The sequence below is a fragment of the Arvicanthis niloticus genome, chromosome 21, assembly GCF_011762505.2.
Source record: "Arvicanthis niloticus isolate mArvNil1 chromosome 21, mArvNil1.pat.X, whole genome shotgun sequence".
NCBI classification, from domain to species: Eukaryota; Metazoa; Chordata; class Mammalia; order Rodentia; family Muridae; genus Arvicanthis; species Arvicanthis niloticus.
In genome coordinates, this window is record NC_047678.1 from 27,410,529 (window position 1) to 27,532,424 (window position 121,896).

General features: G+C 47.7%; 5 protein-coding genes and 1 pseudogene across 17 annotated transcripts in view; 2 read left to right on the plus strand and 4 right to left on the minus strand.

The window, feature by feature from the left end:
• Window positions 1-6,648, minus strand: part of Dock3 (dedicator of cytokinesis 3) — a 322,288-nt gene extending 315,640 nt beyond the window's left edge. For 4 of the 5 annotated variants that reach the window (XM_076917346.1, XM_076917345.1, XM_034484017.2 and 1 more), the window contains exon 1: window positions 6,256-6,647. In XM_076917346.1, coding sequence (XP_076773461.1) covers window positions 6,256-6,292 — 37 coding nt within the window. In that variant the 5' untranslated portion in view covers window positions 6,293-6,647. Of the gene's footprint in view, window positions 1-6,255 lie in introns of all 5 variants that reach the window. The other variant, XM_076917344.1, reaches the window with a different exon arrangement.
• A 23,285-nt stretch (window positions 6,649-29,933) lies between these two features.
• Mapkapk3 (MAPK activated protein kinase 3) lies at window positions 29,934-64,154 on the minus strand. 3 transcript variants are annotated; one of them, XM_034484413.2, is made up of 11 exons: window positions 63,989-64,154; window positions 63,466-63,742; window positions 38,367-38,506; window positions 37,208-37,272; window positions 36,672-36,751; window positions 34,916-35,039; window positions 33,709-33,784; window positions 33,234-33,358; window positions 32,193-32,278; window positions 31,997-32,077; window positions 29,934-31,298 (listed from the first exon to the last, which is right to left on the minus strand). In XM_034484413.2, exons 2-11 carry the CDS (start codon window positions 63,688-63,690, stop codon window positions 31,149-31,151), a joined length of 1,152 nt encoding a protein of 383 aa, XP_034340304.1. In that variant the 5' UTR covers window positions 63,691-63,742; window positions 63,989-64,154; the 3' UTR covers window positions 29,934-31,148. The 3 variants fall into 3 exon arrangements, with proteins under 3 accessions (XP_034340304.1, XP_034340305.1, XP_076774096.1); XM_034484414.2 differs by having other exon boundaries at window positions 31,004-31,298; window positions 63,871-64,009; XM_076917981.1 differs by lacking the exon at window positions 63,989-64,154 and adding an exon at window positions 63,867-63,982 and having other exon boundaries at window positions 31,004-31,298.
• A 2,109-nt stretch (window positions 64,155-66,263) lies between these two features.
• On the minus strand, window positions 66,264-71,435 carry LOC117693676 (small ribosomal subunit protein uS2 pseudogene; annotated as a pseudogene).
• On the plus strand, window positions 71,298-76,509 carry Cish (cytokine inducible SH2 containing protein). 2 transcript variants are annotated; one of them, XM_034524991.2, is made up of 3 exons: window positions 71,298-71,497; window positions 74,478-74,698; window positions 74,923-76,509. In XM_034524991.2, exons 1-3 carry the CDS (start codon window positions 71,478-71,480, stop codon window positions 75,453-75,455), a joined length of 774 nt encoding a protein of 257 aa, XP_034380882.1. In that variant the 5' UTR covers window positions 71,298-71,477; the 3' UTR covers window positions 75,456-76,509. The 2 variants fall into 2 exon arrangements, with proteins under 2 accessions (XP_034380882.1, XP_076774159.1); XM_076918044.1 differs by lacking the exon at window positions 71,298-71,497 and adding an exon at window positions 71,784-72,769 and having other exon boundaries at window positions 74,483-74,698.
• An 11,048-nt stretch (window positions 76,510-87,557) lies between these two features.
• Window positions 87,558-110,486, minus strand: Hemk1 (HemK methyltransferase 1, mitochondrial release factors N(5)-glutamine). 4 transcript variants are annotated; one of them, XM_076917735.1, is made up of 12 exons: window positions 110,381-110,486; window positions 109,108-109,488; window positions 108,668-108,759; window positions 108,287-108,380; window positions 103,615-103,749; window positions 103,270-103,334; window positions 102,951-103,000; window positions 101,564-101,672; window positions 100,664-100,759; window positions 100,399-100,512; window positions 99,593-100,294; window positions 87,558-88,686 (listed from the first exon to the last, which is right to left on the minus strand). In XM_076917735.1, the coding sequence occupies exons 2-11, from the start codon at window positions 109,336-109,338 to the stop codon at window positions 100,243-100,245; spliced, it is 1,038 nt and encodes a 345-aa protein (XP_076773850.1). In that variant the 5' UTR covers window positions 109,339-109,488; window positions 110,381-110,486; the 3' UTR covers window positions 87,558-88,686; window positions 99,593-100,242. The 4 variants fall into 4 exon arrangements, with proteins under 4 accessions (XP_076773850.1, XP_034339987.1, XP_076773852.1 ...); XM_034484096.2 differs by lacking the exons at window positions 87,558-88,686; window positions 100,399-100,512 and having other exon boundaries at window positions 96,934-99,880; XM_076917737.1 differs by lacking the exons at window positions 87,558-88,686; window positions 100,399-100,512 and having other exon boundaries at window positions 99,934-100,294.
• A 28-nt stretch (window positions 110,487-110,514) lies between these two features.
• C21H3orf18 (chromosome 21 C3orf18 homolog) lies at window positions 110,515-121,546 on the plus strand. 3 transcript variants are annotated; one of them, XM_076917740.1, is made up of 5 exons: window positions 110,515-110,612; window positions 114,374-114,776; window positions 117,929-117,954; window positions 118,572-118,719; window positions 119,699-121,546. In XM_076917740.1, exons 2-5 carry the CDS (start codon window positions 114,517-114,519, stop codon window positions 119,757-119,759), a joined length of 495 nt encoding a protein of 164 aa, XP_076773855.1. In that variant the 5' UTR covers window positions 110,515-110,612; window positions 114,374-114,516; the 3' UTR covers window positions 119,760-121,546. The 3 variants fall into 3 exon arrangements, with proteins under 3 accessions (XP_076773855.1, XP_076773854.1, XP_034339990.1); XM_076917739.1 differs by lacking the exon at window positions 110,515-110,612 and adding an exon at window positions 112,575-112,942; XM_034484099.2 differs by lacking the exon at window positions 110,515-110,612 and adding an exon at window positions 112,657-112,942 and having other exon boundaries at window positions 114,374-114,750.
• The last annotated feature ends 350 nt before the right edge of the window (window positions 121,547-121,896 follow it).

The window sequence follows — 121,896 nt, forward strand, 5'->3', positions numbered from 1 at the left end:
TAACATTTCTTTGACATGCCCTGTACCCACATCTTTCTTCCACAGACCACAATCTAGAACCTGCCCTAATCCCAGGCACCATCAAGTTCACAATGATGGTATAGCTGACATTGTCACAAAATGTTCATCCAAATAACCTGCATTCAAAATATAGCACAGCAAAAATACAATTTTATATACTAAATACCTCCCTCTGGTGTTTACTGAAAATTAAATATTGTCTTTTTAATACTTTTATTAGCTATCTGAAAAAAAGACAAGCCACTTGCATAACAAAATCGTATTTCTTGTATAGATAAATGATCAAGGAAAGATGTGTAAAATCATAAACTTAAGCTTCAAAAATATTTGAGAAGTTGAACTGATAAGCCAAATACAGTAACTTAAATGTGATAAAAATAAATATTTTAAAAGAACATTTAATATCTTTGCTTGAATTATGTATAAACTCAGAATTTAGTTTGATTTTGGTTCAAATGAAGTGAGTCCTAGAGTTAAGTTGGTTGTAAGTTCAATATGAGCAATATGGAATAGTGTCTCAAAAGTCACCAAAAATCAAATATAATGCCATACCAACAAAGCATTCAATGTAATTCTCAAGTACATGTATGAGCCATTCTATATCCTGACACTGAGCTCTACCTTTCAAGAACACTGAGGCATCTAGTAAACATGCAGTATTACATCTATGTCTATCATGCTGTAATTTTACCACAAATGTCAGCTCTCATTAGCAAGAGCACATAAATGAGTACTGGAGGAGGGGGAAGTATGTGGAAGCAGGAGGCTGAGATCTTGTAGCACTGTAGACAAACAGGAAAATGGGAAGTTTCCGAAAGACATTTCCCAACAAAGTCATTATCTTCACTAAAGTATCCTAATGTGTAATATAATAAGTACCTGGATAACAGCTAAAATAAGTGGTGATATATTTACATATGTTTTTAAAAATTAAAAATGTCGGGGCTGGAGAGATGGCTCAGTGGTTAGGAGCACTGACTGCACTTTCAGAGGTCCTGAGTTCAAATCCCAGCAACCACATGGTGGCTCACAACCATCTATAATGAGATCTGATGTTCTCTTCTGGTGTGTCTGAAGACAGTGTACCCATATATAATAAATAAATCTTTAAAAAAAAATTTAAAATGTCTTCAGAGACTATGTGCAAAAACTTTACAAAATATTGCTTCTCTATACATAATTTGTCTGGAGGGAGGTATATAAGAGACTTGAGAACACAATCATAAATAGTCTTGTTCACTACAGTAAAAACATTGGAAATAAATCCCTAATATAGCAGACCAAATGCTGTTTACATAGTAGAAATAATTTTAAACATTGTTACTATCAAAAATAAAGATACAAAATTCAGAAGATTCAAAAGCTATTAAAAGTTAATATTCAGCACCAATGTAAACACAAAGTATGAGTATAAGGTACTTCCTATCCCAATGGCTGTTCTTTTCAGACTATCACACTTTAGGATGTGTCTAAAAATACTACATCTGGACCTGGAGTTCTGATTTCTATACCCATGTCTGGCACTTGACAATGCCTAAATTCCAGCTGTCGAGGTTCTGATACCTTCTTCTGCCCTCTGTGAACACTGGAACACACTTGGCAGATGCAAAAATATGGACATATAAATAAAAACTTTAAATGTTACATTAAAAACATTACCATGGCCAGGCAGTGGTGGTGCACATCTTCAATCCCAGCACTTGGGAGGCAGAGGCAGGTGGATTTCTGAGTTCGAGCCCAGCCTGGTCTACAGAGTGAGTTCCAGGACAGCCAGGGCTACACAGAGAAACCCTGTCTCGAAAAACCAAAAAAACAAAAAACAAAAAAAAAAAAAACAAAACATTACCATGTTTACAATGTACTTTAATGCTTCTAATGTACTGTCTAATTCTGTATGATTAAATGATCTGTAAATATGAAGTCTACTGAATATTGTTATTGTTGTATGTTAAATTTTCTATTAAAATATGAAGCTAACTATGGTAGCTCATGCACATTTGTTGCCCAACTACAGAGGAGACTGAAGTGGGAGCCCAGAAATTGGAGACTAACCTGAACAATACAGCAAGACACCCATCTGAATAAAGGGGGGGAAACAATCAATAAAATGTTTGTTTCACAAGCCTGGGAACATGAATTCAGATCCTTAGCACCCACGTAGAAGCCAGACACAGTGGCACACATCTGTAACACCAGTGCTGGGGATAGGGATGGAGACAGAGATCTCTGAGACTCTCTGGCCAGTTAGCCAATCTAATTAAATCCTTGAGTTCCAAGCTCAACAAAAGAGGCTATCTCAAAAAAATAAGATAGAGAGCAACTGAGATAGACTCCTAAGGGTTAACCTCCATTTACACATATGTACAGGTATCACATATACCACACATAAGCACAAACTTTTAATTGATAATTCCATGCAGATTAGTTTCTGTTTGCTTTACAGAATAAGAGGTCAAGACAACTTTTTTTTGGCTTAAAAAGGCCACTTAATAAATGTTTGCTAAATTCAATTTCTTTCCTCTATCCTAAGTGTCTTTTCTAAAAAAGAACAATAGGCTGGACATGGTAGCACACAACTTTAATCCCAGCAAGACAGGCAGATCTCTTTGAGTTTGAGGCCAGCCTGGTCTACATAGTGAGCTCTAGCCCAGCTAAGAAGTGAGACCCTGTCGTCGTCGTCGTTGTCGTCACCGTCACCATCATAGCAATAATAATAGCACCTAATATAGTTTTCAAGGCATTATTAAAATCTTGCTTTCTGAACTTGTGGCCTGTACCCATTATCAAAATAAATCATTATATTCATAAATGCAACAGTAATATCATGTAGCCTTATACAATATCCAAGGTGGAAAAAAATTCCTTAAATATATTTCCCTAGTTTAAAATGAAGACTCTAGAGCAGTGGTTCTCAGCCTATGGGTCATGACCCCTTTGGGAGTGGAACAACCCTTTCACAGTGGTCTCCAAAGACCATCAGAAAACACAGGTATTTGCAGTATGATTCATAACAGTAGCAAAATTACAGTTACGAAGTTTCAACAAAAAAATAATTTTATAGCTGAAATCATCAAGAACTAACCGTATTAAAGGGTCGCAGCATTAGGAAGGTTGAGGACCACTGTTCTAGACTATGTCTCAACTTTCAAGTTGGACATGTGTCACTGACAATTCCATTCAAAGGCAAAGTGTGTAAAAGAAGAATCTGTAGAGATGGCAAGGTATCCAAGCCTAACAACCTGAGTTTGGAATCCATGGTGGAAAGAAAGAACCAACTCGGAAAAGTTGTTTCCTATCACCATGGGACCTTACCTGTTAACACTCCGACACATATATAATACACACACACACAGCAATAATAAAATTTTTGTGAAACAGAAGAATCTGTAGCTTAAGACTTCTGAAATCTTGGATTCAAATTTCAGTTCAGCACTTACTAGCCAAATACCTTAGATCTGTCACTTTACTCCTGTCTTAATGCTCAAGTAACATTTTAAATGTTAACATTCTCTACAAATATTAAGCCTATGATTATAAAGTATAGATTATATCCTGTCTTTTGGAACAAAATAAATTTCTGGATTTTCCTCAAAAAGAGGTATTGGTTCTCTTTCAGAGGCTTCAAAAACTGGGCTTCCTTCTTGGGACTGATGGGTCATAAAATAACTAATGAAGTCACTATCTTCAGACTATTCTAGTGACCAGTGAATTTACTCAAATATTGTGGACAGTGGATCTTTCCCACATGGTTCCTGCTCCACCTCAGACTCCTCTGTACTACAGCTCTTTTTTACCTTTCCTTCCTTCTTTCAGCCTTTCTTTCTGTCTTCCCTCCTTCTGATGCCTCCTCAAAATCCTGATCCTTGGATCTCCTAAATTCAAGGAGATATGAACCACACCAGGCTCTACCACAGACCTTTACAAGTTAAATCTCTGTCAAATTCAGTGAAATGGCTCAGCGGGTGGCACCTGCCACCAAGTCTGATGCCCTGAGTTTAATCCCCAAAACACACATGGTAAAGGAAAAAAAAAAACCAGACTCCCCAAGGTGTCTTATGACCTCCACATGCATGTCATTGCATGGGTACACCCATTCTCCACACAAACAAATGAATGAATGTTTAATTTTAAAAGGCTAAACTCAAAAACATTTTCTTATAGAAACAGAGGTAATAGTTAAACTTTCAAGTTAGTCCTTAGCTTGAAATCAAACAAATGGAATTAATAGAAAAATCACTTTAATTGATATTTTTATCATTATTAAGTACAATATTAAAGATATCTTACAGATTGAATTAGATTTTTAAGAAAACACCTAGAGGTGTGACCCCTAAGTTTATGGAAGGGAGGAAGTCAGGAGTTTTGAGCAATTTAAACAAAAACTTTTAGACCATAATAGGAAGAGACAGTTGAAAAAAAAAATGTAAGAGAAACATCCAGTAGTTGCTTTTGAAAAGAAAAGAGCATCAAAATTCTAACAGACCACAACTACAAAGAAACTGTCTTCAGAATAACAACAGGCACTTAAGATCTACCCTGTACTCAATGCTCTGCTCCGCTCCTCTCCTCTACAGGGAATAACAATTTTTCTAAAGCTAATCTCATTCCATCTGATTGGCTTGAATTACCAGTCTCAGAACTAACACACCTCCTGTTATATGGTGTCATCACTCTCTAAATCCTAATGGAGAGATTAACATTTACAAACTACTTAGTGTGCACTTGTTTGGTTTTCACAGCCCTGTAAGATATGTTAACACGAGCCCTCATTTACACATTAAGAAATTATTTACATAATTTTCCCAAAGCACCAGTAAAAAGAAGCCAGCACTCAGAACCCTACTATCAGCATTACTTGAGAGTTCCTCCCCAGAAGAGAAAAATTTATCAAGTACCCCTGGACAGCTGACCACTTTCACACTGATGGCTTGTTGTTCTAATTAAGTAGTTCTAATAGCAAGTTATGCAGAAGAACCATCAACTCCTCATTTCACAGTAGCAACTTAGTATTCAAGGAATGCTTTAAATAGAAGAGGTAAAAGAGTCCCTAGGGGTGAATCCAGGCCTTGCACCATTTCCTAATTCTTTTCCAAAAGACTCTAGAACTTGGGGTCTTTTTTTTTAACCAGGTTCATTGTAGCATAGCTAATTACAAACTTTAGAATGTTACTTTTCTGAAGGAATTTTATGTACTTTGCCTGATGGTATTACAAAACGACTGCACTTTACAAAACCTCTGCAGTTTACAAAGTTACTTCATAATGAATTATAAATGAAATACTGATAGAATTGTTGCATTAATTGAAATAATAATTTACCTTTAAGCAATATATTTCTTATAAATTTTCTAAATTTTTCCATTACAAGCTAAGAAAGAAAGAAAAACCCTGACTCCACATTTTAAATATTTGTAACTAAATCCAAGAGGTTATTTACAATAATGTAAAGTGGCTGACCACGAAATACTAACATTGTAAAAGTAAAAGACTCAGTCCCTTAAAAAAACTGAATATTCTTTTTAAAGAAATGGGATTTTAAAAGAAATCGTCAACCTTCGGGAGTTTCACCTAACAGTTTAAGAAGAAACTAAGGAGTAACATTATCATTTGGAAACAGATTGGTTTTCTTTTTTTTTTTAAACAAAACCATGTCAACAAAATACACTAAACTTTAACAATGATGTAAGTCCAAAACACTTCCGACAGTAGCAGGGTAACTATTTCTAATACTTAAAGCAAAACAAAGATCTGCATCATTTTGGACTGAGAAAATGATGTCAACGTTTTGCATCTTTTTTTTTTTTTTTTTTTTTTTTTTTTTTTTTTTTTTTTTTTTTTTTTTTTGGTAAGATCCCAAGCGGAAAATAAACAACCATCGGGCTCATCAACTTGGGTGCAGAAATTCATTAAAATCAAGGTTTTGACTGCTGGAAAAAGCAGATTCTCAAGATGCATCTTCCTGGCGCCTCACACCACAAACCTCCCGCAACTGCCCCGGCCTTGCGGCCCCTCCCGCCCGCCGCACCTGCTGAGGCCGCACCGCCAGCGCCCCCTGCCGCCCTCCCGCACCCAGAGGCCCGGGCCCATCCCCGCGCTTGTACCGCACCCGCCCCGCGCCGAGGCCGCACAGTCTGCGGGCAGGGGCCGAGGAGCCAGGGTAGCAATCGAGGCGGGGCCCCGGACTCGGGCACGTGCCCCTGAACCCCCGCCGCTGGCAGGCCCCAGCCTCACCTACCTACGCCGTATTTCTCCTCCTCCGTGGGGGTCCACATGGCCGGGCCGGGCGCAGCCCCGCGGGCGCGGCGGCTGGGTGACAGCGCGCAGGGGACGGCCGCAGGGACGGCCGCGGGCCCGGCTGTGGCGCACGGCGAGGCAAGGCGGGGGCGGTCAGGCGGCGCGGGGCAGTAGGCGGCGCATCCCTCACAGGCCGTCCGGGATGCCACCGCCACCGCCGGATGCCACGTCCTGAACGACCGCAAGACTCCACGGGCGGCCGAAGAGCCCCTGGCGACGCGGACGAGGGCTCACCACCGGTCGGTCGCCACCGTCCCTGCGCCGCCGTTCGGTCCCTCACAGCTCCGTCGCTGGCTTCCCGGCGCCGCCGCGGCTCGGATCGCCTCAGCGGGCTCGCGGGACGCCCGCGCATGCGCCGTTCCCTGGCGCGCGGGGGCTCGCAATACCCGGGCTCGCGCCGCCCGCCCGAGCCCGCGCGCGAATCCACGAGACGCCGCTGTGGGCCAGCGGAGGGAAATCTGCGAGAGGCGATTGGATAGCCCGGCCCGAGAGGCCAGGGCCCTCCGCCCACCCGGAGCCTTTGGCTGCAGCTACCGCAGAACGGGGTCGCGGTCCTGCGTGTAGAAGGCCACAGTGCCTCCTGCCAGGCTTACGGAGATGGCCGCTCTCTCTCTCTGGTCAGAGAGAAGAGAACCAGTAAAAATGGGGGGCATCGTCATTAAACTCATCTCGTTGTCACAGTGCTGTCACAGCCACATCCTCCAAAAGGTCCTCTTCTGCCATCCCGGGGTCTGGGGTTAGCGTTGGGGGACCGGGGGTGGGGGGTGAGAAGCTGGCAAAATATGGTTGCCTCAAAGGAACTAAGTGCAGGGGTTCTTGGGCTTCTAGGGTGTAGCATATAGGCCAAGGCCTCTAACACCTCCTGAGTTCTTTTGTTGAGTTGGCTGCTGTGATATGTGTGTGACCTGGACAAGCTTAGAGGCCTTCCTAGTAAAGAAGTCTTTCCTCTCCCAGTTCTATCTAGTTGTGTACCCTATGCCACAGCCTCTGCAGGACATAGGTCTCCCCCTCCAGCCATCCTGAGGGCTGGCTTCCTCCTAGAACTTTCTTCCCCCCATCTCCTCCTAAGAATCCATTCTCTCTGATGGCTACCAACATTACCTTATGACTCCCTACTGTCAACTGCTGAACAAAGACCGGGAACTTCTGGACTCTATATTTGGACCCAACATATATCTAATCATCTCTTGTCACCAGCACTGTAAGTTCAAAACCTTGGCGCTGTGCCTCGCGATCACTCTTAGATGCGCTAGTCCTCAAAGCCCATCTCAGCGTCTCTTCCAGGAAGCCTAAACTAGTACTGCAGTCAACACAGTGACACTTTTCCTCTGTTTTGTTTTAAATTGTGTTTTATTTTAAAGTGTGTGTGTGTGTGTGTGTGTGTGTGTGTGTGTGTAGAGGGGGGAGAGAGGGAGAGGGAGAATGAGAATATAAGGTCCCCTGGAAGAGCAGTAATCAAAGCCATTTTCTCCAGCCTCCTCTTTTGTCTGCGATTTCAGGTATTCATTTGTATCCAAGAACGCTAATCTTTCTCCCATAGGACTGTCAGCATATAGGCCCATAGACAAGCTCTGGGCTTAAGTCATCCTTCTGGCCTCTCGGCCTCCACCCAACTCAACAGTTAGTTCATGGCCATTAATTGAAAAGCAAGTCTAGAAAAAGAATATTCTGGTGCAACTGGCATGGTGACACTCGCCTGTAATTATCCCACTCTGAAAGGTGAGGCAAAGAATCCTACATCTGAGGCCAGCCTGGGCTACATATAGAAATCTTTTTTTTTTTTTTAATTTAAAAACAAGTATCCTAATAATTACCAGACCTTGTGGATTCCTTCTTCAGAGTATCCTGACTGTCCTCACCCTCACCTGGATGATTGCCACCAACTCGTGGTCTATGGACTCTTTTATCTACCAATGAAGCTGCCACTCCTGCTCAGAAAACATGTGTTCTGTGAACAATCGAATTTCTCAGTAATCAGATACCCTGTGAGAGTAGAAGGGAGATCAGGAACCAAAAGCAAAACAACAGAGATGCCCTTATTTATTTAGCTAGTTCTTCCAGGAACATGGACCTCAGTACAATGGCAGTCATGAAGGACATACCACAGAATGGAGCCACATTCCCAGAAAGCTCTGACCAACAAGCACAGCCAAGCTACACAGGTCTTCTGAACACCCATGAAGCTCTCATCTCATCCACTACTTCCATCCCTTGGCTGGTGTACATAATGACGGTTACAAAAGCCTAGGGTCCAGTTTTCCCAACATTTACTACCATTTCTGAACAGAGACAATCCACTCTACTGCTGCCCATCTCAGCTCTGAGGTCAGAGAATACTAATTCCAACAGGTGAGAAGGGAAGAAAGGGGGCCAAGGAGAATAAAGGGGACATTTGGTTAAGGTCTGAAATTGTTTACTTTAGCCGTTTGCACTAAATTTAGGTTATTTTCTTGAAATAACACAAAAGGGCACAGCATATAATGTGGAGAATCAGACCTCAGCAGGACTGTGCACCTGCTCCTCTGTCCCTATAGCATCTGGTCTGAGCCTTCCCTTCCTCAGGATCTTAGTCCACTTGACAACCCCCAACATACCACCCTTCCAGGCATGAGCTGATTTCCAGCTTGCATCTGAAAAATCAGAATCCTCACTGACCTCTTCCTCCTCTTTATCCAGTTTTCTTATATCCCTGCCAGTGCCCAGCCAGGCTTTTGTTCTTGCTTTGGAAGCCTCTGTCTCCCATTTCCACCCTGCCCTGCTCCACAGGCTCCTACCACCCCGGGAAGACCCACTTGTCAGTAGCCTCACCAACTCCTCTTCTGCCTCTCTCTGTCTGACCTCAGAAGAGAACTGTGTACCCCAGGTGCTTTGATATCAGTGTAATTTAATTGATTCTCAGCCCTTCAAGATCTGATTTCTAAGCTTATCATCTAAAAACTGCTCTCCCAGAATTCTCCAGGGCTATCCGAATTCCAAACATCAGCATCACCCATGTCTTGATCTGATGGGGCTTTTGTGGACAATATCCATAACCCACAAAACCTCTTTTGCTTGAAACTTGTGAATCATTCTCACCCTCCAAGGATTGCCTCAGGACCACTTTCTCCAGGAAGACTCCCCAGCTGCCCTTCCACGAAAGGAAGTTTTTCTCTACCATCAGGGCCTCTCTTCCCTGCACCATTTACTCCTCCACCTTACTCTAAAAGATGGAGTGTGTCTGCTTGGCACATTGACAGCAATGCATTTTATTCTTCAGTGGCAAGGATTTCATTTAGTTTATCCACACACAGAGGCTAACATGGCACCTGACACCTAATGAAAATTTCAGATATGCTCTCCAGTGAATACTCTACCTATACGTCTACTGAAACCATAATAAAATTAAGCTGAAAAAGAGAACCTGCAATCACAAAGCTCACGTTGAACAGAAGAAATATCCCCATCATAAGAAAATCAGTTTTAATTGAGAGATATCTTACTGAACAGCTTTATAAAAGATAAACATGGTAGAACAATTTAAGAAACAAGAAAGTCTGCAAACAGTTTTTGACCCATCATGCCACCCTTCCTTTTGGTGTTACCTCATTAAGTGATAAATTGCAAGTTGATGACTGAGGAAGAAATCAGATTTTCAGCAGGAAATCCCTTAATACTAGTGGCTGTTAACAGTAGCTATAATGAAACAGATTTCCTAAGTAATGTATAAGAAATGCAGAAAAGCATCATATTTCCTCTGTTGATCAATAATCCTTTCATCATGAGCAAACTCTATAATGGAAAATCCGTCATCACCTTTGGCAAATGAGACTGACCCTCTATAAAGTTCTGTCAGCTTGGACTCCAAGCATTCTCGTTTCCTTCTGCCTGAAGATTCAGACAGCAGCATTTAAGAAGCCAGCCAACCTGATGACTCAGCTCATAAAACAATGTGTGGCCACAAAGATGATGTTTATCCAGGAGCATTCTGGAGGCTCTCCCTACTGAAGTCGGCAAGCTGTGGGTATGTGGTACACGATGCTCATTCTCCCAAGAGTTTCTGGTAGCAGTGAGAAGCAGCACTCATTTCTTCCCTCCCAGCAGTTGATCTCATATGCTGCTCTGTCTGAACAGAGTGGTGAGAAAACTTCAGAGAAATGCATTTGGCAGAGTGTCAAACCCAAATAGTATGCAGGTAACAGAAGCATCGCCCCTCCTTCCCTTGACCAAGAGGAACCTGTCAGAGCTTCTACCTACACAAAGCCCTGGAGCAAAAAACTAGATAGACACAATTAACCTCTGCTCTGCTGGTACCCTCAGGGTGCGAACCTCCCTCTGGTTGTTAAACTACATGCAGAGCTAGTTTTCCTAATGGAGAGAAACACCTAAGGTAGCCATTTTCCCACCCAAACAGACACCTTGTAAGAAGCTTCCTCTGAAGCGGCCCAGGAACAAAAGGCTAACCCAGCCACACAGAGATAGCCACCCAAATCGGGGTCCTTTTGGGTAAGAAGACCTAAAGTGACTAAAAAAAAAGCATCATTAGCGTTTTGCCTTGAGTTTTTTGCAATGAATATCTATGCGGTGGGGAGGGAATAGGGAAGAGTGTGAAAGAGAAACAGAATAAGCAGTGCAATATTTCATTATTTTTCCTAAAATGACAAACTTTAACCATCTGTTCCTATTTAATCAACCCATTCAAAATATTATTAAAATGCAGCTTCTTTGCAGTTAGCCAGTGTCTTCAAATGAGGAAGAGCCAAGGTTCTTCTGATTTCATCCCTGGACGATGGATAGGGCATTTCAGGGTGGGCTGTAATTATCTAGTCCCACCATGAGGAACACCTCCAAGACGAGTCCAAATGTGCCTGGCAGTCTAGAGTACTTCCTGCCTCACCCAACACTGAGCTACTTGGAGAAAGTAACATGATGTCCTTATCTGTTTCACCCTCACTGCCTGACACAGAGGATGCCATACATAGTAGACCCTCAGTAAATACAAATATCCTTTGGATGGATACGTTAGTAAATGAAAGCTCTCGTTTTATCTCAGAAATGTGCATCTTCATTTCAATAAAGCTTTCATTTGCTTATTATTTTGTGGGTAAGGAAATGAGCAGAAACAGAATACAAAGTGAGTTACCCCCAGAAGGAAGGGCAAACAGATAGAAACTTGGCATGCTTAGTTCTCCTTCCTCTTGGGGGAAATAACTTTGCCCTTGAATTTCTATACTAAGTCACCAAGGAGGGATTGAAATTAAAAACCTTGGAGAGTAATTAGCAACAAAACGTTCTAATGTCAAGCAGTGAATTTTATGGGACCATATTTGTAATATTAATTGAGCCTCTGTGTAGCCAAATGGTGAAATTATTGCTCTAATACAAATAGGCCCAAAAGAGAAAAACAGCCCAAAATAGCACAGATATTGCAAATCAGGACAGAGGTAATTTCTCTATACATAAAGAGCAACCAATTGCAATGCATTCACCAACTCACCGAAGTGCAAAACAAAGCCTGAGAGCCCTATCTTCCCAGTATCTGAATTGCTATGGAACTGTGACTAAGAAGGGAACTTCGTTTCCTTGGCTTTTTCACATTGGATGTGAAATTTTTGCAATATTCCTTCACCAGAAATGTATTGAGAACCTATTATGAGCGAGGGTTGTGACAGAAGATGTTCATGGTCTTTTTCATCATACCGTTTATGATCTTTCATGCTAAAGAGAAATTAAACCAGTTATCACTAAGCAAATCTCTAATCAGAGACATAAGACTAGTGTAGGAAGGGAGCATCAGTCACGGGGCCTGATGAACTTTGCAAGTCAGGGAAGACTTCATGGAGGAATGGTATTTGAATTGGAACCTGATGAGGCACATGAATTAGCCAAATAAAGGAGAAACCATTCTTTACAGAAGGAGCACCAGGGAGGTGGGTCTAATAGAAAACCTAGGATGTGATCTGAAAGCAGTCAAGTAGAAAGGGGGAACAAGAAGTGGAGCCAGATCTTAGGGCCTTAGTGGGTCTTGTGACGTTGTATTTTGCCATTGACAGGCCCTGACAAGCCATCCTGAGACATGTGAGTAAAATAGGGCCCTAAGACAAAACTCTTAGGAGAAGTCCTGAGTATATTTAGGAAGCATCTAGGGAAAGGCCCATCCACGTGAATACTGAGCACAGAGCGCATTTCTTAATTTTCTGAGCACCCAATAAGACTAACTATATAAAATCATCTAGGGCTGCTCTTCACCCAGGCTTCTTCGTGAGCCAACCCCTCCTTTATTCTGGAGATAGCCTGCCTGTACAGACTCCAGCCCTCATTTCCCAGGCTCAGAAGGAAAAGGCAGTATACCTTCCTATGCAGCCTAATCTACAGAGCTGCAGAAGAGTTCAGGGACTCACTGTTTTAGGTGCAGACTTAGCAATTTGTTTGTCTTCCTACAACTCTGCACATGCTAAGGGTCTGTGGAAAGAATAGCTGAGCATGCTGGGAAATAACTGGACCTGAAAATCAGGGACTATTGCTAATTCTTTCCTTGAGAAGCATTCTTTAGAGAGTGAAAAAACAAAAACAAAACAAAGTCGAAGGGCTCTTTCATGATAATAGAACTTGAATATATGCTTAGAAAATGCAAAGTCCTGACCCAGAGAGCAACAGAAACAGTATTCACCCTTTTGCCACTGAAGAAGAGAAACTTGAAGAAATAGAGACTATTCTTCAATTAGCATCGAGGATGATGGATCAGAATTTATTATGCACAGTCATGAATTATAAAACAATCAGAGCTAGGCAGTGGTGGTGCACGCCTTTAATCCCAGCACTTAGGAGGCAGAGGCAGGCAGATTTCTGAGTTAGAGGCCAGCCTGGTCTACAGAGTGAGTTCCAGGACAGCCAGGGCTATACAGAGAAACCCTGTCTCAAAAAAACCGAAATAAATAAATAAATAAATAAATAAATAAATAAATAAATAAAATAAAATAAAACAATCAGAGAAGTAATATTGGTCTACCAACCTGCTGTGCTAGGATCCTCTGAGAACTCATCATTGAATGGCCTTGCTAAAACCACTCAGCCTCGTGCCCCTGGCACCAGTCACTGTAGCCCACTTCTAACCTTGCTTTATATTTTATGTAACTTTGCAATAAAGAATAGAGCTAAGGCCGGGCAGTGGTGGTGCACGCCTTTAATCCCAGCACTTGGGAGGCAGAGGCAGGCAGATTTCTGAGTTCAAGGTCAGTCTGGTCTACAGAGTGAGTTCCAGGACAGCCAGGGCTACACAGAGAAACCCTGTCTCAAAAAAACCAAAAAAAAAAAAAAAAAAAAAAAAAAAAAAAAAAAACCTCCAAACAAGGTTCACATTCAGTTCTGGACACTTTCAGGATGTGTGACTCTAGGCAAGCAATTGAACCTCTCTGATCCCAGTTACCTCTAGCAAGTGAAAATTATAATGCCTTCAATACCAGAGATGCTTATAAAGATAATGTCAATAAAATTTTCACCACAGAGCATGGCACAGGGTAAAAGTTCATTCAACATTGGAATCTTGTCCCTCTCCTCTTTGCTAGATCCAGAAACACTGGGTCTCCTCGAATTTATAGCACCTGCCTTCCTACCAAGCCAGGTTGGGAGAACCGGTTTGGGCCCTCCTGCTCAGCTGGGTTACCCACATCTACCAGCACTTAGCTGAGCGCTAGCCTCCTCTCTCTATTTAACACCAAAAGTATTGATTTCCCCATTCTATTTCCATGATACAACACCCTCGAGATCTATAAATGTCCTCCGTTCCCCTCCGTGACCATCAAATCCCCTGCTCATTGTCACTCTACCTACAGCCACAGGGTCCTCAGCTGCTGAGACATAGATATGTTTCATTTTGCACTTGCTTAAAGGTCAAACATGAATTTCTCCCCATTATTGTACTGTGTCTTGTCACACAGACTCTCTGTTTCATGGATTAGTCACAGTCTTGCTATCAAATTAAATATTCCTCAGTGGTTATTTTTAGAGAGATCTTTTTCTAACTCTACATGGTGCAATGATGTGTGTGCACCCACAGCTCTGGAATCCAGGCATTAGCAGGTGGGCTCCAAACCCTGTGAGGGCTCAGATTCCTCTAGAAAGCAGCAGCCAGTGGAGCAGCAGAATCTGTAATCTGGCTTTGTCCATGAATCCCTGACAAGTGAAAACTATGTCATTCCCCTGTGCCTTGTGTGACTATCATCCAATAAAGTCTAATAAAGGTTTGGGAAGCTCTTGACACAATTGTGAGTTAGGCCACCTCTCATTTGGGTGCCCCCCATTCTAGTGCAAGGACAACAGTGTCCTCATTTCCTGCACCCTTGTGGAAGCTTCCTAACCTATTCCCATGAGTTCTGCTTGCATAACTAGGCTGTCATCAATAGAGAAATGAGGCCCTCAAAACAGAGCAGAATCTCAGATTTGGCTGGAGTGGGTGTGCTTGCTAAGTGAGTCTTTTTCACCTGCCTAAAAAGTATGGGGTAGATAAGAAGTCCTACATACTTTGGGCAGTAAGGTGATCAATGCATAGCTCAGACAACAAAATCCACAAAGTGACAAAATCATAATTGCAGACAAGATTTAGCATTTCTTCTTGGAAGATCCTCTGAGAAGAGGGCAGCATCCCCCCCCCCATCCCAATGTCCCCTCCCATACATGTGCTTCCAGAGACTGTGGTATATGAGACCCCCTCAGAGCACTTGAGACTGGGGAGAGATAGGAAAAATAATTTCAAGTTCAGTTCATGGTTCTATTTGTCTTCACACTAAGCTACTTCCTCCGCAAAACCTGTACCATCAAAATGATGATGATAATGAGGAGGAGGAGGAGGAAGAGGAGGAGAAGGAGGAAAAGGAAGAAGAGGGGAGGGAGAAGAGGAGGAAGAGGAGGAGAAGGAAGAAGGGGGGGAGGAAGAAGAGGAGGAGAAGGAAGAAGAGGGGGAGGAAAAAGAGGAGGAAGAGGAGAAAGAAGAAGAGGAAGAGGAGGAGGAAAAGGAGGAGAAAGAAGAAAGAAGAGGAGGAAGAGGAGGAGAAAGAAGAGGAGGAGGAAAAGAAAGAAGAAGAGGAGGAAGAGGAAGAAAAAAGAGATGCTTTGACCTCTATCTAGACTTCCTTTCACAACTTATTTAGAAGTTGAATGGAAGGAGGGAAAAACTACTTTTTGGAGTCCTGGTAGCTTTTTAAGAGATCCCTACATACTGCAAATTCTTCAGACACTCAGAGGCATGCTGGAGGCTAGGTAGACTGGAAAAAAATCCAGGAAAGCTTGGCTGAGGAACCTATGTCTCAGATAATATTTGACATGACATAGGCCATGGATACATAGAGGCACCCTAGGAAGAGGGTCTCACAAAGCAAGTTTTGGAGGAAAAAAAATAGAGGTCTATAGAGGGGAAACAAAACAAGTCAAACTAAAGCTTGGATTTCATTTGAGGAACTAGCAGTAGTTAAGACAGACTAAAGAATTCTGGGAAGTCAGTTGTAGAGACTAGACTAATAAATTGGTTAAGAAACATTTCTTGACATTTCTCTGAGATCCATGGAAAATAGCTACAGAGAAAGCCAATAGTGATCTAGCAGAGAGTCCATGAAAGGCTGTTAAGAGGCCTTCACCAGGAAGAATATGACTATGGAGAGTGGCTGGAGGTGGGGAGTAAGCAGAAGGGCACAATCATTTGACTTGGTTTACTTCAGTCAGTGAGAATACTCCAGGCAGGGGTCAGGGAGCCGTTCAGAGACCTCAAGGAGAAAGATACCAATGTGAATCACTCCTTGGGAGCTCCTAGCTCCTGTAGAGAGAAATAGAATCAGTAAGTGAACAGATGGGGAAATGCATATCTTTTTTTAACCACCAAAAAAAGACAAATTGAAGCTATGATGAGACCCTTCTTTGGTGCATCAATCTTTTAAAGAATTAAATGACAAATGTGTAGACAGTTGGTAATGTTGAACTGGGTATTCCAAGAGGGGTGGGTCCAGTTGATCTTCCATCAACAATATGGCTAGAAAATACCAAAAAAACCTACAATTATTAGTTTTATGGAAATGGATCAAGAGTAAGTTCTATTTCTATAGATATTCAATGTGATGCTGTTTATAAATATTAGATATGTCCCAAATTATCATCCATAGAATTGCTTGAACAAGAGGCATTACACCATGCAATTTTACTATGAAAGTCACATATAAACATGAAAAATATGTTATACAACATTCAATGACAAATAATAAAGCTTATGCAAAAACAAATGTATATGGATACCAACTAGATTAAATATGTAAAATATGTCAAAAGATAATCCTTCACTTTTCTGTAGTTTCCCAATGAGTATGCATAGTTTCCATCTTAAAGTCGACTATATAAAGCATTGTAACTTTCTCAGGATAATAACACACATAGGCAGAGTGTGGCATTGAACAACACCAGAGCCCACCCTTCAACATTCCTTTGAGCTCACTTCTACTGGAAACAAACAGGACTGACTGTCACAATGAGGGTCTTGTGATAGAGACACAGTACAACACAGAGAAGGGATTCCTACACTTGCTTTATCCTCTCTAGTGTGGTTGATCTATACTGGCTGCCAGCCCCGAGTCCTGCCTTAAAGGACACTGGGCCTATTTATTTCTTTGTGATAAGTGAGGTCTTTGATCATCAAGAGCTCCTCAATGCTTCTTCAGAAGATAAGGGAGAAAGGTTTCCTCTACCACTACCACCATCAACACCACCATCATCACCATCACCACCACCACCATGACCAACAACAACACCAGCACCACCACCAGCAGCAGCAGCAGCACCACCACCACCACCTCCACCATCACCAGCAACAACACTACCACCACCATCACTACCACCATCACTACCACCTCCACCACCACTACCATCACCACCATCACCACCACTACCACCATCACCACCATCACCACCATCACCACCACCACCACCACCACTACCACCATCACCACCACCACTATCACCACCCGTGCTGTACTCCTAGCTCTACCTCCTCATCAGTAGCTCTCACATCACCCAGAGAGGCCTCTAGCTCTATTGCTCCACAGAAATGCCCTCCTTGACTCTAAAGAGAATGTTTGTAATGCTAGCTCTCACGATTGCTTCTCTGTCTTTGCACTACTTTTTCTACTCGGCAACATCTTACACATTAACCAGCCCTTTCTGGGAACACTTGCATTTTAGAGTCTTATAGTAAACTATATAGTCAAGCCTTCAGATGTGTGGATTTCACATCAGTAGCTTAAACCAACATTGAAAAATAGATTTTTAAAAATTACATCTGTACCAGACACAAAATTTTTCTCCTCATTATTCCCTAAACAAAATAGTCTAACGGCCATTAGCACAGCAGTTACTGAATTGTACTGAATTGTACTACATTGTATTAAAACTGATCTAGAGATGATTTGAAGTACTCATGAGAGTGTGCATAGGTTATATGCAAATACTATGTCATATTATGCAAGAGACTGGAGCATCTACAGATTTTAGTACATGCACAGATCTCAGAATCAATCCTCCATTGATATCAAAAGACCGTTGTTCTCGCTGGGTTTCCTTCTACCTGGCTGCTCCCCGTTCATTTGCTTTTCTATACCTTCCCATCTCCTGTGATGGTTAATTTGAGTGTCAACTTGAGTGAATTAAGAGACACATCTAGAGCATTAGTGGAACACAACTTTTGTGTCTGTGAGAGTGCTAGCTGAGACAGTCTTCCCTCTTCTGTGCTTGCTGATCCTCCGTGGTATGAAAGAAAAGCCTTCCGCTACCCCTACCATGGTGGGCCATGAACTGTGAACCCAAATAAACCTTTCCTCTCTGAAGTTGAATTTTTGTCAGTTGTCACAAAAAGGCAGTGAATATATCTCCCTTCGATCTGTATTTCAGAACTGGGGCTCTGGCTTAGTTACTTTTATGTTACTGTAGTAACACACCCTGATTTTAGTCAACTTATAGAAGGAAGAGTTTATTAGGAGCTTACAGTTTCAGAAGGTGAGAGGCAATGACTGTCATGGTGGGAAACACGGCAGCAGGCAAGCGAGCATGGCACTGGAGCAGAAGCTGAGCGCCTACATCTTGATCTACAAACATGAAGCAAAGAGAAAGCTAACTGGGAATGGCACGGACTTTTGAAACTTCGGGGCCTGGCCCCAGTGACACATCTCTTCCAACAAGGTCACATCACACTTCCTAATCTGTCCCAAACAGTTTTACCAACTGGGGATCAAGCATTGAAATACATAAGCCTACTGAAGCCATTCTCATTAAAACCACCATAGTCTCTTTTCATCGCTTTACTCCTCTCTGCTTCTCTCCTCTCCTGTCTGCTTCCAGAGCTTTGAACCACATCTGAGTCATTCTGTCTCCCAGTGTCTTAAACTTGATTATTACAGCTCCCTTCCAAAGACCAAGAGTGTCTAATAGGGTCTGTTAAGAAAAGAAAGTTGCAAAGCTGCCATCCCAGCCTCCACTTCAAGAGGAAGCATTTCCACCTCTCCCAATGACTTCAGTGGTTATCTGTGGTACCCACCCTCTTCACACTCATCCACAGTGAGGTCTAGGACTCCAGCTCCAAATTCATCCAATTCTTTCACTCCCTCAAGCCAAACCATCTCTCTCTTTCTCTTAGAATCCTCAGCCTCCTTGCTCTTCTCTGCTTTCTTCTTTTTGTCCCCTAAGATTCTTCCCAGGCAGCCAGAGGAATTAAGTGTGAACCACTGCATAAAATAATGATGTCTCAAAACTTAAGTCCCAGCCTGCATATTATGTTGAATTAAAGTCATCACCAAGTCAACAAAGCAAGGAAAAAACAGAACCATACAGACTGGAAAGGAAATTCCAAGAATGGTAGTACATACCTCTAATACCAGCACACAGGTGGACGCATGAAGACTGTGAGTTCAAGGTCAGCCTGGGCTACCAGGCCCTACTGCACAAGAGAGAAAAGGAATGCAAAGGAAAAAAAGATTGGAAAGGAAGGCATAAAGCTGTCATCAGTCACAGATAGCATAGTTATGTGTGGAGAATAGAAGAGCAAATAAATACATTTAGTAATATCATAGAATGCAAGGTCAATGTAAGAAAAACAATTATACCAACCTCCATAAACCAGCAATAAACTACTGGGGAATTAAAACATTCTTAAATTTGACTTACAATAACATCCAAAAACTAAAAATACTAAGAACAATGCAAGGAAAAGAGCTGCTAATGTGGTGAGGATAAATCTCCACAAGAAGCCAAATACAAAGGGCTATGTATGTACATGCTGTAACATTCCCTTCCTATGAACTTCTAAAATAGGCAAATCCTTTCTATAACAGTCGAAATCAGACCCTATTCGCTGGGTGTAGGAAATGAAGTTACTAGAAACTGATATGACGAAAATGTTCTAGATCCTGGTTGGTAAACTGGTTACATGGTCATATGAGTTAGGTCAAAATTATCTATGTTTTCACTTGAAATTTCATTTTATGTTCTTTGTTTGCTCATTTGGGGGAGGTGGTTTGGGTTAGATTCGGTTGTGTTGTGTTGTGTTGTGTTTTTCAAGACAAGGGTGCTTTGTGTAACCCTAGCTGTACTGAAACTCACTCTGTAGACCAGCCTGGCCTTGAACTCAAGAGATCTACCTGTCTCTGCCTCCAAGTGCCTCCCAAGGATTAAAGGCATGCACCACTATGCCCAGCCATTCTATATAAATTTTATCTCAAACCACAAACTCCAGAAGCTTCCTACTTAAACAAAACATACCCAAACAGTGAAATGCCTCCATGAGAACCAGGGCATGCACATCTTGTAGCTCCTTCTTAGATGTGATTTTAAGGGATAGGAAAAATGAGGCCTGGAAATATACCGTGTGTGTTTGATCTTCACTTGATGAGTTGACCCAGGGCTGCCAGAGCATGAGGGGACAGGCAGCGGCAGACCTGGGGATGGAAACTTTTGGAACTTGTCTTTTACTTGAAAGGCTTCATCACCCTGTCTGCCAGTCCATCTTGTGGGCAGGGATGAGAGTCTGACCCGACTCCTGATACAAAAGGTGATTCAAGTTCATGAGCCCAGGTGTGCCAGGACTCCATCTACCTATGGATCAGGAGGCCTACTGGCCTCACTACCATGTGTGCCTAAAGAAAACTGGACCACTTCAGTGTCTTTACAATAGAGTCCTCTGCAGAACTTAGGACCTTCAGACTCTTAAATGCCCCGTCCTCTTTTCTTATCAGTTGTTACTTTCATCTAATCTTTTTTTCCCCTCCACCCTTTAGAGCTGTCTCCTAACTATGCCCCACCAGGAGTGACCTCCTTGGTTAGACTTTCAATTGAAATCAAAACTGTGGTTTTTTTTTTTTTTTTTTTTCCTCATGTGTTTTCATGTTGAATTCTCCCAAGAACCCTGGGAGCATCATTGTGCCATTTACAGGCAATAAAAAAAGAGAACCCAAAGAAAAGAGGCTTGTCTAAGAGTACTCATAACTGCCAGGTGGTGGCAGCACACTCCTTTAATCCCAGCACTCAGTGGGCAGAGGCAGGTTGATCTCTGAATTTGAGGCTAGCCTGGTCTACAGATGAAGTTCCAGAACAACCAGGGCTATCAGAGAAACTCTGGCTTGAAAAAAACAAAACAAAACAAATAAACAAACAAATGGAGTGCATGTAACAGCTGGTCCCAGAGTTCCAGCATTTCCTGGGAAGGGCCAGTCTTCAAGGAGCTGGACTTGGAAATTCTGCAGCACCTTGAGTGGAAATTGCCCCATCTAGGACTGTGACACTGAGTGAGAAAAAAATCTGAAAGCTGTGGAACATACTTTGGGAGGAGAAGTTTTCTCTGTCCCCTTACCAGTGCAGGAACGCAGCCTATACCTTTTAACTCATGTCTAGATGCAGAGAATCTCAGGAGCTTCTTGAATGGTGAGGAAAGCAAAGGTGGCTCGAGTCATTGACAACCACTAGCCAGACAGACCATTAGGGTTGGCTATGGGCCTAAGGTCCTCAGACCCAGCAGTGGAATAGCATCACCCATTGCATTTGTTACTTTCCTCAGTGCTGTGACAAAACGCCTGACAAGGGTTGATGTCACCTCACAGCTGGGGGCTGCCTTCCATCATGGCTGGAAGGCATGGTAGCAAGACTGGCCACAACCATGAATCAGAAGTGATTAATACTGGTGGTCAGCTCACTTTCTCCCTTTTATTTAGTATAGCAACACAACCCATGGAGCATTTATAGTGTGTCTTCCCACCCCAATTAACTAATCTAGAAACTCCCAACAGGCATGCCCATGTTTCCATGGTGATACTAAATCCCATAGCGCTCATAACCAAGACAAACCATCACACCCATAAAACCTCCTAAATTCCTTTGAATTCACTGAGGCCCTTACCTCCTCCAGGCAATGTCAGGCAGGAAGGTTTACTCCTTGAAGCTGGCTCTCTGGAGGTAAGCCACCTGACTGCCAGAGCCACAGGACAATAACCTTCTAAAATCAGGCTCTGGAAGGCAGGTGTAGGCAGAGTGGCTGTTCTGTGGCAACATTTTGTGATCCTTGACAACACTCCTAACCTCTTATAGTCAGGTTCAGAAGCCCCTACCCAGAGTTAGGACCTTTGCCAAGTCCCCTCTTTCTTCTAAACCTACCTCAAACCCTGAGATCAAGCAAAGCTACCATTCTCTTCCCAGAATCTCCATGATCCATGATCCATGATCCAGATACCAGGAACACATTTTAGGATATCCTGTAGGGGCTGGCCAGATCTTCATCCAGAGAAGGAGGCTCCATTATAGACATTTTTATTGAAGCTATACAGTCAGGGAGTCCTGATCACAGGCTAGGGAAAAGGAGGCACTTGACTCTGGCTGGTTGAGATTTTGATGTATGACTATTACTGAGAACTTGCGTATTCCAATCTGAGCATCTCCCTACCAAACATCCATATATCTCCAGTGAAATGAAATGCCATTTTGAGAGTTCGCCAGGAGGAACCTGCCCCTCTTCCCCTGACCTACTAGATACAGTACACTCTTTCTTTCTTTCTTTCTTTCTTTCTTTCTTTCTTTCTTTCTTTCTTTGTTTCTTTCTTTCTTTCTATGAGTACCCTGTAACTGTCTTCAGACACACCAGAAGAGGGCATCGGATCTCATTACAAATGGTTGTGAGCCACCATGTGGTTGCTGGGAATTGAACTCAGGACCTCTGGAAGAGCAGTCAGTGCTCTTAACCACTGAGCGCCCAGCACACTCTATCTTTACAGACTTTATCTCCAGGGCTGGAGAGATGACTCACTATGCGAACTGTTCTCTGTGCAAGTATGAAGGCCCAAGTTGGATCCCCAGAACCCATGTAAAAGCCAGGCGTGGTTATGCACATCTATAATCCCAGGTTGGGAGGCAGACAAAAAGAATCCCGAGTCTCGTTGGCCAACCAGACTAAGTGAGTTCTCAAGCTTGGGTTTAGTGAGAGACTCCCTCAAAAAATAAGTTGGAGAAGCAATCAAGGAATGATACCCAATGTTGATTTGACCTCCAACCACCACACACATGTAGACAAACCTACACACCTATGCACATGAACAAAACACACACTCAAATCTGTATCCAGATGTCAGTTATATCTTTTTAAGATTTATTTTTATTATTTTTAATTATATGTATGGGGGAGGGGGGAATTGAGTGCAGATGGCCTCAGAGTCCAGAGACATCAGATTCCCACTGAAACTGCAGTTACAGGCTGTTGTGAGCAACCCAACTTGGGATCTGGGGACCAAATTTAGGTCTTCTGGGACTGGAGAGATCTCAGCAGTTAAGAGCACTGGTTGCTCTTCCAGAGGTCCTAACTTCAATTCCCAGCAACTACATGGTGACGCACAACCATCTACAATAGAATCTGATGCCCTCTTCTGGCCTACAGATATACATGCAGAGCACTCATACATAAAATATAAAGTTTAAAAAAAAAAAAATGTAAGGAGCTGGAGAGATGGCTCAGTGGTTAAGAGCACTGGCTGTTCTTCCAGAGGACCTGGGTTCAATTCCCAGCACCTATGTGGCAGTTTGCTCACAACTGTAACTCCACTTCCAGGGAATCTGACACCCTCACAAAGACAGACATGCAAGCCAAACACCAATGCACATAATATAGAAATAAATAAATTTTAAAAATTAAGGTCCTCTGAAAGAGCAGTTCATGCTCTTAACTGCTAAGCCATCTCTCCCTTCACCCCTCTTATATTTTTTTACATCTTGGTATAAAAAGACATGGCCATTGGGTTTGCTGATACTAACAGTCCCAGAAAACTGTGTATCCACAGGTTACTGAGTTCAATTCATTACCAGCAATAAGATTGTAAAACCACCTCAGAAGCCAATGGCTCTTCTGTAGAGTCTAAGGCTAGAAGAGACCCGATATTCATTTAGCCAGGGTATTCTAAGTCCTGGGCCTGATCTGTCCTGTGCCATCATTGCAGAACCTAGTGAAAGCCACCTCCAAAAAGCTGTTTCCATCTGGGTACAGTGGTCCATATCTTTAATCTCAGCACTTGGGGGAAGGGGAGCCAGAAGCAGACAGATCTCTTTAAATTCATGACCAGCCTGGTCTAACAAAGCAAGTCCCAGGCTAGCCAGAATTACATGAGGAAACCCTGTCTCAACCCCATTCCATCCCCTCTAATGCCCCCCCTCAAAAGAAGAAAAGCTGTTTCCTGAAGCCCCATTAGGCTGCCACATGCTCGCTCCCGTTTAGGAGTGGCTAGATGGAGACAGCCCTCTCCAGGAGCAGCATACATGCTCTTCCCCTGTTACCTCAAGAGCTTTTGAGCCTTAGCACTTGCCCTTCTTTCTGTAATGTTCTTCTTCCTCTTCTCATATTCAACTTTTGGTCATTTGTCCCTAGCTGAATGTTCCCTATCCAGCCTTCTCTGACCTTTCTGCCCCTATCTGTGACCTGACTCCTCAGCTGTGAGCTCCAAGTTTGGACATGGAGTCCTCTCTGATTACCTGCTCCATCCAGAGTACAGGAAGCCTGCCCATTGCAGCCATCCAGAGCCAGTCCATTCTATTAGCCAGCCAATGCAATGTGCAGGCCTGGACCTTGCAGACTTTTCCTCACACTCTTTACAACTATGTAAATAGAGGGTCTCTGGACCTGCCTAGCATAGCCTCCTCTGCCTTTCTTGTCTCCCTAGCAGCCTTGGCAGCCTCATTACACAGCCTACTAGGCCTGGAAAGGAGCCTTCAGAGAGTCCCAAAAGATGTGGGCAGCTCCATCAGACAGGAGCTCTGATGCAGCCCCTCCCTCTGGAAGACTGCCTCTGTTCAGAGGCTCTAACCCGTGACTCAACGTTTCTGAATGCCATCAGGCCCCACACAGATGCATGTGTGAGATAAATTTTTTCTGGTCCTATGAAAAGCTGAGAGTTCTACAGAATGCCATGCTTTACCTGTTCTAGTCTCTCATAGTATAAGAGATAAGCATTGGTACCCATATAACCTAGTGAGAAATGGACCAGAGTGACTAGAGAGAGCATCAGTCTTGAAGCACAGCCAAAAAGGAACCCCAGGTTGTATGACTAGGGTTTACAGATAAAGACCTTGACCTTAAACATTCATCCATGCACAGGGTAAAGCCAGAGCCACAGAAGACCAGCTTTTTCTGGTAATCAGAAGTAACAAAGATCAGGGGAGGGGAAGGACAAATGAATGACACCTCAGCTAGGACAGATCTGAGAAGGGAACAGAGCATCAGGCCTCTTTGATTTAGAGACAGGCTTCTTTGGGAGGAGACAATGAAGATCTGTGCCCCTGGTCACGGCAAAGCTGTTCAAGTTTCAGGGACTTTGCCTGCAATATGGACATAACTTCTGCTTTGGAAGCTATTGGAAGAGCAGAAACATAAGGGAAGCCACGTGAGATATATCTGGCATGCAAAACTTGAGCTGAAAACTCTGTTTGCAATGGGCCAAGCCCCTCAACAGATTGGCCTTCTTCAGTGGTCCAAGACCCTTATCCTGCTCTTATACTAGCTATGGGGGGCTGGGGGGACTAGCCTATAAGCCAAAGTCCTGCCACCGGAAAGGGAGGCTGGACTGGGATATGTATGTACACTGGGATGAAAGGCTGCTTTGTGAGGGAGCTGAGAAGCATGCCTCATTCTTACACAAAGAATCTCTCTGCCAGACGTGAGAGTCAACTGCCCCTGGTTTGCTGTGGACACTTTAGAGTCCCTGAAGCAGACACTACCTTTGTTGAATAAAGCAGACTCGCCAGTACCTTCCCTGCTTTCTCCTTATGCCCATTACCCCTCTTCACCCCAACTATCTCTTCCCAGAGTGAAACCCTTCCACAAGATGACCATGGTCACCTAGCCATCGCTGGTCTCTGTCAGAGAAGGCAGGCAACTGTTCTTTTCTTATCCCTGCAGAAATCTGGACCCTCTAAGGGTTGGCACCATAGGAAAAAGGATAACCTGGAGGTCATTTTGCCCTATCAGAGCCTCTCCTCCTCTGTGGCTATAGACCTTAGCAAAGCCACTGAACTACTATGAGTCTTTGTTTTTCCATATGGAAATGAGGGACTGTAGTACTTGCCTTGAAGGATTTGAAGATGTATTTTGATAACGTCTAGTTCAGTGGTCCATAAACTTTTTTTAGAGCACATAAATTCACGCTCGATTTAAATCTCAAGAGAAATCCCAGTATATAAAATAGCTCTGTTGGCAGCAGAGGTGTGAGGCAAGGAGCTGGGACTCCTCCACCAAATGCTGGGAGTTCAGGGAGTCCAACATAGACGAGACCTGGTTCCAACTCTGACAGCAGCTCTGGAGGGAACTGGAAATGCCACAGCAGCAAGAGGAGGTGGATGGTTTGTTTGACAAACCGGCATCAAAGATGGGTGTATCTCTGGGAGAGACAGAGGTGAGGAGTAGGGGGTGGGAAATGTGGCAGACACAAGAGTGCCCTTCAACCTTCCTACAGGCAGATGAAGAAATGAGAGGCTCCTTGCCAGGGCTGCCTCTCAGCTGTTCAATGGACGTGTTCTCTGTTCTCACAGAAAGCCTTGTCACACCCTGCACCTGCTAGCTGCAGTGCCCTTTGCCTATTTTCTCCATCTAAGTCTGGCTTACCCTTTGAGTTCCCAATGTTACTACATCTCAGAGGCCTTCCATGGTTGTCTACAACCGAGACCAGGAATAGCATTTCCCTCCTCTGCCTCCTGCAGCATGGAGGGAGGTGGAGAGAGTGTACAGACGCTAAGAGCACGGGACTCAGTTTCTCCATCTATTAAGTAGGAATATGAGAACTAAATTAAGTGACCCAGGTAAAGCCCATCACACAGTAGGAATTCAGCAAGCAGAAACTTCTCATCTTGATGTGGTTGTACCCTCTTACAAGTTCTGACACATAGCAAGTATCAACAAAATGCTTACCTAGGCCCCACACCTCTTGCGTTCACTAGCATCCTGAGCCCCAAGAAACTGGCCCCCTCGAGTTAGCAGCTATATTTGGGGAGGGGGTGGGAGAGGCAGAGGAAATACAGAGCAAGAATTAGCAGAATGCCAGGGAGTTGGACTCAGCTAGCAACCAATACTGGTGACCAAGTCTTTTGGGGTTTCAACTACCAATAGTTCTCCTCCACTCTTGTGAGGAGGGGCTCTCCCATTTAACAGATAAGAAAACTAAGACCTAGCAGCAAAGCTCATGGCATGCCTGTGACCACAAAACATTCTTCCCAGCCTATCAACTTGTGGCAACATATCTGCCAGGCGGCTGGAATAATCTGGTCCTGCTTCATCGACATCTTATTTTACTGATGGGAAACCTCAAAAATGAGTTCAGTCTTGACCAAGGCCTAAGTTCAGGTCTGGTTAAGTGGACTCCATCCTACATACTGGGTATGAGGTGGGCTTCCTGCCTGTTGATTTTGGTTCCAAAGTGTAAGCAGGCCAGCTACTCAATGGGACAAAAGGAGGAATTTCACACTTCCGGGCTGGAAGGCAGCTAAGAGAAACCCTGAGAGCTACAGAGGTTCAACCCAAGACAACCATGTCTAGAAACAGCTACACAGTTCCCACTGCACCCTCAGGCCTTCCAGAGGCAGTTTTTCGAGGCCGGAAAACATTAAGACCCCTGCAGAGACTGTAGCAAGCTTCATTTGGAGCCTCAATTCTGACTCTGCAGTGGAGGGGGGGGGTGCTGAATCGAGGTCGAGGGAAGAGAGGGGCTGGTAAAGAATAGCAATGAGCTGGACCTGCTAGAAGCCAGCCAGCCTCAGGTTCTGAGGACAGAATCAAGGCTCCCCCACCCAGCTCCTGCACACACACACACACACACACACACACACACACACACACACAGAGAGAGAGAGAGAGAGAGAGAGAGAGAGAGAGAGATCTCACATACACATGCACCTCTCTCACACACATACACATGCATACCTCTCTGTCTCTCTCTCACACACACACACACACACACACACACACACACACACATACACACATGCACCTCATCACTAAAAGCTCCTAAAGAAGCTACCAAAGTAACTATGTATAATAAATGCCTGTGTTGAGATTAGCTCATGTGAGTGTGTGGCTGGTTCATTTCTTAGCTCATCTAAGACCGACCATCTGGTTGCCATTTTCTATGGTCCATTTCACAGATAGCCACACTGAGGCCTTGGTTTTCAACCTCCCAGTCCTGGTTTGTGGAAACTCCTTCTACTACCAGAAGTCAGGAGGCCAAGCACTGAGTTGGGTTTATCACTGAGTCAGATGTTCTCATGGGATCGTGGGTGTGGCCAAGGAGACAAAGATAGAGGAATAAGGCTTCCACCTCTTCTTTAACTTAACTGGCCCTATAACACTTCCTCCCTAAGAGCCACACGAGAGGGCAAGCTCCATCCCTTGCAACAAGTGAGGCCAAGTATGACTGACTAAACAATCCTCCCTCGGGGCCAACAGGAAGACACTAGTTCTATACATTCCAAAACTACCATAGAAATGGCCTTACCTGTGGAAAAGATGGGTACAGCAGAGAACCAAGGCCAGTCCCAAGGAGAAACAGACTGGAAAAGCAGAGGCCCAGATGGGGCTGGAGGGCAGTATCTGGTCCCAGCTATTTACTCTTAAACACCAAACCTATCAGCTACCCTTCCTGTCCCCTAAACTCTCTTTGATTTAAACTGCCCATGAATTTTCCTCCTGGACCACATGAAAGCCACGATTCAATTACATACATCTGTGTAATGTAGTGCTTAAGGGGAGTTCCCTGTATGCAGCGGATGTCCAGTCCCTTTAGCCACCTCTCCCATGAATGTAAACTCCTTGAGGTGAGAACCCCACCTGCAGCTGTTACTGACACCTACTCTGTACCTAACACAAGTCTCAGGCGTAGTGGGGACTCAGCAGCCAAAGTGAAAGAACCCAGTCTATACCTTATGTGCCATTTGTATCTCCCTGCATGCCCTGCATCTCATCAGCCTTAGAGAGCGCACTAGGAATATTGACCTGAACCATATGCGTTTAGGAACCCTCAAAGTTACTCACTAGTTGCCCTCCTTTGAAATCCAGGGCTGCAATAAAGGCCCCCAAAGCCCACGTGTTTCTACACTGAAGAGCAAGTCCTTGGAAGTAAAATCTCACAGTATGGAAGATCTGATTTTCCAAACGCACAGTCCCACAGGTAGAAGTGAGCCTGGATTGGGCTTCCCTCCTCCTCAGACCAAGTTAGGTTCTCCCCACCTAAATGGATTGGACTACCAAAGCAGCTAAAGTGGGCTAGGCTTGTACCTTGTGCCAAGGCACTCTCTTAAAAGTATTGCACAAATGACACCTATCCCGATCCTCTGGCTGACACTACAAGGTGGGCACCCTCATCTGTAGTATTCAATTGAGAAACATAAGTCAAGAAAGCTGAGGGACTTGTCCAAGGTCACCAAGCTAGGAAGCAGCAGAATATCTCTGGAGTGCTTGCCTTCGAATATCCCTGCGCCCTGCCCCCTCTTTCCCCCCCAACCCCCGTGCCTTGAGAGAAGAGGGGCAGCTGAGGAGGAGTGAGCCCTGTCTGAGCCAGATGAGCTCTTGGAAAACTGGGAGGTTTCAAGATTGAAGCTAGGAGGAGAAATGGCACAGTGAGGGCCCCTTGAGGCTGCCCTCAGGGCTCCCAAGGGGTGAGGGTGCTCTCTTGCTGGAGTAATGAAAAGACAGTCTTCCAGCATACCACCCCTCCCCTTCCCAATATTCTCACTGCCAAATGAAACCTGGCAGCTTCTGAAAATAGCTCCGTGCTGCAGCAGGCACTCTGCCCGCCCTTCAGCAGGCTGGCACGCAGCTGGGGGTGGCCACTGTGGGCAGACGCTGGCACACACAGGGCCGGGGGTGGGTGTCACACATACAGTGCACAGGGGCGGCACAGAGCTGGAGGCATGTGGCAGCTGCCATCTCTCGGTCCTTCTGACCTTTCTACAATGAATGAGACAGAGTTGCTGGAGTCCGCCTGCCGTGTTTACCAGGCCAGAGGCACCCTCTCCAGCCAGGCAGAAGTCACCAATAGGGGTGTGGAGCTGCCCTTTGAGCACTTTTATCCCACTAGGTAGACAAAAAGAAACCCAGGAATCAATGAAAAATGTTAAAAATGTGTTTATTAATATCTGAATATAAAACCCAGCAGCATTGTTGTAATTGGTAAGATCTAAGGTTTCCCAGCCAGTGAGAAGGGCCAGGATCAAGGATCTAGGAAGTAGACTGGGTGTCAGGCACTTGTCAGGTCACCAATCAACCACTCAGCACCTGGATGCTACCCTGGGCAGGACAAGGCAGAGCTGGCTAAGTCTGCAGTCAGCCAAGGAAAACCATCTCTGCTCCGACTCAGGATAAAGCCAGGATCAGACCTTGCAAGCATGGCTCAGCAGCCCTTTACCACCCAGGTCTGATTCAGAGTACAGGAAAAGGTCCTGGGTAACAGGGAGCCAAGCACTCTCTTTCACAAAAGTAAACCCAAAGGTAGCCCATGCTATCAGCAAGGATGGGCTTTCCTACCTGAGATCTGGTGAGCAGGAAGGGATAGAAGCTTTTGTCACAGTGACATTTTCCAAAATGGAAAAAGGTTAAGGATACCCACCCCCAACATACATATCCACACCTTCAGTTGAGATGAGAAGTTACCTTTTAGATCAGGGGGGTAATGACTGGATGCTTGACCCCAGGGACTCTAGTGGCTCTCTGAGTGTTACTCAGGCTCATGTTACAGTAAGGCAGGGCTGGACCACCCAGGAAAGTAAGCAAGCAGGACTCTGCAGCCTCTGGAAGACCAAAGAGGAGTGAGCCTGGGGAGGGACAGCTAGTGTGAGAGAGACAAACCGCCCCAAGAAGGTAGACCCTTGATTGTCTCTCCTCCCTCCTTTGTTCAGTATTCTCAGACAGCAACATGGCCTCTGGTCACCATAGCAACCGATGGCCCAATACCTTCTTCAAGGCCAGACCCATCTGCCCACACAGCAGGATACATCCTTTATAGAAAAAGGGTAGATCAGCCACAACTCCCAGTGGCCTAGAAGTAAGGCTATGTCCTAAGGCAGAACAGAGCTGTGGCGTCTGTCAAGACAGCCTGCAAAGTTGCTTCAACTGTAGCAGGGACATCCCATCTCTGAGGACCCACAGCTTTCTAGAGCCTGAGACTTAGGCTGGGCCTCTTGGGCCAAGCTCTTTATCCTTAAGTTTAATGTGACACGTAAGACAACAAAAATTATCCTTTTGTTATAAGAATGCCTCCAGCCCCTCTTGGCCAGAGCCTCAGGACATTACAGTCTGTCAGTCTGGCTCCTCCAAGGCACCACGAGTTACTGGTTGTTGCATCCTTGTGAGGCTGAGCCGCCCGCCTGCTTTTTCCTCCGCTTGTTGAGGAGCCGGTTGTTAGAGGTCTTCAGGTCCTTGATCTTCACCTGGTCATAGTCTACCCGCATAGTGGCCAGGGCACTGGTCATCTCTTCCTGCATACCATTAGCGTGAGATAAAGAAGAGGTGGGTATAGACTGACCTTGAAAACCATCACTTCCATGCCTGAGAAGCCCCTCAATAATAACACTAACAGGAGTAACAGCATGCACAACTCCAGAACCCACTATGTGCTTGGTCCTGGGCACATAATTCTCTCTACAATGTTTATGTGTGTGTGTGTGTGTGTGTGTGTGTGTGTGTGTGTGTGTGTGTGTTGGACACTGAGTTTATTCACAAAGGCAAAAGAAAGGGATGAGTCCCTGGACCACATCAAGGCTACCTGGACAGAGAACTGAGAACTGAACCAGTGGCATTTGTATAGAACCTCCAGGCCTAAAGACAATGACATTTCCCTGGATCTCCAAGGCTCTGAAGCTTAAAACCCTCGCACTCTATGATGCTATCTCATTAGAGACCCACCTGACCCTTACTGTGTCTAGAACAACACTGGTTCCTATCTCAGATGCTATTGGTCATAAGAGAGTTTATGACCAATGCTTGGGCCCCAAATCCTTTCATTGAGTCCCTGGCCTAAAGTCCCCTCACTAAAGATGGACCCTCGTGCATCATCCTAAATGGGAAAGTGCAGCAGCCCAGTGCTCAGTGGTATTCCCTGGCTGGATCACCAGGGCAGTCACTGACATCCTCCAGGCAGAGGGAATGTATAGAGACTGAGTCAGAATCTACTCACCTTGACATCATCCCAGTGGTCTTTGTCTTCTTGTAGCACTCGGGCTGTGTGGAGTGGGGTCTGTGGGACCTCCATTGATTGCTAGAAGGAACCGCAAATCCATGGATTACTGCCTAGAACTGTGTACTACACCAAGGCCTCCAAGGCTATCCCCTTCCATCCTGCCAACCCTACTCCAGGCCAAGACCATGCTCACATTGATCCAAGGATGGTTCATAAACTGCATGATGGTGAGCCTCTCTGTGGGATCTGTCTTCAGGAGCAGGCGGATTAGCTGCTTGGCTAGGGGACCCAGAAAAGAGGGATCAGTGAGTTGCAGTCTCTCAACTCCCCCCACCTGAGTCACAAGCTCTCTCAGACAGAGCTGCACATGCACCTACATTTTTCATGATCAGAAATGGTGAGCTGACAACTGCTTCCCGTTCAAGGTCACTAAGTGTTCAGAATAATTTATTAAGCAACAATAGATAATACAAGGTGGAATTGTTTGTGCTACCTGGGAGGGAAAATATGGACAAAACCACAAGGAAGGGGTCCTGGGAAGGCAATATTTATGGGTTTCTATGTTGTTGTTTTTGTTTGCTTGTTTTTCAAGACATAATTTCTTTGTGTGCTCTTAGCTGTTCTAGAACTAGCTCTGTGGAACAGGAAGACCTTGAACTCACAGAGATCCTCCTGTCTCTGCCTCCTGGCTGGGGGAGACAAATGTTGAACCCACTTGACAGATAGAGAAACTGAGACCTTGAAAAGTTCAGATGACTTGTCTAGGTTCTCATAGCTAAGATTTGAACACAAGTCAGTTTGACAGCCAAACGTGTTAGTATTTCCTCTAGGCTTCACCTAACATTTACCTAGCAATAGCTACCTACCAGGTAGAAGCCTCACTCTGTTCAACTGGCTTCTCTCTCTCTTCGTTTTTCCTCTCTCTCTCTCTCTCTCTCTCTCTCTCTCTCTCTCTCTCTCTCTCTCCCTTTCTCTCTTCTCTGACCTTCCCCACGTGTCCCCAGCTGGCCTCTTCCCCTCTTTCTCTCTTTTTGTCCATCTCTGTCCCCTTTCTCTGCCTCTATCCCTTTCTCCAAGTCCCAAATAAACTCCCTTTTATACTAGGCTTGTCACGTGGCTTGGTAGGGTCCACCAAGGTACCCCCTCATGCCACCATTTTATAAAACACAACAAAAAGGGATATCTCCCAAAATGGAGGTTGAAGGGGCCAGGTTGGGTAGAGAAGCTTACTCACCATCCTCAGAGACATCTGACCATTCAGGTTTAGGGAAACCATACTGGCCCAAGCGAATCCTTCTCTTCATTCCTGGAGAGATGGCCTGGCCAGTGTTGGAGTAGAAGGGTGGGAAGCCACACAAACTGAGAAAGAGAAGAAGTCATTTGATACAGGGTTGGGCACACAAGGGTCAGACAGACCCATTCTCTTCTTTTTACTAGGGAGACAGGCAGCCAGACACCACAGCAATAATATCAGCCTTGTGGACTCTTGAAAACATCCCAGGAATGCCATCAGCCTTGACACAAGGAAACCCGCAGGCAGTTTCAAGGATTGTGTCTCACAACAGAAGAAACAAAAGACAACCTGGCCAAAGGATGACACGTAAAAAAATCCCTCCCTAGGGACACAGGGAGTGAGAAGCTAAAATAGCTCATGGAAAGGTAGAGGCAGAGGGTTGAGGCAGGGGTCGGGGTGAGGGAGTGGTACTCACAGGATGTACATGATGACACCCAGGGACCACATATCGCACGACTTGTCATACTTCTCTGGACCCAGGACCTCAGGAGCTGCCAGAGCAGAGGGCACAAGAGATCTCTCAGCCCCAAGGGTCTTGGTGACTAGGAAGGAGCTTTAAGCCTGGGTAAGGTGAGGACCAGGTACCCAGGCTGGGAGGTAGAGATGAGCAGACTAGTGTCTGGCACCTTCTGGGAAGGCAGCATGTGTGTGAAGTGGGGGGAGGAGAGACAGCCACCAGAAAAAACAAAACAAAACAAAAAAAAAAAACTACTTTTAGACAGCCCTCTAGCTACTTTCAGCCCCTTTGCCAGTCTCAACTTGGTAAGAAAGAGGAAGGGAGAGGGCCAGCCGCAAGTTTGGAGAGGCCTCGACATTGAAGAGGATCTCAGTCTGCCAGCCGTGTTCTGTTGTGTCTCTTATCTTTCTGAACGCACAGCCTAGATCGCAGGCTTCTATGTTCCACTGTCAGCTTAGATACCCACCCATGGGCCTCAGTCTTCCAATCAGTGCAATGAGATCAGCCGGCCAGACTTATCATGAAAGTACTGCAGAATGCACTCAGAAAAACAGGGGGCCATTTCTGGAGCTTAATATCCCTTAGCCACTCTCCCAATGGGGGAAAAAGCTTCAGTCATGGCCCAACTCTCAGCAAAGGGGCACTTGTTACTGGGGGCCTTAGGTAATATTGGGGTCTGCCTGGAGCTTTCCCAGGAATCAGTATGTGGCTGCCCCCTAGCCCCACCTAATTCCTGGCTCAAGTGACCCTTTCCCACAAGGCAGTTTACTAGCTAGTACCCTATATCCCTCTAATGTAGGAGAAAAGTCCTGCCCACTTTCTGAATATGAAGATGAAAACCGGAGAAAAACAACCACGGTTGGGCTCTGTCCCGAGCTGATGGCAGCCTTTTATCACGTATATATTTAGAGCTGCTGTGACGTCATTTAGCTCACAGGCCATAGCCAGAATTTTCCTGGATCTATTTTCAAAAGCAGAAGCTGAAGTTTGGAAGAATATTTTTGCAGCCTCCGGCCCCCCACGTCACCCGCCTCCATGCAGACAAGAGTGCTCCCTCCTCCCTCATCACCAGGCTTTAACTCTTTGGTTGCCACAGCCCACTGGCTACCCCATTCTTTAGCAGTATTCAGAGATGGGGGATACAAGCCACATGCATAAGACTCACCCACATAATAGGGAGTGTAACAGGGTGTCTGGAGAGCATTTTGGGTGGTTTCCTTAGCAAAGCCAAAATCGGTGAGTTTAAGTACAGCATCCTTCTCCTTGGATGTATAGAGTAGATTTTCGGGCTACATCCAGAAGAGAAAGAAAGCATTGGTATAGAGGAAGATACCAGAAGAGGACAGAGCCCCCTCCTCCAGATTCCCTGCCTCCATCCCACTATATGATGAGCCAGCTCCGTTTGTGAAAAGCTCTGGACCTCGACCACTAACAACACAGAACTAATACCTTAATTCACAGAGAGAAAAGTGAGGCAGGTGCTTGGCCAAGACCATGAATGACCAGGTGCCACAGAAAGGCCCTAGGCAGAAACTTCTGCCCCTGAGTTGGTGTGAATACCATGAAATGCCAGAAAGATGCTGGGGTAGAAAGAAGACAGCTCATGAGCCAATATTACCAAGCCCAGAAGGAAGCTCCCAAAGCCAGCAGGCCAGGCCCACTTAAGTAAGGTTGCTCTGGGAAGCACGTGCCCCCAACTCAGACCCCAGGAGCTACACATAAGAAATCTTCCTAGCTGCAAAGCACAGATGGGGTTGGCAGATGGGGCCAGTCAGCAGGGTTCCAGGGAGAAGGCAGCCCTGAAAGCTGGCTTTCAGTGAACAGGTAGGATCTAGATCCATGCCAAAGAGCAGAAAGGATGATGCCCAAGCAAAACTTGGGTGGAAGAATAGTGTTCCAGTTTGGATGCAGTGGAAGCTGTTTTGTAGGTTCTATTTGAGACGATCTGACCTTGGAGTGGAATAAACAGAGAATCGGTTTAGCATACTCTGCTTGAAGACAGCTTCTTTTCCCGTAGGAAGAAGAGAACTCGGGCTAAAGTCAAGCACGGATTTAGAAGGTGGGTCTGCTTTGGCTGCCTGTGTAGCCTGAATCAAAGGGTAACTGCATGGGCTGGCACCTCTCAACCAGAGAGGCATGTCAGCTAGTCTCTTCGCTCTCCTAGGTCTTTGCTTAAGAGGAAACAAGCCTCGTGCATAAAGATGAGGAGGAACAAACAGATTCTGTGCTAATAGTGACACACACACACAAATGCTTTTCCCAGGAAAGAAATTTTGGAGCAGTACGCTTCCTGTCTTTTAAATTCATCCACTGGGAAGGCAAGCAAGCCCAGCCCTGGGACCGCCTGGGTTCGTTCCTTCCTCAAATAGGCAGCAAATGGCTTTGTTCTAGTTAAGTGCTGTTGTTTGGTGGCCAAATTTGTTTAAATTATATCTCTAACTTCACAGAAGACCTGATGCTACAAGGCAGTCCCTCTCTAAGGTCTGGCCCGTAGATAGATGGTCATAAAACTTCTTGCTGAGCAAGTGAACAAATGAATGAAACACAATGCAGCAGCTTCACAGCCTAAGGCAAGACAGTTAATTTCTCCAAGAGCCTCAGTTCGATTGTCTATGAAATGGGTAAATGGCCCCTATCCCACAGAGCCAGGTGAGGATTAAGAGATGCTTGTTGGGGCCCACTGGCTGGAAGTAGGCAGTTACTCTCATTACTATTGGGATTGCCCAGTGTTTGAAGAAAACAAGGACGTCCATCTGGCGAGAGCAGAATGAGCGTGTTGTGCCATGGGAGGAGAGAACAGCAATCTGAGCTGAGAAGCTGAGGCAGGGAATTTAGCCTCAATTCAGTGAGTGCCAGGGGGCAGCTGGGGCTGTGACCGAGTAGCCCTTCCTTGTCCCCCAGGCTGAGTTTGGGCAGCTCACCTTGACATCTCGGTGGGCAATGTTCCGGCTGTGCAAGAACTGGATGGCAGTGCCAATGTCGCGCATTACCTCTGCAGCCTCTGCAGACACAGAGAGGAAGGGAGACACAATGTCAGTTACAAGTCATGTGACCTGAGAGGGACCCAGCCTACAATCTCTCTTGAGCATGGTCTAGCAGGCCAGCACTAGATGGCAGTCCTGCAACCCAGGTCTTCCATCCTAGATACCCCTCCAGACATTCTAGTTTCTTCCAAGGAGGTCCTGTGGGCTCTTTCCTCAGGCCTTATATCAGTTCCACGGTGGGTCGGCATCAAGAGCCTTGAGTTCCCTGCCTCAAGACCACAGATAGTCCATCTTCAATGTCACAGATTAAAAACCTAGACCCCCTTGAGGGGATGAGACATTCCATCTCCCTCTTTTTAGTTCTCAAGTGAATCTTGAGGTTCAGCAAGGGGCAGGCCTTGGCTAGTGTGTCATAGCAACTCAAGCATATCCTTCCCACCCAACTCCCCACTGGTCCCAGGGTCCACACAAACCTCTCTCAGTGAAAGCCTGGTCACCACGCTCCTGAATCCTGCTGAACAGCTCACCACCCTCCATGCTGCAAGACAAGCAGAAAGGGAGAGACGTGAGTATTCCCAGCTCACTCACCCTGCCCCAGATCAGGGGCTTGGGCCCATGTGCTATGGAGAACCTGGCAGATGGCTGTCAGCTCGGGTGGGTTGATCTGAACTTTCAGAACTAAGGAAAGGTGGTGAGCCTGGATCCTTGCCCAGAAACTCCTAAGCTCCCTGTGGTGCTGGCTCTGCCTGGCTCTGAGACTTTGAATATCCCCCAACCCTATCCAAGGGTATTTCCCCAGATGCGCAATGAGACATCAGTTGTCATCTTCATGGCCCATCGCTCTCTGAGTGCTCAGTGTGGGCTACACCCTGGGTTCCCACCCACCCTACATGTACATTGCTACATAACCCTGGTCTGCTTCCTTCCCTCGGCTACCTCTTTTGTTAAAGGAGAATAATAGCACCAACCTCCAACTCGTCATGAAGATTGACTGTGTGATATACAGGGAGAGCTTGGAGCAGAGTCAAGCTCGGGGTGAATGCCTCATTACGACCTTCCTCCACATCTAACATGTGAGTTACGGCGATTCGGAGAGATTAGCAGGTGCCCACAGTCCCACAGCTAGTGGGTGGCAGAGCCAAGACTGAGCCCCAAATCTGAACAGCTAGCAAACCTATGGAGGGAAGAGAAACTTGAAAGGCAGACAAAAAGAACCCAGACAGGGGCCATAGGGTCTGAGGAAGGCTAAGGTTGAGCCCTAGGGCTGGTGGCAGAAGCCCAAGGTAGAGAAAGCTAATGACTCCCAGCCCCAGGACTCATCGCCAGCATCCAATAGAAAGGAGAAAACCAAAGGGCCATGTGTATCCCACTCTTCCCCAAAGCTCCCTGCCCACACATTCAGGGTTTGGCAGCTTTTTCTGACAACTACTTGCAAAGTGGAAGTCCTGTCCAGGAAGGAAACAGAGCTGTGGTAGATTTTTCCTGGTCTAGTGGAAATACCCTGGTGGCCAGTTCTACAGATCCAAGCCCTGTGACTGTCTACTCTTCTATCCGTAGAAGAAACTCCTTGGATAGCAGTGATCCCAGGGCAGAAGGACACCAGAGGGGTTCAAAGCCAGGGTGCCGGCCTACCATTCCATGACGATGAGGAGGCAGCGCTTGCCATGATGCATGTTCTCATACACGTCTAGGATGCGCACAATGTGGGGGCCGCCTGAGGCCTGCCAGTGGTGGTCCACCTCCTGCCGGGCCTTGGGGCTGTCATACAGAAGCTGTGGGAGGTAGGCACAGAGGACATCAGGCTCACACTCACTCCCCTCCCTTTGTTCAGAGACCTGTGACCTGCCCAAGTACCAGACATTTATCTATAAGGAACAGAATGAAAATTCAAATCTAGTTTCTCCTGACCTATGGTCCAGTGAGCCTCTGGTCTTGAAAGGGTCAGCCCTGTACATAAGCAGCTTGGCCAATAAGTCTAGATGGCCCTGGGAGGTAGGTGACAGGCTAGGGGTCAGAGGTCAGAAAAAATCCCTATTTCTCTTTTCAGGGGAAAGAAATTAAGTAGAGATTGAGCAAGGTTTGTGGTGAATCACATGAGTCATGACGTGCCAGGCCAGGGACCACATATCTTTTGAGCCTCATTTTTACCCTTGATGACAGGGTTACCCAGTTATCCAGACTGATTAGATCTGCATATGCCAAGCCCTTAGCGACTCCCTGTTTCTCATACTGTCTCTCTGTGGGAAAGGGGGAGTGTTAAAGAAAGGCAAAAGGAAAAGCCCAGAATACAGAGAAATTGTTGGGACCCATACAGAGGCTGTCTGAAGAGGTAATAGGACCTGTGTCCATTAGTCTACCCTCTGAGACCTGGCCCTGAGTGGAGGGAAACAAGGCTGTACCCCTGCGAGAGCAAAGGTAATTAAGACATCACATTCTCCAGGAGTGGGTGCAGAAATAAAACTGTCACTCTCAAGAAAAGTACTTCTAAAAGGAGTTGCTTGGAGTTGGTGAGATGGCTCAGTGGGTAAAATTTCCTCTTGTCAAGCCTGGTGACCTAAATTTGATCCCTGGAACCCACAAGGTAGAAGGAGAGAATCAAATCCTGCAAGTTGTCCTACACACACCACACACACACACACACACACACACACACACACACTCAAATAAGTAAATAAAATAAAAATTAGTTGTTTGGTCAGGACCTCCAGCTTTTAACATAACTCTGCAGCATCGCTGAGACCTCTGTGCAGAGGAAGAGACAATGCCAGAGAGATAGATCCACCTCAAGCTGAGCTCACCCTCATCCGAGGCCCACAGACCCCAGGTTATAACACAGAGCTTTGAACTTGGGGCAGGGCGAACCTTAACAGAGGAAAATACCAGCGTGGTGGAGGTTTGGGATTGAATTTCTCCAGTGACTTACTGTGACCTTAAGTAAGTATACACAGCCCAACAAGCCACAGCCCACAACCCAGTAAAATGTAATAATAACAGAGTCACCCCACAAGACTCATCTCAGTAAAGCAGGCATGAAGTAGACGGGTGTCAGGAATTTCACTCAGGTTAACAGCCTTGGGCTATGGCCACCTTCCCTAAGGCTGCCATCGGAAATGAGCAAAACCCAGGAGTGAGAGAGCCTGGAGGGGTTTCGAAAGAAGTCAGCTTAAGAGGGGAGAGGGCCCAAAATGGGGACAATAGTGACAAGCCACCCCCAGCAGGCTGACCCATTCAAGGACCAACTATATATAAAATATATATATAATTTTAATGTGTGTAAATACACTGTTGCTCTCTTCAGTCACACCAGAAGAGGGCATCAGATCCCATTACAGATGGTTGTGAGCCACCATGTGGTTGCTGGGAATTGAACTCAGGACCTCTGGAAGAACAGTCAGTGCTCTTAACCACTAAGCCATCTCTCTAGCCCTATATTTTATTTCTTATTTGAGGAAGGTTATGCATCAGCAATCCGATCATCTTTGCCCTGCTCAGCACCTGTAGGAACCTTGGAGACACTGGCCTCAGTTTCCCCCATACTCGATGGGGGATGGGGGAGCCAGACCACTTTACACAGGGCCCAATTAAGACAGCTATGGGAATAAGCTCTTCAGATAAAGATGGGCAGTATCCCAGGGAAGGGAGAGGACTGTAGTAGTTTCTGGAATCTTCTGCCCTTTCGCTGTTCCTCCAACTCTGGAGATGTTCCTCTCTGCTTCAGCCTGGGAACACAGGCAGTGCCTATACAGAAATACAGGGAGCCAGGGTTTACCACGCCCCTCTGTCAGTTCTGAGATCCCTACTCTGTTACTCTGTCTCAGGTAGGAATGCTTGGACTGCAGTGGGCCAAGGCCAGAGCAAGGTCTGAATACCACGGAGCTTGGCCTCTCAGAATACCTTTGGGGTCCACACTGGAGTATCAGCTTCCTGCTGTCAGACCTAATGGCCTTTGGCTCAAACCCTACAGCCACTGCAGCAGCCACCCTCCACTGTATCCTGGGCGGGGTGGGGGTGTGATCTGCCTCCCAGCTTTCCCTCTCCCCTACCTATCGCTCCTCGGGTCCCTCTCTCCAAGCTGATGTGTCTCCTGTCAGGCCTCCCAGACTGACTCTAGACCCCTCCGCCCACTGCCTTCCTCTGACATTTATTCCCACCTAAGTCCTCCCTCTCTCTTCTCAGAAACCCCAAGCTCATAGCTGAAATGCATCCAGTAGGGTCGGCTGCCCTTTCTCAGCTCCATCCATAGACACAGATCTCTTTTCCACAGGCTCTCTAGGTAAACAATTGCCCTACCTACCTTCCCCCACACCCAGACTTGTCTCCTTCACCCACCTCATGATCTGCTATCCCTGGGCCCTAAATCACTTGTCCAGGTAGGAAGGCTGCACTTGTTATGTCTAAACAGCCCCTCCCTCCATTTTCCCAGCCAGATTATAGCAGGTGCAGAGCAAAAGCTCGGCAGGTGAACTGGGGTTCCTTGCTTGTCCTCAAAGGAAACACTAGGCTCCTGGGAAAACAAAGGAGAGTGGGATGGCAGAGGCTAGAGGAAGAGAGAGATACGTAAGGGAAGAAGGTGGCACAGAGGCCCCACAGAAGCTCAAAGCTGTGCTGACACAGAGGAGTGCAGGAGAAGGGGGTGGGGGTGGGGCAAAGCTGCGGTGGCCCTACCCTACTTCCCAAGTAGACTAACTAGTCCTTTAGTACCAAGGCTCTGAGAGTAGGCACAGACATGGGACAGTACTATTCCCAGTAAATCAATGAATGCTTCCTTTGTTCTCTCTGCAGGTGAGACCACAGGGGTCAGAGCCCTGAACCTAGGCCCACTCAGGCCCAGCTGCCAAGAAGTCTCCTAGACTGACTCTTGGCACCTTGACTTGTCTCTCAGCATAGCCTCGAATCTGCATGTGTGCGCTGTATGTAAGTGAATGTGTATGTGTGGGTGCGCATGCTTGTTCATGAACATGTGAAGCCCAGAGGTCAACAATGGCTGTCTTCTTCTATTCCTCTCCATCAAAAAAAAAAATATATATATATATATATATATATATATATATATATATTATCTGAGTGTTTGCTTACACACATGTATGTGCACCAAATGTGGGCCTGGTACCCAAGGAAGCCAGAAGAAGGTGTGTCAGATTCCCCGGAGCTGTGGAGTTACAGACAGTTGTGAGCTGCCATCTTTCCAGCCCTACCATCTTAGTTAGTTACTTAGTTAGTTAGTTAGTTAGTTAGCTAGTTAGTTAGTTGGAGACAGGGTCTCTCACTGAACCTGGTGTTCCTTGTGAGTCCCTAGAATCTGCCTTCTGAGCCCCACCCAGTGCTGGGATTGTAGACAAGCTCTGCCACACCCACCTTCTATATGAGTGCCAGGGTTTCCCAACTCAGATGCCCATGCTTGCTCAGGAAGTGTTTACCTGCTCACTGAGACACTTCTCTAGCCTCACAAATCTGTTTGTTTGTTTGTTTGTTTGTTATTTCTGTTTCATAGAGCCCAGGCTGGTTTTAAACTTAATCTATAGCCAAGAATGACCATGAACTCCGGATCCTCCCACCTCTTGAGAGTTGGGATTTTTGGTGGTGGTGGTGGTGGTGGTGGTGGTTTTGTTTTTTTTTTGTTTGTTTGTTTTTTGTTTTTTGGTATTTTTTGTTTTTTTGGGTTTTTTTTTTTTTGTTTTTTGGTTTTTTTTTTTTTTTTTTTTTTTTTTTTTTTTTGGTTTTTTTGTTTTTTTGTTTTTGTTTTTTTTTTGGTTTTTCGAGACAGGGTTTCTCTGTGTAGCCCTGGCTGTCCTGGAACTCACTCTATAGACCAGGCTGGCCTCGAACTCAGAAATCCATCTGCTTCTGCCTCCCAAGTGCTGGGATTGAAGGCATGCGCCATCACCGCCCGGCTGAGAGTTGGAATTATAAGCATGTGCCACCACCTCTGGTTTATGAAGCATTAGGGGTCAAGAGCTCTACCAACCAGAGCTACACTGGCAGCCTCCAAATCTCATAAAACCTAAGTTTCCTCATCTTCTTTCCCATAGCGAGAGCCTCCCTTCCTTCTTCCTCCTCCTCTTCCTCCTCCTCCTCCTCCTCCAAGGTTCTCCTTACAGCCACCTCCTTCCATGAGCCCTCTTGACCATCTTTCTTAGAAAGGACTCCAACAGTCTCCTTTCGCCCTTCATTTCTCTTTCAGCCTTATAGTTTCTGTTTGTTTATTTACTGAGTATAATTTACAGTCACTAAAACATACAGGTCTCACAGATCTGGTTCAATGAGTTTAGACAATCCCACACACCCTGGGAGCCACACCCCCATCAAGATGGAAAACATTCCCAGCTCCCCAGAAAGCTCCTGCGTCAGAGTCCTTTCTACCTCCTCTGCCAAAGTGCTCACAGCCTACAATTAGCTTGTCCCTTTGATCACTCCTTAAACAAATATACACAGATACCGTGTTTCCAGTGTGCCTGGCTTTGTCCCGAACATGATACAAATATTAGAGGAAGAGGATATCATTATCATTAAGTTTTAGATAAGAAACTGAAGCATTAAGAAAGGAAGTAACTGGTCCCTGATCACATGATGGTTCTCCAGCTCCTTCTTTTATGGTAGGGTCCTGTACTGGCTGGGAAGGGGGTTGATAGGGAGGGGGAAAATCAGATCTTTGTCTATTCCACCCCATAAAACAGGGGAGGGAGTGGCCACTGTCACTGAGAGCAGTGGGTCCAGGTCCTGTTGGTAAGAAGGATTTAACCCAAGGTGGAGGTTTAATAACTAAGCCCTCCCAGACCACAATACAGGGCACTTGGTCAGGGTGACCTGTCCAATGTAGAAAGACCTCTCTGTGGACTTCCTAGATTTTATCTAGTTGGAAGGTACCTTCAGTGGGCCATCTATGTTATAAGCAAGCCATTCAGATTTACAAAAAGTCTCCATCTTCCCTTTTCTAACCTTCACTGACAAATAGTATCTGTGGACCTTGACCTCCTTAAAATGCCCTAAGAACAAGTCAATTGGCGTGGAAACAGTCTGTCTCATTTCGTCTGTCTCAGTCACAGAATAGTAAAATGCCACACTCGGAAGCCACAAGGAGGTTGTAAAGGCTAGCCAGCAGATCCCTCTGCTTGTATGAAGGAGAAAGTGAAGACAGGAGGATGGCCACGAGCCATGTAGCAGGGTTCCATGTTTGCTCTGTCCTTCCCAGAAACTAACACCAGGGTACTCTGTCCCCTGTGTCAGGTTCTGGACTGTCTTCCAAGCCCCCAGGGCTACAACTCTCCAGCATGTCCATTGTATTGGGTTCCACATCCTCTTTTTTTTTATTTTTGAAATTAATTTTTGTATTGGATATTTTATTTACATTTCAGATGTTATCCCTTTTCCCCATTCCCCCAACACCCAGAAACCCCCTATCCTATCCTCCCTCCTCCTGCTTCTATGAGGATGTGCCCCCACCCACCCATTCCCACCTCCCTGCCCTTGAATTCCCCCACACTGGGTCATCCAGCTTTCACAGGACCAAGGATCTCCTCTCCCGTCTATGTCTAACAAGGCCATCCTCCCCTACATATACAGCTGGAGACACGGGTCCCTCACTATGTGTTCCCAGGCTGGTGGTTTAGACCCTAGGAACTCTGGTTGGTTGGTATTGTTGCTCTCACCATGGGGCTGCAAACCACATCCTCTTAAGTAGTCTCCCACCACGAATAATCAAGAAAAACCTGACAGCCAAGGCACACAGACACAAATCCAACAGACAAGGCACTGACACAAAGATCAACAATGAGACATCTCCTCACCAGCCAGCCTTCCAACCCTTCAGTTAGGAGTCCTGGGGATCTTGGGGTTTCTGGCAAACACACCAAGATGTTATGCCCAAGTCACAAGGACCCCCAAAGACCACCATGGAGCCAATTCCAGGGCAAACACATAAGGGTCTTTATTACAAGCTCATGAGTAAGAACTCACACTGTCACCATCACACCAGGTCAGAGATGAGAGCCTCTGAGTCTAGGGTACAGGTTATTTATTGTGGTTACAGCAAGCTTGGGGGATTTCCATATAAGTCATATAAGTCAAATAAATATTTGAAAAACTGCATTTCTAGTGTAATCTGTAAGAACTAAACATGGGGACAAAAACCACCTGACAAATAGGGTCGGCTAGGTTATCTATTTTCCGTAAGCTGTCTTAGGTTATCTATATATTCCTTGACTCTGCTGTTATAGCCTGATTGGCTGTTGCTAAGGGTGGGTTGCCATAGGATGTCTGCTCAAGTGGACTTTATGGTTTTCTTCCTAGAATTAGAGTTTAGCCCTTTTCACACAAAGTGGAACTTCTCAAAAAAACAGACTCGGTTGAACTTCACAGTGAGCCCACAGAGCAGGGTCTGTCTGCTTGATCACCTCTGATTGTCAGTCCTGGTGCACATGACCTGCCACAGAACCCCACCCTGTCTCTGATATTACTTACAAATTAGGTGACTACATCCATGAAGGAGGCCTGAAAGAAGGAAACTCTTACAATGCAGCGTGAGAACAAGATAAGAACAAGAGACAGGCTCCACAAAGGTCGGGCGCCACATCCTGGCCAAAATTTCTGTACATCCTTCCTCCAATTCTCCCTGGCAAAGTAGAGTTTACTTCCTCTTCCAGGGACCCATGAGAACTCACTCAAGTCCCCACGGCAAGCTGACTTCATTCATGCAGGCTCATGATCATACATGATTCTTTTTAAAAGGTGTCTCCAACCCAGGTGGAGGTGGCACACCTTTTGTCCCAGTACTTGGGAGGCAGAGGAAGATTTCTGAGTTCAAGGCTAGCCTGATCTACAGAGTGAGTTCCAGGACATCCAGGGCTACACAGAGAAACTTAGTCTCAAAAACAAAACAAAACAAAAACAAAACAAAACAAAAACAAAAAAACAAAAAAAAAAAGGTGTCCCCAAGCACGAGGATGAGCACAGGCCCCAGAAAAGGAGGCCCAGACTCTATCCTTAGTATGTCCTTGTCTCTCTGGGCCTCTGTTTCCCCAAAAGTAAAACTGTAAAACTTTAAGCCTTAGTAATAAAGACAGCCTTTGGGCAGGGCCTACTTGCAAAGTACCTGTTGTAACCACTGCTACAGCACCACCCATGGAGAGACCTCAGAGCCACACACCTGAGCCCACTCAGGTCTATTCAGAATGGGCAACAGTGTGCCCAGTCACAGCTGTGGGAGGAACAAAATGATTAGGGAAAGAGCTTATGACAAACCAAAAGGCCGCAACCCTTGCTTCACATCAGTCCTATGTCTTCTGGGCTCCCCAGGGGTCTATCAAAGCTGGGGGAATCAGCAATGACACACCTAGGCAGCTCCATGACTGCAGCTAGTACCCAACAGATGCAAACAACTACACAGAGGGACCTCTGTGCTCATGCACACATACACTATATGGCTTCCTTCTGAGGAATCAGGGCTCCTGGCTGTCACTGAAGTCTGGACCCCACTGAAGCTCAGCAAAGCACTGAATTTGAGGCAGCATGCCCTTGGATAAATGACACTTCTCTGGTCTACATCTTTGAGGCAGTGGTTTCCACCTTGCTTTCTCCTCTCACCTGCCTTTGCCAAATTCTCTCGACTGCCCTCAAAACTGGCAGCCAGATGGCCAGACCCTAGCAAGCCAGTGACTTGCTGGTACCCTTCTGGCATCCCCACGTGGAACTGGGCCTCAGAAAAGCTAGCCCCCCATAGCATCTCAGAATTCTGCCCTTTCCCACCCAAATAAGGCCTAAGATGGTGGATGGATTCTTGAATTCCAGGGCTAAGAACACAACAGCAGCATCTGTTTGTTTGTAAAACAATTTGCAATTTAGAAAGCGCTCTGCTGTCCTTTATCTCATGGGAATGCTTGGTGCCACCCTGTGAGGCAATCTGGGTGGGAACCATTAGCCTCAATTTGCAGATTAAGGAGACAGAGGCTCGGGAAGATGAAGTCATTGCCCTGGGGCCTCCAGTCTCACTGTGGAGGCTGGGAGAGGAGAACTGAGTTTTGAGAGAACACCTAAGGGGAGGTGAGAGGAAGGGGTGGTCACAAGTTGGAAAGCCACAGCTTGCACAAGACTCAGGAGACTAAATTCTAAGTAAATGTGTAAATAGGTGTACAAGCACATGGAGATAAATATATGTGTGTAGAAATATGTGTGCATGCACGCCAAAGTACACGTGTAGAGTTATACACAAGGTGTACAGAAAGTAAGGGATGAGGTGGGAATTGGGCATTTGGGTTTGCATGCATCTCCAGTCTCTACGTTGTTGACGTTAAACTCTCAGAGATTCATCCATCAGTCCATTACTTTTTCCAATCACTTTCTCCAGGCAGAGAATTGGCCACAAGGAGGTTTTCAGAAAAGAATGATAGATAGTCTTGCCGCCACAACTCAACCTATGGCAGCCTTGCCCAAGACAGAGCCTGGAAACTTCTGATGAGATGTCTTTTCCCACTGAGGTCCTATCTCCATTGCAGGACAATTGATGTCCTTCCATTACCCATGGTCTGGAAATGTATTCTGTCTTCCCAGAGTTATCATCACACAAAAGCTGACATGTCAGCAACAAAAACACAGCCTTGGAACACCAGCTCTGAATATTCTTTCCCAGTCTCCTGTAGCCCAAGGAGGGCCACTTATCTGCAGCCATATACCCGCCTCACATCCTGTATCCCAGGATTCAGCTTACTCTGGATCTGGGCTTCTCTCAAATCAAAGTGATCTCACGGTCTTCATCTTTCTCTCACACAGAAGGCATCAAGACTATCTGTCTGGACAGGCAGCTTCCTCAGTCACCCCTGCTAGCAAATCCACAACCTCCACATGCCCCAGCCAGTTCACCTTCCACCCAGGCATGGCAGCTCTCTGGCTCAGGGTGGAACACCCACTTGTTCCAAGGGAAGTGGGCTGACTTTTAGTCTTCCCCGTCAGCAAGACAGGAACAGTCAAGAAGATGAAGCTCTAGTTGTCTTGCTAACACACAACTCCACAGACACAAGCCTGGAGTCTTGTTTTCCCAGTTACCCACGAAGCACTCCAAACCCCATTATCTTCATATACCTTGTCCGCTGACAACAAGATTTCAGCATTATATAATTCCAAAGCCCGAGTGAAGTCAAGGGGAGAAAAATAAATAAACAAACAAAAAGCCTCTGACTGTCTATAGAAAGAAAAGACAACATTACCAGAAAAACATTTAAGTTTGTAAGTACAAACAAAGACAGATTTTAATTCTGAGCTTCCTGGGAGTTTTGGCAAAGAAACAAGCCAGGTACAGGCTCCTGTTTTTATAAGAGACCAAATTCCAAAAGGGATTTGGTATCAACCTTCCCATAAAAGTCAACAGTCAAACATTCCACAAGACCTTCCACAGTAATTTTGAAAAAGATATAGGAAGATTTAAATGGACATATTTAATATGGATTCCTCTATAAAGACAATTAGCACATCGTACCTGCCTGGCACACAAGCTAGCGAGACCCTTTACCTTCTTGTATTCCAGCTCTGTTCTATGCAGGAGGACAGAGAGGACACTTCCTCACCCATGTAAGAGGTTTCATCCTGCCTCAGGCCAGGGCAGACAGGAAGTAGAAACACTTCTCAGCTGCTGATGAACCAGGGCTGTGCATGCCCAGGGTCAAGCACCACTGCAAAAGAACTGAACCGTGTTATAGAAAAATAAAGCTTTTGACTCCTACAGTTTTCCCTGTACGGAGCCCATATTCTCACAGAGGAGGCTACGGATAAGCAAACACACAAAAATTAAAAGGGGGACCATGGGAGGTTGCAGAAGGGACAGGAGAGGTCTCTGAGGGTAACACATGTGAACACATATGACACGGAAGCAGAAAGGGAGGTACCAGGAGTGGAGGGGGAAGAGGAGAATGTAGGAAAGGAGGGAGAAGGAGAAGCAGTAAAGACAAAGGACGTTTGAAAATGCCGTTCGTAATGAAGTCTAGGACTGTGTGTGTTACCTTAACAAGCTCTGCCAAACTCTCTGCTCAACAGGCTTACAACTCGGCCGTCTCCAAGGTCCCTTCTGGCTCCTAATTCTACAGTGACTGGGGACTGTGACCCCCTCGGGGACTACTTCATTGATTTTATAAAAAGACATCTTTGGAATACTGGAATTCATTTTTCAGCCTTTTTGCTTGTTTTCTAAGATGAAGCCCATGAAGCCCAGGCTGGCCTCAAACTCAAGATCTTCCTACTTCATGCTCCCAAATGCTGACACTACAGGTATATACCACCACACCTGACTCCAACCTATCTATGAGACCACCCTACCTCACATTCTGGAAGGGTTATTAACACTTGGCCTTCACCTGCCAGTGTGCCTCCGTCTCACATCTGGGTGCAAACATCATCCAGGCCAGTTCAGGGTACAGAGACAAGAGTCTCTTCCTTTTGAATATTTTTAAATACGTGTTTACTTTTATTTTGTGTGCATGTATATGCTGGTGGGATCGTGTGTGCCGTAGTAAGGATGTGGGGAAGGTCAGGGGACACTTTGCTCAAGTCGATTCTCTCCTTCCATCAACTGGGTACTGGGGATCAAACCAAGATCTCCAGGCTTGGTGGCAAGCATTTTACCTGCTGAGCCATCTCACTGGCTTGACAAGAGTTTCTTTAAGCATGGACCTTATGAAACCAAAGTCATCACAACTCCCCTATTCCCCCACACACACACTCCCCAAGGCCGTATCCTCAAGAGTACCCTTGCTATTTAAAGAGCCGGTTGTAATGTCAAATCTAACTTCTTAGCCACAGTTTCAAATTAGAGCCTCAGACATGTGCCATTACTCTCTCACACTCATTTCCCCAGCTTTTGTAGCTCATTAAGAGAGCTAATGGAACCAATTTTGCAGCTATGGATAAGTTGGCCTCACTCCAGACCAGGCCGCGCTTCATTAAGTTCTGACCACAGCTTGTCCTCTGTCGCACCCTGGTCATTTACCTTCTCCTCCTCAGATGCAAAGTTCCAGGGAGGTCAGCTCATTTGATACCAGTGACCCCCAAATGTCCAGGCCCATGCTGGATGCCTAGAGAAGGACAGTTTGGAGTCAGTGTGAGCATCCCCTTTCAAAGCAACTGTTCGATCTCTGGTGCACAGCCCATACTTGGGCTGATATATCTCACACTTCGCTCACCATATCTAGAGAAGATATGAAGAAACTGTCTGTGTTTCTCTGTGAGGTTAAGTGACTTATCCAATGTCACACGACCAGATGATGAGTCAACACTTGAGAGAGAGAGAGAGAGAGAGAGAGAGAGAGAGAGAGAGAGAGAGAGAGAGGAGAGAGGAGAGAGAGAGAGAGAGAGAGAGAGAGAGAGAGAGAGAGAGAGAGAGAGAGAGAGAGCTTCTTTCCATAGCTGTGAAGATGACTGGGTAATCCACCCACAACATCAACTAGGGAAAGATAAACTGGGGAGAGGGGGTCTAGCTGGTCCTTCCTAGACTTAGGCCCCATACTTCTGGGTCCAGACCAGGCTTGGTAGATGTGTCTACAGTGGCAGATGTTTGCAGATGCCTTGTCCTAGATACGTTATACCGGTTAGCTCTTGCCCTTTGACAGCTGCACTATGCTCAGATGAGGAGCCTGTGGCTCAGCGGTTTTGTGGCTTCCCTAGGTCATGTGATTTGGATAAGGCCATCTCCAAGTCTGAGAAGTCCCTGGGATCCCAGATTCTGCTCTCTTCCTTACCAAGACCTGTCCATTCCCAGATCCCACAAACATTCCCTGGCCCTGCCTTGGTGCCAGTCCAAAAACTTGGCAGAGAATGCTGTCTCAGACACTCTGTCCTCAAGGATTGGGGCGGAGGGGGGAATGCATCTATACATGAGTCACTGCAGTGTTTGATGAGGAGGTTCACTGGGAAACTGGCCTTGGCTCCCTCTCTTCTGCCTTTTTCCAGGAGCTGGACTCCTGCAGAGCAAGCAAAGTGAGGAAGACATCTCACTGCAAGGGAACCCAGGAGCACAGAGGGCTACCCAATGACTGCTCCTCTTCTAGATCAAGGCCAGGATTTCTGACAGGTTGGGACCTCTCTGACCACAACTCATTAGCGTTCTGGGAAGAAAGAAGAGCTGAGGCGCCAAACCCCAACACCCCCCCCCCCCCAGGATGCACAGCTGACCTGACGGCACAGCCAAGGCACTTTTGGATGTCAGCAAGTCTCAGAACAGACTCCTCCAATTTATTAAATGTTGATGGTCTTGGTTTGTCTGCTTTGTGCCAGTTCCAGACAACTGAGAAATAAAGACAGAAGTGCCAGATCTGGTGGGCTTGGGGAAAGGGGAGAAATGTTGGCAGAAAAAAAAAAAGAGAGAGAGAGAACAAAACTGGTCTCGTAGGCAAGAGTGGACACATGAGTGCTAGTTGGGGTTAACCGGGGGGGGGGGGGGGGGTTCAGTGCCTCAGGTCCTGCAGGACAGGAGCATCTATGGCTACAGAGTCTCAGGAGGGACATACCTGAACACTGAGTGCTAACTCATCCTTCTACTCACCATTGGTAGGCCACCCCATACCTCTGAAAAGTATAGTACTCATTCTCCAGGTGGTCTCAAGGCCATGAGCACTGTGATAAGCACACACTGAAGGCACTGGGGGACTACTGTTCCAGGGGTGCACATGGCTTTCCAAGTTTGCTTGACGACTCCTGGCTTCCTCTAGGCCTTGTCCTGAGATAAACTTACACCCTCTTCCCTGTTTCCCGGAATTTAAAGAAAGCTAGGTGCACCCTGCAGCAATCCAACAGGTCAGAAAACAGTCTCAGATCTTCCAAGGGGCAAGACTGTGTGTCCTACAAGCGCACACACAGAGGGGCTGCCTCAGTGTCTATCTTTACCTTCACAGAGGAAAATGATCTCTCTCTCTCTCTCTCTCTCTCTCTCTCTCTCTCTCTCTCTCTCTCTCTCTTTCACACACACACACACACACACTCACACACAGGGGCTGGAGAGATGGCTTAGCCGTCAAGAACGCTGGCTGCTCTTCCAGAGGACGGGAGTCTGATTCCCAGTACCTACATGGTAGGTCACAACTGTCTGTATCCAGTTACAGGTAATAACACTTTCTTCTGGGCCTCAGTGGATACTAGGCACGCAAGTCATGTGTAGACATACATGCAGACAAAGCATTCATACACATAAAATTAAATTAAAAATAAAAAATAAACACTAATCATGAGAAATTTCACAGGGTCCCACCCTTTGACAAAGAACTACAAACAACTAATAGCTGCTCCAATGCAAAGTGGTCAGCCTTGAAACCATACATAGACAAACAGTAAAAATGGACTCAGGGCCAGGCAGTGGTGGCACACGCCTTTAGTCCTTGTACTTGGGAGGCAGAGACAGGCAAATCTCCAAGTTCAAGGCCAGCCTGGTCTACAGAGTGAGTTTCAGCACAGTCAGAGCTAAACAGAGAACCCTGTTTCAAAAATCAAAAAAAAAAAAAAAAAGGGGGGGGGGGCTTAGCAAGTGGTACTTAGATATTTGTGCATTCATAGGACGAGAGAAGGGAAAGAGATGCAATTCTATTCAATAAAAATTATAGGGCTGGTGAGATGGCTCAGTGGTTAAGAGCACTGACTGCTCTTCCGGAGGTCATGAGTTCAAATCCCAGCAACCACATGGTGGCTCACAACCATCTGTAATGAGATCTGATGCCCTCTTATGGGGTGTCTGAAGACAGCAACAGTGTACTTACATGTAATAAATAAATAGTTTTAAAAAAAAATTATATTTAGCCGGGCGGTGGTGGTGGCTCACGCCTTCAATCCCAGCACTTGGGAGGCAGAGGCAGGCAGATTTCTGAGTTCGAGGCCAGCCTGGTCTACAGAGTGAGTTCCAGGACAGCCAGGGCTACACAGAGAAACCCTGTCTTAAAAAACCAAAACAAACAAACAAACAAATTATATTTAATTTAAGCTGGGTGGTGATGGCATACACCTTTAATCCCAGCACTTGGGAGATAGAGGCAGGCAGATTTTTGTGAGTTCGAAGCCAGCCTGATCCACAGAGCAAATTCCAGGACAGCCAAGACTACACAGAGAAACCCTGTCTTAAACAAATAAACGTGTGTGTGTGTGTGTGTGTGTGTGTATTTAAACTACAAAAAAAAAAACCCTTCTACATACTTTGTCATACATTACCCCAGCACTATTTATTCTACAGCAGTGTAAAAAAGAGGATGTTTTCCTTATAAGAACAAAGACTTTAGTAAATACAGTGTTCTGTTTTGATCTCAGAAATAATGTTTCGCAGGGCGGTGGTGGCGCACGCCTTTAATCCCAGCACTTGGGAGGCAGAGGCAGGCGGATTTCTGAGTTCGAGGCCAGCCTGGTCTACAGAGTGAGTTCCAGGACAGCCAAGGCTATACAGAGAAACCCTGTCTCGAAAAACCAAAAAAAAAAAAAAAAAAAAGTTTCTCTTTTGGTGGTCTGTCTTCACAAGTAGACCTAAGCCTGGCCATAAATATGTGCCTCAATTGGTCAGTTGTGCTGTAGTGACATCCACATAGCTAGCATAGGGTTAGAGGGGACAGTGGCTACCCCATGTAAGCACGAGTGACCTGGACAAGCGAGGCCATGCACAGATGACACATGCTGAGGTACTCAATGTCTAGCCAGTTGTAGAGGAAGGGAGCCAGTACTTCTATAACTCCCAGAAGAATGGCAGACAGTCTCTCTTACTCTGGTTGTCACAGAAATGAGGGAAGTATAAGAAGTGGGGCTGAAGAGGCTAGAGAGACAGCTCAGGGGTTTTGAGCACTGGCTGCTTTTCTAGAGGACCTGGGTTCAATTCCCAACACCCACATCAGGCATCTCCCAACTGTCCATAACTCCACTCCTAGGGCTTCTGAAGGCACCCGGCATGTATGTGATACATAGACATACAAGCAGACAAACCATCCATGCACATAAATAAAATAATTTTTTTAACAAAGCGATGGCAGGGAATATGGCCTAGATCCCACTACAGTCATGGCAAGTGTCCTTCTCACTCCATTCTTCAGCCCTGCAGTTTCTGATGTCTGTAACCGCTCAGCTCAGCATCTTTCCTTGTTCCCTTAGCTTCATCCATGTCTCTGCAGCTCCCCATACAGGTCTACAAGAGCATAGGCAGTCATCTTTGCATTCAGATTCCTCCAGAAGCAGGGATATGCCCAGGCTGCCATGAATCCTAAATACCATGACTCCCCTACACACACTCCCAGGCTCCCTCTAGTCCTGTTTCTGTCCACCCAGAGTACACCTAAGTCCCCAATACCTAGCCAGCTTCTAGAAGAATTTTCATGTCTCTGAGAGCTGTGCCATGGAGTCATGGCCATGAGCAGGAGAAGGGGAGAGACCTTGCCCTCTTGGGGACCAGGATGGAGGTCTGGCATTGCCTAGGGACACCATTGTGAAGGGAATAGGGTAGAGTGAATCATTTCTGCTCTCTTGAGCCTTCTGGGGATGCTCCTGGCACTGGGTCAGCCTGACTCAAAGATTTAACTAAGCTCTGGAAGAGAATGGAGAGGGAGTCCCCAAACCTGAGTCATAACCCCAGAGCTTCCTGTCCCTAGCAGACTACAGACCCTGCTGGTGGCATCATGCAGCTGACACTTTCCCTGGCAACAGCATTCACTGAGTGGCTAGAGGACAGGCTCTCTGGCCAGTCTCCATCCTGAAACTCAACTGTTTGCAAGGGCAACCCCAACAGAGAGTAGGACTTCCTTCTGCCCACTTCCCTGGCACTATTCATGATCCTTGCCCAGCCAAAGTGTCCCAATCAGAAGGAAGACATTTTGCCAAGCAAACCACCCAGCCCCTCATTTTACAGATGGGCCAATTGTGACACACAGGGAGGGATGGCCGAGAGCCAGGAATTGGCCACCTGCCAAGCCTGGGCTCCAACCCAGCTTGGACATAACCCTGCTCTGTGAACATGGGTGAGTTACTCTGCCTTTCTGAACCTCTGTGGCTGCAGCCATGACAGGGGAGTGGTGACCGTTCTCAGACTCTGTTGACTGTGTTTAAGCAGCAAGTGGCACTCTCATCCAGCCTACCAGAGACCAAGGAGACACATTTTGAGAAGAGGGCTGTTCACGTTGGGGAAACCTGTAAAACAAGTTCTTGGTCCTCTGTAGAGGTTGAACCCCTTGGGAATGGAGCAATGGGTGTGGCTGACCAGACCTTGGCCACTCAGAGTCTGGAAATAGCCTCTGAGATTACTGGAGTAATTAAATACGGTCTAAAAAGTCTTGGGGATCGAGCCAGATAGTGTAGGGGCAGCTCATATTCTGCCCCACCCCACAGAAACAGAATCTAGTTGCAAACTCACATCTTAAGTCCTCCTCGTCTCTCCTAGGCTCCTCTGCTAGCTTTGAGGCTCTGGTAAAACCCCAGTCCTTTCCTTCTCTGACTTCAGCCAGGTAACCTTAGGAGTCATAATGTGCCTAACCACACTGTTGTCCAAGCAACAATCTCGGACCATTGGGCCATAAAGAGGTCCAATAAGGAGAAGCTGCAGCTAAAGTCGGCTTCCCACTCTCCACAGGGACGCCTCAAGTTACAGCCCAAGTGCGCCTGACTCCACCATTCTGCCAGCACCTGGCCAGAGCTGACAGCAGGAGGGGACATGGGTACAGCCAGATGCTCTTTGCTCTTGTCCCATCCCAACCCTCCCCTGAGAGTGGGGGAGTGGTAGGCTGACTAGAATGAATCCATAGTGCCTGCCCTGTCCTGCCCTGAGCCTGTGGGATGCAGCAGAGGGAGCCCATCCCAGACAGAAAAGCATGAGACAAGCAGTGGCAAGACCTGAGAGAGGAAGGGTGAACCACAGCAGGAGGAATAGGTGGGAAAGTGGAAATGGGAGAGACAAAGAGGCAAAGAAATGGTGCCTGCAGAGAAGTGACCAAGACAAAGACCTGGTCTAAAGAAAGTGGCAAGTTAACCCTAAACCTGCACTGAAAGTGAAAGCAATACTCTCAGCACTTCTGTCTGTCCTGTGCTGAAAAGGTTTTCAGGGTGTCCTGGTTCCCACACAGCAGGGTTTCTATCACAATTGAAACCCACAATCTATTCCACTTAGTTTCAAAAGGGCAGGAGGGTGGGAGGAGCTAGGCAACCCCAGCCTCCTGCATACCAGTCTCTCCACCCCATGAGGGTTGGTTCCTCCAGATACAGAGGGAACTCAGTATATATATATATATATATATATATATATATATATATATATATATATATATATATATGCCAATAATGTACCACCAAAAAGTTGTACCAGAGCTACCCAAGGAGAACCTGCACCCTCTGAGAGTGTGTGCCAGCCTTTGCTGTCTCCTTACAAATGCAAAGATGGATACAGCCAGCAAGACTGAATCCTGCTGTCTGACATACACACAAATCCAGGTTCAACCACAGAAATAACCGCAACCACCTTCACCTCTTGTGCAAGGGCCGGCACACTTGGACATCCGCTGACAGCCACAAGGTTGGGGGCACAGGAGGGTGAAGAACAATGGAGTGGGGTTTTTCAGTACCATGATAACACAAAGAGGAAAACTACTACCCCCAAATTCAAAGCTAAAGAAACATCTGTTGTCATGGAGACCAGACCCTGAACAACGGCTCATTTGACCTGACATCTCTTCTGCACTCCCAACAATGATGCCTCACCAGTTACCCCCCCACCCCCAACAACCTTCAATCCTTCCACTGTTTTCCAAGCTTGTGACAATGGCCCCACTGAAACCAGCCACATCCTGCCAGGATCTGATCTGAAGTGAGGAAGTGGTACCCCACAGCAAGTGCTAAGGATCTAAACCAGACTTATTGTCACACACACCAGACCATTCTCTGTTGCTGTACTTCCTTCTCAGACCAGAGGTCTGGATTTAAAAGGGCAACACCTTCCAGAAAGTCCCCACCTACGCCCCCCCCCCCATCTTAGTAAGGGTTTCCATTGCTGTGGAAGAGACACCATGACCAAGGCAACTCTTATAAAGGACAACATTTAATTGGGGCTGCCTTACAGTTTCAGAAGTTCAGTCTATTATCATCATGGTGGGAAGCATGGAAGCATCCAGGCAGGCATGGGGGTGGAGGAGCTGAGAGTTCTACATCTTGTTCTGAGGGCAAACAGAAGACTGGCTTCCAGGTGGCTAGGAGAAGGGTCTCAAAGCTCACCCCCACAGTGACATACTTACTCCAATAAGGCTACACTTACTCCAACAAGGCCACACCTCCTAACAGTGCCACTCCCTGGGCCAAGCATATTCAAACCACCACACCTCTATACCCCAGCACAGATAGTTTTTGCCCACGCAACAGCCAGACCTTGTGTCTGTGGTGCACCGGGCTCAGTTTCATGAAGTCTGATAGGAGCCCCACATCCGTCATAACCTCTACATACTGAACTCATCTAATCATATCTGGGAATTCACAGGGCTAAACCAGGACTGCAAAGATTCCCAATAAAACTGTAGAGGGCAAAGTCAGCATCCTTCTAGAGTCAGGTCTTGGAGATTTTCCTTTTATTCAAGGACTTACACAACATAGGAGTTGTGCCAAGATTGGCATCAAATTTCTTAGGCTTTGCCCAAGCTCTGCCATCTACTAGATATGTACTCTGGACAAGTCTATGGTCTCTCTGAACCTAGATGTCCTCGTCCATAAAAGGAAAATGATAAGCACTCATTAAACAATGCATGCTATATATTGAAGACAGGGCCTGCCAGACAGACTTTTCTAGAAAACTGTCAGCTGTTCATGGGCATGTTAGAATCTACAGAACCAGGGGCTAGAGAGATAGTCCAGTGGTTAGAGCACTTACTGCTCTTCCAGAGGACTTGAGCTTACTACTTCCCAGCAAACCTATGTCAGGCAGCTCACAACTTCCTGTATGTAACTTCAGCCCCAGGGAATCTGATACCCTCTCCTGGTCTCTGCTGGTACTGGCACTCACATATACTTACCCACATACAGATTCACATGTACACATATAGGGGTTTGTTGGTTGGTTTGTTTGTTTGTTGAGACAAGGTTTCTCTTTAGAGCCCTGTCCTAGAACTCATTCTGTACACCAGGTTGGCCTCAAACTCACAGAGATCTGCCTGTCTCTACCTCCTGAGTGCTGGGATTAAAGGCATGTCCCACCACTGCCTAGCTACACACAGTTTCTTAAGTAAAATAGATATAATTTTAAAAATCTACATAACCAGGACTGTCAAGATGGCTTGGCCGGTAAGCCACCACACTGACAATCTGACTTCAATTCTGACTCCACATGGAAATAGAAAAGAACTGGCTCTTACATATTGACCTCTGACCTCCACATGCAGGCCATGGCATGCACACAACCAAGTGTGTGCATATACACACAAATGGATAAATATTAAAAAAAAAAAAAAAAAAAACAAAAACCACTTTTTAATTTACAATACCAAGGAATGCTGGCATTTGCTCCTAGATGAAACAGGGGACCACGGGGAGAAGATTCTGGAAGACCCGCAGAGCAAAGGGGATCTCAAAGGTATGTTGGCAGCCTACCTTTCAACCAAGCGTGATATAAAGTATAGCTTCTTAAAAAGTGGGTTAGACCCTGTATGAGATTGCCTAACTGAAAGTACAAGTGGTCAAAACTTTGGCAACAGTAAAAGGTTTCTGAATATAAAACCACCAAAAATTTCAAAACCAAACAGATGCCTGGCAACACGGAAGCTATCTGCCTGAAACCACCTCAGTTGAGAGTTAATACAATTGTATATCATGAATGGCAGTGGCTTTTTTTTTTTTTTTTTAAAAACCATGTTTACAAAATTGTCTACTCTTACAGAAACACGATAGTTTAATTACAGAAAACAAGGCCTTTAATGTTTCCCTACCTTCATTCCTCAGCATGTATTACACGATTCCATCTTTGGATCACATTGTTAGAATATTTGACTTTTAAAATTGCTGTTTGAACGGTTGACTTGAGTTACATTTTATTTTTTTAATAAAAAATCATTAAAATGGATTTTGGCTTAAAATTAGGACAGAATTTCTAACAATTTCTGAAAAGACCTTAAACATACTTCTTCTGTTTCTTTTCTTATGTGTTTTATCTGCATGTATGTATGTGCACCGTGTGTGTGTGTGTGTGTGTGTGTGTGTGTGTGTGTGATGCCCACAGAGCCCAGAGGAAGGCAACAGACACCTTAGAACTGGAGTTATAGACAGTTGTGACCCACCATGTAGGTACTGGGAACAGAACTTCTACTCTTCTGCAAAACCAGCCAGTGCTCATGAGTGTTCAGATATCTGGCCAGCCCATCCTTTGTTTGTTAGACACAGGATCTCACAGTGCATCCCCGGCTGGCCTGGAGCTCACAGAAATCCACTTACCTCAGCCTCCCAAGAGCTAAGATTAAAAGCATGTGCTACAACTCTCAGCATCATTTTGTAATCGTTATGCAAAAAAAGCCTTAACAACTATAAAATCACAATATTGACCAACTCTGGAAAATGCTCTAAGTCCTATAGCACCAAATATTCAGCCAAAATTTCTTTATGTCAAATAATAAGCAAGCACATTTATTTCATAAATATAAAATTTTGCTTTCATCTTTGATAACTAGTCATATTGTAGCTATGACAAAGAATTATTTTTAAAATAAATGTCTTCAGCAAATGTATACCTATTTTATATATCTATAGACCCAGAGTTGTGTAAAACTTTCTCCAGCAAAATGGGAAAAAACCCTTTTTGAGAAGCCCCTGGTATAACAATCTCAGGACACTCAAGCCCGATCTAAACCCTTTTTCACACTTTGCAGGTCTGATGTTCTTTGAAAACCTGTTTAACTAAACTGATGGGCACTGGCAGTACAGGAATCTCCACCAGGCTCTTCAGATATTTTTTTCCTTCTAAGTGTCGAGAATCTTTGGGCAGTGAAACCCTTGCCTTTCCAGGGACTCCATTGTGCAGGTCCACTGGCCCATCCATGTGTTTCTGACCTGTTGAGGAAGTAACAAGGCGCAGGGGCTGATCTGACTGGTATGGAAATGGTAGGTGAGGAGGTGGGGCTGTCAAGTGAGAGAAAGTCTGCCCTGCCTGGCAGCCCCACCTAGCCTCAAATCCAGCTCTACAGTACCAGCCCAAACAGGCCACCTCTGCCCATGGAGTTATAGGGTGGGGTGACCTCTAACTCTTCCTTCCCCATCCCTCTCTCCTTTTTCTCTCCTCTCTCTCTCTCTCTCTCTCTCTCTCTCTCTCTCTCTCTCTCTCACTCTCACTCTCTCTCCCCCCCCCCTCAGGCTTTGACTTGCATTCAGCTTCTCCCTGCCATTCTGGGTGGAGAGAGCCTCTGTGCTCACAGGTGTGGCCCAATGGCTGACAGGTGACAGAAAGGACCTTATAGAAGGACACTTCCTTCCTCTACAGACCTCCCCAGTACCTCTATCTGGGAAAGTGAAGCTGCTGGATTCCTTTGTGAGGTTCCAGGCCTTTAGGCTAGGAAACAGCCTTCCCTGTGGTTAATAGAGACTGGAAAAACTCCTTCCAAAACTCTGAAGGGCCATGCTTGGTTGTGTCAATAAGCATTTATGAGCCACTATATATGCCAAGCCCTGGACCTAGGTGCTCCAAGGGAACTTTGATTCAATGATGGTATAGCTATAGGGGCAAAGATTCCATTGCTCCAAAAATCACAAACATGGGACAGCTTCCTGGAAGAGGTGAGCGTGGATTTGAGTTTCCATAGATGGGAATGGCACCATGACAGAGGAATTACAAGATGGCCATCTATAGAAGCAAAGACCAAAGGATCAAACTGCCAAAGCCTTGTACACCATACTCAGAGGCTCAAAGTGTATAGAGTCAAACCTAAGACCCTGGTGACACCAAACAAGCTATCCTGGTCTTGAGGGTTTTTTTTTCCCATCTATCAGGGGAAATAGATTCTCTGTAGCATGTGCTCCAGGGCAATGTTGCTGCGGTCCTACACAGCTCACATCCAGAACAGCCTAGCCTATCTCAGCCACCAGCACCACTGGGAAGAGAACTGTTCAGGATGAGGCAGCCCAGTCACTCCCTGATCTTGAGATTGGTAGAAGGATGTTCACTGTAGAGAGCCCATCTGGAAGATACCCGACCCTGCCAGCCATTCTGTTCTCTTTAACAAAGAAGAGAAGAGGAGGCACTGGGAACCCAGAGCCGGGAAGAGAAGGGTCCTCAGCCCTGTTGTTAGCAGCAGGAGCAGAATAAAGGAGCCTACCTCTCCTCCCATGTGTACTCCTCCCAGGTCTCCCCAGGGCCTTCCATGTTTTTACTGGAAGGTACTTACTGCCCTGGTCACATCTGCGTTTAATCTGCTAGGCCTAGGAAGGAGCACAAGATGTCAGCAGGAGGAGTATGAAGATTGTATGCCCCCCATACTCTCCCTGAGACACCCTACTTCCAGGTCTAATGGTACAGCAAAAGGGCTTGGGGAGCCACAGAAAGCTCCAATGGTCACAGAAGTTGGCCTGGGGAGAGAGGCCTTGGTGTGTTTGAGGCCAAACCAGAATGAGCAGTGGTCAGAGGTTGAGAGAAAGGAGAAGGGGGTAGGCAGGCCTGCTCCTCTAGGGCCCCACTGAATGGCAGTAGCTATAGGGACAGTGACCACAGTCTTCCTGTTTCACAGATGCCTGCTGCATTTAGGCTTCCTGATAGGTACTATCTAATCTCTTGGGCAACAAGGCTCAAAGATGGGCTTGAAAAAGCAATGGTTCAGGCTACAAGATCAAGCCAAGCCGGCCTAATTGTCTGAGCTATGGATCTAGGAAGGCACAGAGCCCAGGACCTTCTAGGCTGAGCTAGAGAAGCTGAGGAGAGGGTTAGGACCCGCTAAGGGGCTGGCTGAGCTCCCTGGGTCCTGGTCTGTCTGTCACTGTGCTGAGGCCCCCCAATTCATCTTTACTCTCCTGGGCAGAGAGTACAGAAAGTGTTAAATGAGAAGGTGTCAGTTCCTTCCCCAAGGCCAAGCCACTACAACAATACATACACAGCCAGAGGTTGAGCTGGCCCCTTCTGGAGGGTAGGAGCCAAGACCAGAAAAAATTAGAGTGAGAGCCACATCTAATCTCTGTCTCCTTTGAGGGTCAATTTAGGGCCAGATCCTAGAGCCTTCAAGCCATGCTGACCCATAATCTTTAAGAGGTATAGAGGTGAGTGAAACTACTTCAGAACTGCCACTGTTCCCAGACCAGGAGAGGGAGGTGGGGCCTTAATATAGGAGGAACTAGAATGGCAGCTCCTGCAGTCACAAGTTGCTCCAGTCATTAGTCAGACACTGCACCTATGGGGGAGGTATAGGCCCAGCCCTGCTCAAAGCTGGAACTGCCTGAGCTGCAGACTATGGGCTCTCACCCATCCCCACTTTCCTCACAATATCTGAACCCAAGGGTCAGGGCCAAAGCCTGAAATCTGAGAGTTGGTTCTCTGGTCTCAATCACCCACTCACCCTCTGCCAGGCTGCCTCTTAGTTCAAGCAGAAGGACGGCTGGTGCTAAGGGAGAAGATAAATACAGAACCTAGGGCCAGCCCTCAGATCAGTCCTTACCCTGCCCTTGACCCATTTCCATGATCCCCTCTAGGGTCCTGTCTGGGAGACGACCTCCTCTGCTTTCAGCCTGATACACCAGAAAAGACAAAGAGCAGGGCCCAGGTTCTTAGTCAGATTCTTGCAGACCCCTTGCCTGAAGAGAGTACTGAAGCCTAACCAGGCTGATATCAAGCACTCATCGTGTGTTATCTCATTTTGAGTTCACTTCAACTCCCCGCTCTCTCCCCCGAACAAAGCCGGCTATCGCCCAAGGTCACAGAGCTGGCACACACACAAGGGAGAGATTACAACCACAGCTATAGGACTCTGGACCCTGGCTCCTGTGAAACAGGACTTCACTAACTTCCAGGAGTCACTCGCTTTCCACCACGATGCTCCATGCAGGTGCCAACAGCACTATCTCCAATTGGGTCTGGTTCCCAGTGACAAAAATTCAAGGGATTCTGGAGTACTGGATAGGGGTGGGGTGCGGGTAGAAGTAGGGCTTCTTGGGCTGGAACCACATGCCTGAACCAGATTCAGGTGGTGAGACCACCTACTCCAAGCCACTCCCCCCAATCCACCTACATCAATGTGCCAGGCTTCTAGGGAACTTTGACTATAATGTGCTAAGTGGTTCCCCATCATCTGTTTATAGTGGGCCAGCCTAGGGCAAAGCTTGCCCCTTTCCACAAGGGGCCACCAACTTATCAAAGAGCACCCTAAGAGGCTCATAGTCCCGCCTCAGCAGGCAGGGGCCATGCCTTCAAGCAGAGGGAAACTTAGACCCATCCCCATAACAGGGGCTACTTGCAGGGGATAGCTGAGAGTAAGAGCATCCTCTAGGCCTAAACACAAAGCCTAAGCCTGAACCAGAACGCACAGTCACTCCCTTCTGCCTTCCGGGTACAACAGCTCTACTCACACTGACTCCTCCCCTTGCTCTTTGGGACACACCCTGAGCTTAGGTAGGTCAGCCTGTGTTAGCCTGTTTCCGCCTGTGTGAGGCTGAGAGGACCCGAGTCTGACGCTGGAGGAAGAGTATGAAAATAAAACACGATGCTGAGTGTAGATGTTTAATAGAGACCCCGATATAGATACACCCACAGGTATCTGCTGTTAGACCCTCCAGGTTACACCAGCCCTCAGAGAGACGGGTTACTAACCTTCAAGGCACACTTCTGCCCAGAGCGCCGATGGAAGCACTCTAGTACCTTGCCGTTCACACCCAGACCCAGCACTTGCTTGGACAACTGGTAGTCATCAGTCACCGCGTACTTCTTGGGTTCCCGTCGCACACCTGAGGCCGGAGCACCGCCCACGGCGGACCCACCGAGCGCACCTGGCGGGGGCACAAGACTCCCCTTCTCCCCTGCTGTCTCGCCATCCATGGCCCCCACGGGGCGCTCGGAGGTAGCCCCAGCCTGGCACGTCCAGAAGCACCTGAAGGAAAGGGAAAGAGTCACTCCCCACCGGGACTTTTTGGACACACCCCAGCTTTGGTTTCTCCAGAACTAGATTGACTGGGCTGCTGGCCCAAGACAAGCTGGAAACTGCCTGAGAGTACCTACGTGCAGCAGGGGGAGGTGATCCCTCAGCCCAGGCACATGTCGAGTTAGGAAGGAGTCTGGCGCTCAGTGGCAGCCAGGTCTTGAGAGCCCGCCATACAGGGGCCCAGGAAAGTCGTACCAGGTGAAGACGCACTTGGTGGCAAAGCACTAGACGGAAATCATGCTGCAGGCTAGAGGGGCAAGAAATAGTGATCCCTGAAGTCCGCTGCCGAGGGGAGCCCTGGACCCAGAGTCTCGCTGCCCACGTCCCACGTGACTCCCACCCCCTTCTCCGCGCGTCATCCGGACTTGGGGCCCCGCTAGGTCAGCCTTAAAGGGCCAGGCTAGTCCCGGCTGGGCAGGCCAGGGCAGAGCCCCTGGCAGGCTCCGCCCCTGAGTCGGGACAAAATGGGGCATGGCCTCCTCAAGTTCGCCGTAACGTTTTCGCAGCGCCCTTAGACACCGATAGGAACTCCTTCAACTGTTATACCAGCCTCCCCGGATTTTATCAGTGATCTAGAAAAGTTACAGCGCAAGATTATTTTGTTGCTCTTGAGGGCTCTTGAGTGAAGTGTTCTTTTTGCTTGCTGTCAAGGGGCGTTTTAGACTCCCAACTTTCCAGGTAGCTAAATGCTTCAGAATTCAACCTCTGAATTTTTTTGTCAGCCTGCCCTGGGAATTGGCATGTTGTTGTTTAATTCGCCACTCTTCATTTCCTGGTGGTGTAGGGCATCTGTCGAACACTGGTCAGCTTTCCTTCCTATGCACTTCCTGACCAACCTTTTTGACTTTGCAAGTCACTGTCACTACAACTGTACTGGGCCACATTCATGCTTTCTTGAAACGCTTACAGCCCGCACCCGCAAGTTGAACACACTTGGGACGCTCTTAAATCAGAAATCTTGACTTCCCGTTTGGTCAGCTGCATTAACTTTTCACCTTATTATGGTTTGAGCTTTAGGTCCTAGTTCAAGTCTCTGGTCATATGGTAATGAACACCTATAATAGTAGAGCGAGGAAGGCTTTGGTAGGACGATTGTGAGACTAACCTAAGGCCACACCGTGAGGTTATGTTTGAAAAAATAAAATTAGCCGGGCATAGTGGCGCACGCCTTTAATCCCAGAACTCTGAAAGCAGAGCCTTCTGCGCTTAGACCTCCACTTTTTAACCCATCTTATCCTAATCATAGCTATTTTGAGCCAGCTTTCCCACAAGTTTCAGATTACAGAGCGGGCGACTCTATAAGCAAGCCCTCTGAGCAGGTATCTGCTGCCATCTACAGACTATGGTCAGAACTGCAGCCATCAGGACCCCTGTCCCACCCAAAGGCGGCTATGTCCATCCAACATACACAAAGATGCCTGGGCTGAACTCTACAACAGTCAGAGGCCGGCAGGAACTTGGTGCCCTTCTATCTGTACAACTGCATCCTGGTTCCCGATAACAACTCTTGAAGAATACGGTCACTATTCATGGGTAGCTTATCTCCCTCAAAGTTGGTAACTCTTGTTTTCTTCAAGCTAGTAACAATCAGCGAAGCAGAGATCCCAAGAGAAGAGCTTCAGCTGGTCATTAGGAAGCACTTCCTGCAGACCAGGAAATGCTCTACCTGAACACCTCACTGAGATGGAGGAAGGAAGATATGACTATCCCTTTAGACACACACTGAAAACACACAAGAAAAACAAGCCCAGAGAGGTCACATGACCTGCTCGAAGTCAGAAACTAGCAAGACAGAACTCCCCCACTCCATCTCAATCCCAAAGGGGGCAACCTCAAAATTGTCTTTCTTCCCTCTGTTGATCCACATGTGCGCGTACACTCTCACACATGCACTCACACAGTGCACACAACAGACACACAGTCACATACACAGACACAGACACATGTGCACGTACACGCTCACATGTGCGCTCACACAGTACATACAAGAGACACAGATAGTCACATACAGACACATACAGACACATGTGCATGTACACACATTTATGTCTAGCTGTATCTGGGATCAGGTGGGATCAATCTGGAAGTGTTGCTTCCAGGAGGCTGGGCCAGGCACTGCAGCCAGCTTAAAGCTGGTGAACCCAAGGCTCAGCAAGGTCTTATTCTCTGTGAGCATGTCTCCACAAGGAACAGAAAGTTAGGTAACTGAGAGTAGATGCTGGGTCTGGGTTGTGTGTGCCCTGAAAAATAAATAAGTAAGTAAGTAAGTAAGTAAATAAGAGGCTCAGCTGTTAAGAGCATATATTATTTTTCCAGAGGGCCCAAGTTCCATTCCCAGTACCCACATCAGGTGGGTTACGACCACCTGTAACATCAGCTCTAAAGGACACTCACTACACTTCTGCCCACCTTTGAGTATCCACACTCATGTAACAGACACCCACACACAAACACATAATTAAAGAGAAAATAAAATTTAAAACAGGCTTAGATTTTAATTACTCTAAATTGTGTTCCTAAGTGTGATCGTTTAATTAATTGATTGGTTTACCAGCTTCTGGGAACTTTATTTTCCTTCCACCTTTTTTCACTTTGCTCAGGTGTCTGCAGAGCAGCCCAGAACCACTCAGTGGTGGCTCCAACCTCTCAGCGGCCTGCGTTGTGGAAGCTGCTGTCCAGTCCTCAGTGGGTGGCTGTGCACTCCAGTCTTGTGTGGGGAATTGCTGGATGGGTACAGAGTCTACCTGCACACCCTCAGACCAGTCGGCCACCTTGGGCTGAGCAGCAGTGAACTCAGGAACTGGTTCATTTGCCCTGAAATTTGTCCTTAGTTACAGCCTTCTCAGCAGCAGTCTGTTCCTCTTTCTCAACCTCCTCTAGGTATCTGTAGAAGTGGAGATCTGGCGTAACTTCCCACGGGTGCCCAAGAGAGATAGTGGCACACATGTGTAAAACTTCCTGGGCCAGCATCAGACCCCACCGAGTGAGCTTCCTTGTTGCGTGGGATGGCAATGTCCACATAGTGTAGAAGATTGTTACACAGAGCCATGGTGGTCAAGTTGACTTGAGACGACTCTCTGAGGGCTTGGTAGTCAGCCCTGGGATCAGTCACCACTAGATGCCTTGATGCCCTGATGGTTGCTTGGATCTGGTTAGTGAAAGTCCCAGGCATGACCTTCCTAGAGGAGATGACTGTTATCAACAGGGTTCTCGATGGCAACCTTAGCCTGAGCTATAAGCACCAGGCTCTCCCAAGTCCTCTTCAGATTTATGATGTAGATACAATCACTTTTCTGTTTGTAGGTGTCCTGCTCCATCTGAAAGTCAACGTTGGTGCCCTCTAAGTGGGTTCCTGTGGCAAGGAATTTGGGAACATCCTCTTCCTTTACCTGCAGGGCATCAACAGCTCCAGATATTGTGTCAGTTTTCCTTTAAGTTACAACAGGAATCAAGAACAACACTGTATGGACCTGTCCCTGGACAACACAGATTATTTAGCCCAGGCTAACCTCAGACTCACTGAATAGACAAGGATGACTTTCAACTCCTGACCTTTCTGCCCCAACCTCTTGAGTCTTATAATTACAGATATGAGCCTCCATACACTGCATTTTGTTTAAAAAAATTATATTCAAAGAGGTCAAATTTGCTTGCTGCAAGTGTTCAAACCATACTGAAATATAAAAAGCAAGTAGTCCCATTTAAAAATGCCCTTCCAGGATTGGTGAGATGGCTCAGTGGGTAAATGCTCACGTCCTACATAAGCCCAGAGACCTACCTAGGTTCAACCCTTAGGATCTATGCAAAGAAGGAAAGAAAAAATAGACTCTACACAGTCACCCTCTAATCTCTGTATTCACACTTGTCATGCATACCTGCGTGCACACACACACACACACAAATTGTAAATGTAAATGTCTATGATTATACAAACACACATAGTTCCCATACCAATCATAAATGGGGAGTTTTTCCAGCTGTTCATTTGACCCAGGAAAATCAGAATAAGTGGCTTCCTCTCGATGCTTATGCTGTAGCAACCATCTGGAATCATGTCCCCTTCACACTGCTGTAGATTCAGAACATAGTGTGCTGGGTTTGGGCAAGTTGGGTTCATGACAGCAGACTCTGGCACTTAGCTCTTTGTAATAGTAACAGTAATAGTTGGGTGTTCAAAGGAACAGAGACTGAAGCCTTTGAAGTAGCTTATGGTGACCAAATAGACCATCCAGGTAAGTGCTGGTGGAGGGAAATCCCTGCTCCCAACCACAACTGCCTTTTGATGAAAGGGAACCTGCTCATGATGACAGGATAGAAATCATATATTCAGGCAATACTGCTGTGCATTCTTGTGACCCATCTTGTGATTGTTCTGGGGAGGGAAGGAGTGCCCTGCAACAACAGGAATTCACGCAGTGTAGGAGATGGAATGCACTAGGAAGAACTCTGGATAGTTGGCTAATGAGGACTGAAAAAGAATCGCCACTGGGTGGCAGTGTGGACCCAGCAGTCGGGAGGGGGGGTCCATTCAAGGGGTGCAGTCAGGCCAGAGGGGTAATAAGGAAATGGCCAGCAACATTCTTGAATAAAGAAAGTCAGCAGGCAGTTTGGGCAGAACAGGGCACATCACTATTCCCAGCACGTAGGTGGGATGTATAACACTGTCAAATTTACAAAAGACTACTGGAGAGCCAACCTCCCTGCCCTCTCCTCAGACACTGGTTTGCAGAGTACTTCCTAATCCCTGACCTCTGTAGGAGAAGCTTTCAAGGAGATGCCCAGGTGTTCTGATACAGACTGGAGTGAGAACAGACAAGGATGTCTAAGAGTTTGCAGGTTATCTTGACCTAGAGAAGAAGTGTGTGGAATGCTGGAGGGCCTGGGCTGCAACCCTCTACTTGCTAGTTGTAAGATCCAAGGCATACTGTAGGTTGTGTCTTAGTGCCCTCACACAAGACAACATTCCCTGTGGTAGCTGTGGTTGCAAAGTGAAACCAGGATTTTCTGAGTGGCTGGCACATGGTAAGTGTCCAGAAGGCACAGGGACAGCATTTTGGGGTAGAGTGCTTGAAATGTAATATCATAAAGATCCAAGTTCTAAATCACAGCTCCGGGGTCCAGTGAAAGAGATCGGCAGATCAAGGTGCTGGCCGCTAAGTCTGACAACCTGACTTTGGGCTCTGGGACCCACAGAGTAGACTGGGAGAAGTGATTCCTTCAAGTTATCCTCTGACTCCAGATGAATATTATAGCTACAAACACATGAACACACACACACACACACACACACACACACACAATTTTAAAAAGGAAATCATGCTGAGCAGTGGTGGCACACATTTTTAAACTCAGCACTCGGGAGGCAGAGGCAGGCAGATCTCTGTGAATTCAAGGTCTACATAGTGAGTGCCAGGTCAGCCAAGGCTATGCAGATAAACCCTGTCTCAGGGGAAAAAAAAAAAGTAAAGTAAGTAAATAAAAAGAAAATCACAGCTCTGTTGCATGGCACCTGTGAAATCCCCTGTATCTTCATACCAAAGTGGCAACAGGCAGTTTTTTCAGTTGGCTATTCTACTTATTTACATTTCAGATGTTATCTCCTTTCCCCATTCCTCTCCCATGCCAGGAACTCCCTATTCCGTCCCCCCTCCCACTGCTTCTATGAGGGTGTTCCCCCACCCATCCACCAACTCCCCCCTCCCCCGCCCTTGAATTCCCCCACACTGGGTCATCCAGCCTTCACAGAACCAAGAACCTCCTCTCCCACCAATGCCCAACAAGGCCATCCTCCACTGAATATATGGCTGGAGCCATGGGTCCCTCCATGCGTGTTCCCAGGCTGGTGGTTTAGACCCTGGGAGCTCTGGTTGGTTGGTATTGTCCCTCTTCCCATGGGGCCACAGGCCCCTTCAGCTCAACAAGACAGTTTCTATTGAAGTTAGCACACATACAGGGATGCCATGCTCTCTGGGAACTCCTACACCATCCTACCCATATTCCAAGAAACTGGCTTCTTGATGTACTCTGGGAGCCCTGATTGGGTTACACTGAGCTTAACTTCCCCTCCAAGGCATCTACGGAGAACTGGGTCCCTTGGAGTAATCTCTTATCTTCACTAAGTACCCCTTCCTTTTCACAAGGTTTTATCTTCAGCTCTCTGTCTTGGGTGGGGCACCCAGTGCCCAGCCTGTGTTGGGGAAAGCCCAGACACTATACCCAGATTCTAGACACTGCCAGAAACCTTTCATCTCTGCCAAGAATCTTATAGCCACCCTTTCTGAGGAACGTGGGTGGTGTGACGTGTGTGGAGAGAAGAGACGTCCATACTGGACAGTTGACGGTGTGGAAGGAGTGGGTGTACTGGCTCACCAGATCTTATCTCCCCATATCCTGAACCGTGGATTTGGCGGGAGTTCAAATAGACCCTACAGCTCTGGTAAACCTCCGGTAAACCAGATATGATGACAGCCTGTAACTTTACATTGTAAACTTGTACTCAGAAGTTTAGGGCCAGCCTGGTTTACACACTGAGCTCCAAAGTGGTCTGAATTCTATTTAAAACAAAAGCAAGCAAGCAAACAAACAAAAAACCTCCCTGGTGAGTTACGGAAAGTAAAACACAGCAAGTTGTCTGCTGCACAAAAGCAGTATTCCGTCCCTTACCTCTAGTGTTTGCTCTCTCTTTGTTTGAACTCGAGTTTCTCACAGCATTTGGTTGGACCTCACCAAGCCATTGATAGAGTTGTCTGGGAGCTGACTGTCTCTGTTTACTGACGCAAGAGGGTAATTTCCCCAACTGGCGATCACTCAGAGATTAGGCAAAGATTGGATGAGCTCATTTGATTACAAAAGATTAGATGTAATCTGAACTCTTTTAGCTGTGGTGACCACAGTGGACCGCCTTAGTTCTTCGGTCCTCTTAAGCGGCCCATGCTTCTCCCTAAGTCTTTCTCCAGATCTCACAGCACACCACCCACCTTCACACACAGTGTCTTGCAGTAAGCGAGACCCAATACAATGTCCGATCGGCTAGGAGCGGCTAACTACGGGGACCGGCCCAGACCTGCCCCCGCGCTGTAGTTCTAAGGCGAGATAAGCGCACCCATCCCCAAAGAAGCAGAGGGAAGACTATCTGGTCTCAAGTTGTGGGAGTCGCATCCACATTCCTTCTTAACTTGCCCCCAACCTGGTCTTTTCCCTACTAGTCTCTAGGTCCCGCCCCACTCGGTCACGTCAGTCCAGGGTTTATACACTTCAATTGGTCCGTTCAGCTGCTCGTCTCATATCCAGCGATACTATTGGTCAACCCTAGGAGCTCCCGCCCAATTTTCCTGGAAAGTTCTTGGAAATCTGTCAATGGTGTTTCCTTTCTCGGTCTAAAGCACTAGACGCCTGCGCCCCTGTTCCCCTCCAGGCAGCCGCAAAGCCCGCGGTTCTAGGAAGATGCGGCTTCCGGGAAGGGCTGGGACGCAGCGGACAAAAGATTAGGAGGCGCCTGGCCCCGCCCCACCCGCCCAGCCCGTCCCCCCTCGTTCTTCCAAGCTGCTCGCACCACAGCCTTTCAGTCCCTGATCGCCGCCGGTGCGTCCCGGGACCCTGACCTTCGCACGCCTGGCACCCACTGGCTCCATTCTCCTTCCATCCCGCCGAACTCCAACCCTCGAGCCGCCGTTGCCTCTGGGACATGGTCCTCTGCGTACAGGGGTAAGCTCAGTTTTTTCCCTACCCAGGCTCCATGCGGGAAGCACGAAAGATCACAGGCCTCGAGTTAGTTGCGGGATTTGGGAGGGCTTGACTGGCTGGAGATGATGGAGTGCTAAAGAACTTCGAGTGGTGCACCTAAGATACCCACACACACACTTAGTATGGATAGGAAAACGGAGCCGGCGAGCGGTGGGAGGAGCCCCCATTCCTGAGATCTTAGTAGCGCCAACTGTTAGAGGTTCTCCAGGATGGAACTCACAAGTCTAGACCTCTGTTTGAGTTCATAGCTTACCTAGCCTTCCGGCTCCGTACCTGTCGGTGACCTTGAGCCAGTCCTTAGACCTCTCTGTGTTCAGAAGTTCATTTCTCCGTCTCAGGCCAGCGCTTAGGTTCTTGGGAAGCCAGCCTGAGGTCTTTGACTCTCCCCAAGCTGGCACCTAATAAAGAGCACCCCCACACCCTCTCTTAGCTCAGATTGACGTCTCAGTGTGATAAAGACTTCAGCCTGCCTTCTCCAAGGTTTCCCTGAGACATGGAATATGGGACCATGGTGAGAGTGGGGCTTTGATAAAACCAACTCTTGGCTTCAGCTGAGTGGACTTGACACACCTGTTTACCCTAGGTTTCAGCGTCCCCTTCAAACACTGATCAGTCAGGAATTCAAGAAAGCCCAAGAAAAGAGGGAGTGTGTGTGTGTGTGTGTGTGTGTGTGTGTGTGTGTGTGTGTTACAAATTTACAAATCCAGGGAGATTGTGACAGTAGCAATTGTTATAACTGACATGGGAATGATGCCAAGTGAGGAAGGGTGGAAGGTGGGGCCAGGCTGAAGTGTCCTTGCTCTAAGCAGCCCTGAGTCCTAGGAAGAGAATATGTGTGGAGCTGCGGGAAAGACTATTCCCTAGTAGTTCCCACCATGTTCCTTTATTCTCTGAATTTTCGGGCTCTTCAGCAGGCCCACACATCCTACCTTCCTTCTTAGGTGTCCCCACTTCTCCATTCTGGATCTCCAGAGCCTCTTTGACTTTGCCTTAACTGAAGGCCCCTGGGCACCTCAGGACCAGTGTTGAGGTGCTAGGGAAACAAGTCCTTTAAGAGATAGATGTATCCCATCCTCCCTGGGCTTGGTTCATCTCATTGGCATGTGTTCTCAGGCGGGACTTCATGGCTAGACTCCAAGACATGCACACACAGGTTCTTGGAACACACCAGTCCTCACCCCCACCATGATGACACAGTGGTAGACACACCCCTCCCTAGATATTTAGTCCCTCCCAGCAACCTTTGGGGATTAGCATAGTCATTCTATACCTAGATACCATACTAGCCCCAGAGCTGCCTACTACATATACATGTAGGACCTATGGAAGGGACCTAACTAAGCTGTCTGGTCATAACTACCACAGAGGCTGTGGAATGACTGGCTAGCCTGGATCAAGCTATGGGCCCCAGCAAGCAGGTCACCTCAGAATTCTGCCTGTAGCTCACTAAGTGGGATTCCACAGCTCTCCTAGCTCGGTTAAGATTGGGTGTGGAAAAACCCTTGGCAGGCTATAGGTGCCAGAGCCTGTCACCCCTTCTCCTGAGTGGTCACAGGACTATGACCTTCTAAAGACTACTTACACTGTCAGGTCTGGCTTCTGTCCTTGCTGACTGCTAGCTGCTCCTAACCACCTCTTGTTTACAGCCAATACCTGATACAGTGTTGCCTTCCCCAGCAAGTGTGGGCTGAACCTGAGGTTTCTTTATTTTGAGGTCTTAAGATCTAACGGGACTAGACACAAAACTGAGGCCTGGAGACATATTTTATTAGAAATTAAAGAGAGCCGGGCAGTGGTGGTAGATACCTTTAATCCCAGCACTTGGGAGGCAAAGGCAGGCAGATTTCTGAGTTCGAGGCCAGCCTGGTCTACAGAGTGAGTTCCAGGACAGCCAGGGCTACATAGAGAAACCCTGTCTCGAAAAAATCGAAAAAACTGGAAGAAAAAAAAAAAAAAAGAAAAGAAAAGACAAAAAGAAATTAAAGAGTGCCAACTATTTTTTTTCCCCAGAAGCAAATAGGCCATCATCAGGAAGGAGGAGAAATTACAACCCAGAGCAAATCGTACATTAAAAAAAAAAAAAAAAAAAAGAGCAGGGCTGACTCCATAGGGTGGAGTCTGGAATGTGGGTTGAGCACCCTGCTCTTTGCTGGGAGCTCCTATTTATGAGAGATGGAATTCATCAATGCCTTTAGAGGACACTGCCTTCCCTCAGCAGGGAGGAGCAGAGCCCAGGATGGGAATCTAGCTGGTATGGGTAGGACCTTGTTTTAAGTTTTGAAGTCCTAGCCAGTGTGCACAGTGGTCCCCCCAACCCCTAACAGATATTCCTATTGACTAGGAACTACCCTGTAACCTTAGGCTTTCTACGGTAATCTTGAGGTCTCTCTGAGAACCCCACCCTAGTTCATTCTGTGACTCCACCAGGTATAGTGGCATTTAACAGGCTACCTCAGCCAGGAGACAGCTTTTGGATTGACAGGTTCCCTGTTCTTGTGGTAGGGATGTTGGAAGCACTTTTGGGGAATGGTCTGTGATTTTGGTAATACAACTCGAGGGTTAATTTGTATATTGTAATATAGTTGAATAGAAAAGAATGTTTTAGGATAGGTTCTGTGAAAGTGGGGGTGTGTAGTTCAGTGGTAAGAACACTTGCTTAGCATGTGCGAGCCTCTAAGTTCAACTCCCAACATTACAAAAAATAAGAAATTTATATCTAGGAGCTGGGTGTCGTGACATTTGAGAGACAGAGGCAGGTGGATCTCTGTGACTGTGAGGCTAGCCTAGACAATATAGCAAGTTCCAGGCCAGCCAGGTCTACAGCATGAGACCCTGCTTTAAAAAAAAAAAAAAAGAATATATATTTGGAGAAAGCAGTCACAGAACTTTTCTAAAATCGGAGAACATAGTGAGACCTCTATTGCCTATCTGCCCATTCTAGATCTTGTCCTTTGCTGGCTGTGGAACAAATTGGGCGGCGGCCTCTGTGGGCCCAGTCCCTGGGGCTGCCCGGGCCAGCCATGCAGCCCTTACCCACTGGGGCATTCCCAGAGGAAGTGACAGAGGAGACCCCTGTCCAGTCAGAGAATGAACCGAAGGTGCTAGACCCTGAGGGGGATCTGCTGTGCATAGCCAAGACGTTCTCCTATCTTCGGGAATCTGGTGAGTCTCGGGGGAGACATAGACCTTGTCCTGGGAAGTCTGTGGCAGAGCTTAGCTCATTGGATTTGGAATCTGATTTGGGAAGCACAGTCTGGCCCCTAAGATGATGGTATCGACACACATCTCCAGAGAAATGTAAAAAGACACTTCATCCTGACCTACCTTGGGTTGGTGTGCCCTTAGGTAATTTCCACTCTGACTGGTCCTCTTCTCTATTTGCCTAGGGTGGTACTGGGGTTCCATTACAGCCAGCGAGGCCCGGCAGCACCTACAGAAGATGCCGGAGGGCACATTCCTAGTGCGAGACAGCACTCACCCCAGCTACCTGTTCACGCTGTCCGTCAAAACCACTCGTGGCCCCACCAACGTACGCATAGAGTATGCCGATTCCAGCTTCCGACTGGACTCCAACTGCTTGTCAAGACCTCGAATTCTGGCCTTCCCAGATGTGGTCAGCCTTGTGCAGCACTATGTGGCCTCCTGTGCGGCTGACACCCGGAGTGACAGCCCAGATCCTGCTCCTACCCCATCCCTGCCTATGCCTAAGCAAGATGCACCTGGTGACTCAGTGCCGCCTATCCCCGTGGCTACTGCCGTGCACCTGAAATTGGTACAGCCCTTTGTGCGCAGGAGCAGCGCCCGCAGCTTACAACATCTGTGTCGGCTAGTCATCAACCGCCTGGTGGCCGACGTGGACTGCCTACCACTGCCCCGGCGCATGGCTGACTACCTCCGACAGTACCCCTTCCAACTCTGACTGGGGCAGGCACCCTGCCCTGCCTCACACAGTTACATCCTGAAGGGGACACAGGCCCCAGCTGGACTTGGGGTCCTGCTGTTTCTTCTTCAGTCATCCTGGTGCCTGCATGCATGTGACAGCTGGACCAGAAAGTGCCAGCAAGAACAAAGAAGGTGGAGGAGGGGTTGTCACACAACTCAGAGGTCAATGCCTTCAGGTCCCGCATGGCTCTTTGCGGTAAGCCACGTATCAGAGCAGAGCGAGACAGGCAGGACCTCGTCTCTCCCCAGAGGCTGGACCTAAGCCTCCATTCACTTGCCTGCCCTGGCCACTTGAACTTGTCTATTCTCCCAGCCCTGGTTTCTTAATCTGCTGAGTAGGGCAGGCCCCCTACCCATCTATAGAGTAGCAAGCCTGTTTCTGGGAGAATATCAGCCAGAGGTTGATCATGCCAAGGCCCCTTAGGGGGAAGCAGGCTGGGCTAGGGGACTACACAGTTATACAGTATTTATTTATTTATTCTCCTTGCAGGGGTTGGGGGTGGGGCGATGGCGTGAGCCATTCTACTTCTCTGCCCTAAGCCCTGGGTGGTCCAAAGACCCCTCCAGCTCTGGTTCTTCCCTGTGGAGACCTCCATCCTGAGACATTTTTGGGCTCAAAGTAGTCCTGAATGTCCTGGGCCTGTCCACCTGCATATGGATGTGCCCACTCTTCTCTCAAGCCTCTTTTGGGAGGCTGGGTGACCAGACAGACAGGAGCCAGAAACACAAGGGCTCCAACTTATCTCCTCACAAGGCAGCGCCATGGTTGCATAGAGCTGGTTTCTCTATGGTGCAGGCCCCTGCCAAGGGGCATGTCCTGGGTCAGAAAAGAAATGCTAGTCCAAGGGCCGCAGCTGCAGCTCTTTTGTGTCTGCTTCCTGCCCAGGAAGTTGCCTGCACGTGAGAGAGGGATAAATACATACATACCTTACGAGACTTTATAAAACAAGTATTATAACACAAGAACCAGTTTGGGAGTTTTTCTTCCACTGATTTTTCTGTAATGATAATAAAATTATGCCTTCCACTTACAGAGCCTTCAATGAGGCGTCTGGAGTTGTGCATTGTTTGTCCCCTTTAATTCTCGTGTCACGATCCACTTCACATCTCGAAAAGCCAAAGCTCAGAACTTTAACAACCCCATAGTCTCTGCCAGGGGACTATAGGGTACCTTCACCCTTGTTTCCCTTGGGAGATGAGAGACAGGGGGTGACCGTCCATTGGCATGCCTTCTGGGGTACTATCCATTGCACTGCTGGATATATTGGGAACAGGCAGCAGAGCAGCTCCAAGCCCAAGAGGAAGGCCCCATTCAAAGCGGGCATGGCAGCCAATAACTTGACAAGAGGAAGCCACAGAATTCAGACCAGCCTTGCAAAGAGAAAGTACAGTGGATAAAAGTGTACTGAAGTACAGTGAGGATTCCAGACCTGGACCTAACAGGATTCTTCTGAGCAGTAGGTAGGTCAGTTGAATCAAGGATAGTGACCGATGAGCTGGTAAGGTCAGGCCTGGTGGTGTCATAATTCTGCATCAGGCCGTTTGGAGTCAGAGGACCCTCCCCTCTTAGTCAAGATCTTGAACATCAGAAATGCAATGAAAATGAAAACCTTGTCCAGGGTTGAAGGTCTGGCTCGGGAATATGCAGGCTACTGGGATCCTGCTAGAATATGAGGGTGTCACAGCAAAGCGCCTCCAAACTGTGCTCCTGGCCTTTTAAACCTTGTTTTAGAAACAATTCAGGATGTGTTCCTAGTCCTCAGATCATTATAAGCTGCAAATTACAAGAGGCCAATATAGTGGCTTGAGAGCCTCTAAGGAGTGGCATCCTGATAAGGAAGAGGTTAAAACAAATAAACAACCAGAATCGGGGACAAGGACAGTCATGCCAAAGAATAGGAATGACACTGTCGGGGAGAGAAAGATGGCTCAGTTAGTGCTTGCTACTCTTTCAGGGAATCAATGTTCCCAGCTCCAGAGGGACTAATGGGTCTTCCAGGTCTCTGTGCACCTACACGCACACAAACACACACACAAAAAGTAATACTACATGTTTTTGTAAGGAATGGCATTGGGTTAGAGTGAAGAGGTACATGAAGGACGGATGGTATTTTTAGGAGCCCTGAGTAGTGTTGAAGCCTGTCTCCTCAGCCTGACACTGTCCCCACTGCCCGTGGCAGCTGGTAAAAACCTTTTCTGATCTAAGGGTCACCAGGGCCTTGGTAGGGTCTTTCTTCAGCTTTGATCTTGGCCTTTGTGCGGTTCCTAAAATGTGTGAGGTAATCCCTATTGTCCCCTCGACTCCCAGATCTGAGTCATTTAATGGGAAAGTAGTGGGCACGTAGCTGGTAGAGGCTGGCTCTCTGCACCTGCTGCCATGACCTGGACACTCAGCCACTGTAACTAAAGAAAGTCCAGAAAACCCCATTCTTCACACAAGGCTCTCAGTGAGGACTCCACTCCATGCGACTGGGGTCCAAATACTACCCTATGTTCAAATACCAGGAACAGGGACAGGGGCTAGCTGAAGGCATTCGGAGAGCTGAGCACAGAGCAGCACTCACCCTAACTGCCCCTCTGTCCCGGAATGCCCCATGAGTTGGGGATAGGCAACTGGGTGGCTGCTTGGACAATTGTTTCTATCTACCTCATCTCTGACTGCTGAGAGCTCTAGAGCCACAGGCCTGGCAATGGGCCATCCCTGACTCACCTCAAAACAGAGTCTAGCTCTTTCCTGAGAAAGGGCTGCCAGCTACTGACATTTCAGTCTTTATATGAGAGGAATCAAAATGCCTGCCTGGGATAGGGAGACCAGAAAACATGTCATTGGACCCCAGTTTCAAACCTAATGGAAAAAGAAAATCAGCTGCCAGGTGTAATCACCCCTGGATGGTCCTGGGCTACTAAAAAGGACAACTGTGTGCTGGCACTAGCTAGGGAGGAAGGGTGAGCCATGAAGTGGGCATGCTGGACCCTGCACAAAATTCAAACAGTAATTCATCATAGCCCTTTACACACTGAATCCCTTCACATGTGTGCAATTTGGTCATTAATTGAGCCAGACTCCACCAAGGCCCTGGGGACACAGGAGAACAAGATAAATACGGCCTCTTATCCTCATGGGGCTTGTGGCTACTGCAAGAAAGATGTCACCATCTTTGGGTGAGGAAAGCAAAGGTTGGGACAGAGAATAGGAGTAGGTGTGGAGTCACCCTGCAACAAAGAGGGTCTGGGAAAGGGTTGAGTGGGCTGGCAGTGAACTTAGCATTCAGAACAAAAAGCAGGGATTGGTCATGTAGAGGCCATGGGGAAAGGCTGTCCCAAACACAGGAGACAGCCAGGAAAATGGCTCTAATGCCATCGGGACTTAATAGACAAACCTAGAATCTAGGATGGAGTGGGAAGGACAAAGGGGGCCACGGGTGATTTTGTTCTGGCTGGTGGAGCATCTCAGATTCTAGTGGGGCTGTATTGAGCTCTGATGCTCACTTTTAAAGGATTCTGCAGTGACACCTCTGTGAGGGCTTCAAAGCCTGTGGCCCAGTGAGAAGGTTCACAGGTATGTAACTGAGTGGGGTGGGGTGCCATAGGAAACTTGAGGCAAGGGTGACAACTTTGAGTGTGGTTCACTCCCAATAATTCTCACTCCAGCCCTGAACACTAATAGAGGTTGTCCCCACTTTCATCTGAACGGGTAGAGCTTAGGGCAGTGGTTCTCAACCTGTGAGTCATGACCCCTTTCAGGAGTTGAACAACCCTTTCACAAAGGTCACCTAAAACCATTGGAAAACACAGATATTTACATTAAGACTCATAACTAACAAAATTACAGCTATGAAGTATCAACAAAAGTTATTTTATGGTTGGGGGGGATCACCATAACATGAGGAACTGTATTAAAGGGTCACAGCATTACGGAAGTTGAGAACCACTGACTTAGTGAGAGGCAAAGACTAGCTCAAGTCATAAGCCTTGTCTCTAGATTTTATTTGAGTAACCACTACTCTACCCTGTCTCTGAAGACTCACCTGCCAAAGCCTTTGTCTGCCAAGAGTCAGAGGCCAGAGAGAAGGGTAGAGATGTTCAGCGGGGCTCTCTCAAGGGCATGCTGGCCCTAGAAGATTCTGCCCAGTCACGGGAAGGTGGGTTTGAAGAGTGGCCCTACATGGTGTCCCTCTTGGGACTCACGAGCACCCCTGGAATGGTTTAAGGGCAGATGCCACTAAGCTGTCTCTTGTCAGCAGGTCAAACCGGCCAGAATCTTGCTAGGATATGTCATTCAAGATTACTGAGTTAAATAACATTCCCTTGGTCCCAAGGGCCTCAGAACCTAAGTCCAGCATTTAACTTGCTGTCTGAGCAGATCCTGCAAGACCAAGGCTAAATGCATCCGAATGAATCTAAAGCCATGACCAACTGTCTTTACTCTCAGATGGAAACCTTCCTATCTTATGTGTGTGGGGTGAAGTGAAGGGCCACGGGGTCTGGTTCCTGAAAGCAAGTCTAGCGGGCAGAAAGGTCTGGGGTGTGTGCACAGGGCATCCCCCAACCCCCACCTCACTGAGGCTGTCTGCATTTAGAAAGGAAAGCCTGGGCAGGCCAGAGCAGCAGCCCTTTTCACACCAACCTGTTAGACCAGTTTTAATCTAAAGCAGGCTTACACTTGGCCTCCCCACCCCTACTTTGGCTCAGTGGGGCAGCACAGCCAGCCAACTAGGGGGCACCCCAGTGGTCACTGTAGGGCAGCAGGGTTGGGATCCATGTCTGGGACACAAGCTAGAGGCGGTCCCTGAGGGTTAATTCTGGCCAGACTGCAGACCAGAGGGTGAGTGGAGATTGCCTGGGCCTGGCTTTGGGGAAAAGCCAAGTACCCGGAAGCCAATATTCATCTATGAGCGGGAGATGCAACAAGCTGAAGGCAGATGGAAGCCAAAGCTGTCTGCTCAGTGGAAAGACAGTGGTCTCCAAACCTAAGACTAGTTGAAGCAAGTTGGGGAAATTTGGGGCTCCTACAGCTTCTCCAGGCAGCCCTCCAGGACTGCTCCACCCACACAGGAACTTACTGTCTTGAAAGATATTCCGATGGTGTGGTTGAAGGGGGCATGGCATCCAGCAAATGCTTTCCAGGGGCAGAACCCTGCTCTGGGGATTTCCCCAGCCCTAGCACCAATAAACCAGACCAGACTTTTCCTGTCATCAGACATAGGCTCCCTTTCCACCAGAGATACAGATTTTAGTTCCTGTGTTAGGCAAGGCTATGTTCTAAGTGCCCCTCAGCTCTCAGCCTCTTCCTGAGAAGCATTTTACCCTCCCCACTGAGCAGATTAGTGTGTGTGTGTGTGTGTGTGTGTGTGCGCGCGCGCGCGCGCGCGCGCGCGCGCGCGCGCGCGTGCACGCAAACGCTTGAGTGCCCGTGGTGCTGACCTTTCCCCTTGGCCAACATTCCTTTGTTTTCTTCAGCTCCTTCCAAGGGACAGTTTGGGAGGTAGAGCCATAGAAGAGACAGGTTCTCAGGAAACTTTTCCTCAAAGCTCAGAGACACGAAGGCCTATCCAGATGGAGATGTTCCCAAGGTAGTCTGAACTAGTGGAGGGGCCTCAGGGAGAGACCTCCCCAGAGGGTGTACTGTTAACCCTGGCACTTGAGTCCTGTGGCCCTGGGATCCTGCCATCATCAGCCTGGCATTGACTGGGTGGCTCAGTTTTGACAGACATAGCCAGGTGACTCTGAACTGTCTGTTCTTATCTTCCTGAGACACACATTCTCGACAACACTCTCTGGGTTCACTGTCTGTAGGATCCACTTGCTGTGTGTTCTACCCCAGAGGTGCCCAGGCTAGGTCTGCAAGCCCTGTACCTTTTCACTTGGAGTTGGCCAGTCAGTCAGTCTCAGGGTTGGGAGGTATGGGCTTTGGACAAAACAGCACCCCCTTCCAGCAACTTGACTGTTCCCAGTCTCTCTCCTGGGTTCCAACAGGTTACCTGTTGGTGCTCGTGGAAGGCAGAGAAGGCCTGGTGTGGGCAGCTCTGCCCCCACCCTGGGTGAGGTGTTTTTGCCAGAATCATAGCAGTTGTGGCTAGAGACCTCTTCCCAGGAAGAGCAGAGCGCCTCTTCCAAGAACTCTGAGGAGGGCGGGTGGGAGGGTGCGCGGGGGAGTTAATTTTAAACCAAACAGCTTTCCACGCTTCTCAGGAACTGGTTGCTCAATGTGCCCGGGCAGGTCCCAGGCGAGCAGGCAGGCTCTGTGCCAGCTCAGAGGTGGAGTGGATAAAAGGCACCCAGAGGAGAGGCCCAACTGACCTTGGGGGAATTTGGACTCATTCTCTGCTCATCCATCAAGGTCTGTCTCCCCCTGACCCCATTCACCCACCCCAACATGCTGGGGGCCTTGGAGGGATGACTTAGTTCTAGGCAAGCAAAGTGACATCACTGCAGAATTCATAGTGCGGGTGTTATGATCTTTCAAGCTCCAGAATGTGTGCTCTCGTCACCTTCACCATTGAGAACCAGCCATACTGTCCCCCGGCCGTGTCTCTGTATGTGCTCTGATGAAGGCCTCATCTGATTCTCTGTGGGATGGAACTCTAGGTACCAGACCAGTGGAATGAGGAGTCCAGGCTGCTAGTGGAAGCGATGGGCCCACGGAATTGTTTTCCTTTGTGTGTTGGAAGAACTCATAGGCCTGTCCACATGGCTGACCAGGAGGTAGGGCGTTCGTGTCATTGACCCCTGTGCCCAGTCTCAGTGTGTTTGCCCCCTCTCACCTGGTGGTCTAGGACCACCTCCCAATGTCCAGTTCACTAAGGGTCAGTCTCCTCCGCAGTCTCTATCCCTGTCCATTCTCCACCTCCAACTCTTCCTGTCCTGAGACTGGAAACCTAAGTGAGTTCTAAGAAAGAATGCCAGGCAAGCACTGCCAGGAGCTGCTGTTCTTGGAACCAGCAATGCAGAGACAGGGGACACTTCTTGGAACTTGATGGCCATTCAAGGGAGAGGCTCAGAGGACATCCAGTGACCCAGGGAAGAGATAAGAGTATAAAAGCTTCAGCTTAGGCCTCCACTTCCAGGAAGCCCTCCTTGACTGAAGGTGTTTCCTTCAACTCCATCATCACACTAAGGCCTCTCCTAGGGGAGGTCCGGTCTGGTGTGACCTCTAGGGTATCTAGTATCCAGCCCAGGGCAGAGGGAATAACTAGAAATGGGTGTGGGCATCAAAAAGGGGGGTTATATGTGCACAGATGAAGGGGGTGTGTATTAAATATAAGCTCACTGCCAGCTCAGAGAAAAGAGGGTTGTAAGAGAGTGGGGGTGTGAGGCGAGGTGAGCAGTGCCAGCCTTGCTGAGGGGACTTGCTGTTGAGTAGGCAGCCTCCATGTTAGTGTTGTCCCTGGTTTCTGATCCCTGCACCCTAGCGCAGCCCCAGCTTCAGTATCGAGTTGTCCAAAGCTGGCCTGGCAGCGTCACTCAGCCGTGCAGTCTTGAGATCACACCTACCTGCTTACTGGTGTCTGTTTTCAGTTGTGAGCAGAGACTTGCCTCTCCACTCACTTCTGCATGTCACCGTTTGGCCCTCCCTGAGCAACATTCACACCTTGTCACTTACCCACTCACATGTTTCAGAGAAAATCACAGCCCCCTCCCAAGGCTGGTTCTGGGACTGAAGGCCAGGGCAGTGCCTGGGGGTACCTGTGAGGTCTATGAGAAAGAGATCCATCCTTAAAGCCTTGTGGAATAGCAGTATAGGTGGCCCAGGACAGTCCCTCGCTGTGCGCTCACCTTGGAAAGGTCAATCATCCAGGGCACCTAGTACAGCTGACAAGAAAGCAGGAGGGCTACATTTCTCTGTCACTTGGAGCCTCAGTTCCTGACCTTGGCTAGAAAGAGCCTGCTGCAGAGAACCTGTGGCCCACTCAATTCAGGTGGCAGAGCAGCTAGCCTTGCTAGGTTTGTGGGGAATGCTCATGACCAGCTGATGTAGTTCTAGAGCCCTGTCACCAGTGTTGTGATTTCAGTAAGTCATGAACATCTTTGAGACTCAGTTTCCCCTGTGTAAAATGAGGACAGGGCATCAGTCAGTGGAGGAACTACAGAAGTGAGTACTGAACACACTGTACATCTGATCACTTCATCTTCCTTTGAGGTCTTCTCTCTGGGCCCCATCCCACCTCTCCTGCTTCCCCTCCATCAGAGGCCCATGTAGATGAGGCTCCCTTTGTAGCTAGAGCGCTCAAGAATGCACTTCCTTCCCTCTGGAGCACAGGCCCTGATGTGTACAGTGCTCCGGGCAAAGGGACAAGCAAGGTTCTAATATACAAATCTAAACATTGAAAACTCATAAACTACACACTGCTAATAAAATATGTGCTAGCCTCTTAACAAACATACTTCCATAGCAATAAAAGTATCTACCGACAGATGGATAGATTTGTAATTTATAATTCAGACATTTAGTCTGAAAGTTGGGAGACAAACCTCATGATAATTATTTGTGCCTAGGTGTTCTCTGATAGTTAAGTAAGAAAACAGGTAAACAACTCATAATGCATTTCCTATTTTTCCTGAAGCACTAGTTGATCTTGTATTTATTATAGAAAAGATGATCATGTTATTATAATCATTTACAAGCTCTTTTATTACAAGATTTGCATGTAATTATTGTTTTTGACAGCAATGGTCCTCAAGGTTAAAATAGCACAGTATAACCAAAAACTATATATATAAAAAAAATGTCAGGGTAAATGAAGATACCAAAAATTAAATATCTTAAACATCAGATCTATATTTATTTATTTTTATTTATTGAGACAGGGCCTTAAACTTCTGATTCTCCTGTCCCTGCCTCCCTAGTGTTGGGATTATAGGCATGTGTCATCATGCATGGTTTTATACAGTGCCGGGACTGTATAAAACATACTCGGCAAACATTGCTGGTCTTTAGAGGACTGTGGTTCAGTTCCCTGCATTCCCCAAGAGGTACACGGTGACAAAAGACCCAAATGCAAGTAGCTTTTTTGGAAGTGATGCCAAGGAGCCTCAGCAGGATGTGGGAAGACTACGGGCCACGGTTCTTTCCCACGTCTGTACCTTTGCCAGCTCAGCTGAGGCACTGACAGCCCTTGTTCCCAATAAAGTAGAAGTAATTGGTCCTTTGTTTCCAAACCAGGGGTTTTGTGTCTGCTGCCAGCATTCTTTGAGAACATGGTAGGCTAACTCATCGGCTTACAAGGTGGATACAAACTTAGCTTTCACAGTGCTTGCATGTGTGCATGTGTATGTGAGTATGTGTGTATGTACATGTGTGCACATGTGAACAAGCATGTGTGAGTGTGTATGTGTGTGAGTGTATTGTGTACACATGTGCATGTATGTATGAGTGTGTGTATGCTTGTGTATACATGGTCATGTGTGTGCACACACACGTGCGTGTATATGAGTGTATGTGTGTGTATGTGTGCTTGTGTATATACATGTTCATGTGTGTGTGTGCATGTAGAAACCCGAAGTCAACCTTGGGGGTCATCCCTTAGGCACTCTTCTCTTTTGAAACCATTGTCTCTCACTGGACTGGAACTCCCGATGTAGGCTAGACTGGCTGACCAGTGTCCCAGAGATCCTCCTGTTTCCACCTCCACAGCCACTGGGATGATAAAGGGACACAGGCAAACTTGGCTTTTGTGTGGGTCTAGTCCTCATACTTGCACAGCAAGCATTTCACTCACTGAGATACGTAACCCAGGCCAACACAACTCTTTTTGTTTGTTTGTTTGTTTTGTTTTGTTTTGTTTTTTCGAGACAGGGTTTCTTTGTATAGCCCTGGCTATCCTGGAACTCACTCTGTAGACCAGGCTGGCCTTGAACTCAGAAATTCACCTGCCTCTGCCACCCAAGTGCTGGGATTAAAGGCGTGCGCCACCACTGCCTGACTTACAACTCTTAATATAAAGGACAGGAAATTTTACAGGAGCCAATTTTAGTCTTAGTGGGTGGACATGAAGGGGACAAAGGCTAGGAGGAAGAGGGCTAGAGTCATGGGAAAGTTCTAGGCAATGAGGGAAGAATGGGGGACCATTTCAGCAGAAGTGGAAGGCTGGTTCATTCAGGATAGAGAATATGGATGCTGGGAGGCCAGGACAGTCTTAGCAAAGGTATTGTGTCAGGGTCCAACTACCAGGCCAAAAGTTCAGTAGTCCCTCTTTCAGACCTCCTCCAAAAACACTGGGTAACACTAAGCAAGTCACGTCAGGAAGACCCTCAGAGTTTCTGCCCTTTTTCCTATGAAACGGGATTGATGTGTTGGAGTTTCCACAGGCGGCCATGACTCAGAAGCAGTGGTTGGGCCTCTGAGACAGGATAATAACACACACACACACACTCACACTCACATAGTCATGCTCACACATGCATATGCACACACATGTACATATACTCACACTCATACACGTGCACACACATACAGTATACAAGCACACACACACACAGCCCTGACCCAGTTTCCAGAGCCTAGAGCTCCTCCACCCAAGGGAGGGTCTGTATAGATACCTATGGTCATAAACACCAGCCAGGGCTCAAGTCCCACACCCATGCATATGCATGTACGTGTGCATTCCTGTGAAGAGGCATGATACAGTTCTCTGTATAGGCATGTATATAGTATGGCCATCTCTCTCTGGAGGACAAAACCTGTATGGATCCCTGTTGATGACAAGAAAAATCCTAAAGGCCCAGAGTTCCTCACTGGGGGCCAATTAGGAGGAGTCCTCGTCAGCTACTACATCCATGAGCTCCCTAAAGACGCAGAACCTAAGGACCACCTGAACCATCCTACCTTTCTAGCTCCAGCATGCAGTGGCACTTAATACAAGCCCGTGGGATGAGCAAAGTGAGAAGGAAACGGGAGGGACAGGAAGGACATAAAGTATCACCTAAGCTCGGGGAGGTGGTCTAGCCCTTAGCTGCCTTACAAGGTAGCTGCCCTCTACCACTCACAGAGGATGCTGGCAGGGAAGAAAACTTGTCTCAGATGCTGTGTCCTCACCTAACCCTGAATCCTGCCCCACCCCAGTGGCTAGGGAGGCTGAGGTGCTTGGCTCTTAACTGTGACTCAGCGGAAGAAGACAGAAAGGGGGGGTAATGTTGGGGCCCAAAAGGGTTTTGCTTCTCATTTCTCTTTCCAAAGCACAGTCAGTTCCCAGAAGTGAAGGTACCCAGAACCAGAGAGACTTGAGGCTTTATGGGGCCCTGGGTTCCCCAGCCTGCCCACCTTAAAGGCACCATAAAGCCTGGGGAAGCCCCTAGGCCACGCCTACTGCTTAGACCTTCTTTTTACTGCCTCAAACCAGGGATCATGTACCTGGCACATTGTGCAGCCAGGTCTGGGATGAGGACTCCAGGGACCTTTCAGTAATAAGTGGCCCAGTTTCAGTTGCTGTGACAGGGACTGGGTGGAGGTGCCCCCCAGGACAGGAGAGTTGGGGAGGCTGGAGGCTTCAGGAACAGAACAGCCAACACAGAAAATGTCCCTATACCCTGCCCACAAGTTCCATCCTCCTTCCTCTCTCCCTCCCTTCTAACATAAAATTAACATTTACATGTGAGTGTGTGCATGCATGGCAAGTGAATGCCGTGGTGTGCGTGTGAAGGTCGTAAGACAATTTGCATCTTTCTCCTTCCGCAGTAACAGATCAACGGACTTAGCAGTGAGCACATTTACCCCCATCTTGTCTCTTCTTTCTTTCCTGTCTCTCTTTTTCTTCTTCTTCCCTTCTCATTTTCTCCCCTCACCTCTTCTTTTCTGTTTTCATATTTAAAAATAAACATTATAGGGACTGGAGAGATGGCTCCGTGATTAAGAGCACGGGCTGCTGAACCCGAGTTCAATTCCCAGCACCCACATGGCAGTTCTCAACTGTCTGTAACTCCAGTTCTGGGGGATCTAACACCCTCACACAGACATACCTGCAAGTAAAACACCAATTCACATAAAAATAATAAAAATGAATCATTTTGAAAAATAAACATTGTAGGGAATGGGTGGGCTGGAGGTTATCACACTAAGTGAAATAAGCCAGGCTCAGAAAGATGAAAATCCAGAGTTTCTTCTCATAAGCAGAATACAAATACAGACACACATAGGTCACAGAAGTAAACAGAAGAAGGACTGTGTGAGGGGAGGAAGGAGTAATGAGGGGCAAGAGAAAATATCAAGTGTTTCCCCTCATATGCAGAGTCTGTGTCCACATACTCGTTTGTATATGACAGGAAAGCAGAGGGGCCCATTTGGGAGGAAGAACAAACAAGAGGGTGCGGGGAGAGCAGTGGGGCGTGGATAAAAACAAGAAACTATGTAGTCAAGTGTGCTAGCCCATGTCTTTAGTCCCAGCCCTCAGGGGGCAGAAGCAGGCAGATATCTGAGTTCGAGGCCAGCCTGGTCTACAGTGAGTTCCAAAATAGGCACGGCTACAGAGAGAGAGAGAGAGAAAAAAAAGATACAATATATATGCATATATGAAAATCTAACAATGAAAACTCATTACTTTGTACACTAACTAAAAGAATTAATAAAATAAATAATTTTAGGATTTTAGGATGAATGATATGGCTCAGCGTGTAAGGCACTTACTTACTGTGCAAGCCAAGTGACCTAGGTTCAACGCCTGGAATCCATGTCAGTGTGGAAGGAGAGAACGAGCTCCACAAAACTGTGCTGACCACTACATGTCTACTAGAGCATGTAGACCCACCCCCCCACACACACAAATAACCAATAATAATAGTGTCTAAACGCCACAGACAAGTGCAGCCCACCATTATAACACATCAGAGTCCTCCCCATGACCTGAGCTTGAAGTGAGCCTCCTCCTGTCACCACCGCAGGAGATTGTCAGGTGGGCTACAGAGGCACTGCCACTGTTCCCAACCACTGATCTGTGAGCTTCCCTTGGTCCTGTGTTAAGAAAAGCAAACATTGAAAGAACGTGGACGCTTAGATCAGTGTAAGATTCTAATCCCTGGGGCTGGAGACATAGCGAGAAGGCTTACCAGTTGAGAGCATTTCTGCTCTTCTAGGGGTCCCAGGTTCGATTCCCAGCACTGATCTCAGACAGTCTAACTCCACTTTTTGCAGAGGACTAGTACCCATGTCCAGCTGCCTATAACTCCACTTCCAGGGGATCTGAAGTCTCTCTGCTGGACTCCACGGTCCTGCATACCTGTGGTGCACAGACACACACACACAGGTGAAACACTTGTACATATAAAATAAAAAGAAATACATCTTTAAATTTAAAAAAAGCCACCCCATGCTAGGCCCTGGTGTAGACACTGGTGTTCTTTGCTAGGTGTTATGTAAAGAAAAAATTTCAACTTTTAAACATTATGTTATTAAAATGCTGCTTTTACCTTTTCAAAATACGTATTTAATGCCATGTGAAACTCAGTTTGAAGGGACAAGCTCTTGAGCTATAAGGGGCTAGAGTGAAAGGACAAGAGTTTTACCAGGCATGGTGGTACACGCCTTCAGTCCCAGCAAACAGGAATCAGAGGAAGGTGGATCTTTGCTGAATTTGAAGCCAGTCTGGTCTACATACCAAGTTCCAGGCCAGCCAGGGCTACATAGTGAGACTATGTCTTTAAAAAAAGAGAAAGAAAGAAAGAAAGAAAGAAAGAAAGAAAGAAAGAAAGAAAGAGAAAGAGAGAGAGAGAGAAAGAGAGAGAAAGAAAGAAAAGAAAAAGAGACAAGAAAAGAAAAGTCTTCCTCCATGAAGTGCCTGCAAAGAGAATTTTAGGCACATCCATCCAGTGCCTCTTCCTAGAACCTTCCAGGCCTGGGGACCTGAAATGCTTCTTCCTCACAGTGAGATGGGGACTTAACCACTTACCTCCTTAACTCACCTGCCAGTCAAGAAGTAGTAGAGCATGATGTCTGCCAACTCCATCTCACACCCAGAGTACAGGAGTCCTGTTTCATTACTAATGTCTTGCCCTGCCTCCTCCCCCACACCCAGGGCTCCTTGTCTAGTTCCTCTGCAGTGGGGTATGAAAGCTGGGCACCCAAGGGCAGCCAAGAGGAAGCTCACTAGAGTCTGGTGCTGTTTGGTTTGGCCATTTTCTCCTTTGCCTAGGCCTGTGTTGGCTCTGGGCCTCTAACCAGCTGCCAAACCCTCTGTGAGGTAAGGCCTGGGATGCAGGTGGCTTCTGTGGCCTGTTCATCTTATTTCCTGTCCAGATATTAGGGGGGTAGGTACAAACCCCAGTATGGACACCTACTGTGTGACCTTGGACAGGAAAGGCCGCACTCTATCCTGACAGTGGGCCAGGCAGGCATCCCTGATATGCTGATGTCTGACTTATGGCCAAAGGTTTGTGGTGTCCCTCACTGCTCATACATGGTGCTCCTCACTGCTCATACATGGTGCTCCTCACTGCTCATACATGGTGCTCCTCACTGCTCATACATGGTGCTCCTCACTGCTCATACATGGTGCTCCTCACTGCTCATACATGGTGCCCCTCACTGCTCATACATGGTGTTCCTCACTGCTCATACATGGTGCTCCTCACTGCTCATACATGGCAGATGCCTTGTCATACTCTTGTTGCCAGTCCCAAGGCCTGGGAGCATCTTCCCAATTGGATGCAGTGCTCCCATATGGTCACATCTACATCTTTGGATACCCAATACTGCCTCTGGGGTGTTCTGAGAACATCCTCTACTCTTAGACTCACTGTCTCCAGGTTCCCAATCAGAGCCTTAGGCCATATATCATGGTCCTGACCATCCCACCCCAGCCCTACTCAGCTCTTTAGTAATATTTGTGAGTCAGCTGATCAGAATGCCTTTTCCTCTACTGTAGCCCTAGCCAAGCCAGAGATTGGCCAGTTGCAGCCACTTACCTGAGCCCCCTTTTCTGTGACCACGAAGGAGCAACTTCAATGCCTATGTGACCCTGTTAACTCAGCTCAAAAACCTTGCTTTTAGCACCGCCCCCCTCGTCCAGGGCTGGAGACGTGGTTCAGTGGTTAAGCATACTAGTTGCTCTTCCAGGGGATCCAGGTTCAATTCCCACCACCCACATGGCAGCTAACAACCATCTGTAACTCCAGTCCTAGGGGATCTGGCCTCTGTGTGTACCAAGCATGCACTGGATGCATAGACATATAAAAACACCCCTAATATACAAAAATATGTAATAAATGTATTAGCCGCTGGCCCCCCAGTCACACATGCACCTACAGCCCAGCCAGCCTGTCCCATTCCTACTCATTTGGCATCGCGCATGCCCGCTCATGTGCCTTCCGGACCCCAAGCATTTTCCCAGGCTCTCTCTGCTGCCCACCATATCTTCAGACTGTGTTCTGGTTTCTCATTTGTAAAATGAGGGCTTCACAGCTCTCACTTTACAGGACAGCATAAAGTCTGATTAAGATAATCCGACATGGGACTAGAGAGATGGCTCAGTGGTTAAGAGAGAGCACTGGCTGCTCTTCCAGAGGACCCTGGTTTAATTTCCAGCCCCCACGTGGCAGTTCACAACTGTCTTCAATTCCAGTCCTGTGGGATCCAGTGAGTGCCCTCACACCAGCATGCATGCAGGTAAGACACTAATGTACATCCAAAACAAACAAACAAACAAAGATAATCCAATGTTGTTGCCCCAGTGTACCCCATTCAAGTTCTGAGTTTTATGGCCCTTCTGCTTGGGTGTAAACTATCTTTCTGGAGCCTAACACCTAGCAGGACTTGGGAGACTGGATACCGCCCCAGCAACGGCTGCTCTGACAGGTGGACCTTAGCACTGAGCTCTGTAGGGTGCATCCCAAGGTCCAATTATGCCCATCTCAGGGTTTCTGGTAGTTAGATAGCCGCCAGGGCAGCCTCATCCTCCCTCCCAGTTTGTTGTGAAACCTAGCCTGGGGTGTTCCCAGTTACAATGCATGTAGGGTTCCCTGATATTTATAACTAATAAGACACATCAGCTGTCTGGGGTCCAGTGCCCAGCTGGACACTGAACACTAAGCTAGACACTTAGCTAAACACTAAGGAAGTCTAAGGTCTAAGGACAGGCAAAAGGCTCAGGCAGCACTAGCCTGAATCTGCTCTGCATACTCACAGAACTCAGCTTCTCACTGACTTACAGGAAAGACAGAGGGACTTAATTGCCTCTTTAACAGATGAGACTATTTCTGGAAGCAAGGCATAGGGTAAGAACTTTTAGTGGGTGGAGGAAATATATTTGGGATATATAGAACTGTCCTGTCTCCTGTCCTGCTGGGCCTTAACTTCCCCTGCACAGGGACCTCTGTAGGCACACTAAGCCCCAACAATGACACCTGTTACCTGGACCAAGAGTGGGGACATCTAGCCTGTCTGCTATTCCAGATGCTGCCCCTGGAGAAGGCTGCAGAACTGTCAGAACCAGGACAACTTTAGTGGCTGCCTCTGCTCTAAGAAGCAGAATCCCTAGGGAGACCCAGGCCCTAGGAAAATGGCACCTGGCCAGGCCTGCCTTCCAAAGACCAGGGCTGCTTTAAACCATCTCAGCTGAGCCCTAGAGAAAGTTAGCTCAGTTCAAGCTCCTAGCAAGACCAAAGTAACCTCCTTTTGTCTTGCTCTCTGAACTAAATTAGCCTTTACTGACCACCTATAGGACTGGTAGGCAGCTATCTGAAGAAACGAGGCCCAAAGGATTGAAAACTGTTCCACTTCAAATTCCTGGCTATAAGGCCCAGCAGTCATTTTAGGTACCTGGGCTGGGTAGTTTCATGTCAACTTGAGTCATTTGGGAAGAAACAACCTCACTTGAGAAAATATTCCCATGAGACTGGCCTGTGATATATTTTCTTGATTGATAATGTGAGAGGATCCAGCTCTCTGTGGGAGTGGCCTCCCCAGGGCTGGTGGTCTTAGATGCTATAAGAAGTCAGGCTGAGCAAGCCATAAGGAGCAAGCCAGTAAGCAGCACCCCTCTATGACTCTGCATCAGCTCCTGCCTCGAGGTGCCTGTCCTATTTGAATTCCTGACCTGACCTTCTGTAAAAGTAACTTGTAATTGTCGCCTCTGAGGCTTTCTGTCTCCATCTGCTAACCTCAGCCTAGTTCGGGAAGCTTCTAGCGTCCATACTATCTTATCTAGGCCTAGAATGTTTTCAGCCTTTGAGACTTACTGCTGAATAAGCTCACCCTTTCTAGCTTTTTCTGAACTCTGGCTGGCTTATTCACCTCCTCTGGCTCAAAATTCCTCTCCAAACAAACTGATTCAATCTAAATTCTCTCTGCTTTCTCTTGAACTGTTCTTCTTGGCCTCCAACTAACTCTAGCAATCTGTTATAATCTTCTGTCCCCTTCTCATTCTCTGGCTCGTTCTATCTCCACCTGTGTCTAGCTTGTTCTTCCTTTAACCTGTCTTTGTAGAACTCTCCCTCTGTGCTGCTCAATTCCCCCTTTCAACTCTACTGTCTCCATGAACTCTACTGTATTCCTGTACTGTTCTCTCTTCCTGTACTGTCTGTCTCTCCCTTAAGTAGCTTCCCTTTCCTCTCTCTTCTCATAAGAGTTGGGCATATCCTATTCTGTCAAATCGTTCTCTGATCTGTCACTTTGTCTGCCACTCAATTAGAAGTCACGTTCAAACATGGATGTTTCTTTCTACAAACTAACTTTACCTTCATTGTTTGGGATTAAAGATGAATGCTAAGGGCATGTCTGTATCCCAGCCAGAGGGATTAAAGGTGAGTTCTAAGGACTGAGCCACACCCTGACTAGAAAGAGTTATTCAAATGTCCTGTAACAACCTTTCCTCAATGATGTACTAGGATGTGAATCTGTAAGCTGAAATAAATCCTTTCCTCCCAAGTTGTGTTTGATTATGGTGTTTTATCACAGCAATCGAAACCTTAACTAAGTACCTCAGGAGACCCAGAGAACCAGGATGGGGGTACACAGCTAGTCCCTCCAGGAGTGGGAGTGCTCACTCAGACTAGTGAAGGAGCTCTGCTCTCCTCACCACTGTCAGGGCTTCAGATAGGACCACGATGTGGGCATCCATATACCTGGTGGTGCTACAGTTGAGCTCCTGTGTTGATTCATGAACCTAGCCCAGAGGGGTTTATGCATCAAAATCCCTAGAGAAGAGCTATATCAGGGGTTCTCGATTTTTCTAATGCTGTGACCCTCTAATACAGTTCCTCATGCTGTAGTGACCCCCAACCATAAGATTATTTTTATTGCTACTTCATAACTGTAATTTTGCTACTGTTATGAACCATGATGTAAATATCTATGTCTTCCCATGGACTTAGGTGACGTCTGTGGAAGGGTCTTTTGACCCCCCCAAAGGGGTATAATCATAGAATCACCTCCTATTAACTACAGGACTTTGGAAACAACAGAGGCAGAAAGCACTGAGCCAGGAGTCAAGTGCTACAGAACTCAACTGAGACCCTTGAGTCTGGCTATCCCTCTGGATCCCTCATCCCTCTGGCTTGAGAGACTGAGATCCTGACTCTGCACTGCATATCCAGGATTAAGGCAGCTGCTGTGGGAAGGCTTGTGGGAAGCACTGTGGGACAGTGCTGGCAACTTCTGCTCCTGTTCTGACAGGTGGCTCTGAGCACTGAGTTCTGCAAGAGATGGCTCAGGACCTAGCTATGCCAATCCCTGTGTCCCTGACAGTCAGATGGGCTTCAGTGGGAGCCTCATCCTCTTCCAGTCTGCTGTGTAGACTTCTGCTTGTGAAGAGGGAAAATCTGGAATTAGATACAAGTCTTGTTATAGTTCACTCTTCTTAGTACCAACAAGTTCTCGAGGCTTCATCCAACATATATCAAGGGGATTTGTGTCCAACCTGTCCCCCTTAATCCCAGGAATCTGAACTATCTGTCCTCAGCTTCTCTTAAACCGAGAATGGCCACTGGAATTCCAGAAGCTCTTCACATGACACCTGGTTTAGACTGTGGCTTCAGGACAGCCACACCTTGTCCAGGAGGGATAACTTCCACACAGTCCTTTATCCTCATCCTGAGTGTAGTCTCCACCTCAGACTGGCCAAGGACAGGATCCAAAGGTACCAGTTGGCTACTCCAGCTTTGAGAGCCTGCTAAGATCCTCAGGGACAGGACGACACAGGAGAAAGTGACAGGAACAGGATGCTGTCTATCAATCCTAGGATAGAGTGGTGATTCGGTCCTACCCAAGCTGAAGACTGCCTGGGTGATTGGAAAGAGCCCAACTATCCACTGACATGGAAGAATGGTCAGGCTTCCTGCTTCATCACAGGCTGTTGTGCTCGGCTCACAGTAATGACATGCATATAGAGAGTGTGCCTTCCTCACATGCCAGGGCTGCTAGGCCAACCACATGACTCCAGGACCCAGGTAGACCTCACATAAAACACTGATCAAAATTCCAACTGTGAAGGAAGGGTTTGTTTCAGCTTACAGGCTACAGTCCATCCCTGAGGAAAGCCAGGGCAGAGATTCATATAAGAACCCTGAGACAGAAACTGACGCACACACCGCGGTGGAACACTACTTACTGGCTTGGTCCTTAGGCTCATGTTCAGCTACGGTTCTAATATAGCCCATGTCTGCCTGCCTAGGGAATGGCACCTCCCACGGTGGACCAGCTCTCTGACATGAATTAGCAATTAAGAAAACATCCCACAGATATGAATACATACAGGCCAATCTGATAAAGACGGTGCTTCCCTTATGGGTTCCTCCTCCCAGGGTATCAAGCTGACAACCTAGATTAGCCATCACAATATACACTGTCCGAGGACCCTTTTCTCTCTCTGTTTCCTTGCTTGCCACGAGGTGAAGTGCTTTCCTCCATGCTTCTGCTTGGAACATGCCCAACAGAGCCAGCCGACTCTGGGCTGAAACTCTAAGCCAAACTAATCTTTCCTCCTTGTAAGACTTTTTTTTTTTTTTTTTTTTTTTTTTTTTTTTTTTTTTTTTCCACGAGAATGTAGTGACAAGCTAGCCAGGATGACTCTGGGTAAATGTACTTAAGGCTAAGACTGAAGAACTGAGTTTAATCTCCAGGACTCACAGATATGGGGCAGGAAAAAAATGCCTCAGTGGTTAAGAGCACTGACTGCTCTTCCAGAGGTCCTGAGTTCAGTTCCCTGCACTCACATGGCAGCACATAACCAACTGTAGCTCCAGTTCCAAGGGATCTGATACCCTCACACCAATGCACATAAAGTTAATAAATCATAAGATGTTTAAAAACAATACACAATACCACACTGTGCAACTGTAGAGGTTAGAAATCCCAGATTAGCCAGGCGGTGGTGGTGCACACCTTTAATCCCAGCATTTGGGAGGCAGAGGCAGGTGGATTTCTGAGTTCAAGGCTGGCCTGATCTACAGAGTGAGTTCCAGGACAGCCAGGGCTACACAGAGAAACCCTGTCTTGAAAAAAAAAAAAAAAAGAAAGAAAGAAAGAAAGAAAGAAAGAAAGAAAGAAAGAAAGAAAGAAAGAAATCCCAGATTAATTGCAGGGTGCTTAAATGAAGGTGTGGGCAGGATTACATTCTTTCCTGAGGCTCTAGGGAAGAAGTTGTTTGCATTCCTTGGCTCATGGCTCCTTCCTCCTGCACTCACACACACTGACCTGGACAATCCTGCTATACTGACTTCTGCTTCCTCACCCCACTGTCTGTCTCCGTCCTATAAATCCCTGTGATCACGCTCTGCTCTGTGAACTCAAGACAATTTTTCCTTCTCAAGACCTTTAGTTACAAGTCTGGGAAGAAGGATCAGTTGGTAGACTGCCTGCTACACAGGCATGAGGACCTGAGCTAGGATCCCCAGAACCCATGCAGGAGCTAAGCATGGCTTCGTGCACCTGCAACCCCAGCATTGCATGGAGGCAGGAGCCCTGAGGCTTGTGTAATTGGTGAGGTCCAGGTCAGTGAAAGGCCCTGTCTCAAAACGTAAGGTGGTGGTTGAGGCCTCTAGTCCCCATGTGCATGTATGTACACACACACACACACACACACACACACACACACACACACACGATCTTTACTCATATCTGCAAAGTCCTTTGTGCCATATAAGGTAATAGTCATGGGTTGCGGGATGACGTTGGTCTTTGGTTGTTATATTGCCTATAACTTTGCTTTGTTAGTCTCAAACCCAGGGTCTTACTCAAGACAGGGTTCTAAAGAGAGATCAAGTCACCATCCTAGTCACCACCTTGACTGGGGGCTGTTTAAGGCCAAGAGCTCCAGGAAATCTGGCGCCTGCTCCTGCCGCCGCCAAGTACAGCCTGTTCTCCTGGCACGACTGAGGGGAGGGGATCAGGTGCACTGGAGCCCTCAAAGAGATTATGGCTCAGCTTGAACAGCTGTTGGGCTCAGGCAGGAGGCCAGGCCTCACAGTTTCCTCACTCTGCTGACTGGAGTATGTGACCGCTGCTGTCAGGTCAGATTGGGGGGGGGGGGGGGGGGGCCACTCAGGAAGTTCTAGCCTCAAGTCTAGAAAATGGATATCCTGTCAGTTTATTGGTGGACATTAACTGAACCTGAAGGTGCCAGTGTTACAGGAGTTCCCAGACTGAGACTGGAAGGTTTCTTAATTCAGGGACAGCTATATAGGTAGGGGAAAGCTAGAACAAGGAGTCATGGCAGATGTGTTAGAATTTAGTAGGTATGGCATGGCTTGGCACTGGTAGGCAAGAGCCTTACTCGGGATGGACGCCCTGCTGGGGCTGGGGGGCGGTGTGCAGAAGAGGGTACTGCAGGGTAGCAGAGGTCCAGGGAAGGAAAGACTCTGAAGGTGGATAGGGAGAGGACAAGACAGGCTGCAGGGATTAAAGGGCTTCCCACTTCAGCACGGCAGTTCACAGACTTGTCAGCGGCAGAACCCTCTGTCCTGACAGCAGCCTACTTATGGGGCCAGGGAGGGGCATCCTGGGGCCTTTCCCAGGGCTCTTCTTGCCTCTTCAGACAGCACTCTGCCAGGACACAGAGGCCAGACTTAGGTCCTAGGGAGTCCAGTTAAGGTTTAGAACGGAGATTGGGAAGATGCTCAGGGTCCGTGAAAATAAGCATGAAGAAAAGGGTATATTTGGAGCTGGGGACCCATTTTAATAAGATAGCTGAATAATTCGAATGGAGTAACTCATGGGGAGCTACAAAACGCATCCACTGTGAGGTGAGACCACAGTTTCTCCACCTGCTGGAGGGGACAGAGCCTGGAAGACACGGTGTGCACCACATCCTCCTGTACTGGCCTCCAAGGAGGATTCCTTGACTTGTGCCAAGCTTCTGGCTAATACCAGGACAAAGAGGAAGAGAGGGTATGAAGCCTGGCTTTCCCAGAGTGAAGCCAGTGGCTGCCATGGCTTGGGCCTCAAGTACTCAGGCCCTAGTAAGACTCAGTGAGGGGAGGAGGCTGCTCCTGACAGCTCCATCCCCAGAGGGCAGTCACCAGAGCCCAGGACTGAAATCCTGCCATCTTTCCCTTGCTGAGTGAAGTGTCTTGGCCTGTCTCATGTTGGTGCTGAGCTGATCCAGCAGGGCCTTCCCTCTCTGTCTGTCTCCAAGATAACAGAAATACCCACACTGCAACAAGATCTTACTAACACCCGCTACAGTTCTGAAGGTTTGGAGGCCAAAACTGAAAAAAACGAAGTCATTTACCCCAGGTCACACCTTGGAAAGGGACAGACTCGAACCTAAACCTGGGTTGTTGGTAAAGCTCCAGTGTGGCTATGCAATGTTTAGCCAAATGAAGCTGGTTGCTACAGTTTGGAGGCCTGTCTGGCCACTCTACTTGGCTTGGACTTTTATCCCAGTGGAGTTGAGCCCCACATTTTTCTGGGAAGGAAGTTGTCCCAAGGGTGGCTCCTGTTCCAGTGACCCTAACTGCTCTTCCACTGTCACTCCCTACCATTGTTCTCTTGGGTGTCAGACCCGCACACTCCTCACGGTCTTGCCTCAAAAAACAGGCCTGAGACTAGGAGAGAAAACTGTCAGGGAATCAGCACTGAGTATAACCCACACTGAGATAAGAGGGCGACAGAAGACAGCTGTGAGGTCAGGGCAGCTGCCTGAGACGTCTGAATAAAGCCAGAGCCAAAGGGCAAAGGCAAGAGAGAGGTAGCAATATTCATACAGGCTTGGGCAAGCAAAGTTCAAATGGCAGCAGAGCCTCAGGAGGTGAGGAGCCTTACTGTGGTTGTGCCCTGTTACCCTCCTAGGTTCTTTCTGAAACAGTCATGAGCAAAAGACTACAAAAGACCAGGCTCCTTCTTTCAAAGAAAGCCAGCAGCAGCTTGAAGGCCACATATCTAGGGCTGGACATAGGGTAGGTCACCAGGGCCATATCCTGGGGCTCTGAGACCTTCAGTGTGATCTCTGCCAGCACAAATATACTCATCAACCATAGTAGCAGACATAGCTTATGCCAGATGAATCCAGAAATAGACTCCCAGAAGGTAAAGACCTAGCTTCCTTTCTCAACCTAGCTACTTTGTATCATGGGACTTTAGGCAGGTCTTACCACCTTGACCCTCCTGTGGGCATTCATGCATGTTCTACTTTGCTCATCTAGAACAGAATAGAATGAGGCTACTTCCTGCACTGGCCCTAGACGCTGAAGAATCCGCTTCCCGTAGAAGTTGGACTCATGAGGTCCAACTGCCAAGACTCCGCCCTGGAACTCGGCTGTCTTGGCTCTGGCAGAGCTGTTACCCATCAGAGCACACTGCCTCTGGCTGTTGTACCTTAGGTCAGGCCCTTACAAATGCTGGGGAAGGGGGAGAGCCTGGTAGGATAAACCTGCTTAGTCTCCAACACACCTATGAACCACCCAGATGAAGTCTTGTATCCACACTCACCAACCGGACAGGCTTCCTGTTGCGGCTGATGACAGCCTGTTCTTTGTGTCTCCTGGAAGCTGGGAATTTTCCCAGAGCTGGAGTGAAGGTCACAATTCAGTGCCCAGACTTGGTTGGGTGCACCAACCAGGGAAACATACATGGGTAATTTGAACTCCAAATTTGAATTTCCACATTTGGAAAGGATGGTCAATAAAAGAAAACAAAGTCCTGTGAGTTTTTTTTTTTTTTTTTCTACCCTACTGTCTCAAACCTAAACTTACATGAATGTAGGTATGCAACTCCAAGATCATGTGTCAAAGGCTCTCAGCCGCATCCTCATGCTCAGATACAGCCCCCCATGCTCAGCCTAGGCCCAGTTAAGGAAGAGTATGTAGGCATTCTCAGGCTGGAGGTAGATGATGTTAACCGGAGTGAGCCATTCTGTGCAGTCCCAACAGTGTCCAAGGCCGGGATTGAGCCTCTTCATCCCCCATCCCCATCACATGGTGTCCTTACATCACACAGTCTGCTTGACTTGCTGCAGCAGGGGGAGGCTCTCAGGCCTAGTCCTGCATGGAGAACAAGGGCCCATGAACATTAATAGCAAGATACTAGTTCACCATTTACTGCTCTCTCAATACTTTACTGGCCACACTTCCCAACATCTTCACAGCAATTTCACCAAGAGGAATACCAAGTAGCCTGCTACACAGAGGGGACAGCGCCAGGCTGGAAACCCAGGTCTTGGGTACCTCTGTTCTTAGCTGCCACAGGAAGAACACTCCATCCATGTTTCCGAGTCTCCTAGAAACATGCCTCATGGAGAATCACAGAACCATGGCTATGCCAGGGGTTCAGTACACCTCTCCCTGGGCAGCACTCCACACAGGGTGAGCCAGGCACCCGGCAGGCTAGAATCCTAGCCAGGTGTTCACAGAGCAGCCACACTTGGTACAGACTTCTGGATATGCAGGAACCGGGGCCTGAGGAGACAGGATGAGTACCATCTAAGCTCCAAGGAATGCACATGTGGTGGGGGCTAGGAGAACACACAGAAGTGATACGGCTATGAGAACCCTAGCCTTACCTCCCACAGAAGTCTTCACGGACACCCACCAGACTAAGGTGCAGGTCAGGCTGGCTCTGAAGCCAACTGCTGACAAGCTCTGGGTGTCTTGGGTCTACTTCTAAGAAGATGCTTCTACATGAAGAAGAAATGGGTCAGCTCAAGGAGGCAGGGCCAGGACCAGGACCTGTACTTCCAGGTTGTCTGGTCTGCAAGAGGCCTGGGCGCAATGACTGCCAAGGCTTGTCAATTACACAATGGAGTGGGAGGAGGCTGGTGTCCATACCCAGAGGCATTCAAGAGCTGGGGTGCCAAGGTCAAGATGTGGGTGATGACGTCCATGCCTTCGTCACCACCATCCAGGGCCACCAGATCTTCGTAACTGAATGGGAAAACAGTGGAAGGTGAGTGGTGTGTCAGGGGAGCGGTGTGTTAAGAAGCCATGCAGGCCCTCACAAAGGGCTCTCTGGGACTTAACCTCTGGGTTGAGAGGTATGCTGAGGATCCATCAGCAAGCGGTTGCTACGTGAACAGAAGCTTTTGCTTCCCTCATCTCTCACGTAGAGAGCACCCCACAGAGCAGGGCTGGATGGACCTGCTAAGTCCCACTGACAAAGCCCCTTGGGGCATAAGGCTCTCTCACAACAAGGCAGCTCCTGCTCTTGATCTGAGGACATTTAAAGCTGACCCTGACTGAGCCCAGGAAAGAGGAGCCAGTTCCCAACCCAGATCACCCATGCTTATAAAGAGACATGGTTACACTGGGTTTTCTGTCTGTGTGAACACAGCATGCTTTTCCACAGCCAGAAGAGGCATCAGTGCTGGCTTTTCCACCAAGTCTTTGTAGGACCTTTAGCAGGGCAACTTTCCTCTCTAGGCCTTGTGTAAAGTGACATGCCCTATGAGCACCTTCTATAGGCCTCACTATGCCCAACACTAAATCCTCACCACACTCCTACAAGCACTACCACTCTCTCCTCTTTCAAAGTGCAAAACGGGGGCTCCGACAGACTAGGGGCCTCCAGGGGTCAGAGTGCAAAGGCAACACCTTCCCCAGGGAGGCTGCAGGCTCTGAAGTGTACCTCTCAACCCTGCTGTCCCATACTGCACTGTCTTCTCCAGATGGAAGGGCCTGCACTCCAACCAGTCCTGCTAGAGCTTCTCTGCTGCTCTACCCACCATGTACCTGCAGATCTCTGGAGCCAGCTGTTCCATGTCCTTGTGGAAGACGTAGGGAGGGTTGCTGACCACCAAGTCCATGGGGCCCCAGGGCAAAAGGTGTGTGCGGCACTTGTCTGTAGGCAAAGAAGAGGATGCATGTATAGCCTGTGAAAGTTGGCAGCTCCACTTGCTACCTGGTCCCTTAAGTAGTCCCTCTCCCTAAATCTCTCTTTAGACCCGATAAGCCAAACTTCAAGATTAGTAGCCAGAGTCAGCAGGCTAGCTGGGAATGGACACGATCTGACATGTAGCTGTTCACCTAGAATATCCATGTTCTCTCTTCCCTGTCAACGCCTCCTCATTAAGCCACATTCAAGTGTCACCTCCAGGAAGCCCTCCCTGATAGCAAAGGCAAAGGCGGGGCTCCTCAGCTCTGCAGCCCCCTGGCCTTGCTATTCTCTGCTTTATAACCAATATAGTCTGAATGCACAGGGAGGGCAGGCCTGCTGCCCTCAGATAACCTCTTATGGCTGTTTCTGGATCCCACTTGTACCAGATGCTAAGACAGGTGTCTAACACTCACAAAAACCTTGGGTACTTCCATGGATAACAAAAGAATCAGAACCGGAGCTGGAAACCTGAAGACACTGCAAAGCCTGCAAGGACCAGGCACTGCTGGATCACCTCATCCAGGCCAGGTGGGCAGGGAGGTGCATTTTGGTCCTAAAGTTTTCTCTTTGTTGTTATTGTTTATTTTGTTTGATTTTTTTTTTTTTTTTTTTTTTTTTTTTTTTTTTTTTTTTGAGATGTTTGGCTTTATATCCTATGCTGGTCTAGAAGTCACCATGTTCCCCAGATAGACCTTGAATTCACAGGAATCCTCCTGTCTCATCACTGCTAAGATTACAGGTATAAGCTACCATACTTGGCTCTAAACTGTTCTACTTTGGACATCTGTTTACCTCTTCCCAGGAAACAAATCCTAGTTAAATTTATCAGGCATAAGGAATCTAGAAGACCTTGTGGAAGAGCAGTGGTGGCGCACGCCTTTAATCCCAGCACTTGGGAGGTAGAGGTAGGCGGATTTCTGAGTTCCAGGACAGCCTGGTCTATAGAGTGAGTTCCAGGACAGCCAGGGCTACAAAACAAAACAAAACAAAACAAAACCAAAGACAGACAGACAGATAGACAAGAAAGGAAAGGACAGGACAGGACAAGACCTCATGGCTAGTCCCTTCATGGGTCAGGTCAGCCAAGGAAACAACAGCACCTTGTCAGTCCTCGGCAAGCTCAGCAGGGGTTGGTCTGAGATGGTCCACAGGTTTGATTATTAGGAAACCCTCACCTTTCCCCATTTCTGCAGTATCTCACACACCAGCAGCACCCCACACCAAGATGTACAGGGGATGTACCTGAGGTTATATCAAGGCGGATGATCCGAATCCTGTCCTGCAGCTGAAGCCTGGAGAGATGAGGAGATGGTGGTGAGCATAGGGTACAAGCCTTGGCTACAAGGACCAGGAGGGAAAGGGAGCCTTCTTGGATCAGCAATATAGCTGCTGCTCAGTCCACCCACTAAAAAACCCACGGGACCACTGGCCAGGCTTCCCTCACTGCATCTCTCCTTCAAGAATGAAGTCAGACACTAGTAGGTTTGTACTAGAATAAAGGTCAAGTTCAGGTCCCAGAGTCCAAACAGTGCTGGCCTTCTGGACATCCCAGCCCATGTACCTCTGAGCATTCTCCTGGGTCAGACTAACAGCAGCTTCTTCCTTATCCACAGCAATGACTTGACTCTGCCCCCAAAACAAAGGAAGAGAGGTGGAGTTCTGGGAGATGCCGTCTAAGAATCTTCCTCTCGCTTCAAAGAGGAAAGAAATGTGTAACAAAGTTTTCCTGTGGTTAGACTAGCCAGACAGACAGGGATGGAAGTTAGAGGCTGTGACCATGCTTGGCTGGACACACCTTCCTTATATGGCCACTTTCCCTCAATGCTTCTTGCAGAGAGATGTGGGGAGCAGTAAGTGACCACCTCAGTGGCTAAAGGCATGGTAGAAGGATGCAGAGATGACCTACCTTGGGGAGCTGGCTCAGCAGGCTGAGAGCAATGGCTCCTGATCCACAGCCCACCTCTAGAATGAGGGGACCATCTTGGGCTTTCACTTCAGAGGGCCTCTGGGCCACTTCCTCTAAAACCCATTCAACCAGTTCCTGGAAAGCAGAGGGTCTGGATCAGACTAGGTACCATCTTTGCTCCCAAGAAGCCTTTACAAGGAAGTCTAACTGAAGACAGGTGGGGGGTGGCCAAGGCCAAACTGATCTTCACGCCAGCAAGGGCCCTGGGTGGGTCATTCTGTCACTCCATGCCTCAGTTTACACATTTGTGCAACTGAGTACTCGTCTCAGGAACATAATAAAGAGTAGTCAGGATCGCATGCCTGCCCCATCACCTGCAGCTACGTGCACAATAAATCCCAGCTGTGCCCTTCCAGGCATCTTCCCACTTTATACTCAGAAATGCTGAGAACCCTATTTGACACCCAGCCTCCCTGTGTCTGGTCCTGCTTCGAGAGCCTATATTAATCTGCTGGATCATCACCACTGGCTCATATAGATACTAACACTCAAGGGTCAAGGCCCTACCTGGAGCCTGAACTGTGGTTCAGGCTTGGAGTTGAGGATATAGCTCAGGTGTAGAGCACTGCCTAGCATGTGTAAGGCCCTAGGTTCTACCCCAGTATCATAGGGGAAAAATAAATAAACCAGAGGTGGCTGGTGTGTCCTCAGCTTTCTCACAGAGCTGAGTATGAGAATTTCCCAGAAGATTCCTAGGCTCAAAGGACAAACAATTCTCTTAATAGGACAGGGATACATCCCTGCCCAAGTCTTGCAGGTGGCTGTGGCACAAACTGAACCCGGTAAAGGGGCACAGTGTGTAATAGCCTTTCTGGATGGGACCCACCACTGGAGCAGGGGACACTTTCAGATGCCACCAGCATGAATGCAAAAGCAGTTAGGGTCTGCTGTCCACATGGGTTGTATACAGTCATTGACACAGGGTGAGCTAGGAGAGAAGACTGAAGGCTGTCACTGTACCATAGCTGAAATGTTTTTACCCACAGTAGAGTAGGGGACACATGCATGTAGCAGGGAAAGGCAACATGGTCTCTTCTCAAAGACAACCCCCTTGGATATGAGCAGAAGGCCCTTCAGGGCCCAGGAAACTGGAAGGGAAGCAGCAGGTGAAATCCACTTTGAAGAAGTGAGCCTCTGTGAGGTGTCTGTTATCAGATCTGAAGGGTACAAACTGTGCCCCAAATCAGACCTAGACACTGGTCCTCCATAAGCCAACAAAAAGAGCCAGATTAAAAGTAAAAAGCAGAAGGAGGGGTGGGGAGAAGGAAGGAAGGAGATTTATTCAACATAGCCATCCTGGGAGGAAGGACAAAGAGGTTCACAAAGCCATCAAGCCTGTCTTCAGATCCTGAAGTGAGATCAAAATTTAAGTGGCAGGCAAGGATGTGCACATCTGATCGGTCAGGACAAGGTGTGGTCCTGCCCACACTGACCCTCCATTATCTGGGTTTCAGTCTTCTCATCCTGTCAGGTGGACTGACAAATTATTAGAACTGTGGTGTCTCTCTCTCTCTTGGTGGGAGACAAGCTCTCCCTCTGACTAGTGCATGAGATTCCTCAGGACATTCCCATTTCTTTGGAGTCCCCTGTTTCAACAGTCTGATAGAATGAGGGACACAACTGTCTCTTCAGAACATCATTTCTGCCAGACCAGTTGCATCTCTACAACCCAAGGCTCTCTAACCTGACTTGAAGATCTAGGACTGGGTTTGCCTCTCTTGTCATACTAAATCATGAGAAGATGATGACCCATCAGCACCAGATCACCCAAGCCTACTTTCCTCTGAAGTCAATCCTGCTGAGTCCCCAAAAGCATTTGTCCTTCTAGGGTCCCAGTCTCAGTGGTGATGCTCATTCACACCAAAGGAAACAAGTCCCAGGCAGACAGAAGCTGAAGAGCTGGACCAGCCCTCCTTGTTTCAGGCCCCTTCTGTACTAAAGAGCTACGGCCCATAGGAGAGAAAAAACTTGGTTCAGTCCTGTGCCAGGCATAAGTGGGGAACACTGGGGTGTGTGAAGCAAGCTGGGCTGATGACCACTGAAGAGCTTGCAATCAAGGGCTGTGACTGAGGGGCTACGGTACATGCAGCAGATTGAAAGGCCAGAAAAACGACAGTCTGTGATAGGGGTGTAAGTTTCTATGGGTTTCCTGGCCACAAATGGCCCACTCTGGCTGGAGGATGACCCCTCAGCCAGCCCACACTGGCTAGCCACCTCACAGAGGCGTCCCTGACCTCAGACACACACACCATCTATGTAAATGGCCATCTGGGGCAGGGTGTGAGGCTGACAGACAGTGGCTTCTTTCTTTCCTTTTACCACAGACCGTGGAAAGCTCATGTAAGTGGAGGACCATCTGGTGACTGTGTGGGAACTATCTATGTTGAGACCACAACCAGGAAGTCTAGAAAGTTCTTTCTTATGCAGTGAAGACCTTTCGTCTACCTAAAGCTGTTGGCTCTGAGCCAAGCTAGCCACAGACCCAGGTCATCTGTTCCAACTGAATCCAGCAAGAATTCAAAACATGGTATGACAGAAGAGAAATATAGGACAGAGACAGGGAATGGGCAGCTGGTGGTTTTCCACAACTCCTACAGAGGTGGCCCTGAGGTCTCCGCAGGATACAAGGGCCATGCACACCCTCTGTTAGGACCGATCCTATTTCTGCTGGGCTGGCCCTAGTGTACTGCCTCCCTAAAACAGTTATAGCACTGAGCCTCCCCCCACCCACAGTCATACAGCATCAGATGGGGATGGAATGGCTCACACCCCAACCTTGGGTTTCCCACTGTATATACTGTCACACTGGAGGCTTCACCACCCTTTACCCCCTAGGGAAAACCAAACTCATCAGGCCGCAAGCCACTTGCAATTTTGCATTTTAGACTTTCATACCCACCATCAAAAACCACCCTTTGATGGACAGAGACTACAGACTCCATGACCCCCCTCCCCTGAGCCCCTTCTCTCCACTCCCCACCACAGGCCACGTCCTCTTGATTTCTTAGTAAAGCACCCCCGTCTGATGTGGCTTCCCATGGGGGCAAACCTGATAAGTTCTCAGAAATGTCTGTACAGTGAGGCAGACCTGGCCTCCCAGCCAACCACAGCATCCTCACTCCCCCTCCTCCGGCAGCAAGGCTGCCTTCCTGGCCCAGACCCACCTCACGTGGGTGGGTCACACAGGAGCTGAAAGCCCCACACTCAAACCAAAAACATACAGCAGATACCAGGTCAGCTCCAAGGGGATGCAAAGGCCACCGTGATAGCTGTCCCTCTATGTTCTGAGCCTTAACAGTCTCTAAGGATGGCAAGTGATCTCCTGGCCAGTAGTCACATATTTGGGGAAAGCTACTGGGCAATCCCCCAGAAGCCTGAAGATGACAGGCCACATCATGCTTGGAGTATCTGTACCCTGGCCCAGGTCATGCCAGTTCTAAATAGGATAGAGTCAGAAAGTTCAGGTGCTTTTGTGGGTCCCCTTCCTTAACAACCCTGTGACTTCTCACAGTCCTGCCACACGATAAGGGGTAAACCAGGTGATCAACACATTTGGTTTTTTTTGTTTTTTAATGCGTGTATGGTATTTTGCCTGTATGTATGTGCATGTACTGTGTACATGCAGTGCCCAGAAAGGCCAAAAGAGGGCATCAGATCCCATGGGACTATAGTTAGAAATGGTCGTAAACCACTGTGTGTTCTGAGAATTGAACCTGGCTCCTCTGGAAGGGCAGCCAGTGCTCTTAACCACTGAGCCATCTCTCCAGACAGAGCAGAGGGTTCATGACCAAGGGGTGGAGATTAAAAGGGTGAAATGCTGGTAGCTCAAAGGCCTCGGCTAGTAAAGGTGGAAGGAGACAGGATCTTTCAGAAATCAATCTTTTTCAGAGTCTAGTGCCCTCAGATTTTTCTCAGCACCCCTTAATGCAATCCCATGAGTCCACTCTCTAGCTCCCAGCTCTGCCATCAACAAAGTCAGGGGAAATCCAAGAAAAACAGAGAAGCATCTCTCCCAGATCAGGGTGTATCCCCAAGGGGTAGCATACATGGGCTGGCCACACAACTGCTCGTTCTGGTCATCTAAGGAACTGACACAAGCAATCACCTCACCAGACAACGGACTGGAGGAGACCACCAGTCACAAAGGGCATGGCCTGACAGTCTATCACCTGAGCCCACAGTAGGCAGCAGCCACCTGTAAGGTCACATGGCTCACACCAGGCCTCTAGTAGAGCCCTCCCTACTTCCCCCATGCCCTCTAAGTCACTGAAGGCCATTTATTTCCCATGGGTTGAGTCTGCCACGGGCCTATAGGATAGCTCCTAGTGAACACAGTAAGTTCAGCAGTAGGACACTGCTACTTGGAGCATTCTATGTCACTTCTGGTCACTGAGGCTGGGACAGAGGCTTGGAATGTAAAGACATTCAAAGGGAGGGGGCAAGATGGGTCCTCAATCATAGCTCTGCCAACCTAGCCAGCAGAAAAATCTATGTGTGAAAGGGTGCTGTGAATGGCAGCCATGGGGCCCCAGCGCCCCCTGGAGGAAGTCTGGGGCAAGACAGGTCCCTTAAACCTTTTCTCAACTCCATTCTGTGCTAGTAAGATACTCACTTCTGTCTCGGGCCGAGGAATGAACACTGGGGGTACCATCTTCAGATTGAGCCCCTGAAAGTCCCACTCCCCAAGGATATACTGCACCGGCATCCTGCAGGAGGAGTATCCAGGGAGTCATCAGTACCAGAACCAGGATTAGTAAAGCCAGAGCTGAATTGAAGACTACTGTAGCTAAGGCTATCTAGCAGGGTCCTGCCTGCAATAACCTAGGACAGTCTAGGTCTTCCCTTCTTTCAATTTACAACACCAGTCCCTCTCCTGATACTTCCTACCCCAACAGATCCTTAGTCCTTAGACACTTTACTCCTCCCTGACTATAATTTAGTGGAACTGGTGAAGGCTGGATCTCTGTAGAGTCATCTGTCCATGGGTGCTTACCTCTGTAATCTATGGCTACACAGTTCCTGGATGCATTCCAGTTGTTGAAGGGTCAGTGGCTTGGTCCAAAGTGCTGGTCTCAGGCTCTGAAACTGTTCCCATGAAGAATGTGAGTGGCTGGTTCCCTTGGTCTAGAGACACACACCTGGGTTTCTTGTGTGGACAAATGTCTGTCAATGCTAGCTACTTAATCATCCCAGAACCCACAGTGCCTGGAATACACTGCAATAGTTTGTTGGATGAATGAATAAATGTCTGCCTGAAACATTTGTTCAGTGAAATCAAACCAGTCTTAATTAAGCAGCCTGATTGAGGCAAAAATTAAAATAAATAAAGTGAAATTTAAAAACAAACAAACAAACAAAAAAAAAACAACCCTCACTATCCATTCCCTAGAGACCTCCCCTCTTCCCTCTTCCTATCCTAACATCACACTTAACTGTTTTGGCTCCAAGGACATGAGCCACGATGTACTCACTGGATTCCCGGGCCTCTGGGATACCTCTTTCCTCAAAGACCCGTGTCCAGTGATTAACCATCCCTGTGGCGCTCAACAGCCCAGCCAGAGATGAATAAGTCTTCCATAAGTTGAAGGCCCAGCCCTGGGGGGCTCTCCTCCTTCCTTGGGGACCAGAGAGAAGGGTCCAAATTATTTGTCCCCAGAGCTTCATTCTTGGAGAAAGGTTTCCAAGCTCCTGACTCTTGTGCTATCAGTCATTGAGATAAGGGCTGGCAGTGATCCCTGGGCTGGGCTTGGTGAAGAAGAATCGGTCATGGGTTCCAGTTCTCCATTGTTTTGTTTCTAAGATGTTGCTGTCACCCTAAAGAAGGATGTGGAAAGACTCAAAATGTGCCAGAAAAGGGTGTGCTTTTTAATCTGTCACCTCCTGGACTATATTCATACCCCCAATCACCTGATTCCTTCTCTTGGCCAGTAATGTTTTGTTACTTTTGGTAGAAGCAGGTTGAACTGGTGAGTTCTGTCCCTGTTAACAGCCAAATGTAGGTTTGGGAGTAGGTTAGACCTATATCAGACCCTAGTGTGAGTGAGATCAGTTGAGTCGTTTCTGACTTCCAGGTTGCTCATAATATGGGAGAAATAACACCATGTTTCTGGTGAGTGGTTTCTTGATCAACGAATATCAGGGGCCTGGAAGTCCCTTGGAACTCACTAATAGGTGGAAGAAGACTGCCATGCTTGGAAGCTTTGCTTGTGACATTCTGTATGTATCATTATGGCTTAGAAGCTGAAACTTTCCCTCTATTTTAACCCATGATCCCTGGACATTGGCATAAATCGAAGGCTGAAAAATTAACAATGTTACATTTAAGTTAGCATAAATAAGTGATCTGAAAACTTAAAATTTGTGGTCCCTTCTACTTCCAAACTAAACTAACATTTGCTGAGGACCTGCTAACTGCCACATACTCTTAGACAGGGCTCCAGAAGAGGGAAGCAACTTTCCCATGGTAACTCAGGTAGAAAATACCCCAGGCAGAACACAAATCCGGCTCTGCCAGACTCCTGACGCAACTGGGTCCACCTGTACCCAGTTCCTGAAGGAATCAAATCTCGAAGTCTTGACACCGTCTCCATCCCAAATCCGCAAGGACACTATCAACAGCTCAAATGAGGGCGCCCTCTCTCCAAACAACTCTAATCAACGTTGCAGCCCATGCATTCCCATCCCGACCTCCAGCTCTGGAGCATACCTGCTAGAGGGCATGCACGTTTCCGCTGCCCACACACCGGTACCAGAAATCAGCCCCAGGGTCGGCCCCCGGATGTGCGTAACCTGCAGTGCACTCCCTCAGCACTTTGCTTCCGCCTCGGTGCAGTTAAGAAAGGGCCCCGGTGAATCGCATCTTCCTGGTCTAGAGTTCCTACAGTGGCTGGATTCCCCTTTGAAGATTGTGTGGTGTGGTGAGGAGGCTCAACTGACCGGTACCTGCAGCCCCCCTCCACCCGCCACAAGGGGAGGTACAGGGATGTGAGAGATGCTCTGAAGCATCTCTGTAGCAGACCCACTAGTCTTCCTTAAGGTCGGAGGAGGGATGTGGCTCCAGCCTACGGTGATTGCTTGAAGCAAACGTTTACATATCTAGCTGGGACGGTGTGTGGGAAAAAAACAAACCACGAGGGTGTCACCCACGTTTGCTGGGTGTGAAAGCCAGATTATTTAGGGCGGGGTGCATGTGTGTAAACTCTTCTGACATCTTGTAAGCTGGGACCGGCAGCCTATGGTTGGATTTCAGTGTTTGGGAGCAGTCTTTGTTTTCGGAAAGGAACCCTCTTGATCTCAGTCAGACACACACATAATTTGGAGCAGATAGCAAAACAGCGAATACTGGAGAATTGGATTTGAATCCTGATTCTGTTGGTAGCTCGTTGCTTAGCTTTGTTTAAATGCCCAGACCTTCTAGGCTTTAGTTGTGTCTTTTGTAATATTCATAGCATTTACTGGACCTGGTTGTGCAGGCATGTATTCACAGCTACTGGAAAAGCTGAAGCAGAAGGGTCATAAGTTCAAGGCCACCTTGAGTGATTTAGTAAAAACCTGTCTGCAAATTTAAAAGGCTGGAAGGGACCTTGAAGAGATGGCTCAGAGATTAGGAGCACATATTGTCTTGCAGAGAACTGGGTGTCAGTTCCAAGCACCCATATACACATACTCACCCAAACAGGCATACACATAATTTTGAGAAATAAAATATTTAAAATATTTTAAAATGTTTAAAATATTTAAAATAAAATATTTAAAAATAAAAATAGTTCATGGGGGTAGCTCAATTGATGCGCACACCTAACATTCACACAACTCTGGGTTTGATGTTTATAAATGGGGTGTGGTAATACACACTTATAAACCCCAGTTTTCAGTAGATGGAGGCCTGGAAACCAGAAGATCATCTTTCAAGGCCAGACTGAGCTACATGAAACCCTGCTTCAGAAAAGTAAAAAATAAAGTATTGGAGTGAAAAGGGAGAGGGGCTGGGAATTGAGTGTGCTGGTGCACACCTGTAAGTCCCAGTACAAGGAGGTCTGGAGAGATGGCTCAGTGGTTAAGAGCACTGGCTGCATTTCCAGAGAACCCAGGTTCAGTTCTGAGCACATACACGGAGGCTAACAGCAGTCTAGAACTCCAGTACCAGAGGTCATCCGATGCCCTCTTCTGGCTTCCTTGAGCACCAGGCACAGATATGCATACAGACAAAACATCGTTACACATAAAATTAATTAAACATTAAAACCCAAGCACCCAGGAGGTGGAGGATTGCCTCGGTTCAAGACCAACCTGGGCAACATAGTATCAGGCCATCCTGAACAACAGTGTGATAGTCTGTTTAGGGGATGGGGTGGGGTAGTTTTAAAAGGTTGAAGATACAGCTCTGGGGTATAAGAAAGCGTACTTCTGTCCTGAGATGAATTTTGCTGTGAATGAAAGCTATTATGAGAGGTATAGGTGGGCTATCGTGCAGATAATTCCATTCTGTTGCCAACATCTCTGCACTGGATTCTCCATTTCTAGCCCCATAGTTGGAGTCATTTACAAAAACACCCTTGTACCAAAACATCAGAGTTCCTATATACACAGGAAACTGAGACAAAGCAAGAGAAGCAGTTTGTTGCTCAAGGTCATAAACTCAATAGAAGATCAAACTGAGTTCATTTTAGGTTTCAAATACTCCAGGTCTGGTGGTGCTCTCACCAAATCTCTGTACCTGTTTTTTGCGGCTTACAAGTCTGCCCCAGTGTGGGTGGAACTGTCCAGGAGCCAGAATTCTGGTTCAAAAAGGGCCTGGCTACCTACGGTCCACTGCCCAACTTCCGGCAGGCCACCAGGGTCAGAGGTATTCTCAAAGAATCTCTTTTTGGCTGTCCGGTTTCAGCTCTAAGCTCCCGCTGGGAGCGGAGCTATATCCGAGCGACAGGCGAGGGAGCCAATGCTGGTCGGGCTATAGGCGTGGCAGCCAATCAGGGTCCGGGGGCGCGGAGGGGGCCGGGAGGCAAGGCACTCAGGCTCCTGGGGATCCCCCGAGGCTGCTCATCCCAGCCCCACCCCCTCCGTGGACCGGGCCCAGCCCACCCCAGCTCAGGTTTGTCAGCAGGCGCAGGCTAATACTAGCTGGTTCCTGCGCACACGCAAGGCAGACCTTGAGTCGGACCTATCGCCCCCAACGCCCCGGCCTGGGTGTTGCCCTCGCCCACGCCTCCTGCCGGTCGCTACCACCCTTAGCTTCTCAGACTGAGCTCGGCGCCCCGGAGAGGATTAAGTAAGTGCTGAGATCGGCTGCTTCTGAGCAAGAATGGAGGAATCAAAGGGTCGTGGAGGCGGGCGTAGGGATTGAGATAGGGACCTGATGGCATTCAGCTAGCTTCTTGGAGGTCGCGGTGCCCACCACTTTTATCCCGGTGTTCTTCCCTTCCCCTTTAGACCCCGGGGCAGGCCAAGAAAATAGTTGGTAGGATGGCTTGTCTCCTTTTTGGCCAGTAATAAACAGACTCAGAGCAAGTTAAGGGTCTGGTCCAAGGTCATGGCTGGGATCAGTGGCAGAGCCCAGAAGAGAACCTGAGACTTCTTGCTGAGCCAAGCTGGAGAGGACAGAAAGGAATGCGCGTCTACTCCCTGCATGACTCTCTGCCAGCTTTGCTCCTTCCCAAGGGACCATGAATGATATGTGCACACCACCCACACATATGTGCACACCTGCAAGAGGAGGCATCCCATGTACACCTATGAGCCACACAGAGAAACGTGTGTAGCCATCAGCTAGGAATCCTTTCTCTTTCTAGGTCTGCCCCTCTGTAGCACTGCTAAGAGTCATTTTCATCCTGCTTTACCCAAGACCCACAGAGGCTGGGTGATCTCCCATCCTCTGCTTCCAAAATAGGAGAGAAATAGGTGTTTCGAAGTGGGTATTCCATCAGCACCTCTGAAGATGTAACTCTATGCGTTATTTCTTGGACCACCCCTGCCACCTGTTTTGCCAGAGGATCTAGCTCAGCCTATCCTTCCTCCCTCTTGGTGTCTCCACAGCAGCCCCACCCTAGCCCCAACCATAGCCTGGGTCTCACAGCCAACTAGGTCCAGAGACGGCTATGCCCAGCTCCTCCTGGGTTGTTGGTGGTAGTGACGGAGATTTGGAACATTTTCTGGGTGCCTTCTGTGGACAGGCCATGTGCTTGGCTAAGTTCTTTCCCTCTCTGGAGACTTATTCATTCTGACATGCCATTAACCCTACAACACCATGGGGTTGTTCTTAGTATTTCCCACTTTGAGAAGAACTAGACACATAGAAGAGGGGTGACTTGCCTGAGGTTATATCAGGTCTGTCTGAATCTTAGGCAAGTATTTCTCAAGCAGGATGAGGGATGTGGGTGCAGGGAGTGAGGAGGTAGGAGAAGTAGGAATTACAGAGATAATTGTGCAAGGGGTGGACTTTTCCTTCCAGGTCTCCTGTGTCTTCTCCCATCTTCCAATTATGATCACTATAGTCATCATGCATGGGTGACAGGGCTTTGCCTTCATGTCCCTATGTCCCTACCGAGGCCCGTGTCCTAATACTCCATGAACTTGACTAAGTTCTGCCTGACTTAGCTCTGTCTTGAAACCTTTACTTCGTCGTGCCTTCAGATTCTAGAGGGACTTTATCTCACAGACATGCCCCTAGCTGTAACTCCTGCTTTTATTCTTGCCTTTCTAGAACTGAGAGAGGCAGGGGTCTCCCGGCAAGGATTCAGCTGTGCCAGTGGTCATCACGGTGGTGGGAACTACAGCCTTGGACACTCCTAACGTCAGGAATCAGTGGGCAAGTTGACTGCACACTGGCAGTCTCCCAGCATCAGCATGAACTCCAGGGTCCCAGCCACACAGAGCTGGTTCGGCAGCCACCCACCCACCACTGAGCCTGACTTGGAACCTGCCACTGAAGGTTCTACCACAGAGACCGCCACCCTCAGCCCAGAAACCACGAGCTTCAATGACACCAGAATCCCTGATATGGCAGGTGGTGCAGCTGGTGTGGGTACCATGCTTCTGTCTTTTGGGATCATCACAGTGATTGGCCTGGCTGTGGCCATGGTGAGAGCCGGGGCAAGCAGGAGAAGGTCTGGACGACTGTCCTTTGGGGGAGGGTGATTAGTGTTTAGACTTATAGACTAGCTAATTAGAATGTCTATTATGATAATGTCTATGATAATGCAATCCCCTCCCACCCACCCCTAAGATTTTTTACTGGGACCCAGATGAGCAATTCTAATGGGAAGAACCAGAAAGGAGTCTGAATGACACATGGTGTTTGGGTCTGGGGTTTATAAGATTGGAGTTGGGGAGGGGTTCATACACAGGGTCTTGATAGGCAGATGTTTGAAGCCGGTAGGAGGTTCTGTGAGCAGCAAGCAGGGCAGTGAAACTGGAGTGTGGGGGTTTCAATAGCAGTAGAGGCCCGAGATAGTTGGGATATTGTGTGGGATGCAGTCTGGGTGGGAGGAGGATAGCAGTTGATTTACACATTCCTTTGGGAGTTATTTACTGACTCTCTTCCTTTACCCTTAGGACACAACAGGGCTGGAAGAGACAAGGTCCTGATTTGGGTTTCAGATAAAGAATGGGTTAATAGGCAAGGGGTTTTTATCTGGGATAGGTGGTCAGAGACAGCTGGGAAGAAACTTTAGAGCTCAGATTCCAGGTAGGAGCCTGAACGCATTGTCATGAGAAAGGACAGGGGCAGGCAGCCATCAGAACAGAGGGGAGCTAGAATAATGCTCTTTCAACAGTGACAGACACAGAGACTGTCACTAAAGAGCCACTAGAGATTGTAAAGTTAAGACTAAGAAAAAGGGGGTGCACCTGAAGCCCCCCAGAAGGGCTGATAATAATGCCATTCCTCCCATTGCCCTTTACAAGCAATGATGGCTAGCTAACCTTGAGCTCAGCAGCATGTGGAGCTGACAAACAGGGCTGGACGGGATTCGGGGTGGGGCTGGGGGGTTGAAGATACAGATCAGTAGCCAAGTGCATGCATAGCAGGTACAAAGTCCTAGATTCAATCTTAAGTGCTGGACTAAAATCGAGCAAACGAAAACAAACAAACAGCAGATACAGAGACATACAAAACAAGACAAACAACAACAAAAAACAAAAACTAGGGCAGGGATAGTCATCCATGGCCTGGCTGGTGCCACTGATAAACTAGGGTTGCCATATGGGCCCTGCAGGGTTGGGACAGCTGCCAGGGAACAACTGCTGGCCAGCAAGTAGGGCTAGGGTATGTGACAGGCAGAGGGAGGCCAGGGAGGAGAGCTTTCCTGGGGCAGGAGGAAGGTAGAAAGCTAGTGCTTGCCCTTAGCACCTGTGTGGTGGCTAAAACAGCCTGAGATACCCTAGCCTCAGTGGTAAATGACTTAGAATCTGTCTTGATTCTGAGCAAGAGATTTTGACCTGGGAATTTGATAAGGCTGCCTTGCTTTTTGTCCCTAAAGGCCATCACCACCAAAGGTGGTGACCTTCCCACCAAAGGTAGAGAGGCAGAAGGTGGTGGGACAAAGATAGCAGAGGGCACAGAGAAGAGAGGACTTCTAGAAATGTCCCCCTAGTGCCTCTTCCTTCTCCCTTGTGCCAGCCTTGAGTCATGCCCTGGGAGCATGGAGGAGCCGGTGCCAGCTTTATGCCTCACACAGGAGTGTGAAAAGACCCTGGTGCAGGCAGAATCAGAGCAGGAAAGCTCCCTGGGAGACATGTGGTGGACAGTGAGAGGCAGAGAGATTTGGAAAGGAAGTGGAAGGATGTGCTAAGCTGTAGTGGAAGGGCCACAGGGCAAAGGCACACAGCCTGGATGGGGCTTTTCCTGTAGATTATCGTGAGTCACAGGCCACAGGGGAGGGAGGACATTTGGAGCAAGAGTCACGAGGCCAAGGAGCACACTTGGGGTGCTGTGGCTGGCGCGCAGGCTGGGGATGACCCAGAGACCTGACTTTCTGTTGTTTCTACCCATAGGACAGCAAGGAGTCACTCCATGGAGCAGTTAGATGAGCTAGAAACACTTCAGCGTTTTTCCATTTGAGATCACATGGGAAAAGCTCTGAGCCCGATTGGGAATTAAACAGATTAAAGCTATGAGTGGGCTACAGAGACTGTGGGAGCCACGGGGGCTTAGGACAAACTCAAGGTGGTATTTTTTCCCCTAGGCAGAAGCTGCCATATTTTTTGTTTCTCATTTGTTTGTTTGTTTTTTGAGACAAGGTCTCACTATGTAGCCCTGGCTATCTTGGAACTCACTATGTAGATCAGGCTGGCCTAGAACTTAGAGATCTGCCTTTGCCTCCTGAGTGCTGAGATTAAAGGCTTGTGCCACCACCACCCAGCCAGGCTGTCATAGTCTTGGTAGTTAAAACTTGCCAATTTGGAGAAGAGCAGATGGTGGCAGTAGTCCCTGGAGTCCTTGCCCAGGCGTGTGCTCCCAAATGTCACCCACTTCCTCTCTTGCTGGTGCTTAGTACCAAGGCTTCCTGCTCCTGCCTGTGGGTTCTAGATATGATCTGCTTGTAATCCTTTTACCTTTGTGTCTGGACAAGGGATGAAAGGTCCCAGGAACCTTCTTAGGTTCCTCTAGCATTAGGACTCTAAGGGGTGACCCTGGGGCTCAGGGATGCCGGGCATTGTCTAGAGCTTCTCTCTGTGCTGCAGTCTGCCTACTGTCGATCCGCTGCTCTTTTCAAGTGGCTTTGGTGAGAACTGAGGGGAAGGGACATGCTGAAGAATTCCCTTTCCTCTTTAGCACTGAGGAGTCCCAGGCAGATGCTGAGCGGGCAGTTAGTCAGGATTTGGAGAGCCGGAAACAGCCAATTCCAGACAGGCCTAACTTGTTTTCCTATGCCTGGCCCCCATCTCTGAGTCTCCAGACTCAGTCTGGGATCTGTTGACATCAAAAGATATCAAAGGAGCTGGGTGGGGTTGTATAGGCTTGTAATTCAAGCACTCAGACTGTAGTAGAAGGATGGAGACAGAGTTCAAGGCCAGCCTGGACTACATAGGGAATTCCAGGCACGACTGGGCTGCTTAGCCAGACTGTACTGAGGAGCTGGGGCAATGAGCATGAAGCATATATGTAAGATGTCTGTATGGGATGGGACTGACCCTGAGGACATGGGGACCCACAGGTTCCCACTTTTCATTCTCTACGGCTCCCCCACCATGAGGGCATGCTGGATTGATGGGGACCTTCTTCCTTCACTGTCTGATGCTCTTCCTTCTCTTGCAGGTTTTATACATCAGAAAGAAGAAGAGGTAATTCCCCAAATGGCCCTGAGGCTGTAGCCTATGGGAAGGGCTGGGCTGGGATCCAGGAGATGTGAGTGGGAAAGAAGAAACAGGACCCAGCACTAAGGCTCCTCTCCCTGGAGGAGGGGAGGGGAATAGGGCTGGAATCAACCTATTCTGTCCACTCATGATTGGGGATGGCTACTTTCAAACACAGGCAGTCAGGGAAGAAGATTCTGAGAAAACAAGTGTAACCCTGGTATTGGGAGGTTGGTGGGGAGAAAGGTAGGAATCATGGCCACCCAGATACCCTGATGTCCTAAGTTGACTGCCATGGGCTTCCTGCCTCTGCATCCATCCATCTCTGCATCCACCTTGAGGAATTGCAGTAGGATCTTGGCCCAGGTAGCCCCTGTGGATTCTATGGATCATGGTCCCACCAGGCCCATGAATAACTACTTGCTTATTCTAAGACTACCCCTCTGAGGGTCAAATTAGTACTGTAGGTTCAAAGATGTCTGTCAGTGAATTCTAAGGAAAGACTTAGGTAACTTAAACTTGGTGTGTGGCTCCCTTGGCTACCAGAACTGAGTGAGGGAGGAAAGTTCTTCTCTACCCTCAAACAGACTCTGTCCTACCCCCAGGCTGGAAAAACTGCGCCACCAGCTCATGCCTATGTACAACTTTGACCCCACGGAGGAGCAAGATGAGCTGGAGCAGGAACTACTGGAACATGGGAGAGATGCAGCCTCTATTCAGGCTGCTGCCTCCCTGCAGGCCACACAGGGCAAGGTAGGCACTGGCCAGTTTTCCCACCTAGCCTAGAGCTGCCCTTTCTCCTGCAACCCACCCTCCATCCTTTCCACGCATCTTGCTGGCACCTGCCAGGTGATGAGGTGGCACTTTTGAGCACGTGGGTCTCTTCAGATTTATTCAGAAAATGCTGGGTCTCACAGACTCACTGTGCAAAGCCGGGCTTTGTGGGATCCAGCCTGGTTCAGCTCTGACAGCCTGTAGGTCGTGGAGGCCCAGTTAGAATCTCTGAGCCCAGTTTTTCTCATCTACAGATGGAAATCCTAATTCTTGCCCAGCGAGCTCTCAGGTACTAGCTGGGAAGGGAGAAGAAAAAACAAGCTAACAAAACTTAAAGGCAGGATCGATGGGCAAATACCCTTAATCTCCACTTCAGGAGGATCTGTGGACCTGAGTGGTTGAGTGGGATCAGATTCTTCAGCAGAGGTACCGCTGAGTTGGAGGATGAAGCCTAATCCCTGGCAATCCAGGGAAGTGAGGCCCAAGCCAAACACACCTCCTGTATGCAAAGGGGTGGGCACCCAGGCCCTCATCCTGTCAAAGCCACTGAGCAACCAAACTGCTTGCTGCCATACTTCCAAATCCTCACGTGGTACCATGTAGGGCTCGGGCCTGTCCTTGATCCATCCTTGTTTTTGCCCCTGTCCTTGGGGGGAGAGAGGACTAGATCTTCCTGCTGACAGAAAAAAAAACAAAAACAAAAAAACCATGCATAATTAATCCAATACTAAGCCTGTAGGAAGTGCTGCCAAGGTGACAGGGCAAGCTGGGAATAGCTTGGGGGAGGGAGGTCTTCTGAGCCAGGTCATATTTCTAGACTGAGCTTGGTGGATGGGCGCTTTAGGCATGAGGCATAGCCGGTGCCAATCAAAAGCAGGCACCAGGAAGTGAAGGTGGAAATGGCTGGACCAGAGACTGCCTTTGGTCAATGTTTCTGATGCTCCCTGTCTCCCTGCAGAGCGCTCTCCCTTCCCAGGGCCCGCTGCAGAGGCCCAGCAGGCTGGTGTTTACCGATGTAGCCAATGCCATCCATGCTTGAGAGGCCAGAGAACAGGCCTGGACCTTTGACAAAGACAACTGCCATGGTGCCGCCGGCAGTGCTACCCACTTCCTGACTGTCAAGACCTATTCTCAGGACCAGAGCTGTCGCCACCATTGAGGCAGGAAAGGGCTGCAACAGACCCCAGCTGTGCTGAGGCCCCACCTACTGACTCACAAGCTTGCAGAGAGAGCTCTGACCGGGCTAGTCATTTGGCCTCTGACTTCTCCTGAACCCATGGCTGTGGCGTGGAAGACAGCCTTTATGAAGGAAGGCAAAGAGTTGGCTTCCTGGTCTCCTGTATCCCTTGCATCAAGGTCTGCTTCTCTGATGGGGAGGAAGAGCACAAGTTTGAAGGGGAGTAACTTTTTTTTTTGAGGCTGGAGTCTCTTCTAGGATAGAGAGAGGCAAACAGCCAAATGACTGGATCAGGGCAGGGCAGGGCAATACTTTTTCTTTATTATTATTATTATTATTATTATTATTATTATTATTATTATTATTATTATTTTATTATTTGCAGATATGGGGAGGGGAGGAAAAATTTATTTTATTTTATTTTATTTTATTTTATTTTATTTTTGAGACAGGGTCTTGGCTAGCCTGGAAGTTATAGACCAGGCTGGCCTCCAACTCATAGAGATCTACCTTCGTCTACCTCTTTGAGTGCTGGGATTAAAGGCATGCATCTCCACACACAGCTAGAGCAGCACCATTTATAAGCCCAAGAGGCTCAGGGAGAGAGCTAGAAATGCCCAGTAGATGCTCTGGGAAGGGCTTCACATGCCCAGGAGCTATCCATATGTAAGATATTGTGGTGAATGGGTAAGCATGAGGTCTCCCGGAGGTCTCTGCCATATCCCTGGCTGCCAAGATAGCTGCTGAGGGAGGTGAAATTGGGGGGCTGGGTATGGAAAGATGCAACTCTGTAGATGTTGGGAAAGGCCACACACAGACATATACCTGTTTCAGCATAAGAGCAGGACAGAGGCTCTCTGCCTTGGCTCCACCTTGCAAGCTGATTCCCACCCAGTGATAGGGAGTGGAGCCTTACCACAGGCTACTTCCTCTCCTTCAGTGCTCAGGGCTACGAGGAAGAGAAAAGCATGGCTGGGTTCCTGTATTCACTGTGTTTCTTCAGTAGGCTCCAAAAGCTGGGCACACCTGCTTCTGGAAATGGCTCCTATAAGGGGTTCTGGGAGAGGCTGTTGGTCTAAAGGCAGTCATAGGTCGGAAGCTGGTAGGAAAAGCTATGGTTGCCTGAAAGGGAGTGTCCTTTGAGGAAAAGATCTAAAGAAGTGAGTCTGATTTTAGTTTTTCCCTTCCACCGTATCTGCAGGAAGGGCCACTCAGTGTTCATAGAATATAGAATAGAGTCTGCTGTTGGTCTCCCCTCTAAGTCTCGGAGGTCCGAGACTGATACCATGGGCCTCTGTGCAGAGTAGACCACAGAGACGGAGGCTTTTCTACACTGGAACATGCCATGCACAGAGGCGTGTCCCCAACTTCCCGTCATCCCTGTCCTCGGCTGGTTAGAGGGGATATGGGGGTGGACGTATGCTATTGGGCAGATATCATATGTCAGGAGGTGAGGGGCTAGGAGGATCCCACGGGGAAGGTTCTGGTTTTATTCCTGCCTCTGGCTGCTATAAATACGTTAGCACTTGAGCAACTGGAAAGCTGCGAGTAATTTAGGATGCACAAAGCTGTAATTTAACTCCAGCATCTCAGTGTGCGAGAGCATTAAAGATGTAATTAAGATGTTTACACAGAGAGAATGGAGTCTGTGACACTTGGGGTGCAAAACCCTGGGAAGGGACACAATGGGTGAGGTGAGGATCTGTGGGAGGCCTGGGGACAGTCACTTGGATCCCAGCTATGAGATGGCAGACAGCCAGCTGGTTTGCCTTGGAAATGCTTTGGCGGGGGGGAGGGGGGGAGGGTTATGCTTGACTTGGAGATGGGGCAACAAAGCCTGCAATACCGAGGGGTAGAGAAGTCAAGTAGATAGAATGTTTTGAGATCATGTCAGGAAGAGGGCTTGATCCCCAAAGATCATGGGGTGACATATGGTATCTTGGGGTCCACAAGAGCTATGTCTGAAACACAAAAGTAAA

Coding starts and splice junctions, on each gene's coding strand:
- C21H3orf18 (XM_076917740.1), top strand. CDS start 114,517: ATGAACTCCAGGGTCCCAGCCACACAGAGCTGGTTCGGCAGCCACCCA. Junction 117,955..118,571: donor TACATCAGAAAGAAGAAGAG/GTAATTCCCCAA, acceptor TCCTACCCCCAG/GCTGGAAAAACTGCGCCACC. Junction 118,720..119,698: donor TGCAGGCCACACAGGGCAAG/GTAGGCACTGGC, acceptor GTCTCCCTGCAG/AGCGCTCTCCCTTCCCAGGG.
- Mapkapk3 (XM_034484413.2), bottom strand. CDS start 63,690: ATGGATGGCGAGACAGCAGGGGAGAAGGGGAGTCTTGTGCCCCCGCCA. Junction 37,273..38,366: donor CTCCTCATCGTCATGGAATG/GTAGGCCGGCAC, acceptor CTTGTCTTGCAG/CATGGAGGGTGGTGAGCTGT. Junction 32,078..32,192: donor TGAACCATCCTTGGATCAAT/GTGAGCATGGTC, acceptor GGTTCCTTCTAG/CAATCAATGGAGGTCCCACA.
- Hemk1 (XM_076917735.1), bottom strand. CDS start 109,338: ATGAAGCTCTGGGGACAAATAATTTGGACCCTTCTCTCTGGTCCCCAA. Junction 103,335..103,614: donor TGCTGAGCCAGCTCCCCAAG/GTAGGTCATCTC, acceptor TTTTGGGGGCAG/AGTCAAGTCATTGCTGTGGA. Junction 103,001..103,269: donor ACCCAGGAGAATGCTCAGAG/GTACATGGGCTG, acceptor TCATCTCTCCAG/GCTTCAGCTGCAGGACAGGA.
- Cish (XM_076918044.1), top strand. CDS start 72,598: ATGTATCCCATCCTCCCTGGGCTTGGTTCATCTCATTGGCATGTGTTC. Junction 72,770..74,482: donor CCCTAGATATTTAGTCCCTC/CCAGCAACCTTT, acceptor ATTCTAGATCTT/GTCCTTTGCTGGCTGTGGAA. Junction 74,699..74,922: donor CTCCTATCTTCGGGAATCTG/GTGAGTCTCGGG, acceptor CTATTTGCCTAG/GGTGGTACTGGGGTTCCATT.